At 41.3% G+C, this 144,179-nt stretch overlaps 6 protein-coding genes across 9 annotated transcripts in view; 2 read left to right on the top strand and 4 right to left on the bottom strand.

Annotated features, from left to right (window-relative positions):
* Positions 1 to 53,315: 53,315 nt before the first annotated feature.
* On the bottom strand, positions 53,316 to 54,946 carry lnc.lemp (lncRNA encoded micropeptide). 2 transcript variants are annotated; one of them, XM_083933800.1, is made up of 2 exons: positions 54,728 to 54,946; positions 53,316 to 53,625 (listed from the first exon to the last, which is right to left on the bottom strand). In XM_083933800.1, exon 1 carries the CDS (start codon positions 54,904 to 54,906, stop codon positions 54,736 to 54,738), a length of 171 nt encoding a protein of 56 aa, XP_083789926.1. In that variant the 5' UTR covers positions 54,907 to 54,946; the 3' UTR covers positions 53,316 to 53,625; positions 54,728 to 54,735. The 2 variants fall into 2 exon arrangements, with proteins under 2 accessions (XP_083789926.1, XP_083789927.1); XM_083933801.1 differs by having other exon boundaries at positions 53,316 to 53,632; positions 54,733 to 54,946.
* Positions 54,947 to 57,004: 2,058 nt separating this feature from the next.
* Positions 57,005 to 75,389, bottom strand: scml4 (Scm polycomb group protein like 4; the record flags this gene model as incomplete). The annotated part of the gene is made up of 10 exons (XM_083933919.1): positions 57,005 to 58,477; positions 58,778 to 58,926; positions 59,706 to 59,918; positions 63,100 to 63,229; positions 63,954 to 64,156; positions 65,220 to 65,334; positions 67,884 to 68,183; positions 68,617 to 68,633; positions 73,334 to 73,616; positions 75,384 to 75,389. 10 exons carry the CDS (start codon positions 75,387 to 75,389, stop codon positions 58,352 to 58,354), a joined length of 1,542 nt encoding a protein of 513 aa, XP_083790045.1. The 3' UTR covers positions 57,005 to 58,351.
* A 1,498-nt stretch (positions 75,390 to 76,887) lies between these two features.
* sec63 (SEC63 homolog, protein translocation regulator) lies at positions 76,888 to 88,809 on the bottom strand. Its single transcript, XM_083933536.1, has 20 exons — positions 88,534 to 88,809; positions 87,013 to 87,112; positions 85,547 to 85,661; positions 85,222 to 85,334; positions 85,053 to 85,114; positions 84,641 to 84,699; positions 84,450 to 84,500; positions 84,224 to 84,332; positions 83,267 to 83,361; positions 83,016 to 83,148; positions 82,356 to 82,448; positions 82,055 to 82,200; positions 81,812 to 81,959; positions 81,268 to 81,350; positions 81,009 to 81,077; positions 80,699 to 80,851; positions 80,440 to 80,616; positions 80,109 to 80,309; positions 78,155 to 78,259; positions 76,888 to 77,501 (listed from the first exon to the last, which is right to left on the bottom strand). The coding sequence occupies exons 1-20, from the start codon at positions 88,655 to 88,657 to the stop codon at positions 77,364 to 77,366; spliced, it is 2,274 nt and encodes a 757-aa protein (XP_083789662.1). The 5' UTR covers positions 88,658 to 88,809; the 3' UTR covers positions 76,888 to 77,363.
* A 3,675-nt stretch (positions 88,810 to 92,484) lies between these two features.
* On the bottom strand, positions 92,485 to 94,902 carry iyd (iodotyrosine deiodinase; the record flags this gene model as incomplete). Its single annotated transcript, XM_083933656.1, has 5 exons — positions 92,485 to 92,667; positions 92,821 to 92,977; positions 93,182 to 93,341; positions 93,478 to 93,675; positions 94,710 to 94,902. The coding sequence occupies 5 exons, from the start codon at positions 94,900 to 94,902 to the stop codon at positions 92,485 to 92,487; spliced, it is 891 nt and encodes a 296-aa protein (XP_083789782.1).
* Positions 94,903 to 96,696: 1,794 nt separating this feature from the next.
* On the top strand, positions 96,697 to 117,546 carry ppp1r14c (protein phosphatase 1, regulatory (inhibitor) subunit 14C). Its single transcript, XM_083934395.1, has 4 exons — positions 96,697 to 97,010; positions 113,098 to 113,181; positions 113,448 to 113,480; positions 115,105 to 117,546. The coding sequence occupies exons 1-4, from the start codon at positions 96,774 to 96,776 to the stop codon at positions 115,177 to 115,179; spliced, it is 429 nt and encodes a 142-aa protein (XP_083790521.1). The 5' UTR covers positions 96,697 to 96,773; the 3' UTR covers positions 115,180 to 117,546.
* A 9,682-nt stretch (positions 117,547 to 127,228) lies between these two features.
* The window catches only part of map7b (microtubule-associated protein 7b), a gene marked incomplete at its 5' end in the record, with an annotated part of 27,946 nt that continues 10,995 nt past the window's right edge, over positions 127,229 to 144,179 (top strand). For 2 of the 3 annotated variants that reach the window (XM_083934341.1, XM_083934340.1), the window contains 5 exons: positions 132,863 to 133,031; positions 141,619 to 141,783; positions 141,906 to 141,983; positions 142,621 to 142,784; positions 143,418 to 143,535. In XM_083934341.1, coding sequence (XP_083790467.1) covers positions 132,863 to 133,031; positions 141,619 to 141,783; positions 141,906 to 141,983; positions 142,621 to 142,784; positions 143,418 to 143,535 — 694 coding nt within the window. Of the gene's footprint in view, positions 127,275 to 132,862; positions 133,032 to 141,618; positions 141,784 to 141,905; positions 141,984 to 142,620; positions 142,785 to 143,417; positions 143,536 to 144,179 lie in introns of those variants that run through there. The other variant, XM_083934342.1, reaches the window with a different exon arrangement.

Here is a 144,179-nt window from a genome sequence, read left to right as displayed (position 1 = left end):
AAAAAAAAAGAAACACTTTGAATATATGAAAAAGGAGATAATGGGAAACACTAATGCCCATGTGAAACATTTTCTATTCTCAGACCATCGAGAATAACACCTTGCATCTGCTAGGGGTAAATCACAACAAGTAATTGGTGTGCATGATGGTGTGTGTAGGTGTGGTGGTCAGGAATGATGTGCTTGATGAGTGTTAGGCCGGTCTTTATTGCACTCTCTCCCCTTTGGCCTCTCTCCGCCGCTCTCACTCCCTCAGTCCTCTTCCCCCTCCATCCCTCCTCTCCGGTGTTATGGTGACGGATCCAAGTGGCACGAATTATCCCGGCACATTGGAGCAGCTCTTTGAATCATCAGCTCTGGCGGGGCTAAGACCCACAGATGAGAGGGAGCGGAAATACTTCTTTTTCTTCTCCCCCTCTTTCCACTACAATGGAAAGCTATTATTCCCTCCTGTGCTTTGTTCTTTTGTTCCCCTAATAGTGAGCACTCATGGATCGCACGTCTGCTCTTTTGACCCTGAGAGGCGACTTTGACACCTATTGACTCACATGCCTTTGTGTTTATGTCTTAAACAAGGAGACAGAAAGAAATATTCTATTTGGCTGCATTGTGATTTCCAAATAAGGATTTTGCTTTTCTCAAGATAGCCTCAGACTGTGAACACTACAGGGATCTATTTTATATGCAGAAACTTTGTATGGAGTTAAAAAGTAGGTAAAAAGGCATTTAGCAAGTTGATGCTCACACAGGCAGTAAATACAAATGTAGGTCATTTGATTTTTCAAAGCTATGATTTTCCTTTCATTTCAGCTCTTCTCTCGTAAAACAATCAATAAATGATGAACCGCTCATGTATTAAATAATTGACTATACTGTGTCCGATTTGACTTTCACCTGATCACTTCTGTCTCTCACGGTAAACCTAAGGATGTTGATCTTGAAACCTTGACCCAATTTATTTTAACATCGAATGGAGGTAAAAGAAAGCTTGTATTTGTCACTGGGGGAAAAGTATTTCTGCTCAAAACAAAAGGGATTGATGGTCTTTGATTAATGTAGAAGCCCCGCTCAAACAATGTGTGAATTATTTTAATTCCTACATTTTAGTGGTTTAACTACTACATTTAACAAATGTACGGTGTTCTTGAGTGCTTAGAAAGGGGCCTATACATAAAATGTGTTATTATTATTATTATTATTATTATTATTATTCATCCAGAGAAATCTTCAAACACGCAGGAAGGGAACCAGAATAATGTTCTAAGGCATTTCAAAGGGACACCTGGCTGTTGGACTGACCTGAGCAGTTAACACTCAGTAGAGTGGGAAAATGATAGGAGTAACTCGACCTCCTGCACAGTAGGTGGCCAACATAGAGCTGGCTGGAAGAAGGCTTTCTCTTCCGGTTGACCTTTGTCAAAATCACAATAACTTGGAAAGTGGGAGGGGGTTGACTTATTGACAGAATAACGACAGAAATGGGTCTTATTGGAAGTGATGTTACTTGAAATTGTGAAGTCCTCTCTCGGTTTAAAGGTAACACTTGTGTTGTTGTTGTTTACACATTGTTCTGGAGCCGTTGCTTCCTGATTTATTATGTTTATTATTCTCTATGCTGGGCTGGGAGGGGGAGTTATTACCCATGGAGCATGCGCATATGCGTAACCCGATATTACTCCGTGTGCACTGTTTGCATGCATGAATACTCCTATTACTGAAGGAGTTATCCAGGTCTGTTTTCCGGTGTATGGGAACTCAAATTTTACAGAGGGTATGTTGATTACATGGAGTTTGAGAAACTGGAGCTATGCTGCGTTCACTTTTATTGGAAATCGGGAACTTCCACTTCCTTGTAGTAAGGGCAGAAGTGTAATAGGAACATGTATGTGTGTATTGATTGGAGAGGGTAACATATAGTGACGGACCGGAAGTAGAACAGGTGAATGTGTCAATACAGTTAACGAATGAGTAAAAAAACAAAAAAATGTCAAAACACATAACGACCGTGAATGTGAAAGGATGGAGGGCTCTGAAAGAACAGGCTTACCTGCAATTTCCACTTACCGCCAAAGAGGCTGCTAGAAACAAGGTATGTGAAATCTTACGGATTATGACTTTAAGTGGCTTGTATGAGAGATTGAGGATTAAGGAGAACTTGCCACATTAACCAACTTTCTATTGGGTACAAACCCAATTTCTGAGTGGGCTAGACACGTCATAGGAGTTAGTGGAGAGCAGCGGTTAGCCTGCTGTTTTCCAAACCTTTTTTCATAATAGATTGTATTTCAACACTTTGTTGGATTGTCCTCTATATGAAGTTCACTCAATAATAATGTTGACGATATTCCGTGTGAGTCATATAGCGTAACTATATCATCATTATTTTAAATTGGCTATTGATGCTGTTGTATAGCTCTACGATATGATTTCTAGTCATTGATCTCCTTGCAGTGGCGAGATGCTTTTAAACCCGGAGGGGAAATTCAATGTTTTCACTGTTTAATTTATACATGTTACACACACACAGGCCTGAAATGCACTAGCACCTTGGCAGTGCCTAGGAGGTGAACTGACACATCTCCAGCTACCAGTCCACCTCCAAACTTGGTCCATACGTGCGGCTTGAACTTGTGACTGCCGCAATAAGCTGTTAATAATCATTCAATGGATATCCACAGATATCGGTATGCGGTAAATCCAAACATGTGTTAAAAATGTTTAAATTCTGGCGGAATAAACATATTTTTTTACTGCATTTCCTGAAACAAATTAGGTAAGGATATCAGTCTTTAATCTGTTTGCCCATTTGGACTAGTCACAGGTATTAAATTAGCAATAAAGGTAGCCCATTATATATGGGCACTACTACTTGTCAACTGGGTCACCTGGAGGTTTGCTCCCCCCCCCCTAAATCTAACTATAGCCAATAGGCCCTGGGTGGTGCTTTGAATGTGTGCACTAATGTTTTTATGCTCGCCCTCACCACTGGCTATGATTTAATAACATATTCCTCAGCGCTGTGTCCAGAGCTTTTCGTTTTTTTTTTTAAATAGAGCCTTAATTAGCTACAACTTGGAGCCCCTCGTCTCCATCTATCCACTCTACTCGCCCCACCCCTCTGTGCTTCTTACAGCTAGAAGACAAAAGCTGCCTGTCACTTTTCCTCTCTTCTCTTTCCTTTCCTCCTGCTTGCAACTTGTTTTTGTCTTCCTCACACCCTCTAGTCACTTACATACATAAGAAATGACACGTCCCTGCCTTGGGCCAGTAAAGTCTGAGCTATATCTGTATGTCTGTGTTTGTCTGCAATTGTGTTTGCATGAGTGAGTTAGTGTGTGTGTGTGTGTGTGTGTGTGTGTGTGTGTGTGTGTGTGTGTGTGTTGCTATTCGTGATTAATCTCACACCATGTCCTCTCTTTAACCTGTACGGAACATACCAAGGGGCACAGCTAAAAACAGCAGAAAATAAGGCACACATACAGCTTCACAAGGGAGCACGCACACATGCTCAAAACATCGGATGCATCTTAAACTTGGTAAACACTCTTCGATGAGTTTACGGTCTGGCCTGTGGACATCAGGAACAGAGGATGAGGAGAGGAGAGATGATGGAGAGTCTCTCCAAGCTCTTGTTCTTACAGCAGGATTTGCTGACACTGCATGTTTTTATGCCCCTCCAATACAGACAAGGCCATATTAGAAAATGAGATTGAGTGTGTGTGTGTGTGTGTGTGTGCATGTGTGTGTGTTTGGTTAAGCAGTAGCAGATTAGTGGAGGTAATGGCACCGTATTGTGGTTATAGAAGGAGTGAAGCTGTAAAGCAGTGCAATATTCGAGTTGGAATGAAAAACAGGGACTTGAGCGGCTGTATGTGGGTGTGAATGTGTGTGGGAGAGTGAGACACATGAGTGTGTATTACTGCGGCTCGTCTATACATATGAGTCATATGTCATGTGTAAAATAACCCTTTATATCCCGTTGAAACTCACTTCCGCTGCTATCACGGTGACTGTCAGCCCCAGACCACTTTTCTATGGCTTGATTAGGATGATTGTACATGATAAATGAGCACACACACGCACACGCGCACAGTGATTGCCTCTGCTGCAAAACAATCACTCCTTATAGCAGAGCCACTGTGTGCCACTGGAAGAATAAGAGAAAATTACCAGTCAAAGAGGGCAGCATGCAATCTTGCAGTGCATGAAAGGCTTTCGGTCTAATTTGAAATACTTATAATTTAGACTGAATCTTGTGGACAGCGTGTATATCCCACCATGCTATTGTGCCTGGAGAACACTCCACTAATCAGGATTAAAGTAAAGTGTGTGTCTGCTCGCACAGACACAGGGAGTAAAGGAGCAGAGCTATTTCAGCCAACATAAATGGCCCCTCAGCCCATAATGGTGACTCCTTGACGCGGACTGAATCACAGTCGGTGTGGGTGCTCAGTAGACTTTGGAGTTTGCATTGATGGTACTTTTTACTGAGGTAAAGTATTTTCGATGCAGACGCAACACCAGAGATTCCTGAAGGAAGTTTGATACTGAAGGCAGATTAGATTTACTGCATCAAAAGTGAATTGCTGTGGGTTTTATATCTCGAAGTGGTGAAGCCTATTCTGAACTTGAAAGATTTTTTATTTTCCATGTTGTTGAATATGCGAGGCTGCAGAAACCAATATCTGCATTCTGGAATTCTCTTTGTGCAGAGACAGCGAGTATCTTACATTTGTGTCCCAGCACAGTGGTGGAAAAAGTATCCAGATCCTCTGCTTTAGTACAATACCAATACAACTTTACAGTGTTATTATAACAACATCTATCATTGCAGCTTTGAGTAAATGCACAGAAGTATCATCGGTAAAAATAGACTTAAATTCCCCAAAGTTCTCGTTCTGTAAGACAAATGGCCCCTGTGAGTGTCATATTATTACCTTTGCATTATTAGATTGTTAATACTTGCGATGCAATTTCTCAACCCATCGGCAATCGTTCTGACGACGACTTAGCCTCTGGGGGCAACTGGCAATATTTCTAGGGTTCTGGTATGGCCAGCAGGCCAAGATTTGCTCTTCTGTGTGCCAGTCATTGTTTATAGCCTGAGTCGATACTTTTTAAGGTCCATACGACATTTTAGCTAATCTCTAAACATTTGAATGCATCTATATATAAAAAAAAAGCTAATAAAAAAACGAAATCGTCATGAGGCAATAGCTCTTGGGCTTTTTTTGGCCCAGTTGTAATGACAATGCAAATCCCCTGCTAGATTTGCAGGCCGAAGCAGACTGTATGGAATGGGGCCACTAACCAAAGGGTCACAAGGTCAGTTTTTTAAGAGTTGTGAGATGATTAGTGGGGCAAAAGAGAAGAAAAAACAAACCCCTGCTGTCCACATTTGGTTTTTGGACACTATGTTCTGTGAAATGTTGTTTTTCATCTTTGGGCCTCAATCAATTCTTTAAATTAAACAATCTGAATAATCTAGTGTGAAAATGTCCCTTTGGTGGAACTGATAACTGAAACTAGCAACAAGGAGCTCCAACTAGACACTGGAATGTGAGTTTTTGTAAGAGGTCACAAGCCATAAAGAAAAAGTATCTAGTCACTACAGAGGTCAAATAAATGTGGTGTAGAAGAAAATACAATATTTTCCTCTGAAATGAAGTGGAGCAGAAGAACACAGAGCCACATGCATGCCGTATACACTCATATGCAGCCTTTCACACACAAAGAAGTGAGCGAGTGTCCCGCAGTATTATTATTCAAAAGGTTCTGTCTCTGCTCTTATCTCCAGCCACAGCAGCGGGATGGCTTTAGAGTACAGACTCAGATTGAGGGACCTCTGTAGCCGTCAACAGTTTCTCCGAAGAGACAGAAAACATAAAACAGAAGGAAACGGCTTATTTCAGCCCAAGATTTTGCTGAATTGAAAATGAAAAGCGGGAAATGTATTGAAATCCATCTAATCCTTTGACCGGTCATCTCTTTTCTGTCTCTCTCCTGGGATGGGACTCACTTACTTTGTTACTCTTTAAAGATCTCTCTCTTACCTCTCCAGTGGCCACAGGTGTACCATAAGTGTTAACATCTTTCTCCTTCCCTGGAGTCCCATTTCTCTCTTTACTCACTACCCACCCACCCCCTCCCTATCGAGTCCAAACCACAAGTTCGCTCCATCCCTGGGTCCATCCCCCTCTCCTTGTCTCCGGCCAAAACAGTTGCAGCTACGGCCATTTTGACCTACTTCTAGACAATACCCCTTCCAATCGGCCCTCCACCCTCTCTTTTACTTTCTCTCTCACAGACACTGGTCTCTCTTTGCAGATGCAGTGAAGTTGGGAGGAGGAAACACTCATGGGGAACTCCCCTGTGTCTGAATGCCTACGAGGTAACCTATTTAGGAGCAGAGAGAAGGAGAGATGGCGAGGTTGAATATGAAGTCTGCTTACGTTTATTAGGTTGTAACCATTGAAACAAAACAGAAAACGGCAGAGAAAAGATACCGCAAGGTTGAGGCAAGTTCAGTGCAGTTCCAGAGGGTAGACTATATGTATAACGTTCAGATTCATCCCATAATCAATACCAGCACATGAATCATATTCAGTGACCCCAAACATAAAGATGAGAGTACAACCAAGGGACCAGTTTAATCTGACTTTACATCAAATCTACTCTGCACAAGCATTTTTTCAGGGAAAGACTGGATTTGCACTGCCCTGCTACCACTCTTGTGAAACAAATCTAGGGCGCACTCACACTGTCCGTCCGTACCATGCCCCGGACTTTAGGGTACTTGTCCCCCCCTCCCTCTCCCCCCGATGGCCAGCCCGTTTGTACTCACACTGCCTGGGCCTCGTGCAAATGCTTCTTGCCGGTCCATACGCCATCACGCCATAACACGTCACACGCATTGATGACGTCATCGCGATGCGTGGCTTTGCTTACAAATCTTTCCATAGACCTCGGAGTTTTTGTGCGTCTTGTCGACTGTTTTTGAATCTTTTCATCCGACCAAATCTGCAGTAAACACTCCACCTCCGCATCACACCAACGTAAATCTTCACCACCATTGTTGTAAATGTCCGCGCATGGTCCGTCTTTTTTTTTTTATGTTCGAACAGGCGCACATAAAATGACGTCATCACGATGTGTCGCTTCGTTTACAAATCTTTCCATAGACCTCGGAGTTTTTGTGTGTCTTGTCGACTGTTTTTAAATATTTTCATCCGACCAAATCTGCAGTAAACACTCCACCTCCGCATCACACCAACGTGAACCTTTCGCCACCATTGTTGTTGTTGTTTAATGTCAAAGTTCATGGGACTTTTGTGACGCTGCATCTTTGATGAAGAGCCTCACTGTGTCCGTTATTTCTTGTTGTAAATAGATTGCAATAGTAAATGGATTCACATGGCGACCACTCAAAGTGCTTTTCAACACAAGCCAGCATTCACCTTAACATGGTGCCATCTACTCAGGAGTGTTAAACATTCAAACGCACACTGAGGAATTTGGTGCTGGATATCTTGCCCAAGGACACTTCAACATCTAGCCTGCAGGAGCCATCGAACCGACCTTCTGATTAGTGGGTGGTCGCTCCACATCCTGAACCACAGCCTCCACAATGTTTTGGTATCGCCTGTTCCATATTTTAATGCTACATAAGATCAGTCAGTCACTCAATCTAGAAATTACTCATTATTTGCTATATTTTAATGGTCAATAGGTCAAGTTCATTCCATCTGAGCATGTTGCAAATGAACTTCTTTTAGGTTGTTTCTTTGGGTAATTATTCACCATGATACTAGTAAAGGGAATTGTCTTTTTTCTGCCTTGATTTAAGTTATTTCCTGAAAGTTCAGCAGCTTCACTAGAAACAAGAGGAACTGTCTCACCCCAGTGGAAAAAAAGCAGATTTTAGGGTTGAATATGAGACTTAATGACTTGTAAAGCTCTGTAACCGTTGCAGTAAAATTGAGTTTTATTGCGCTATGAAACTAATTCCAGACTGCGGCGGAAAAGATAAGACGCTGGAGTGAATCTCGAGCCAGCGACAGTCTCTGAGAGGAATTTTATCCCCTGCATCATCTCTGGACACAGTCTGCATATCTTGTTACTATAACAGTTGATTCCCCCCCAATACTACCCATACACAGTCTTTTGCTTGGTCTTCAAGATGGCGCAGTTGGCAGACAACACATTTGACAGCGGACTAGTATTTTCTCTGAAACGCTATCAAAATGCAACTTTCATCAAAAGCGCAGAACGCCTTTAAGTATATTTACAGTATGGCACCACACTGTGTGATCTACTTTTTAAGTTATTTGAAGATCAATGGAGGTCAGCCAGGAAAAATAACATTTCAGAGGGGATATGAATGTGTTGGTATAACGCGCATACAGTATGTAGTGTTTATGCAGCAAATCAGGAAGATGCAGTTGGTATTCATCTGCATGTGATTACATGTCTGCACTGAAATATTTCTGATGATTCTCTGTGACAAGGAGCAACAACCCCATTCGTCAATATTGATCCAACAAGCAACATGCACATCTAAGTACACACAGCATGCTAACAAGCAACACAATGGTACAAGGTCAACTCTAAAGAAAGCAAAATAAAAGAGAGCCATCTCTTTTCTTCTCACGACTGTTTCCTAACACTTGTGAGGCCTGTCCACAGAGTTTATGTAAGAGACTTTATGTAGACATGTACTGTAACTCTGTTGTGGATATTGCATTGTACATTAGTTATAAGATAGTGGTAAAAGATAAATGTTTTTTTGTATTCTTTTTTTCTTGAAAATGGATTCACTCAGCATGGCCCAGGCAAGTCAAGTGTGTTCAGCAAAAGGGAAAATTAATAAGATACAGTAAACATTAAACATTAATTTCCTTCAGGGCATCTGCTACATTCCATTATTCATCTAAGAGCATGCTATATGTAAATGAACAAATTCTGCTTGACTGCGACATGAAACGTGAATAGATTTAAGCTCTTTTTTTCAGTGCCTGTAGGTACTGTTAAGGGTGTTTTCATTCTTTGTATTCACTTATTGAGTTTCTTCTCGCGTAAATGGCTGTTAAAGACACTGTGTAATGTTGGGTCACATAGAAACACTTTGCATATGGGAATGTGATGAAATCCTTTTCTTTGCCTTTTTTTTTTTTTTCTTTTTCAGTGACCCATGCATATTATTTTTATAGCAACATTTTGAAATTTACATTGCTACAAGGCAGTTACTATTATGTATCACAAGCCTGGTCTTAGCATCGGGGAATAAAAAGAAAATTAAGATGTTATACAAGTAGCAAACTCATTTAAGAAGGAACGTGCGTAGTTTGTGTACTACTGCTTATGTGTAACAAGAGAGAGAGAGAGAGAGAGAGAGAGAGAGAGAGAGAGAGAGAGAGAGAGAGAGAGAGAGAGAGAGAGAGAGAGAGAGAGAGAGAGAGAGACAGAGAGTCTGTATGTGATGGGCTGACCTTTACATTGAAACTGCCAATTAACTAACCACCAACCACCATCTGCGATTGAAGCAATGAAGCGATGATCAAAAATGTGACGTGATCAAACAACGCGATACTCGTGTTTTGGGCGATTTCACTGTCTCTGTCACTCCTGATGTGAATGTACAGATAGTTATGTAAACGCAACATGTGGGACAGAGAAAACAAACCCCATTCTCAAGTGATAAAGTACCTAATCCATAATCCAACTAATACATCATCAAGAGTAGCAATTACATTAATTCAAAAGTGTATTTTGCTGAAATTACAACAAATAACACGTTTTTTTTAATGCAAAAGAATAGCTTTTGTGGTTGAAGCGGCTTCTTATGCACCTATTCCTCCCTCCACACCTCCACCTCACACATCTCAGATTAGATGTTTCAGTCCCTGCACTGATATATAGTGGATGCTTCAATACCCTTGGCTCAAATGGAGCTGAAGCCTGTGAGGCACATCCACCAAAATGCATCCAGCAGCTTGTCAAAGTCACCACATCCGATCACCAGCCTCTAGGTACAGTATTTGTCACTTCAGGGAAGAAAAAACAAAAATGCTGCTTTGCCTGTGGCAGTTCATAATGCTCCTTTAATCTAAAGCTGCCTGTGTCTTTAACAGCTGCAAACATTTGTCTGCGTGTACAGAGACCCACTTAAGTGGCTCATCGCACACTGTAACATCGGGCACACTTCCCCCGCCATGCGCTCTGTCAAGGTAGCTGGCAGTGCATCCACTCATACCATTTACATTTCAAAGTCAGACATATTTGCACACACACACACACACACACACACACACACACACACACACACACACATAGTTGCCATCTGGTATTTCTGGTTTCTCTCACACCCACCCATTGGTTCCCAGACCTTATCAGAGAACATTGTTTTCAGTGGAATACGGCTATAAATGCCGATGTTGATGCATGTTGGAATACAGCAGTAGGAGTGAATGTTTCTGTATGTATTAATTTAAATGATGGTTATGTTTGTGTGAGTCACAGCCCTTGGCTATTTGTACGTGTTTAAGCACCTGTTAATATAGTTTACACGTATCCAGCCGTGCGTGTCACTAGCTCTTTCCCATGCGCTCCAAATATGTGTATGTGTGTGTGTGTGTTTGGAGGTTTATGGCATTAGAGGCTGTGGCATTGAGGAGGTCTTATCTTTCCTGTTCAGAGAGGTGGCTCTCACAGGAGATAGAGCTCTCAGCTGAAAGCATGGGCACCGCTGAAAAGACTTCTGACACACACCTACGGCTCTGGCTCAGACAGCAAAAGCAGGAACTGAAGGGAGACGCGGTGGAAATATCGCAAAAACAAATTTCACAGTCAGAGGTGGGAGGATGCACGATTGGGGGGCGTTTGTGCGTCGGCGTGCGTGAGAACACCGCTGTAATAAATGAATCTAACGTAATTTGTTTCCGATCTAAATGAAGCAATGCAAATGTGCGTGTGTGCATTAGTGTCTGCTTACACGTGGGATCTTGCTCGAAAACATATTGTCAAAATTTTATGCATTTTATTTATGTATGCACTTCCAGAGGTGGCGTGTGCATAATTTACCCCGCAACATGAGAAATTGTGTATATATGCCAACAGCCATGCACCTCTGGGGTGTCCATAAGGCTGAATATGAGTCGGGGTTAATGTGCTCACCCCTGAGCAGACAAAGACGCTCTCACTCTCAATTAAACTGTCCTTCATGTGGGAGAAGATGAGCCTCATTATATTACGGTCCCCAGCTAATGACCACTAATCCCTCCCTCCTGAGGAAAAAGTGTGTGAGAGAGAGAGGAAGTTTGGTTGAGAAAGCTAAGCTCTGCAATGTAAAGAAAGATGGATAAGTTAGATAAGGAGAGAGGAGGGTAGAAGAGGAGAAAGAGCGTGACTAGAGGCAGCATTAATATTCAAATGTTTGGCTGTTATTGACCTCTCCCTCTCTCCTTGCACATCTTGCCCTTACACACACACACACACACACACACACACACACACACACACACACACACACACCCACCTCCCACACCCTTCGCCTTCATTCCGTCATGCAGAGATCAGTGCGAGGGGAAACGGACTGTGAATGCATTAGTGTCATCATCATCATCAGGGGACACGAGGCTCAATCTGTCATCATCCCGCGACAGCCAGGGCAGTTCTCCACAGGGCGGGCTATTACTCTCCATTACCCACCACACACACAAACACACACATGCACACACTCACATCGGGATGGGTAATAAGGGGGTGCATCAGTGGGCGTCCTCGCCCTCCAAAATCTGATACATAATGTTTTTTCATCACTGTCTGGTTAAAAATGTATAAATCAATTTCCCCTCACAAAATACTGCGACATCGACCAGAGGGGAATGTTGTTTTTTTTTTACCAGACTCCTGCCTCGACTGAGCCAGATGAAATGAAATCGTCTTATCCCTGCAATACTCACCCTACACGGTTACTGTTATCAGTCGGAGATGGAAAAATCTCCACACACACACACATACACACACACACACACACACACACACAATGATGAAGATGAGGGAAAGATGGGAGATAAAGGCGTAGAGGGGGAGATGAAAGCGTGAGGATGGCGGTATGATCAATATTTCTCTATTCTTCATTTTATTAGAGCAGCTCAGAAACAATATTCTGTTAGCCCTCACTCCGGCTGGAATAAAATCATCTTTCTCTCCTTTCCTCTTAAACTCAAGCTTCATTTCCCTCTCCCACAGAGGGGAGTTTTGTGCGTTATCATTAGTTACAGAGACAGTTGGTCATTATTAACAGTGTGTGCCTTTAAAAGTGCCTTAACAGTGGAACTAACCGTAGGTGTATATTTTCACATGTGCACTGCAAACCTGAAACGATCTAGACATCCGGATTAGATGTTAGGATTTCCAGACCCAACAGACTCAAGTCCTAAGTCTCTCAGAGCAAGTCTCCAATTAATTAGATCGTGTCACATGTCAGGTCTTGCAAGTCAAGTCTCATGTCCTTTAATCCAAGTCCGATTCAAGTCTCAGGTCATGTCTTTAGACTTCCGGGTCTAATCTCAAATCCTTTAGGCTAAGCATAGATCAAGTCACAAGTTTTGGTCTAGTTTCAAGTCCTCTTTGATAAATCCTTGATGAATGTCAAGTCTTTCAGTTCAAATCTCAGGTCATTTGGGTCAAGTCCAAGACAAATCACAAGTATTTCAGGTTTAACTTCAAGTCCTTCAGGACAAGTCCAAGTCAAGTCTCAAATCCTTCAAGTCTGAAGCCCTGAAGTCAAATTCCTAGTCTCCTCCTAAGTCCTTTAGGCCAAGCCCAAGTGTGGTCGCAAATCTTTCTTGTCAGGTCTCAAGTTCTATAGGGCAAGTCCTAGACAAGTCTCAAGTACTTCAGCTCTTGTCTCAAATCAAGTCTTACATTCACATTTAGTGGAAGTCATAAATCATTCAGCGCAAATCCAAATCCAAATCCAAATCCAAATCCAAATTCTTGAGGTCAAGTCCAGAGTCAAGCCATTAAGAAGCCAGGTCCCAAGTTTAGGCAAAGTCATCATTTGTGTATTAAGGCTCATGCCCAAGTCTCTGCTATGTGTTTATCATAAACCTACTAAGATCTTGTCTCTTTTCTTTGCACCTCAAATTTTTTAACTGACAGCTGTCACACATCCCTCTATAGTGCTGACATCCAGATACACAGAGCAATATTAAACATTTTTGAGTATCAGTAAGCCTAATCCAAACAGTTATTTCATATTTTTGTCAGGTTGCCAGTGCGATTTATGTCCATCTCCACTAGAGTTAAAAGTAAAAATCATTAAACATACCTTGCATGACGAGTGACTGGTAGCATTGCTGCTGCATTTACCCGACTTTCCCATGTGTGCGGATGACTTGCAGCTGTCTGATTTAACTTACATCACTTGTCATAACCCCGAGGAGGCCAACCTTTTCCTCAGCCGTGACACTCAAATATCACAATAACTCAAACAGTCCGAAGAGGAGATTACATGGTGCATCATGCCATGACAGGAAAAGACTCGGCAGCAGTTGCTAACTGCAGGCATAGCCGGCTCACCAGTGTATAATGTATTTTTTTACTGGTGGTGTTGAAGTGATTTTTGTAGGGATTGTAGGGGTATCGTAAACCAACCAGTTCACCCTGTGCACCTTTTGCTGTCCATATGAAGCACTCTTAAACGGGATTTGGTGACTCTAGTGAGATAGAGGGGTTTATAAACAAGCCGCACTTGAAAAATCAATCAAATCCTTTTCTATCCATGCTAGCAGCATGGCTTTAGGGTTGGAGAAGTTTGCTAGTTGATCCGCCACTTCAAGTAGACTGAAATGAACGATTGCATGGATTGCCATGACATTTTTGCCCTGACTTAACATGAAGTGTCATCATTAGGTCCAAAATTTCTCAATTTGCACTTACTTGCAAATAACGATTGCAAAATTTGACTGCTTCTTCTGTCCTCTTTTGAATGGATTCCCACCACTTATTGTTGCTAAGATATTTACTGACTCACTTCAATTCAATTCTATTTTAAGAATAACTTGCTTGCTGTTTCTTTCTTGAATGTGCCCCCTGTTTTACACCATATTGATATTACACAACCACTGCTGCTGCCATGTCCTACAGTGTTCCCTGTAACGACTGACAACTGCTGCAGCTTCCTTGGCTACCATTTTCAAAATAGCAAGTGTATTCAAGTCATTTAAACTTGAAAATCTTATTTTTTTTTTTTAACTCTTTTAAAAAATTCCTCAAGAGATATAAACTTTAAATATGTATAATAATCCTCTTGATTGCAATATATTACCATTCTTAATCAAAAGAAAACTCTCAAAGTAAGCATATTTAAACAAGTAGCATCATCTCATCTCAGATTATGCACTTGTTTCAGTATAATTAGTATAATTTGAGGGCTGCAAAGAAGTTAAAATACTGTGTTGAAATGGGTATTTTTGCACTGCACACTGCACACAACACCCATGTGCTCATATCCGAAGCAACTTTTTCAAGGGCATGTCAGTTCTTGACTCATCAAAAAAAGCACAGCAATTTTCTATAACGATTACCCAAACCCAATCACACAGACCCTGATTAGTGCTGAGTGTCTGCTTTGGTTGCTCGTGCTCATTTCCAGGAGGCCTTCTCTGGGAATAGAACACAGAAAATACACACATACTTTATACATACGCACTCCAGTAACACCCACACAGCCCATAACAATCATGTCAGCAGAGATAAAGCCAGAGCGAGTTGTGATGAGTACAATATTACTATGAACTTTCCGTGACACTGAGGCATCAGCCGCTCTGATTGTGAGGTGGAAGAAGTTTATTGAGAGAAACAATGCAGCACGCAGCTATCGGATGCTATTAGTGTATAAGAGGAGGACAAGAAGGTCAGAGAAAACGGGACAAAATGGCAGATCAATTACTCATTAGAAACCATGCCTTTCCCTTTTATTTGTGTGCCATTAAGCAAATGTTTGTTTTTGAACCAATGAAGCTGACTGAATTGATCCCCTAAGAGACGAGTGAGAGAGAGAGAAGAAGCTGTGTCACACACTGACTACAAATAATGTAGTCAGTGTGTGTCTGCGGTGGAATGTCAGTACATTTACTAAAATACTTAAGTACAATTTTGCAGTATATGTACTTGAGTATTTCAAATGTATTAAACTTTGTACTTTTTACTCACTGCATTTGTGCGACAGTTTTAGTTACTAGTTACTTTGCAGATTTAGATCATTAATACTTTGTGAAAAATCAACTAATACATTATTAATTCAATATTATTATAACATTATTAAAGATAGTGCTGCTTATGGAGGAATTATTACGTCTCTGTAAATCTTAAATAAGTCACAAAGTGTGTCTAGACCTACTATATATGTAAAAGTGTCTTGAGATAACTTTTGTTATGATTTGGCACTGTAAATAAAATTGAATTAAGTTGTGCTTTATTTGTATAGGTTAAGCAACCCAGAACAGGAAGAAAATTAATGCACCACTAACTATAATCCAACAGTTTAATATTTATGTTGTTGTGAAATATTCTGCATAATGACTACTTTTAATTTTGGTATTTTAGTACTTAAAATGCTTTTGAACTATTAAGTAAAATTCTAATGCAGGCCTTTTAATTAAAAAGAGGCCTTGAGAGTTAAAGAGTACTTATTTAGTATTTCTACCTTATGGTATGGCTACTTTTTCTTAATGGCAGAATGAGTAGGATTTGTCGGTTGCAGTTATTGAACGCAAAAATCAAAGTTGGCCCCTCCTCCCTAGCTCAACAAGGGTATGGTGCTCACCAGCTGGAGAAAGCAAACCCTAGAGTCACTCTTGACTTGGAACGAGCTTTGTCCGGCGGCTGTGTCTGCCATTTAGGTAGCTTCCTCTTCCATGTGTGCTGACGCCCACAGACATCCCAAACACAGCACAATAAAAAAGAAAAGAGAAAATACAGCAGAAGGCAGGGTCTCCTTGGATACAGGCACCACCAACGACCTGCAATGGGACATACGCAATAGTTTTTTATGAGCCTGTACATTGTTTTTAGGGAAATCCTACCAATTGTTCCTTTAAGCAAAAGATCAGGGTATTTCTTTTACCGCTGGGGTGTGTGTGCATGAGAAAGACGGGGGGGAATGTGAGTGACAGGGCATTTGCAAGGAGGATTTGCACAGTATTGATCTGTTGACCTGATGATCGCTATCACTTAGTGTCACTCTATTCAGCCACATTTCGTGATTTAATTAGGAGCTTTGAAGTGATAGTATGTGTCGTTGCGGATCAGATGATCCCCCTCCTTTCAGCTTCCTCCGTCTTTTTGCAAAGCAGCCGGCCGGCCTAGCCACGCTCCATTCAATTTGATTCAACAGCCCCTTTTCAAAACAACCATCGTTAAGAGTATTTCTGAGTCAGAATTCTAGGTGAATTGACTCTTTTGATCTCACGAAATGAAAGAAAATCTGGAAGTGTGATACTTTTGTCAGAGAGAGTATTTTCAGAAGTTGTGAAACTTTTTAGATTACCGGTTTTGCATTTTTTTTTCTTTCCACTCTCCCGAGAAAGTTATACAATATAGAATATACACCGTGTGAAAGTCTGGTACCTTTTTAACAACTTACATCATTTACCAGGGCTATGTCTGGGTCTGTTATTGTCACTCAAGTGTCCTAATCCTCTACGGATGCAATGACCTGTGGTGAAAATCTAGTGGTCTGGGGCTCAAAAGTGGACGGACAGATGGATGGATGTGCACAAGGATGTGTGAAGGAAGGTACCCTGAAAATTGGATTTCTCTCGCCTCTGCCTCTCAGATGAGGGAGGCTTAAAACAACAGGGAAGTAGAGAGAAGTCTGAGAATGGAGAAGGAGGCGCAATTGCCAGGGGCCCTGTCAGAAAAAGCGCTGAATCGTGGAGTGGCTCTTTTTCTCCTGGCAGAATTCCACACCCCATTACTCCCCCGTAGCTACACCTGGCCTTAGTCACAAAGGTGGAGGGTTGGCTTTGGGGTGGTGGAGGCGGAGGACAGTGACACACCCACACACACACACACACACACACACACACACACACACACACACAAACACACACACACACACACACACACACACACTAAAGCACACCTTCCTCTCAAGACAAGCTGTAACAGCAAGGCTAGAGCATCGAGATGAGGTCCCGGTCCACCAGATGTAGGACGCAGATGGAGCTACTCAAGTGAGCCAGAGAGAGAAAGAGGTATAGAGGAAGGAAGAGAAGGAGGGAAGGAGTGGAATGGGATACACAACTCATGATAAACACATCCATCCTCATTATTGTAATAACCCGCCTTCCACGCACCAGTGCAGAATCTCTCCTTCTCTATCACTTCATCGGTCGCTCCCTTTCCTTCTCACTCACACACACAAACACACACACACACACACACACACACACACACACACATGAATATATGTAGTAGGCAATACATTTCAAACAGACGTATCGATGCACGAAAAATCCTGAATTCCAGTTTTATACACTGCCCAGCCTATCTAATCTAAGACCTGCAGAACAAAATCACTTTTCGGTGCAATATTGTCCGCCAGGAGAGGTTCCACACCAGTACTTCTGTTAGATTACGAATTAATGTTTCCTGTAGCTTCAGCATTGTAAGCTCATCAGCTATTCCTGCTCTGTCCATGGTCCATGAGAAAAGCTGAGGGAAGCACTGGTAGGATTAAGACACACAAATACAACTTTGTGTAAATTCAACCTCCTCCCTGCTACTCTCTCAGAGTGATTTAGAAGGTAGACCATAGTCAAAACCTTGCATAGTCTAGTGCAGGTACAACATGGATGCAGGTTTCATGTGAAGTAGAACTGAAATAGTTTCGTATCATTTTCGCTAAGAAAGCAAACTTATCCTTGGCGTTTATTCCAACCAAGTGGCAATCTCTGGTGCGGAAAATTGAGGCCAATGCAGCAGTGCCAGAAAAACAATTTCTTTCTTGCATTGCCACTTAGACTGGCTACAAAACTGAGTCAATCCCAATTGACCCCTAGCCTGGCTACTGCCAGACAGAGTTCAATTGTAGAATTCACGTTGGTCTTGGAAGGCTGCTGTCATTTTCTTCTGCACAAGAGTCGGGCGTAGTTCAAATGGCTGCAGGCAAGTTGACACTCCTTCAACCAATCAGACCAACGATCCGGATGACGTTTGGCCACCAGAGGGGCTAACTGGAAGATTAAACTTTTACAAAAACCAGTCGGCAGTAAAGCAAATACACTCTTTCTTTGTTGTGAAACTCAAGCTGCTAGCTACTAGGCTAGCTAGCTTTCACTGAAATATAAAGTTAACAGCTCAATAGGTCGTCCAAAATGTTTAATGTTTTAAGGAGACAGCTTAAATTGGTAATGTATAACAGCTTGGCTATGTTGGAAAAGGGGAAAACACTTATACAAAGTTACAAGTATACAAAGTTTGTAGGATATTCTGAGCAGTACAAAGCCTAAAACCAAATTAAAAAATTTGCTCCACTGATTTTTCACGAGTGAGCGTCACATTGTGCAAAGAGTGTTTCAGATTTTGTTTGCCATTTTCTCGAGCTACATTGAGTTATTATATCATGCACTGTTGCTATTTGAGAAGTAAATTTTTCCATTAAACATGAGTTGAGAAAATATGGTATGCCAGATGTATTTGCTCATTTATGAATGTTTGTTTCTGTCTTTTTGAAACTTTCCTCTTCCAGACTGTTTTGGTTCTGCCTCTGTTGGTTCATCAGACAGTGAGAGAAAGGAGAGAGGGTGAGAATAATCAATTTCCCTATCTCCATCACCTACGTTATTAATAACTAGACTGACATCAGTGTATAAGGGCCCTCAGGGAAGACCTGGCCTATTGACCTCAACAACTGCATGCTCAGAAAGGGCCTTGTGTTATTAAAAACTTAAGTAAACAAGGTCCAGAAGGAGATGGACTTTGGCACATCAAGCTAACAGTCAGCCATATATTTGGGCAAATCGTTGCAAACCTGTGGTTGAATGTTGGCCATACTTTTTTAGGTGTGACCAGAACTTTCATCACTAGTTGTCAATGTGTTTGGACTAGAGACTACTGACTAGCTTCTAACTTTTACAAGGTAAAGTGACCATTGGTTGTAGTCTTCGAAATGTGGTCAAATGCCTACACACTTAACAAATGACGTGGCAATGCAAACTGGTAAATTTATTTGCGTGAGTTGTTACAGTTCAGCATGGTGTGTGCATAGAGTGAGAGTAAAAAGTTTTGGACAGCATGTGTTTGAAAGAAGACTAGCGAGTGCAGAAGCGGCAGCAGTCCACAGTGTTGGTGATCTCTCTGTTGGGGGTAACTGTCAGCCTGGCAGCTGGTATAGATCCAATCTAACCCCACTCCGTCTGGCAGCTTTAGTAATTGTTCATATACAACTGGTGCTGCCGAGCCAGTGTGTGTGTGTGTGTGTGTGTGTGTGTGTGTGTGTGTGTTTGTGTGTGTGTGTGTGTGTGTGTGTGTGCGTGTGTGTGTGTGTGTGTGTGTGTGTGTGTGTGTGTGTGTGTGTGTGTGTGTGTGTGTGTGTGTGTGAGTGCACGCTGGTGTTCAGGGCCTTTGGATGCTCGTGCAGGGCACATGGACACATGCACATGCCAGCAGGAGTGGCTGCCCTCTGCCCTCTACCTTCAACTGGTGCCAGGTGTTGGAAATCACCTGCTGCTTGGCGCACAGGTTGCAAGACAATACTGACCCACACACACACATGCATACACACACACACACACCCACACACACACACATGCATTCACAAACACACACACACGCACACACACACACACACACAATTACACACTCACTTCCTACGCAAGGCCCAAATGTACACATGGCAACGGACGCTTGCCAGAGAGAAGATGGTATTTCCAGGATAGTAATTTGCATGTATCGGTGGGAAAAAATTAAGGAAATCTTTTGCCACTGACCTGCAGACATTTTTGTACAAAGTTTAAACTCCATTTCTAAATTGTATGCTTCCTCTGTTCACATCTACTTTGTGAATTTAAAAGATTTATTAGAAAAATCCTTTAAATCATCATTATACAGTCACATTTCTTTAAGGCTTTGTGCACCCAGGCTTTAACTGTGTGGAGCGACTGTATAATAACAATTAAAAAAAGAATACACAAGCATTTAACACTAGTAGCCAGAGGTGGAGGGTTTATTTAAATAACAAAATTGCTGAGCTCATTTTAAATTTCTGGATATTCAAACATTGCTAGAGTGTAATTTTAAAGTAGTAGGAGTACACGTAAATCATTTAGAGTTACAGACCATCATAACCATTCATCTCTCATCTCATCTCATCTCATCTTCATCCGCTTATCCGGGGTTGGGTCGCGGGGGCAGCAGCTTTAGCAGGGGACCCCAAACTTCCCTTTCCCAGGCCACATTAACCAGCTCTAACTGGGGGATCCCGAGGCATTCCCAGGCCAGTGTGGAGATATAATCTCTCCACCTAGTCCTGGGTCTTCCCCGAGGCCTCCTCCCAGCTGGACGTGCCTGGAACACCTCCCTAGGGAGGCGCCCAGGGGGCATCCTTACTAAATGCCCGAACCACCTTAACTGGCTCCTTTCAATGCAAAGGAGCAGCGGCTCTACTCCGAGTTCCTCACGTATGGCTGAACTTCTCACCCTCCTGAGAAAACCCATTTCGGCCGCATGTACCCGGGACCTCGTTCTTTCCGTCATGACCCAGCTTTCATGACCATAGGTGAGGGTAGGAACGAAAATTGACCGGTAGATCGAGAGCTTTGCCTTCCGGTTCAGCTCTCTTTTCGTCGGTGCAAAAGAGCGACTGCAACACCGCCCCCCGCTGCTCCGATTCTCCGGCCAAACTCACGCTCCATCCTCCCCTCACTCGTGAACATGATCCCGAGGTACTTGAACTCCTTCACTTGGGGTAAGGACTCATTCCCTACCCGGAGTAAGCAATCCACCGGTTTCCTCAAAAGTAAGATGTGTGAAGAAATGTGTAAAGATCAAAGTGTTTTTTTCCCACATGATAAAACACCAGAAATTAAAATAACATATTCCCAGAGTTGTCCTTACCAAACTTAAATATACAGTAAATATCTATGGCTCACCTTTAAATATATAAGGGAATCTTTTAGTTTAGTGCTGCAGCAGCTGTCAAAGTTAATACCATGTATTTGTTGACAGAAAAAGATCAGATGAGATCAGGATGTTCTCATTGCTTTCAGTAGGCCACGCTAGCATAATTTTACTCCAACTTCAGTCATCCCAGCAGGAGAAAAAGATTATTTTGAACCCATCTATTGCAATCAGCATGGTTCCAAATATCATTTGGGGGAGGCTTTTCAAATTCCAAACATCATTTGAAAAAGAACATGGTCAGAGGATGTAGGGATTTAGCATAATATCTGCTTGACTAAATCAGAGTGTAGTAGGCATCATAGCAGGGTGCACAATATCCCCTCATGCTTTCTCTATGGTACTAGAAGTAATCATTAGGGCCATCAAACTGATTTGGTGGTAGTGTAGGTGGAAAAAGCCTGCAGGGAGAGCTGTGCTTGCAACCGAACAGTTCATATGCAGACAATGTGTCTACTGTCGCATCTCTTGTCCTGAGGACTTAGTTTTGGCTACAATGAATGTCGTGCTGAGTAAACAGAGTCAGGGGGGAAAATGGCAAGGAAGATTTCTCCAAAGATGAGAAGACAAATCCTGCAATAGCACAGTAACAACAACAACAACAACAACAACAACAACAACAACAACAAAAACCCTTAGGTGGTACAGATTGTTATAACTTTGAAATACAAGCTGGCACAATCTTAAAACTCTTCAAAGTGTAGAGAAGAACTTGTTAGCGCAGTCAGACACAGGCATATTGCATGACAGGTCAGAAAAATCTGTCATGAATAAGAAATATGGGCATGAAAAAAAACGAGATGAGCAGGTACAGAGAAACAGCAGGATGCGCCAGTCTTCTCTCACAGGCTAAGCAGGGTCAGTGTGTGACCTGAGAAGATGTGGGAAGAGAGAAAGTAGTGAGGTATGTCGTGGAAACCAAATTATATTAATTACACTGAGTCTGTGATGTGCTATGATATTCCCTGGTTTCTGAAAGTGGGTTAAAGGGGGATTTGTGATGTATGGAGAGCCGGGCAAAGATATTTCTTATCTTTAGTGAATATGCAGTTGTATAGACCTTTTCAACAGAATTCAATTGCTAGGCAACAGCTTTGGTCCCTGTGAACTTCCTGTTAGCTGATGCCATTCACATGTGCTGCAACAGGAAATCAGCTAGGACAGATTTAGAATGTTTATGTTTACATCTTTGAAAAGATCTCTATGGATATATTGTAAAACTGCAGTAAATCTAAACTAGATCAAAAATGAATCTTTCACCACCAAGAAAAATTAAAAGAAACATAAGGCAATCATTTGAATTTCAAAAAAACTTCACGGCAGAGGATATCTCTGCCAACGAAACGAACATAAAGGCCATGGAGGGAGGCCAGAGAACAACTGCTGATGCCTTGTTACATAAACCGGTGAGTGCAATGGTGCCATCAGTTGAGATGTGTCGGACTCTGGTATTTTTCCAGATGGGAGAAGCGACATAAAAGCCTTGCAACACTATTCACCAGCCAACGCACTGAAAAGAACAGATGTCAGACAGTTGACAGGTGCACAAATGTCTTTCTCCCTACGCATCGGGTCTCGCTCAGTCCAAATTGTTTGGGAATTTGCCATATTCGAGTTCTTTAGAAGTCTCCTAAAATATACAAGAACATCCAACAGTCTAATTGAAAGGAAACTGTAATAAATTAATGTCAGTTTCTTTTTAAAAATGTTCATGTATTTCTGACATGTTAAAACAGGCTAGACATGTTCATTTCGAGGCTGCTTATTCTATGTAAACTCCATGTGGGCTGATAATCCAATGGGAAATAGTGAGCACCACCTTAAAGCCAGACTTCTTATGTTGGTTAGAGGTGCAGCAGATTGCTTACAGTACTATGAAAGGACACAGTAGACAAGCTATGTAAAATGACATTTTTGACAATACTCAGTCTGCTTTAAAACTGGAGCATCAGGGTCTGAAAGTTTCTGTGTTATGCGGTGAGATTGGATTGTTGCAAAGTCATCTACACTAGCAGATAAATCAATGATAGGAGCTAATGAGATACCGGTGGAAAAAGTGACTGGAGCAAAAGAAGACTTGGTTTCTTTGTGTGCAGGAAAGTTATCCACCTGTAGTGTAAGGTAGATAGAGAAGGTAGGGGATGCTGCAGATGTATTGGTTTGTTTATTGCTCATAGCAATTGCATGTTGATTACTGTATGTTATGTGTCTATATACTAGATGTTCGCTGTTATTTAATGGTCACTTGATTGTGTGAGGTTTGTAAGATGTGAGCATTTACTAGACAGGGAGAATCTAATCAATGACACTGTTGCATTTTGGGAAATGTAAGATCCAGTGTTTGGAGGCCTAAGATTACAGATTATCTCAGTTGCTTCTGCTTAGATGATTTGATTATTGTTATTTTGTATGTTGTATTTTGTCAATTGTAAGTCTGACAACTCTATAGAATTAATTGCACTATTAAATCAGTGAAGTGGCCCTTGAATTTTCAGCTGGATATTGAGGATGGAACCGTGTCATCTCACAAGAAAGTTTATATTCAAAGATTATAAAAGAAGTGAAGTAGAAGTAACAATATATACTTTAATGTTCAATGACAACATTTAAAAAAAAAGTGCTACTAGAATATCTTTGCATGGCAATATGGTATTATTTAATGTTGCATACTTAACTATTTTTAGGTTCATACTTGTATTTTGGGTTTCTACTGGAACATGTCTTAAACGGGCAGTCGGCAACATTTGTTTTATCATATTCACTGAAGCCGACACTATGCTCGAATAGAACAACATAAATCATCTGGTATTAGAAAAAAAAACATGCCTCTATGTTCACGTAGAGCCTGTTGTTTGTTTTGCAAAAATTCACAGCGCCCGAATCATCCTGTTCCATGCTGTTTATTGATGAGAGAAGACACGGGCACGTTCACACGAATCTGGTGCACGCGCATTGACGAGCACAGAGCGGAGGAGCTCATTGGTACAGGGGGAGGGGCGTGAGAGTTGTAAACATTGGAAATAACGAGGCCATTCATTCTGCCAGTCTTGCCGACTGCAGCTTTAATGTTCAAAAAAACACTTTCTTTTTGTCGTGCTGTCTGTCTGAATATATTCACCATAGATAATATGGGCCTTTAAGAGATGGACGTTGCTATGGTTACATCACCCACTGGTTTGTGGACTGCCATTCTGAAGCATCGCGTTTGGCATTCGGCCGTCGCCATCTTGTTTTGTTTTTTAAAGTGGAAGTGACCATATACGGACAGATTTGGGCTGTGCTTCGCTAGTTATGACATCACAACCATACTGAAGTCCTGACGGCTCATTTAAAGGCACAGTTTCTGGCAAAACTCTGGTTACCATATGGGTAATGTAAGGCAACTAGAAACACTTGGTTAAGATAAGAGAAAGATGGCGGAAGAAGGCTGTCCAGTAGAGTTTCAGAGAGGTTGATATTGTCTGGCAAGGAGCATTGAAGCTTTTCTGGGGAAGTCCCGGTGGAATATCATACCAATTCTTTCCCGTTCATCACCCTTCTGTAAATTGCTGACATCTGACAGCTCTGAATTAAGCTTTGTACTTGCTGATAGAATTAGTTTTTTATACTGCTGACTGGGCTATTTTCAATCAGCAGGGTCAGCCATCCAATTAGCCTATTGTCAAGACCAGAAGTGACTTTAGGAATTATTGAGTTTTGTGTGAACAAACCTTAAGTCAAAGTGTAGGGCAGTAAATGTAATTACTGCTGTTTCTGGGATGCCACAACTTAATAACTGCGCCTGCTGTGCGTGTCATCGTCATATCTCAATGAAATATTGGTGAGGGAATGTGTCTACTTGATAAAACCGCAGACAAATGCTCTCTTCCAGCAAGCATTTTCAGATTAGGTGGTAAGTGAATGGTGCTGCTCACTACATGGTCTTGTAGATCTGTATCAACATAGCCTGATGTCTTCCACCATAACCATATTGCTTGGGATTGTACATCATTCTGAATGGGGCTCTGTGTAGCTGCTATGCGTGAAGAGATTCTTACATGATATTGAAATAACAGAAATAGAATAAAAACAGCGTAAAAAGGAAAAAGAAAGATAATGAATGAAATTCATCAGGTCTTCTTGCTCTCCTTTACCCCCCTTTGTGCTCAATTCCAAACTGCATACATCACCCACTGTATCCACGACAATAAAACACGCGTCTGCAAGAGTCCTCTGCTGTCATGATGATAAGAGATAAAGCCCATAGGCTAGTAGTGCACAATCCCAAAACCAACAGATGTGCCCGTGTTTCCCTGCTCACACTGCAGAACGGATAGCACAAACCATAAAAGGTAATAAACGAACATGTCAAACGTATGTCTCCTCTCAGGATCACTGTTGTGCACGGGATGTGTTCTCCCTAATGCCCATTACATCCACACAGACATATATTACTTAGTTTGAGGGGATGCATTACTCATGTGCCCAAGATAGCTGTACACAAGTGTGAAAATTGGATTCATGTTAAATGGAACATGAAAAAAGAGGCGATGGGGAGAAATGACCAAACACTGATATTGGATACATATCATTGACTGAGACATGCTATGTCGCGTCATAGTTGTAGACACTTTAAACTGTTATAGAGTACACTTTCTGAAGCTGAAAAGGAGGTCCAAGGCTGAGATAGGAAGTCTACCTGAGGGACACAATAAAAGTCAACCAGGATTTAATAGTCACAGTTACAAGCATTCATTTCATGTGATTTAACTTGGCAGATGTACAAAAAAAACTTGTAAGAAATATATCCTCTGGACGAAACATTTCCCAGCACAACTTTTTTATGATGTATGTCCATAAATAATACATCTCAGCTATTACAACTTTCCTCTTAAAACTGGTTCACCCAAACCAATGAATCACTCCGATTATTCCATGTGACCTCAACGAGGTTAAATACCCTCTGACTATGGGGGTCCGGACAGCTGGTTACATGCTTTACAGTGTCGAACATTTTTATTGAAGCTTCATTGTCACAAGACGCAGTGCATCTATGCTGGTTGATTTACAATGGGCGTTGTGATATCTTTTACTGCACTGCATGATTAAACTTATTTTTTCCCCCAATGCCTTGGAGGAGCTTTAAAGCCGCTGTAATCAATATTTTATATCAACAACAGATCACGTAACAGAACAGGTGTCGCTTATATTGATAAAGCCACAGATCACACAACTCTGCACTTCTGTGTGGCCACTCTCCCTTATTGACTTGTCACGGCAAGTCTTATGATTAATGATTATTTTCTAAACAGCTTCAATAAAAAAATTGTTTGTAGTAGTGTTTCCGTAGTAGTGGTGGTAGCAGGGCCATTGAGGACACTGAGGTCATGTCATGGTCAGGTTATGTATGTTTCTTCTAGGTGTGTGTGGTTTTTAGCAATGGTGGGGGGGATAACAGCTGTTGTGGAGAATATTTTAACTCATGCTCATGAGTATTTCTAAAAACCTTAGCTACCGCCCTATTTCAACTTGGCAGAATGAAATATTGGCATTGTACGTTTCTGCAAACCACAGATACGTTGTTGTTATTTTGGCAATTCTTAATCAATGCATCACCTGACTTCCGAAGCGCTTGATGTTTTACATTTAGTCAGTTAAAAGCTTGGTGTGTCTCAAACAGCTGCTAAAGGGTGCCAAAGATGTTTCATATCAATTTATCAGTGGTTTGCAAAAACGCACAGTGCCAACATTTCTTTCTGCTGACATGTGTGCCCGTTTTGTGCAATATCAGTATGTTAGAACCTTATAATAACTACAGAAGACAAGTCCTAGACAGTAAGACGACACACACTGACTTTACAGTTCACAGCAATTGCCATTTAAGCTCCATATTAACACTCCGTGACTGTTTCTGAGGAGCGTAGACGTTAACTCACAGTGAGGAGGTGAGAAACCACTGAGGCAATGCAGTAAGTTGTGTCTGGCTACACACTTTCTACAAACATGATGGTTCTGTAAATAGAAGCAGCAACACAGCACCCATACAAACATGCTGTTTGACTAACTTTGCCAAACTTCTTGTGAGTCCCCTGTATTTTTGCTGTCCTTTAACTATAGGCTTCAGTGGATGGAGTGATGCTGGTGATCCCTGTTAGAGGGCTTGAGAGAGAGCACAGAGCATTGGGACTGATTGAATTTCAAAAGCAGCGAAATCACAGCTGAGCACTGACCAAGGCCAACCACAGAGGACTCACAGCTCAGGCAGAGACAGAAAGAAGAGATGGGCTGGAGTTGAAGAGGCTACTGACCGAGGGGCAAAAAATATTTGTGCTGCAAACTTATCATTGTCTGGCCCTGTTTTGTTTTAATTATAACTGGCTGCTGGAAATGCATTTGGGTTGGCGTAAAAGAAGAGCGCCAAAAAAAAGACAAAGGGGAAAACTTGAGTGATGTGCACATTTGTGATCATATATGATCACGTGCATGCTTCATAAAAAGGATACATCAGCTTCTCTGCGTGATTTAAAAGCAAAAAAACAATGAGTGTTTCCCATCATTTAAATTGGTTGAGACAGATTCAGCAGACGCGCATCAAAATATCGAATCTCACCATCAGCGTCCCTCTCTCCCTAGATCCTCTCCTCCTCCTCAGTTCACCCCATCCAATGTGATGTCAGTACAAAAGCACAAACTCAATCTGCTTCTAATGATTGCTTTATTGACGAGGCGAGGGTCTATTCACTCACGCAGGCCTGCAACAACTACAGGCCAAATCAGTTGGAGAGACGGGAGAGGAGACTCTGAGAGAGCCAGAGATAGAGAGGCAGTGGGAGAGGATCTGAGCTGTATTTACCCTGCACTAAATAATAATCTGGGTGAAATAATGGTAAACTTGGCAGAGGTTCAATTCCAATTACTTTGCAGCCAAGATACAGAAAGAAGTCATTTGTTTGAATACCGTATACCAAGTGGATATGATCTACAATCAGCAATTGGTATGATGAGAGTGATGCAAGATAAAGCAACGTACAATACAAAAATGTATTTTTTTAATATACTTATCCATGTCATGGATCTATGGGCAATTTCAGTCTGTCAGTCTATCAGTTTGAGGATTTTAAGTTGCCTCACTAATTTGCCAAAATAACTCCTAACCTGTACGTTGTGTTTATAGCTAATTCGCTAATGGTAGCCTGTTAACACGCTAAAGTAAGAGCCAGGTAAGAGGTATTTTGGATAATAGGTTGTCTGACCACATTGAAAGGTGTTAATAGCTGTTCCGTATAGGGGGATGGAAAGCTAGCCGTCATCGAGAGGGTTAAGACATAACAATGGTTTAAAAACGGGGTTAGCTGTGCACATTTTCAAGCAGTCTTTCCCCCAATTCCCATGTTGGGAAGATCTTCAGTCATTTGACAAGCACTTCTACTGTAATATATTGTCCCGTTGTGCTGCACACTGAATCTAATGCTTTTAATATTCTGTTTGTTGTGAAAACTTGCAATATGAGACAGTAGTCAAGCAGTGAGGATGATTTTGTCGTCCTCTCACTCCTTCACTTGAATAGAGCTAGTCCCCAACAAGGATAATCAATGAATGACGTTAGCAAGAAGCGTGAAGAACAATCACTACCGTCTTGTTCTGGAGTCTTTAAATTCCACATCTCTGTATTCTTTACGTTGTTTGTGGTAAAGTGCTTCTCGCTGGGAGGAATGAATCAGCTTATCAGATGTTTTGGATGATGGTGTTGTGCATGTACATAGTGGTCAAAGGATTTTGGCAAAAGCAAAAAAAAATCAAACCTGATCTGACAGAAAAAATGTTCTGGAGTCGGTGTGTGAACTCGAAACGAGGTTGTATTTATTTTAAAACTTTTTTTTAAGACTTGCTGTGCAATGGCCTTTAGTCTTGGTAATTTTCAAGACAGCCTCATATTTTTTGGCACTTTATGTGAGGCAAGCCTTTTGGTTTTAATATTAGGTGAACCGTTACACTCAGTGCACTTATCCGTCATAATACATGATTTCGGGGGCGCTCAGTAGCTCACCAGAGACTAAGTCCTCACCGCAAAGGCTCAGGTTGGACCTGCGACTCTTTGCTGCATGTCACCCCCTCTCTCTCCAACCTCCTATCCACCTTCAGCTGTACTTTCAAATAATGACATAAAACGCCCAAAGAAATAATCCTAAAAACAAAGAATACATGATTTCTTAGACTTCACTCAGATATTAAGATGTTTCTCTGCAGAAGTGGCGTACAGTGAATTTTATTTCTTCAGAACATCTTTATTTTCCTGATGGAATCCCCCTGAGATTATCGCTGTGCTTGGACCATTTCTCATGAGGATTTAAATCTTTTTTTTCCTATAAACTTTCAGTGTGAGCCTGCAGTGATTATCATATCCAAGAATAATTCTTGACAGCCGGCCTCTGCCGTCATAACAAGATTAAATCTCCATGAGATGCTGGTTAAATTGAGCTCTAAAACAAAGTGAAGCTACCACTGCCCACCCACTTGGATTACGCTTAACTATTGTGTCTCCTAAAAAGCATTACAATATCTTGTGAAATCTACATATTTAGTACATACACACTGTCAGACGCTATTGCTTCTTATCTCTTGGGTTGCACTCACAGTAGATTCAACATGACAGACGTGAGTTATAAAGGTCCTATATGATGCTCATTTTCAGGTTCATATTTGTATTATGGTATCCACTAGAACATGTTTACATGCTTAAAAGTTGAAAAGCACATTGTTTTTCTCATACTGTCATTCTGAATATACCTCTATTCACCCTTTTTTTTGTGCCTGTCTCTTTAAGCCCCCCTCCACTTGAAGCCCTAGTCTGCTCTGATTGGTCGATGTTTCCGGGTCATTCCCTGTGCCTCTGCACCTTAATTCTAAAGGCACTGTAGCAGCACATTCTACCAATATATACATATATATTTGCAGTATATATATGTATATATAATATAGTTGTGACATCACAACAGTACAGAAGTCCTGACGGCTCGTTTAAAGGCACAGTTTCTTAATAAAGGCTGTGTGCATTTACAGTATTTAATTAGCACCTCGTCCTGCTTTATAAACAAAAAAGACATGGAAATCTCACTTTTTACAATATGGGACCTTTAAAGAAATGTGTTACACAGCAAAGCACTACTTTAACCTGCATGATGCAAAGGGATGACTTTCTGTTTAATTGGTCTTTTGTGTTGACCACTTCCTTCGCCAATGCACTCTTCTAAATATTGCAGTTTGAATCACATATGACATTTGTCCAAAGGACTTGAATTTTGACACCACACGTATGCTACAGTATATAAATATTGCATATAATATATATAAACATTGATTATTTATTCATGAACATCTCCCTGAAAGATGTCTGGAACCTTTTAAGAAAGTGCAATGAAAACTCATTTCAAAGAAAGTGATTCAATCTTTCATTTCAAAAGGGACTGGTAATCCCAACACTGGAAACTGAAGTGAGGCTCAGACACTAAAAAATCTCAAACAATCTGATCCCTGTATCTGTGAGAGCCGCAAAGATCAGCCTCAGAGATGAAAACGTTGGGCAGGAAATCAAAGCAATTTTTTATTTATCAGTTCTTTGTATCTGTAAGATAAATGAGCAGCATTTGACTTTTTTCTGTGGAGAAAAAACACCTAGCTCATCCTGTCACCCAGAGAACTTTCTGAATTAATGAAACACGTTAGGGAAGTTCTTTATTAACATCTGTTTGTTGCAGCTGGAGGGGGACGATCTGCAATGCAGTGAATTAAAAATACATTTTTGTGGTTTTCTACAGCGAGTGAAACAAAGGTCAACATGCAGATGTAATCGGCAAACTAGTTTGTCAAGGATCAAGAGATGCGATTGTTGCGGGAAAATGTTTCAACCAATCTGTGTCCACATTGTGTATTCCCCCTCAGCTTGTACATTTGAATAATGACTAAGCATCGGGAAAAAAAAGTATGTATAATTTCTCTGCACCATTCTGCTGCAGATGTCTCTCTAAACACGTCCCAATCTCCTTCCTGCGTCACAGCCTATAGAGGTTGTTAAAAGTCCCTCCAAACAAAAAAACATGGAGCCAAGACTACACATTGATTCTTTACATCTGAAAAAAAATAAATCAAAGTATGTGTCTGCATGCATGTGTCACTGCTGTAGAGCATCACCGAGGCTGGAGAATGAAGTTGCTGACTGGTGCTGGAACAGGCCTTGTAAATCTGCTTTTATTCTCCCCTCCTCCACCCCCTCTTCCTCTTTGTCTCATTTCAGATGCATTCCAAGAGAGGATCACTGATTGGGTGTGTATATATCAGTGCGGTGTGTATATGTGTTTATGCAGGTTGGGAGAAATAGGTGTGTCAACATCTGTGCGTGTACGCGCGGCGTTCAGCCCGAGCGCATAAAGCTTCATACATGCTGTTGTCTGTGTGTGTTTGCGTGGGTATTTCTGGTTGATTTGTAAGAGCAAGAGGATCACAAATTCCTCTCAAAAGATTCCCTCCCTCTTTCCATTTTTGCCGTCTCATTTTGACACCGTGTGCCAGCGCTGCCAACAGATCCTCTTTGTACTGTATGTCTTTGTGTAGAAACCCACACCCTGCGTTTGCCCATTACACTGTGACTTCAATACACTGCATGTAACACATTAGTCCAAATTCAATAAAGAAGAAAACCCTGTGTCTTGATGGGGCTTGCTGTTATCCCATTTTTTACAACAACATAAAGGGTCTGCGAAAGGTTATAATCTCGAAGTCTACTGGAGGGATGAACACCATTCTCCTCAAATATATTCCCTTATTTTCGAAATTTGAATCTCCCAATCTCCCCGTAATTGTTTCAGATCCCTGAAATCATTTTCACACTCATCAAACCATCGGTGAACCCTTGTGCCCTGTATGGAGGGATCTGCATTCATTTATTCATTTTTCCCCCTATAATTTCTCATAAGTTGACTCATAGGTAGTCAAGGAGACCGTTCCATAAGAGTGTGGGAGCAGGCACATTAACGAGGTGGCAACAGCGTGAAGAACGGCGAAGAATACTTGACCTAAGCGTCTGACTGGAACTGAGGGGTTTTAACATATTCATGCCTGGTTTCAGATCCTTTCTGCATACTGTGTTCAAGTATTAATTTTAATATAAATATTGTAATTAAACGGCCCAATTTCTGCTCATTTGGCCCACTCGTGTTAGCATTGTACACTTCCACACAAACGTTGATATGAAACTTATGTGTCACTCTTTAGGGTCTGTATGAGACGCTCCAGGGTCCAAGTGCTCCAAGCACCAGGTGGTGTACTGTAGTCAGGCGGATTAATGTACAGGCTGGCCTAGGCTGCAGCCTAGGGGCCCCAGGTGTGCAGGGGCCCCGGACTGGCCAGACTGTTTTTAATTTTTTTCAATTTACCTCACTGGGCAAACAAACTTGCCTCCAATTGGGGTCCTTAGAAACATTGAAAAAAAAATAAGTCACTGATTGGATAGATATGGGACACATTTCCCCAATCAGCTGCCATCATGTGGCCGGGTTCATGAGGTCAGTTTTGTTGTCAAATGATACGTCACTCTCTGTTGATAGAAAGTATAGCGACAAAATGTCAGAAAGGAAATGTGATAGTGGAGCACCAAAAAAGAAAAGCACAACGACTGAAAGAACAAAGGAGACCAAGATCTACTAAAGAAAATTCCTAAAGTGACAGGATTTTTCAAGGTTGCGGACTCTTCATCTGTTCTAGTGGGTTTTCTTTCTGATAAAGCATGATTAATAATGTGGGAGGCCCAAACAAAGAGTAGCCTAGGGGCTTGTTTGAATTCAGATGACATGTTGACCGTGTGTCGGGTCATTATTCACCAGGACTGTGAAAGACATGGGGGATTTAAACAGTTCTCCATTTGTCAGGTTGTGTTCTGGATTTATAGACGAGTGGTGAAGATTTGGTCGACATTTGTCAACTTGCCTTTTTTTCCCACTGCGCTCCTCTCTCATGGAGGCAAAGTGGTCAGTCAGTTTTGATTTATTAAGCTCTTGCTCTCTTGTTCAGCATTATGATTGTTTAAGAGTGTGCTTTATCAATCCGGAGAGGTTCAAGCATCTTGTTTCTATATGTGGGATGCTGGCTCACTAATGCTGGGTGAGAGCTACATGACCACTATTTATGCCTTTATATTTACAGTTTGACTCGACTCTTCATCATGATGGATAGGCCGATACGGCAGCAGAGTAGACAGTGTCTTTATTGCATTGTCTTGTTACACCGAATGCACTTGATTGTGACAAGTCTACATCTCAGCTTTCGCGCGTGTGTGGAGGTTCAGTGAGAGGGAAGGGGATTTTGACATTAAAACATTAGCTTTGGGCTTCAGTTCGGTTCAGCTGAGCTTAGGTTCATTGGAATAGGACGAAGATTGCCTAGAGCTGAAATTTTGGGCCTGAGCATGACTCTCACAGGGCTACATGAAGACTAATGATGTGTCAGAAGTATGTTGGTGGTGCACTGGCTGTTAAGGATTGTGAAAGCAGGAATGTGATGTTTGCGTCGCCTCGTTGGCAGCTGGGTTGCTCGACATGAGTGTGTGTATATATATATATATATATATATATATATATATATATATATATATATATATATATCTACATGCAGCGGAGGCTGTACATAAACAATCCCATTCTCAGCTATTTGTTTGATGTAGCTTATCGGATCGGCGTAGCTGCTGCACTGCTCAGAGGCTGGCTTTGTTCAGCGGGAATGACAGCACGCATTTATCACAAGTCTCTGCAAATTAGCATGCTAGCACGTGCCGAGCAGGTAGCACTTGCTCTGGGGGCACCTGAGTTGTTATTGTCAATTGAGTGAAGGCATTATCACTGGCCTGACTTGGCACTCTGACACAGGTTAGGGCTAATCATCCCCTGCGGGAGAATCAATAGCCAGCCCAATTCACTGGGAAGGGGGGCAGGAGGGAGAGAAGAAAGCAAAGAGAAGAGAGGTGGATAAATAGGATTTAGCACAAGTTGTTGTTGAGGCTACATATCGGTGGTTTTGATGTGCACAAATACTGTTTAATACTACAAACAGTTGCAAACTATTTATTGTTGGTGTGTTCAGTTCACTGTTCAAAGTTTCAAGATGCTAAAAGGCTGTACACCTTTTTTCTTTTTTTATGATACATACAGGTATACAGTGTTTTTCCAGAAGACATTTTGACACGTCACTGTAGGAAAAGCAAAGCACGGGGGTAAACAATAAAATTAGAGATGGCTGAATTACAATTAGCTGCTTTAGTTCCAGTGTCCTGTTTTGTGCATGCTGTCATGGCTCACATGGGGGACAATCGAATTGAATGGAGCCTTTGTTTTGTTATTAGTAACACCTGCGCTACTTTCTTTTTCCACTATTACAAGTCTGGGAAAAAAAAGCCTATTGAAGTAAGCATTTAATCAAAATGTTATGACGATAACTTCTGTTCCCTGAAGCAAAGGAACGAGGTACAATACTTGCTTGCCCAGCAGCAAAGCTTGGCCAGGTGAACAGAGGAAGGACCTAACATAAGTCACCACCTTAAAAGGCATGAATAGAGGTGTCTTCGGGTAGGTGACGGGGGCAGGGTATCCCATACTAAATATGTTGTACCAAGTGAATTTACTGAAGGGTAACCAAATGCTTTTTAGCACAGGCACTGATGAATGTAGCTGTAAAAAGAAAATGAACCTAAATGAACTATCCTCTGGCATCTAATGGCAGACACGGGAGCTTCACAAATCATGGTGTGAAATGGACATTAAGGGTGTGTGTCCACATAAATAAATCATAGTGTCATAAATAAATCATAGAGTGTGGTCTAGACCTACTCTATATGGAAAGTGTCTTGAGATAACTTTTGTTATGATTGGGCACTACAAATAATATTGTGAGAAGAAAAGGCTTTTTTTTTCCTGGCAGAAATGTTCTAGCAGGGGGCCGGGGAACACTTCATCCAAAAGCCTCAAAGAGCTGACCGTGGGTTTTGTTTCATTGCATTTACATTAGCTAGGTGGCTACACAGCTAACAACAAGCTAACAAAACGTACGGTAATATAAGCACAACACTGATTAGCAAGAAACTGTCCGGCACTATTCTGAAAAGTTCAGAGATTTTCAAAAAAGGAATGTGATGCAATGTGGACATAGGCCCTAGGAATCTGAGCAAGTTCTAATAACTAAACTAAATTAACCTAAAATTAAACAGAGTGTCTATTTATTGTGGTAGCGAACTGTAGGTGAGTGGGTTAAGCGTTGGACTTTGACCCAGGAGACTATGGCTTCAGTCCAGCCTGGGATGTAACTTTGCAGTTTGGCTAGATTTAGGCAACACAACTACATGACTAGGTTTAGGCAACATGTCAGGATCAAGGTCCTGTCAGACTGTTCCCTCTTCCTTTTGTGTTGGTTTGTCTCCCTCTGTCTGTTTTTTCCCTGCACGTGTCTTTCCCCTCTGTTTGTTTGTCTGGTAGGCGTGGTTCCACCCCGCTGTGGCTGATTCCCTAATCAGCCGTTGCAGCATAAAGAGCGAGATGTGGGACACATTCGGCGCCAGACCATTATCCTCGTTTTTGTGGTGTCTTCTTGTCGGTTGGCTTCCGTACTTTGTTTGATGCTATTTCCGCTGTTTGTAGATTTGTTTGTTAATTGTTGTTTCTTTGTTCCCTTTCGTTTTAGTTTCCCGAGATCCCGTTCCTGCCTACCCTAAACCGTATCGTCACGTTTTGTTTTTTTCCTTGTTGCCCTGTTTTTGGATTCCCTTGTTTTCTTTGTTCATTAAATATTTGTTTAAAACGTTCTGTGTTCTTGTCTGCATTTGGGTCCGGTTTGCTGTGTTATTCCCTGAACCGTTCATGACACAACAAAACTACGTGGTTAAATTAGGCAAAAACAATGGGTGAAAATAGCATTCGTACCCAGCTACAAATAGCATATATTGATATTCGTACCAGAGTGAAAATAGCCTTTGTCAATAGAAAATATTGGCATAATGCAAAATAGGTGACACATTTCTTCCCAATGCTAATAGAAAGCCAGTGTTTTTCGCAATGTTTCACAGTGTTTGAACAAAGGTTTAAGGGGAGACACTACACCTCACTAATAGATATCACCATGATGCTTCCCCAGTCAATGACTTACACTAAGACAAATCATTTTTGGTATTACACATTTTATGAAAACAATTAATGGAATTTAAATGGGACATTATCTTATCAAATCCAGAACAGAAATGTGACAATTAGATAAAGCCTGGTTCAAAAATCTTTTTGTTCACATATTAGAGTCAAGGGAATTTTGGATCTCTCTATTTATCACTACATAAATCAGAAAATACTATCAACAGCCATAAAAAAAATTCCATTTCACCATGTTTTTCGGAATAAGCTGTTTTATAAATCAGGCTATGAATGATATATTGACAAACAGATAGGAATAAAACTAGAAGGTTTGGTGTATGCATATGCTACTGAAGTTGACATTCCTGGCTCAGAGTATGAGAAAAAAAACTCATTTTGAGAAAAGGACTTTTAAAGATATACAACTAAATGTTTTTCTTTGATGTTTTCGTTCTACTCATCTGAAAGAAGTCATGCAAATAGCCCAAAACCTCCAAATCAAGCAGGTTTTTGCCCGTAGGGTTGCATCCTAACGGGAAGCCGCTGCTCTTCCCCTCCTGCACAGGTGTGTCACATCAGCAGCTAATTAACAATCAGATGTTTGATGTCAGCTCTGAGGCTGCACTCTGTCTGCGTACATCCTAGTCTGGAAAAAACACTTAGCATGTTACTTCCTGATAGACATCCATTACAGATTAGAATTGATGACAATTCTTCCTGTAAGAATGCTGATCGAGGGGATTTGCTATTCTGTTCATACGGCTTCATTTACTCGGGTGCGATGTACTAACAACTCCCAGCGTGGACTTGAGATTCTGCTCAGTTTCTGAGGGCTGCTGTTAAATTATTTATCCAGGTACTGGAAATCCGTACACTCAATTCCCGTCTCATGAACGCCTGAAGATGCTCTGCCTGCAGGGGTTGAACAAATAGAATTTTTTCTTTTATTAGTGTTGCATTTTGTGCATATTTGTGTAGTCTTCACTTATTTATTCATTCATATCTTACTTATTTATATATATATTTCTGATTTACTTTTATGGCTAAATTAAAAACATGTCACAATCATAGCAAATAATTTAATAATACATGTAATATTTAATTGAATAAGTGAAAAAGGGACATACTTTTAGTTCCTTCCTATTTATCCTGCATCGTACTGATAGTACAGAACTTTTTTAACTGAAAGACTAAAAAGCCTAAAAACTGTTGACACAACTTTCTGGTTTTAAACTGATAAACACACATATAGTTGTTTGTCTACAATTTATTTGATTTAGCAAAGCATTCAACACCCATTCATTCCTATCTGAATATAGTCCACAATTAATGTTTAAAAATGCTAAACAACCTTTGCTAATTGAAGGAAAGGACTAATTAAAAGAAAGTTAAAAAGGTGACTCATAATGTGTCTACTAATGCAATTACACTACAGTTAAAGTTTGTTTTTGGTTCGATTTGGTTTCAATTTAGTTTGTTCTGGCCTTATAATAATAAACAAGACGCAGTTACAATCCAACAGAAACAATCAGCACATTCTCACAAATAATCAAACAGCACAAATCCATCAGGAGCACTCACTGTGAACAAAAGAAATTGAAAGCCTGGACCAAAGTCTGCAAAATGATTTATCAATGAAACCATGTATTTTATTGTCAGGGAATTATTGGACCAGAACGAACACCCAACAGAGTGACCAAACACAGACAGACACGCATTCCCTGAATATTCAAAAACAAAAAAGGCAATATAGTCCTTCCCTAGCTCTCTTTCTCTCTTCCTGTCTATCTAAAAGCATTTGGGCGAAGTGCCTAAACCAAAGAAAATTAATTAGGCAAACAAAGTGCATACTAGGGGAAAATTAGACCTCCATTTCTGTGGTGCATTCATCATTTTTGGTTTGGTCTGTCTTCTTTTGGGCGCTGCTCCGGTGCTTGATGTTGCAGGAGGCGCCCACCCCACCTCCGGGGAAAAGAATAGTCAGCTGTGTGTTGCTGAATATTTTGTTCTGCCTCATCAGTACAAATTGTTTGTGTGAAGTGGAAAAGAGTCCATTGAAATATTGGATATTTGAGGAACAAAATACTCCAAATATCAAAACAGAAGAACTATTGTTTGGAACTGTCTGAAAGGATGATGGGCCAGGGAATGAAAAGCATTTTCATTGAACCATTTTGTCATTTAATACAAAGTTCTCTGACAGTAGATTTACATAATTTGTCCATCTGAAACTGCAGAAATGACAGGAACTGTTAAAGGATAATCAGGTTGAAGCAGAGAGACAAAAATAAAAAAGAGAGAAATAAAAATGTGAGTGTGTTCTCTCCATGCTGATGAACTGCATCATTTTCCACCATTATTAACTCACAAGAGTCCAAATGGCCTAAACATATCAATCTATGTCAGGGTGTTTGCTGCTTTTCAGTGTATATGTACTGTAGGTGACATGGCCATATAAACCTGTTAGGGGGCCCTGGGGGCAAATTTATTCTGTAATGACCCCCTGTCTACAATCCTTTGTGGATTGTGTCCTGTCGCTGTAAGTTCCCATAAAATACACTGTATTCAGCGGACTTCACATGGCAACTTCATTATACGCCCGCTACACCTGTGCTGGGAAAACTCAACCTGGTCCCTGGTTTCAACTTCACTTAGCAGGACACACTCTTTGAACACGATATACAGTAAACTTACTTACACTTAAACACTTACTATGCATATACTCTGCATGGTCACTCTTTCTGGGCCGATGACAACATTTGCATCACACGGACCAAGGTGGTTGGTGAATTTGAGCAGTACAATATCTTTTCATCTAACTATTGTCAAGAAACGAAATAACTACATTTCTCAAATATGATCATTCATCTTATAAAGGCAAAGAGTCTGCACAGTGATTCATAACAAAATAAGTTACTATGGCAACAATACCCTTAGTCGGGAGATAAACACTGAAATTACAGTGTTGATAATCTACTAGCAATGTATGCGTTTGCATGTATTTGATATGCCAATGCAGGGCGTTGCCAGATGACTTTGCCTTGTTGTGTTTTTTTGAGAGAGTCCTCTACGTTGCTTCTTCCTCTCTGCAATGCAGTGGTGTCATTGAAATGAATGAGGAGGCTGCATTTTTGATACAGTGCTTATTTCAGACTGAACAGCACTACTTTTGCGTTAGACTAGTTTTCTAGACTTTCACCGAATGTATGCTGGGATGACTCAATGCAAATAAAGATGTAGGGGAAATGAACAAATATTTCCTCATACCTGCATTATCACTACCGTTGGCAGTGGTGTGATAGAGCAAACAGCCTGAATGTGACAGCTAATAGGAGGCTATATTATAGGAGAAATAGTCAGCCATGTTATTACCATGCATAAATCCACAGTGAAATCCCAGTGGGCACTGGTATTTGATGTGCTCGCATATCACCTCTGTGTGTGATATCCACAATATGACAATGCCTAGTCATACCTACTCTCTGAATTGTGCTATCTGTGATTAACTTCATCAGTCATCCAGCAACTTGGAGCACAAATCAAGAAAAACAATCATTGCAAGAAAAGACAAAAACAAGCCAATCATGGATTAAATGGATTAAGTTGCAAATACCACAATCATGCAAATTGATAAAACATCAGTTGATATAATGTGAGGTGAGTAAAATAAAAAAAAATATTGTCTTAGAAACTAAATAAACACTTCTTCTCCTCCCATTTAATGCCAAATATAATCATGCCCATGCCAGTGCTCATGCCAATTAGGTGAAAGATTTGAGACCACTCTCATGTCTGTATGGTAAATAGCCTATGAAGCAAACACCAGCAGCTGGTTAACTTAAGTTAGCATGAAGACTGGAACCCTGAAAACAGCTATCTTGCTGGCTCCTAACATAACGAAATTTGCCTTTCAACACCTCTTAAGCTAATGTTATATTATATATAAGATACAATACAACATTTTAATTAGAAGGCTTTAGAGATGGTGGCAGGCTGTTTTATTTTTGTACCTGTGTTCCCTGGGTATGTTCCCGTTTTGTATGTGACCGGGGAACATCAGACTCTTTTTTTTTTTTTTTTTTTTAAAGGTCAGGTATTCCCCACTGCTCAGAGAAAGGGTCCCAGGTTCCCCCGGTCTGTTATTTTTTCCACAATCAGTGCCAAATTACCTGGCAAATAGGCTTATGTACCCTAAAACTAGCCCTTAACCCTGCTCCTCACCCTAAACTTAACCGTTACCTCTAGCCGTAATGCTGAATTGAATCTGTGAAGGTGGAGGCTTATGCGACTGGGGAACATAGAACCCTTTTGAGGAAAAAGGTCCGATGTTCCCTGAGTGGAGAACATAGTATCCGGGGAACATAGGACCCAGGGAACATAGGGATGACCCCCAGCCGGACTAGCCGTTTCCCCCTACTTCTGGACGTTATGCTAAGCTACTGTAAGATCACTGTAAGGCTTTAGCTTCATTATTAGCATGCAGACAAGAAAGTAGTATCTATTTTATCATCTAAGTCTCTGCATAAACTTTTACCAAACAGAAATTCTAATGCAGTGTTTTTTAAAGGCTTGTCTCACACCCAAGATGGCCTCGTCACGACAGAAAAAAAACCGCTGTCCTCCAAAAAACAACCTTAGGAAACCGCGATTGTGCACGCAGCTTATAACTCACCATGTTTGTTTTATACGGTGACCTCCAGTGGCCATAGTAATTATCATAGAAGCAAACGAGAAAAAGCTAATGGGTCAAAGACTGATGCGGTGACAGTTTTTAAGTTAACAGACTTCTTTCTGTGACGTGGTATGGTCTGTGACTAATTTCTATTATCCACTATCCATGATCTTTTTCTAACCTTAAGGTCACATGTGACAGTCGTGTTTCCACAAGTTCTGTGTGGCTGTTTCACATTGTTGAATAAAATGGTTTTATATGTCACTTTTGGAGCTATTGACAATTGTTGTTTAGGTATGAGGACGTATTGGATAGAAATGTTGGATAAGATATTAACTCACTGCAGTCTCCATAAAACTTTTATGGGCTCAAAAATCATCCAACTGGCTTTCATATTGATCGCATCACATAAATGAATCTGTGTGATTATGTGTACCTGGATATATATGATTGAAATCAGAAGTATGTGAATAAGAGGCTCTTAAGTAAGTCTCATTAAAGTTGTTGCACACTTAACAAAATGAAGGACATTAAAACAGATTTCAATCATGGAAATTTACTAAGATATTTGAGTTGCTTCAAATGTGTATTCAAATGGATTGACCCTATGTGGAAAATGAGATTCTTTACCAGTCTTGACCTCTATGATCATCATTTTCCTTCTTTAAAGAATGACACTTTCTGTGAATCACTGGAGCATTTCCCTTTCCTCAGACACTAAAGCATAAGCTTGACTGAAAATAAATACACCACAGAGACGCAAACAAACAGTCTGAGCCTGTCCGTCTGTCACGTATAATCCTTGTGCGTATAAATTATGATTTATTAGAATCTAATGGACCCATGCTGCCATTCAGCATAATGAAAGTGGTATCAGTTTCTAATTTTATACAAAATATAGAAGCGCCAAATTAATTTAGATAATGATGACTGGGAGAGAACAGCACCAGATTATTGATGTGCTCAACATGAAGAGACATGATGCGGTATTCCCTGAAGAAGAAAGAAATCCGGCTCCACTTATCTCACACTAACACCTTTAAGCTGCTTGAGTGAGAAGACAGACAAAATGCCTGTTGCTCAAGTGACAGCATTGATAAGCGTGCCTAAACTCACCTACTCTCTTACCAAAGTCGGGACAAACTGTAATAGCCTGCGATATTAAACGCAGTGATACAGCATTAACTTTAGTGAGTTTTTTTGTGAGCGACAATGTTTGCAGGAGTTCTGGCGTATCATCTGTCTTCATTTGATTATCCAGGCAGCCAGAAAGACGCTCTGTTGGGACATGAAGGGCTGAGGCTCGCAGACTTTCAGGTAGTGCAGCAGGAGGACGTGTCATTCACTGAAGTAATGCTGTGCCATATCCAAGTTGAAACATCAGGAAGCTAATGCAATCCTAGTAACAAGCGGCCTTTGATGCCACATTTGATGGCAAGCAGATGTTCTGCAGATGATACAGAGTGTGTGTACAGTATGCGCCTCTGTATGCGCGTGTCTACAATGGTTTTACTGAAAGCCTCCTTTCTTCCCTCTTCGTCTACAGGTGTAAGTGCTGCAGCAGAGCAGGATGGGGAAGTCAGAAAGGTAAGATCAAAGGTAAAGAAAAGAGGGACAGAAGATGAAAGAGGGCAATAAGGTGATAAGATACAGTTGAAATGAGTGGGTTTCAGCATTGCTTTTTTTTTGCCACTGCAGGGAAGCATGATCAACTTTTGGCTTCAGTGTCCGTCATCCGGCGGCAGAACTGCATGCCTGTGATGACAACTATCAGACCTTTTGTGAAACGCCATTAAGAGTTCTGCTTTGTGCATCTACTACAAAGGCCAATGTGGGTGCGAAGTGTGTTAATCCCCCGGGCAAAAATGGTCATGTCGTGAAACGGCAACTCTGTCAAATTTGAGGATAAATGTGCGGGGGGCTGATTTCATCTCTCCTAAACGGATTGTCCTTAAGGTCCATTTTGCAAGTGTTTTAGAAATACAAATTGTCTGAATTAAGGAAACCCTGTCAGAGGCTGAACGTTGGGCCAGATAACCACACAAGGAATACAAAATGGTTTTGTAAGGATTTTATTAGGATGGCATTATTCGTTATTCATATAATTGTATCCTTGCTCAAAGTCATTTTTGCCTAATTCCCTGTTAAGCAGAGCTGAGAGTACTTTATTTTATTAGCCAGGACCATCAGAAGGCTCGCCAAGGAAAGCATTTATGGTCGGAGAAATACCTATTTTAAAGGTTGATTGAATCATTAAATGAATAACTGATTAAGCTGGCAGTACTGTGATGAAACAGAAAGCAAGTAAAAGAGTGAGCTGAATGCCAAAATCCATTTATTTACCCGCAGGCTCATTAAGTCTATTTTCCCCTTCTATATGCACCACCAACCCAACTAAACAGAGGCAACAATAAGTGGCAAGACAAAACAAGACAAGGGGATATGGAGGGTAAATATCAGAAGATAAATTAGAAGAGCAGACAGCAGTGGTAATATCCCAAGTTTCTTGTTTTGTTTGGTGCACAAAAACTGGTAATTGTATAATTGTTACCAGTTATGCACAGCTTTGGTGTTCAAACTATTTGCAGACAGACACTAATAGAATAGGTGACTAATAGAATGTAAGGGATCAACACTGTCAGGGTGATCTAACACACTTTAAGAGGCATGGTGGAGGTGTCATAAGCATTGCCAACAGCAGACTTGCTGGGCTTTTCAAAGACAGCAAAGGTGTACAATGAAAAGACCAGAACACAAAACATCTCATCATAACATTTTCTATGTGGGAGGCAGGCCAAGGTGGATGAACATGGGAGACGCGCTTCTTCAGGCCATACCTGATGATTGCCAAACCGTGCTACAATAGTTAATGCTACAGTTCAATTATAGACTATGACCAGTGTTGGGTCACACAATGTATTGTAATGTACGTAATGCTCGCAGGCCTGTATAGGGAATAACAGTAGTAGGTCACAAAGGGTATCTCACCTTGGTAAACAATTTAAAGCGTCTAAATTGTGCTACACATGCTTAACGTTGTTCGCACCATAGTGCACCATTGTGATGGTCCAGGTTCGCAAGGATTAAGAATGAACATCAGTGCTCAAAACATGAGCATGCATGATTGCAATTGTGCAAGCTGATAAGGATGTGAGTGTTGGGTGTCTGGAATTATTGATTTACTCATAAAAGTACTATAAAATTGATGCCTAATTAAAAAATCACATCCAAGTATTATTAATGGAATATTCTCCATTGGAAAACCATTCTTAGATTGGTCCTTCCAGGCTACACTTCCCACTACTGTCAGTTGCTGAGCTATGTTTTAATCTTGCTTTTAGCCCATAATATTTGTGAGTACCCAATAATACATCTAAAGAAAATGTCACCTTTTCAGGATCAGTTGCCAATCTGCTTGATCACATTAAGTATAAACTTAAAGAGACATTTTGATTATTTAAATCTGCTCTGTGTCGTGGAAATGTGGGCAGTGTGTGCAGTGTTTGGCTTCCCTCCGTGGCCACAGCATATGGAGCATTGGAGGTCTGCCAACAGTCAGCCGAGATCTGATGGATGATATGAAACCCATTGTTTTGCATCATCGCAATCTCACGAAATCCCCGCATTGCGTCATCTAGCGTATTTTGGCAGATTAGGATGCTCGGAAATTGCTCCTAAAATACATTGATCTTTTGAGATTCAAACATGGACAATTTCCCTTCATCCATGGAGAACATACAGTGCTTAACGTATATAAATTACACGTCTGGGGTCATAAAGTTTAAGTCATGTGTAGCCCAGAGCTCTTCGTTGTGGCTCGAGAATGGTGTCATGGTTAACAAATACTTAAATCACTTTCTGTCCCTGTAAGGCTTAGATCACATATTGACAGGAACATTTTCTTCTAGGTCTTCTTCCCTCTTCCACAACAAAAATAAAAAAGGCCGCAGAGTCCCTTAAGTAATGATAATAATAACAACACAACACTTTATTGATCCACGGTGGGAAATTCTCTTTTAGCTAACCCCTCACCACAGGCCATCCCGCAGCCTTGAGTGAAAGAAGAGTAAAAGAGAAGAAGGAACATCTTCTTCTCTTATAGGGCCTAGATGACACTATGATGCTCAGCATTCATTCAAGACTCTTGACAGCTCTGAGTGCAGGAGAGAAAGGGAAATGTGGCTCTTTGATTAGTTGTTTGGGTGCTTGTGTGAAGCAAAGCGAGAGTGACAGATTATTTTCTGCAGCAAACAGGGCACAATTAGGGCACTCTGTGAAGTGGCATTATGAGAAATGTGGTATAGAAATGCTGTTTGTTCTCACTGTAATTGCTGGGGTGTTGAATGTGATTGCAGCCATTTAGTTTCAGGACGCATACCAACAGGGTGGCTTTGTGTCAATGCATGTATATATAAATGAGTGTGCGTGTATTTGTGTGCGTGTGTGTTAATTTTATTTTGTTTTATTTAATTAAGATGCACTTTAGATTCACTTCAGACTCACGAATTGCTGCAAGGTGAGATCCGCGGGTCGCTTCAGTAAGTTAGACATGTAAACTCATCCCATCTCTCAATTCATTCCGCTTTTTCACGGAGAGAATGGTGCAGAACTCAATAATGACAATATGCAAAAAGACCCAGAGTCTAATTTCTACTCTATCCATCTGAATTACAATGCCATCATTATTATTCCAATGTTGGAATTATACACTCCATCAGCTGGAATAAGCAGTTTCCACCGAGGAGCTTGCTGACTTTGTGTGTGCATATTGCCCTTGTTAAAACTGTATGTGTGTGGCATGTTCATGAGGGGAAACACACATGCTTCATCACAATAAGAGGTACATTTTTGGCAGGCCTATACACTAATTATACCAAACGTGAAAAAATGTGTGACATACAATGCATGCTGAATATACTGAATGTGATTGATTTTCCTTTGGGAGAGCACGTGTGTTTAGATCACAGTACATTGGTTTGAATGAAACTCAAGTTGGTCACTCAAATTGTTTCTGTCTCTGGCAAGCTGTGCTTAAATAAGACAGTGACTGCCGTTATCAGCCTGTCTTCATAACAGATTTGCTTGTATTGTTCCAAAAAGGACTGTGTACAGGCTTTTTTCCATAAATTAATGAAACAGGAGGTGGTGTGACATTGCTGAAAGAGACTAGCTTGGCAGCAAGACAGCATGCTGTAAAAGAACTGTCGCTCTTATTTTAAAGACAAACTAAAAAAAATCACCTGAAAATATTTTATTTTGTGGACCGAGTGGTTTAATTTGTCATTTTGCTGCAGTGGTAGGAATGCACTCACTCTTAAGTAGAGATTGAAATAGTCCAATCGCTCAAATAAAAGTGCTGTTACTAATACATGCACTTGTGTAAAAAATGTACTTGGATAAGTCAAAAGTAGGTCAAATGTAAAAACGTAGACTAACTGTGTTATAATTAAAAATGTATGTAGATAATAAAATAAGAAAAATTATAAAAAATAAATGTATGCACAAAAACACGGGAGGTTTTGTGGTTATTTTACAACAGTCTGATGCTGGTTGCACAAAATGTAACCAGCAGATCTGCCATGCATAACTGTGGCTTGACAGTTAGAGAATGCGGTATAGAAGCCCACTGAGGCACACCAGAGGGCACAGGTTTTGGATATTAACATGTTGAAAAGAGGCCTTTCCAGTTCCTGCAAGTATGATATGATATACAGTGTACAATTGTCAATCAAGGGTATGATTATCATAGGGTCTTTAAGATGTTATATAATAAGAAAATGTTGTATTTTTAGCATAATGAGTGGTGCAGCTCAAAGGATTGCACTGTTTTGGACACTCTCTTACTTTTCCTCTAGTGCCACTGCCAGGTGAAGCTTAAAAATACAGATGGATTAAGAGTTAGTTAGTTCTGAGATTGTTATTACATCTTTGTTTGCCCTGGCTCATGTTGAAATTAAGTAAAAGTTTGTATGGTTTGTATGCTGATGATATCGGGTCAAAGAACACAACACATAGTGTGTTTAAGTAAAGAAAAACTTTCTAGAACTGTGGTTTGATTTTGTAACAGTGTGGCACTGTGAACACAGTGCATGATACTTTGAGAGGTGGTTATGGTGGTTCTGCCTTAATGTCTTTAAAGAACAGTGAAAGCATCTGGCTCTCAAAGTGTTTTTACCCCATAACTGAAGAGCGTAAACAACAAACACTCCCTTGAGTCTGTCCGGACTGTTCAAGTGTACTCAGAACTAAAAACATAGAGATGAGAGGATGTAAGTGGGGCGGACAGCCTGTACCAGTACAGTATATAGCTTAATGCTACATCTGTCATTCATTTGGTGCTTTTATCCCGAGCATCTTGAGTGCATCCATTTAGTTCCCAGTGGAAAATGAAGCTCTAGCCCTGCAGTGCTGCCAGTGCCACACTATAACCATTACACAACTGAATGCACTCTCAAGGGTGATAGTACAGCAAAAAAAAGCTTTACATTTGACCAAAGTAAGCTTGATGTGAATAATTTTGTAGGCGGGAAACCAGCTGAACCAATATTTTATTGATCAGAGTAATCGAACTGTAAACACCTCTCTTAGAGCTACACAAATCTATAAAAGGACTACATGTATTGTGAAAGATGTCCACAGTAACCCACAGAGAATAAACTTTGAAGTTCCACTCATTTCTGCAGAGCGTCTTTCTTTCACTCGTAACACTCCCATCGACTGCAGCAGGCAGTTGTTTTCAGCTAAAAAGCTCGGAAAAACCCAGTGCAGGCTATCTCCCCAGCATCAAAGTTAACAACCAGCTGCTGAACATAGTGGAGTTTTTAGCCGCTAAAGACCAGATATTTCCCTGAAGAACTGGTGGAGACCACACAAAGCTAGAAAGTGAATATTGTGGACATTCATCAGGTGGCCAGAAACAGAACTTAAAAAGTAGTATACTTTAGTGTATTAGGAATGCAATTGTAGTATAAAAAAAGTTATAACAAATATACTTTTCTTTTTGGGCTTAATTGAAAGTATATTTAACATTTGCTTTAAAAAAAAGTGTACTTCAAAATAAATCTCACTATGTTCAACTTCAATGCACTAAAAAGAAATGCACTAATTCTGCAATATTTAAAGTGATATTTAAAAAATTGCACAGTGTATTCGCGGAGAGTGAGCAGGCTTGTTGATGATCATGCTGCAGCCGACACAGTGCAGAAGGGAGATTTACACAAACACGGCGCCGACATTCAGGAACTTTTGTCATTAAGGGCCAACACCAAAATCATCAAACAAATTCAAGGAACGGCAAGAGACTAGATTATTGTTGACCAAATTATGAATCGTCTTCATCGGCACAGTGTAATCTGTGTCATCCCTCCTTCCTGCACGCTCTTCCAAGGCGCCAGTATTTCAAGTAGGTGAGATACAATCTCCTGTTACACGCTGCATGTATGGAAGAGGAACTCCGGACAATGTCAACACCTAATTCTCCTGACATGGTCCAGGGTTCATATGTGAAAACAATTTCAGGAACATCCGCTGCTGTGCATGCATTCAAAGTGTTTCAAACTGAATGTGCTTCATAAACAGAAACTGGAAACTTTAGAAACGCAAAAAAACCCAAAACTTTTTTCCGCCTTTTAAGAGAAAAGGGGTACCACTTTTATAATGAAGTTTATTTAAGTTGCAACTAATGCCCCTATTAATAGTAAACTATAGTGAGGCTTTATGAATAAGTAATAAACTACTATGAAGAACAACATTTGGGTTGCCAGGTAAGTTAAAAAGACAAAACAAGTGCTTTATGCATGCCAGAGTGTATACATAAGTCGTATTTTGGCAACCCAAAAGTACTTATTAATGGCTCATTATTGAGCTGTATAGCATGTCAAAGTGTTATTTTGCAAGACACTGACCTCCCAAATGCTCCTGATGTATGTATGTGGGGAAAATATAAGTGGTTTTGGACAAAAACATCTGCCAAAATGAATTTAATGTACTGAATTATTTATCATCCATTAAAAAAAAATGCATTAGTTACAGCTTATAAAGCCTCTATAAAGAAAACCTTGTTAGAAAGTCATACTCAAACTGAACCCTGGTCTAATCTGAATAATTATCTTCAAGATTGATTAGCTAGCATTGACACTTCTTTCAGGGCTTGTAAGACTGATATGTTGATGAAATCTCTCTGCACACTGTAATGTATGTTCTGTCAAAAGGGATGGAGGTGTCGCTTCCCTCTCCTCTTACATTGAAAACCCTTTGAAAAGGATGTTACAAAATAAGCCTCCATCAAATAAAGCAGGACATAATCACATCATCATTTAAATGGAAATCTTTGGAGCACACCACCCCAATCCACAGTCGCAGTACTTATCGGAGACATGGTCCTAGTCATCCATAAACATGTAAACACTCACTGGCGTGTGAGATGTATTGGATTGAAGCTCTGCAAAGCCTGGAAGCTCAGGTGTGTGTGTGTGTGTGTGTGTGTGTGTGTGTGTGTGTGTGTGTGTGTGTGTGTGTGTGTGTGTGTGTGTGTGTGTGTGTGTGTGTGTGTGTGTGTGTGTGTGTGTGTGTGTGAGTGTGTGTGTGTGTTGTGTGTGTGTGTGTGTGTGTGTGTGTGTGTGTGTGTGCTATATTTATATTTGTATGAAAGCTAGAGAAAAAAAAGGTATGCAGGCTTTTTTCAAGGACAACATTGTGAAATGTCACAGTAAGAAAAACACAAGTGTAAATGATTAAATTAAAGATGGCTGAATTCCATTTTGCTGCTTCGGTGTTAGCGTCTATCATTAAAACAATATTAGTTTTTCCTACGATGACAAAGTCTAAATTTCTAATATGAAAAATGCCTCTTTGTTTGGCCTCTGTTTCTTAGTGCTGTAAACATGCAGCCTCAACAACTATTGGATGGACTGCCATGGCACTGACATTCATGTTACCTTAAAGATAATTTCTAATATCTTTGGCAATCCATTAAGTTTACATCGAGCTCCAATATGTGGTCATTTTTTAAATTTGTCCTTTGGCTTAAGTCTGATTAAAAGCAAAAAAAATGAGATTCTCGATTTCCTCAGGTGTTGTTTTTTTCATTGGGGATGGGCATTTTAAGTCATTTCCATATTCGAGTAAATTATTACTGGTCCAAAATTAGTTTTTGATGTCATCTTGATGTAGCGTGTCGTCATGAGTAGTTGTTTTCATTATTATCCAAGCACCAATGTGGATGAATATCTTTCTGATGTGACTCGGGCAGAAATTATTTTCACGGATGAGTGAATTAAGTTGTATTCACGTTACGTTCATTCTAATGAAATAACCACAGGCAATGCTAGCCAACATAGAGTCAACTTGATAACTTACCATTAGATGAGTCAACTACCTATCAGCTAATGTAGCTAATGTTATGCATTATGAGTTTATGGTTATAACATTTCCGTGGCCTATTAGCTTAACGGCTGGAATTAGCCACTTGTCATAGTAGCTAGTAGCACATTGTAGTAAGATGACAGTTAAACACACACAAAAAAAAGAAGTGAGTAGGCGCCTACCCCATAGGCTATGTTGAACGATTACTGACGTCCAAATTGAGTACTCGAGTACTCATGCCAGTCCCTAGTTACATTCATTCATTCATTCATCTTCAACCGCTTGTCCCTGTCGGGGTCGCGGGCGGCAGGAGCTACATCATTAGCATAATATGATAAGCATAATAACAAGACGATGACCACGGTAAACATTATACCTGCTCAACATGGCCATGTTAGCATACTAATGTTAGCAATCAGCTCATAGCTCTGCTCCCCCTATCTTCTACTCTTTGTAACTCTAGTATTTTTTTCTCTCTTCTGTACTCTTTTCTTTTTTTTTGCTTCCTCTCCTCTCCCTGTTGCAGACACCCAGCCGGAGGGCACAATCACACAACCAGAAAGCCAATCAGGAAGCTTATTAAACATGACACTCCGTGAGCACACTCAATATCAGCCAAGGACATAGGCTCTGAGGTCTACTTGCCAATTAGGAAAATCAGATCAATCCTAGCAGTCAGTCTGAACTATCTCTTACTCCTCTCTTCTTGCTTTCTCTCTCTCGCACATTATCTCCTCTAGTCACCATCCCTATCGTCTCCTTTGAAAGTACTTCTCAGCTATACGCTCCAGCACTGCTGTGTTGCACACGATCACACACAGTTTGCTACAAAATAAACAAGGACGCTCCGGCAAGCTATTCATCACAATTTAGCCACAGCATTAGACATTGAGGGACAATAACGTCCTCTCTAGAATACCCTCCGAAACACAAACAGCTACACACTTCTCCTCCCGTGACACTAATTTTCTCCTCCATTTTGTCAACACACTCTCCCCCACTTTTTAATTCCCACTAAGCTGTCTCCGAAAAAAGACCTGAGAATGTTGTTTTGTAGCTCTAATCCCTGTATTGTGTGACTAAAAAATGTAGCTCTAATCAGTTGCATATTTGATCTATTTATACAGCATATTTGAGGTTTTTTTAAATATTTGGTTTCCCATTTCTGATTAGCTCTCTTTACTGGTGATCCGTCTTGTGACATAGCCTGTGGCATAAGTGGAACTTTTGTTATTTTATGTGTCCCAAAGCGAGGATTAGTTTTTCTATATCTAGGAAAATGCAAATCAAAATCATCTGTGTACGCAGTTCTCCAACAGTTTTCCATTAATTTAATAACATACGACCTAAACTAAGCAGAGGGACTTGAAATTAGATTTGGGTTTAACGCACAAGCAATCAATTAAAGGCCACCGTTAAAAGTTCCCATAATTATTTTCCTGTTAATGTAACCACATTCATCATGTAAAGTAATGAAAGTCATGTAATAGGATTTCTGTAGCTTTTGAGCACTGACAGCTGCTCCAGCATACGACTGCTTTGTACACCCCCTTTAAATATAATGAGACATGTAAGTTCTATATCCCTGGGCTGGTGAAGTTCAATAAAGATTTTTTCATACTTCTCTGTCATCTTAAATTTACATGATCCCTCTCTACCTTCTTTCTCATCAAGCCACTGATGGAGTGCCACGGGAAGAGAGACCTCTTAAGGTCTTGTTGAAAGCTTGTCGAGAGTTGGTAATAGGCCTGCTAGACTGGGGATGATGAAAACGACGGTGATGATCTGCTCACAGGATCTAATTTCACAGCAAGGGACTAGAATGCTGTGGGCAATCATTTGTTTTGTATGCATAAAGTATCAAAGTGTACTAGCACCACCCATAGACAAGCTCTGAATGTGTAAAGCTTAAGTAATTAAAGAGCATGTGAATATACGTCAACAGTATACATATGTATGCACAATTCTATACAACTACATTAGGTGACAATAATATAGTATAATAAATGATACTATAGTTTGAAAAAAGAATTAGCAACAGCATCTCAGTAGAATGAGTTTGAGCTCATGATAGAAGGCAAATCAAACTTTGAGATAAGATTATTTCAAAACAATATATAATTAGGATGATGATTCATCATGGCTACAGGGATTTTTTTATGTACTGTTGCGTCTCTCCTTTACACTTTACATATATAAAAATCTAGGTACAGTATAAAGTATAACCCACAAAAATAATACAAATGCTGTTAGTGTAGGCTGACTTATTGCCGTCTACACAGCTCGCGTCTAAATTGTGATTCTTACTTTCATCCAGAAGATGGCGCCACAGCTCAGAACAAAACATGACTGTTTCTGACATTGTGATGCTACTTACTGAAAATATATTACTGTATATATTTGAATCTATATTGCTGTCTTGTTTTAACTCTGGAATGATGAATCTCCCACCTGCACAAGAAATTCACCCGTCAGACTCAAGACACTGTAAGTCTGACGTTATTAAATTCAGCTTTTAATTTTATTAATTAACCCATGATCAAGACTAATTGCAAGATTCTTTTTTTATTTTAGGTAAGTGAACAGCATTTATGGAGCATTAACTATTCACACACCAATGATGGGGGAGCAGAAATGCAAGGTGCATACCAGTTTGAGGTTAAGTGTAAAGATACAATTAAACTACCAACTCTTACAGTTCTAGATATCTATATTAATTAATAAAATATAGATTATAAGTATAAATCCAACAGTGAAAACGGCAACAAACTGAGGGGCAGCTCGGTGTGTGTGTCTGTGTGTGTGTGTGTGCGTGCGTGATATGTAGTGTGAAAGCACCTCCAGTGGTTGGAAGATTAGACAGGCGCTGTAAGTACAAGTTTACCAAAGCTGTAACCTCAATGTAGAATACCAACTTTACAATATGAGCAAAAGCAGCAGAGTAAAGAGAAACATGAAAAACACAATCATTTATTTGACCAGATATGAAACGGACAGAAACTAGGACAGGATGGGACGGAAAACCACTGAAGCCAGATCCCCATCTTCTTCCATGTTTAGTGTCTGAAGACCGAGAGGAAGCTGCTCTGTGTAGGTAATGGTTGTATTTTCATCACCATGAAACATGAATCAAGTCCGGTCTTGATTTAAAAGCCGTGATAGGAAAATGCGGGTTGAGCAGAACACAGGTGGGTCCTCCTGGGCTCTTTTCCACAGCGGTATGTGTAGCACATCCAGGATCCAGCGTTCATCAGGCCAGACTGCCTCAAACCTGCAAACAGAGAATAATACAATGATAACTTGTTTTGAATAATGTGGGGGGGCCCAAACAAACAGTAGCCTAGGGGCCCCTCACCACCTTAATCCGCCACTGCCAATGACTGATTTGAGCATTTTTTGGACATTTTATATTTTTACTTTTTAGATCATGCTGGTGTTGTGCCATATTCAGCACCCCTGCCGAGAAATGCACCCCCTCGCATTATAGGTGATATTCTGGATCAGAAGGCTGCTGTTTCCACCTATAGGAGTAATTTATATACAGGTAACCCAGATCATTGGTTACTTACAGTCTATGAACAGGTGGCAGTAGGTCAGTCCATAGGTGACTTGGCTGGGAACCAGAGGGACACTGGTTCGAATCCCTGAGTGGACCATGAATGGACTGCTGAGGTGCTGCTGAACACCGAACCCCCAACTGCTCGGGGCGCTCCATTAATTGCATGAATATAGAGCCTGTGTGTGTATAATAATAGAGTGAAAATTGAATTTCCCCATTGTGGGACAAATAAAGAAGGAATTATTCTAAACTATTTTAAAGAGTTTAAAGTCACAAACTTGGGTAATAGCAAACACAAAACAACACCTTTCTGTATGTTCTGTGGAAATATACTGCAGCCATAATTACAAAATGAATTAAATGGATCTTTTGAGCAAGTTGAATGTATTTGACTTAGAGTTTCCTAAATATAATCCAGGTTTTTCTTGTAATTCATAGGTTAAAAAGTGTGTGCTTTTAATTGGGTTAGCTGTATATAAACTACTCATATAGGTGGAAACAACAGCCTCCTGATCCAATGCGAGGGGTGCATTTCCGGGCAGGGGTGCTGAATACGGCACAACACCTGTTCCGTGACTTTTTTGGGTCGGCTCATTGTTAGGACGCACTATACATACTGTAATAGGGCCTCCGCATGTGGGTAAGAAACTGGAGTACATTTAGGTCTAAATTAAAATCTAAATCTAAATTTATGTTTAAGTGACGATTCTCCTGCCTGGTATCTGCCAATGTATAGACAGACTTGCCAAGTAGCTAATCCCAGGCCGAAATCACATTAGATACCCAGTGTATGAAGTCATATTTCACGTTACCATTCAAGCCAAATCCAGCTTCTTCTGAGTTTCTGACAGTTTATCTTGCAGTCGTTTCTTCCTCCAGTCCAGAAACTTCCTCCTCATCCTGTTGGCCTGCCACCCGGCCACGAAGCCCGCCGCGAAGGAAACCACGACGGCGACTTGCAGCGTCCTCTCCGAAACTTCAGCCATGTTCACCTCTGGCGGCTGTCAAGATGCACACATTTGTGTAAGCCGCATGAATTTCAATTGGTATTCTCATACAGGAAGTGAATCGCCTCTACTCCCGCGATACAACAGGAACGCTAATCTCGCACTCTTCAAAATAAAGGTCGTGTCGGGTTTGTGGTCCACAGTGGGAATAGGTAACATAGATTGAATGTTATATACTACTACTACCACTAATACTACTACTACTACTACTACTACTACTACTACTTTTATTATTAAAAACAACAATAACAATAATAACAGTAATACTACTACTACTACTACTACTTTTATTATTAAAAACAACAATAACAATAATAACAGTAATACTACTACTACTACTACTACTACTACTACTACTTTTATTATTAAAAACAACAATAACAGTAATACTACTACTACTACTACTACTACTACTACGATTACTACTACTACTACTATTGTTATTAAAAACAACAATAACAATAAAAACAGTAATACTACTACTACTACTACTACTACTACTACTACTACTACGATTATTATTAAAAACAGCAATAACAATAATAACAGTAATACTAATAATAATAATAATAATAATAATAATAATAATATTATGTGAGACTTGTGTAACAGGTTTATTTTCTCTTGACAAACTGTGCTTTTTAACATTATCTATTATGAAGAAAAGGAGGGTCAACCGATTGAATATGGGTTAGAGGCATAATATTAAAACTACTCTTGAAAACATTTGGAAAAAGAGAAAATAAAATGGGTATGTCAGATGTAGGCCACACCATATAAATGTCATGTAAATCAGTCACATACTGTAAGCTTCACTTGCTGTTGTCAGCAGGTGGAGTCTCCTGTTTGCAGCTCTGAGTGTCCGGACGATCCCAAACGCCATCTTCCTGGTTATACAGAGCGTCCAAAAAATAAGCCCCCAAAAAGTCATGGTATAGTGTGTCAAAAAAGATGTCCAAAAAATGCTTATATCAGTCACAGGATAGCTTTCTTTTCTATGCCAGTTTTGGCACAATTTGTTTTTTAAAAAAGGCAAGAAAAATCATAGTATAGCATGTTGAAAAAGTTTTTAAAAAAAGTCAAAATATTAAATGCTTAAGTCAGACATAGTCTAAAACAGTCATAGCATAGTTTGTTGAAATAAGTCAAGAAGGTTATACTGTAGTTGGTCAAAAAAATAAGACACACCCTCCAAAAAAAATTATAGTATAGCATGTCGAAAAAGTAAAAAAAAAAAAAAAAAAAAATAAAAAGTCAAAATATAATTTATATGGCATAATTTGTTGGAAAAGTCAGAGAAAGGTAAAAAAGAAACCAAAAAAGTCATACTATAGTTTGTCGAAAAAAGTCCTAATTTAAATTGTCCCAAAAATGCTTATATCAGTCATAGGATAGCGTGTCTAAAACAGTTATGGCACAATTTGTTGAAAAAAAGTTTAATGTGATGTTTTCATGTCTCAGAGACACTCTAATCAGATCCCGGACCAGTGAGGAGCTGATCGGTGAAGAGGATGCCCCGACCTCCGTGCGCTCCTCCAGGGAGCGCCGAAAGCGTCACAGCCGTCCAATGAGACTTCCCTCCAGCTGGATGATGTCATCATCACCGTACCCTCCCAAAGGACCAATCAGGAGCTTCCTTGTCAAATTTTGACAGTTTGGGATTAGTGTTTTATAACATTCCTGCTGATGGTCTGTGATTAACTTTGGTCTTCAGTGTTTTATAAGTGTTTAATAAGTTAACTTATTTATACTAAATTCATCAACAACCTAATTACTCTTACTCTATTTTGGGTCTACAGTGTCCCTGAACGCACCATTGTATGGACTCAAAATAAGTCGAAATATAATATGTACAAAAAATGCTTAATTCAGCCATAGGACAGCATGGGCCCTAATAATGATAATAATAATAATGATAATGATGAAAATAATAATAATAATAAGTCAGACTTCATTGAACAAGAAGGTTTATTTTCTCTGGAAAAGTAATGCTTTAAAAAACATTATATTATAAAGAAAAGGAAGATCGTTAGCGGGTCACAATTGATTTAATAATGGTCACAGCTATTATAAAAAAAACTTTTGAAAGCATTTGTAAATTTCTGATTTGGGTAAATAGCTCCTGTGCAATACAATGGACTAATCTCCTGCAAATCCACTGAAATCAAGTTATCAGATTGGAAATGGCAAACTAGAAAATAAAATGTGAGAGTTTAATGCAGCCCACCGCTCCCTCGGGCTCGAGACTCAGTCATTAAATACATACAATTCATACATAGACATACATGCTGTACCCACATAAGTGTGGCAGTGGCACACTGACAAATTAATGCAAAACACATCGAACACAAAGTATCTAAGTGAGTAACACGTTCTGTACAGTAGAAAAAAACACTGACATTAACCACAAGTCATACAAGTTTGTCATATACTGCATGTGACTGATCATTAATGTGTATTCAAGTGGTTTTTGTACAATTTATTATGACAAAAACTGTATCTGGTGGCTGGCAAAAATGTTAATAATAATGCTCAAGACATTTTTGCTCTTTTTTTCTTCTTTTTTTTTTACAGTTCTGCTTTATCGTTTGACAGAAGATAACAGCGGGATTTATATTCTAAATGACTTAAGAGGTATTGCATGAGAAGAATGTAAACACTAGCATCATCTGGAAGTCACACAGTTGAAATGGTGAAGTGTGTTCTGGTTGTAGTGGCAGTAACAGTTTTCAGTAAGCACCATGTTGTACTGAATGAGTTTGCTACAAGTTGCGTTCTCTCACAGCGCTTCAGTGTACAATTCATGAGAACACGAGGAAAACTGTCAGTGTCTGTCTGTGTCTGTCTGTGTCTTCTGTCCTTCCTATCACCGTGAGTGCTGCGTGATGATATGCGCCTCTACATGGTGCAGCACCTCATCGCTTTACTGTTGTGCTGTGCTGTGGTTTGTGGTGAATACTTTCATGTTCGCTAATCCCTTTGTGTTTCACTTTTCTAATGCAGTTTTACTTATTTCAGCATTTTTTTTTATAAATTCAAAAGATATCAGTAGATTACGTTTCAATATATTGAGGTAAAGCATCGTACAAGTTTGTCAAGCTCCTTGTGTCTATTAGTCTTCAGAGGTGTTGATACAGTGTCCATGATTAGGATCTGCACAACGACTCAAGAGTGGACACTTTTTGATATACATTAGCCTCCATCTTCGCAGCACCAAACTATTTACAACGTAAAGCCATTCAGATACCAGCTAAACAATAGTTGAAATAAAATAACTGCTTCAGCTGCAGATAGTCTTAATATGTACAGTCAACATGTACAATTTGTCCAATCAGGATCCATAGGTGTCCATGTTGTACTGCTGATGCTTGAGAACAGCAGTTTTAGTTATAGGTGATCCGGGGATTGGCTCCTCCTCAGCACATCACAACCGATTCTGTTTAAGCCTGTCGATGTGGTAACAGAGTTTAAGCGCAGGTCCCAGCTTCAGTCCCAGATACTTCATCATCATCTCACTTTTCAGCAATAGCAAGGCGTCTCCATCTATCTCCTAAAAACAGATCACAGAACACAGTGTGACTAACGCTCAGGCCGTTTCAGAGCCTTGGAGCTATGAGTCGCTTAAAATATGAATTTCTACTGATTCATATTCAGGACCCCAGAGAACTTGGTGATGGATAAAAGTAGCTACAGTTGTCTTATGACAGGATTTTTTTGTTAAAGTCTACCCTTCCTCTTCCTCTTGGTCCCCTGCGTAATGCCTCAATAAATACTCAGATATAAAGCTCCGTTCCATTAAATTTAACCATTTATTAGTCATGGGCCACAATATAACATAGTCTGGACTCACATGCTTCCTGAACGTGTCAGCATGCGGCCCCAGCGCTTGGGGGTCAGCATCTTTGATGAACCAAACAACCTCCTCAACACTCCAGCTGGACGGGTCCTTACCGACCGGACGCTTGCACTCACCAATGTCTGGCATCGGACTGTAAGCTACTGTAGGTGGCACAGGTGAAAAGGTGGAGGAAAGATAATCAAATGTTTAACATTATGGGGATCCAATTACGCAAACAAATAAATAAATAATAAGCAATGATGGTCGTACATGTCACCCGTCATAAAAGTCATAGCGTAGTATGTCATTAATTGCTTTAGTATGCATTAAAAACATCATAGTATAGTACATCATAAAACTGTCACAGTATAGTATATCATAGAGTCATAGTATAGTTTGTCATAAAATCACCACAGTATAGTATATCATAGAGTCATAGTATAGTTTGTCATAAAATCACCACAGTATAGTATATCATAGAGTCATAGTATAGTTTTTCAGATGTCATAAAACGTCATTAGTTTGTCATAAAAACGCTACACTATAGTCTTTAGCCATCATAGTAAAGTATGTCATAGAAAAGTAATAGAGCTGTTTGTTGTCTGTTGTATAACTAGTCATAGTATAGTATGCCATAAAAATCATAAAAAGTCGTAGTATAGTTTGTCAGCAAAGTCAGAAAATGTCACCGTAAAAAAAATCTTAAAAAATCACAGTAAAAGATGTCATAAAAAATCATGAAAAGTCATAATATAGTATGTCATAAAAAAATCATAGAAAGTCACAGTAAAATATGTCATTAATTGCTTTAGTATGCATTAAAAACATCATAGTATAGTACGTCATAAAGTCGTAGTAAGTATGCCATAGAAAACATCATGAAAATGTCATCAGTACTATATGTAATGAAAACAAATACAATTGCAAAACACAGCCTCACCATTCCTGTTTACTTCCTGGAAACGTCCTGGGCTCGATGCTTGTCTGCACAAGCCCATTGGGATAGAGAAACTGCTGCCACGGTAACCGTAGGAGTGCTTTGGTGGGTACTGTGATGTCATGACATTGAAGGCAGAGTCGCTGGGATCTACAGCGTAACGCTTGGAGTCCACCGACGGGTCACACAAGAAGTCATCAGGCATCGACGTCTCTGCTGTAAGAGGAACGACAGGAAGTGGCGTCATTAAAGCCGAGCCCATGTGGGAAATGTTGTCTTTTTAGTGCGTGTTCTATAAAATATATTCATTCCTTTGCTCATTTACTACTTCATTAAACAGCAGTTACATGTTTCACATCCTTTAAACGGTGAGTTAATCTCCTGGGCACTGCCAATGTGCTGTTGAGCAAGGCACCGAACCGACAACTGCTTGGGGCGCTGAGCCATTAACAGCCCCCTCGCTCCATTAATTGCATGTATATAGGTCCTGTTTGTGAATGTGTGTATTTCGGGCCACAACCGTGTGTGTGTAACCTGTATAATAATTATAACAGAGTGACAAAATTGAATTTCCCTTGCGGGATAAATAAAAGGAATTCTTCTTCTTCTTCTTCTTCTTCTTCTTCCTAAATGAATACACAAGTAAGCTGCGTTGAAGCCCCTTCAGTCTGTATCCGTACAGATGTGAAACAGCTGAAAGGTAGTCAGTAATTCCTCTGAATCTGCTCCCTTTGTGACAGCCATTTTTCAGATCCTTAATAATGTAGATGCCTGCTGGTAAAGCAGGGACTGGGCAGTTATAGATTTAACTAATGACAGATTTATAAAATAGAAATGCTCCACTGAGAGGATCCTGAATTGCCTGTACCTTGTGCTCACACAAAGGTCAAACGTATCTTATTGTATTATGAAAAATCAATTATGTAATAAAATCTGCACATGCGAGTTTGGAGGCTTATGTCTTGACACCCACACGTGGTGTAACCGCCTTCATATCCTACAATACCAACTTAATATTTTAATACTTAATCTAAATATATTTTATAGTCAGTTTTAAAATATAAACACCATCTCTGTGTACATCCTTTTCCTTTCAAAAGGAGAGTACACTGCTCCGACAATATCCCTTAAATACAGGGACTATTTTTGAAATGCTTCTCCATTTCACCAGAAAAATGATTTACATATCTGGGAGGCACCACGGGGAGCAAGCTTGTTTGTAGTGTGTGTGCATACTGTACGTGTGTGTGTGTGTGTGTGTGTGTGTGTGTGTGTGTGTGTGCGTGCTTCTCTCCTGTATGTCTGCAGTCTGACATCAAACGTTTTTTCACGATTTGCAAGAACAAAGAGCAAATCGCTGGTCCTTGACACATGAGATTCCCATTCCCACCTCAAATACACTTAAGGCGGTATTTCAATATTTGCTTATTCAGAGCAGGACAGTCCTGGGGGTCGGGGTGGGGGGTGGGGGGGGGGTAGAACGGATGGCTGTGTGAAGCATACAAAAGGGAAGGAAAGCTAGGCGAGAAGAATAAAAAAGGAGAAAAAAAATAACATTTGTGGGTTATGTTTGAAGACGTGTTTTTCTCATTTTAAAGTATGTAAACATACACAGTATGTACATACACAGGTCGACACTAGTGCTGTTTTTGATTCAACATGCAGACATGCACAGGAATGTTATGTTGCATCTAAAAGTACATCTTGTCACAGAGAACAAGTCATCTGTGTATTTTACAGAACAAAGAAGAACACTGTCAGGTGTGTATTTTAGCACTTGAATTTAAGTCACAGTCAGAGCAGACGGTTGAGAAGAATAAGATAAAATAAAACAAAAGAGCACAAGGGAGGGTGCATTTCATACCACAAAGTCAGGCTACGTGTGCATAATAAGTGTATAAATGTTAGCATCCCCTGCCTCATACTAAATAGCTCCAGGTCTCAAGGCTTAAAAAAATCACAAGATGATTGTAACTTAAATCCTCCCCCTTGCTTGTCTCATTCTAAACATTTAATGTACGGATTAGCATTTCACTCTACAGACACATTGGGGGCGGCATGATGTGTGTGTGCGTGGTTAGCACTGTCGCTTCACAGCAAGAGGGTTGTCGGTTCGAATCCCGACCCGGGCCCTTCTGTGTGGAGTTTGCATGTTCTCCCCGTGTCTGTGTGGGTTCTCACCGGGTACTCCGGCTTCCTCCCACAGTCCAGACACATGCAGGTGTTAGGTTCATTGATGACACTAAATTGCCTGTCGGAGTGAATATGTGTCTGAATGGTTGTCTGTCTCTGTTTGTCTCTTTTTCCCCGCGATAGACTGGCATCCTGTCCAGGGTGTACCCCGCCTAACGCCCGATGTCAGCTGGGTTCGGCTCCAGCAACCCCCCACCCCCGCAACCCAGATAGGGACCAGCGGTTGAAGATGGATGGATGGATTGAGACACATTGGGCTATATCTTCCATCTGCATTGCTAGTTTCAGACCGAGGCAGTCGTCATTGTCATGTCCAGTTCCCTTAATGTACTTGCATCCATTTGTGCTCTCCATGGGTGTGTTGGTCTAAAAATGAGGTGTGGGATGGTACGTTGTTGGTGCAGAAAGCGAATGCGCCATCGACCACCAACGACTCGGCCTTAAGTCGACGGCCCAGTATTTCCCTGCTATTAAAGGGCGCATTATTCCGATAGTAAGAGTAGTGATGCACAGACTCCGGTTAAATCTCTGGCCCAGTGGTTAATAAAAATTAACACTCTGATTAATAGCGAATGAGGGAAATAATACATCATTAATGAGGACAATTCATGAATTTGCCATATAACTAGCGATACGCCAGGTGCAGGCACACTTTGCATTTAAAGAGGATGATGGGAGACGACACTCTGATTGGTTTCCTTCATGTTATGGCCCAAAACACACCCATGATTAATGAAGAGACTAAATACAACCCCTTTGCCACATGCGTCTTACTTTACATCCAGAATATCCACCGTCTAACTAGCAAAAGTGGAGTTGGATACGTTGTAAATACATTGGCACCACACACTGCTATGCGTATGATTGTCTAAATGGAGTCCACCATCATTTATGAGCATCTTAATGTATAGAAAAGCTTAAAGTTTCCATATTATAAAAAGTGAGATACCATGTCTTTATTTATCATGAAGGTTGAGGTGCAATATGTCTTTGTCACTGTGAAAGTATGAAAACACTCAATCCACAGAGAGATGTCAACAGCCCGTATTCAGAAATTGAAAGAGACTAAAATACCATGTCTGAGCGTTTCAGAGGTATATTCAGAGAGGCAGTATGAGAAAAAACATTAACATTAAAAGCATGTAAACATGTTCTAGTGGACACCAAAAATGAAAGTATTAAGTGTAACTGCGTGCGGTCTTACCTGTGAGGACTTGTGGCGTGGCAGAGTGCGGGACGATAGCTGCATCCTGTGGGATGGAGCCCATCTCAGGTTCTGGTGTACAGCTGGGAGGGGAGTTAGCAAGTGGGGACATCACCATCCTGGGCTTCAGCTACACATAGACACACGAATCAATCAATCAGTCTTCCATATTTAATTCTCATTACACAACAAGAAATTTAATTGTTGGATCAATGAAAAATCCTTTCTGTTATTGGGGCAGGAAAAAGTCACGTTTGGCCAACTGGTGACGCCACAGTGTGCTGTGGTAGCAATTAGGGCTGAGGCTAACAAGAATTCGGTCAATAATTAAAAAAAAATATTCATCCCGTGAGTGCTCGAGGATGTAATTGACCCATTGGTGGCTATAGATGAAGAATCAGGAGATTGCTAAGGCCCTGACATCGCTTAAAACTACTCCATTACTCTATAACAGTACTACTACTGGCACTGAGTTGGTCCTTCATTTTTTTGGATACCGTCCCCTACTAGCTTCCATTGGACATTTATATTTCTACCGTTTTCACACTATTCCACTGATCGACAGGGTGTCGTTCCAACAAACCAAGCAAAGCATCCAGCAAAAGGGATGGAAGAAGGGGACTGCTAGCTATGTAAACAATGCAGGTTTTAATATATTCATAAACTGTGTTCGCAAACAATACATGAGGAAATGCTTTCAATGCATTTCTTCAGCCACAAGGGAGCACGCAATAAGAATGATCTGAACAGGAACATCAAATGTTAGAAAGAGAGAAAACAACAGGGTAGCTTTAAAATGTGACACATTATTATTAGAATTATTACAGTAATATATAAAATGATGACAGACCGACCTTAAAGCCCGGTTTCCTGCCTCTCTTCTTTGGGACCTTGAGAGGTGACAGAGGCTCAACGTAGTGACTCTGGAACTCCAGCTTACGGATAGGAGGCCTTCCTCTCTTCCTACCGGGTACCTTACCCTGGGGCCCGGCTATGAACTGGGGGGCGAGAGAGGGAGTCTGCATCTCCGAGCTGGCAGACAAGGTACTCATCAGACCTGAGAGAGAGAGACAGAGAGATTATTAAATGCGACTTCAAAGTAACAGGAAGTGGCAGCTTTTAACTGCACGCACCACTGCCTCAGCTCCAAACCAGAGCGGAAACTTATAGATGTACATGTGAAACTACCTCTTCCACACAAACACACACACACACACACACACACACACACACACACACACACACACACACACACACACACACACACACACACACACACACACACACATAGAAAGTATAGGAAATAGCAGAAACAAAGCCACATAAAGCTTTGTACTCCATCACACCCCTCCCCCTCTCCAACTGCAAAGATTGCAATAAATATCATTACTGCACAGAGACAAAGCCACACACACACACACACACACACACACACACACACACACACACTTTCAGTGAGAGAGAGGGAGGGAGGGAGAGAGAGAGAGAGAGAGAGAGAGAGAGAGAGAGAGAGAGAGAGAGAGAGAGAGAGAGGAAGAGAAAGCAAAGCACAGCACAGCACCCACATGATCAAACAATCAATCAATCAAGTGCACATTCACACACAAATAAAGCACAGCAGTGGTTCCAAGTGTCCATCTTGGTACCATTCATCCACAGGGCCACAACTTTCACAATACATCCCTTCCCTGTCATCATTTCATTCACACAACACAAACGCTTACCTGAAATGGCCTTTTGAATCGGGGGTCGCTCTGTGCTGAATGGGCTTTTTTTTTCTTTTCTTTTTTTTTTTTTACAGAGCCTGGTGTTCTACCAATTAGATGTCATGTACCTTATTATCCTTTTACTTCCGCCAGCTACTGAAATCACTTAGAACCGGCTTGATTTCAGCGCAGAGAGATTGGCAAGTGTGAGAGAGTGAAAATCATTTTCTTGTGATGACCAAATATTTGTCATTTTTGTCTTATTTGTGAAAAATTGAAAGAAATTGAAAATTAAAAAAACAAGAACAGACAGAGCACGTGAATTTGCAAAATGCCTCCTGGACCAAATCACACCGAAAAAAATCTTCAAAATTGAACCCCCCAAAAAATGATCATTGTGAGAATTGTGCCTACCATGCACACAACCGTCTGGCAATCGCTGTCTGTGTGATGCTCCTCTCCAGCAGCAGGTTTCTGAATAATCCCCCTGATGGTTCTGCGACAGCCTGCCTCTCTCTACTGTTCTCCCCTGCTACACACAGTCAAGACGCCGGCAACTCTGCGCGCGTCTCTCTCTCGCTTCCTCAATCTCCAACCAACCTCCCTCTGAAACAACCCCCTCCTCTCCTACTCTTCTACCCTAAAGCCCCCCTCCCCTCCCCCCTCCTCATCCTCTGTGTCCCCTTTCAGTCGTCATAGCAACACGCCTCTAACATCCCGCGGCAGACAGCAGACGTGCTGAGCTCCAAACGGTGTGTGTGTCTGAGTGTGTGAGTGTGTGGGACTGTAATGTAATTACAGTTGCTGCAGCTCAGGGTTTTCCTTTTTTTGAGCTCAAAAAGAAAAAAAAAAAAAAGCTTAGAGCGGGTGACAAGGGATTCACGCTGTGCAGTGTTTTGTGCTGCAAGCGTTCGGGTTACAAACTGTAATCTGTCCTTTAAATTATTTCTGAAGACATTTTCTGCAGGAGGCGTGCTCTCATGTCCAAAAATTGTGCCAAAAATCCTAATAAATTAATTCTTTGAATCACTCTTAAATGCTCAGACTTGTCTTTATAAAGTCTGGCTTTCGGGTGAAGAGATCAGTTTCTCTTTAAACATCAAAAGATTCTAGCAGAAGCCCTTTAGGATTACTCTTGCTGCTTTTGTTTGTGATATAATAAGATATTGCTGTATTTCCTTGTATTTATAGACTTCCTTTGCCTTTGTTTCAGCTCATGTATGCTGCTTTTGTTTTAATCTATAATGAAAAAAAATCTACCCACAAAAGAAAAAAAAATGAGCGTGCTTTATCCGTTAAGGTGCAGGTATTAAAAGAAAAAGCAAGCTCCAGAGGGATGATTTGCTCTCATAGTCGAAAGGTTTAGAGTACAACTCAGGCTTTTCTATTCACCGCCACCCTCTACACCGATTCCTGTTTGCGGTCAAAGAAGCCACGGCGGTGGGTTTTAACACTCAATCAAAATCAGGTTAACCTTTCAGAGGGAGGATCAAACGCCGGCGTGCCCTCCGCTGGCACGCAGAGCCGCTGCCGGGCGTGCAAAGAGATTTGTCAGGAGTTGCCTGTAAAGCGGTTACTCACAAGCTGTTTTCACACTGAATGTGACAGCCCAGACAAATTGCAGTATTTCATTATTTGAAGCCCATACATGATGATAAAAAAAGCTTAAAACAAACAGCAATGTCAGGACAATAAGGATACTGAGTGCTGGCACACAGTGACCGTGACTGTAAGGGGGGTCCGTGTATGTGTGTGTGTGTGTCTGTGTGTGTGTGTGTGTATGTGTATGTGAGAGGGAAAAGGAACTCATAAATCATAAAAGTAATTACACAGTGAGATTAATCCTGATGTCCCTCCTCAATCAGTCCTGTCCCATTACAGCGCATCACATCACAGACAGAGACAGACTGAGAGAGAACAGATAATCATCTTTTACTTAAAAAGATCGAGGGGGGGGAGAGAAGCCCATTAACACTGGCTGACAATATGAGGCAGCAACACCATTTTTTGCAGGCGAGGGGGGAAGATTTGCACCACTGCACCCTGACACAATACACATGGGACCGCAGCTTCATTTGTTTATGGCTAATTAAGCAATTAAGAGATCGGTGGACCCCCTACGCCCAATTACAATTTCAGACGAAGAGATATCACCTTTTTGAAAGCTGAACGTTAGAGGAAGGCACTCAGGGGCCGTCGGAGGCGCCCACTGTTACGTCCACAGTAATGCAGCGATGATCAGAAATGATTAGCATAACTTAATCACCAGCTTCAGGGGATGGAGAATTGTATCTGTTTTCACTTATGCAGAAGGGGAAACTGCAATGAAGTGAATTATGCTAATGCCTCACTAAACTGCACACCTACACGCACATAAACAAACAGTGTAAACACTCTCTCACACACACACACACAAACACACACACACAGACACACACACACACACACACACACACACACACACACACACACACATACCACAATCCATTCATAAAATAATTGCATTTTGAATAGAAACTATATACCCTCGCTTAGACGTATAGAATAGATTAGTGTGTGTGTTCTGTAATCAATGTAACCAGCCCCCTGAATTTATTTACAGCTCAGGCAGGGCGTCACCATGGTAACAGACAGTGAAATCGGATCCTGCGCTAGAGTCTTGTGATAAGGTGGGAATAAATAAACTCATAAACAACAATGTGTGTATTAAATAAGGAAGGCTCACAGACATATGCGAGCGCACACACACACACACTGCTGCTCCTTATCTTCTCTTGATAACACAACACACTCCGAAAAGAGGGGAGGTGGAGGGTATTGCCATTTTCAGCTATGTGTCAAAGGGAGGGGGGGGGGGGGGTTGAATTTGATAATCTAAATTATCTGAATAGACTGTGCATGTTTGAAAAGGACTTCTTGAGATGCTTTATTTCCCCTTAATGGTGATGGCATTAAAAAAATACGAAGATTCCCCTTTAAGTAAAGGATCTAAATACTTCTTCCACTGATGTTAAACTGCATCCAAAATATTAATTAACTAATATTAATATTCCTTCAAAATAAAGTGCTGAGAATCACCCATAAGAATAATTTCTTACGCTGAGCGCAGGTGTCGGGGGCGCGGCTCCTCAGCCTCCGCCCAACTGGCTCTGACTCCGCCTCCAAGTCCACCAGCTGCCAGAAGCCCCGCCCCCGGTCATCGCGCCTATCCAAGCGCAGACGAAGGCGTACACCCTTGCTGAGGACGCCAGGTAACCAGGCGACAGGACGAGGGGGAGGAGGGGCCAGTTCCAGGTAGGTGTCAGGGTCGAAATCCCGCCCACCTCGCAGTCTCATGCCCTTGCAGCCCGCCGCCAGGGTAAGGTGAGATACATCACACTGGAGCAACAGAGGAGAAAAACACGCAAACACAACAATATACATCAAATGTCAGCTGTATACACATAGATTTGATAATCAGTCCATTCTATTAATCCCCCTGCTCATGATGAACGCTCCAATTGTCCCTTTCTCAACATTAATCGTGTCCGCGAAAGGAAAATTAAGTGTGTCAATATTAGCTGTAGCTGATATAGTGTGTAAACAGCAGGCACACTGAAGGGAAAACGGAGATGGAGAGGAAAAGACATTGGGGGAGGCGGCTGTATAATTATATCAGTGTTTCCAACGGTCAAAAAAATAAAGTAGTAGCGAAAGGGAGAATATGACTTTGCTAATGATGAAAGTATTGGGAACAATGTGTCTATTATGCTGTAAAGTAAAATGAATTTGGCCTCCGGGGTGCTGGATTAACTGATTACTGTTAACTAACCCAGCTTTCAGTCTCCTCTGTGTGGAGAACAAAGGCAGGTGAAGAGGGGAAACAGGGGTATGGAGGAGCTGATGATGGCAATGTTCCAATTATCACCAATTACCCTATTCTGCAAGCAGATCTTATTTTCTGTTGAGTGGTCGTTAGTCCTGCAGTAATTACGGTTAAGAGGCTACCCAGGGCTTTTTTTGACTATAATGAGTTGTTTCATATTTTATTTTTATGTACCTGGAACCTTGGACAAGATGCATTTGGTCTCATCACAAAGATTATTGAATTATAAAGTTATTGAGTATAACTAGCACCCTATATATGGTTCATTCCAAAGATGCATACATTATCAGCAAATAAAATTTGATAGGGGGTGGAAGGAGTGCCAATTTTATATTAAATATGACAAAATTAATACAAGCCAAAGCATCTGTGACGTGTACTGCCTCCGCCTCCTAGTGACCGGTTGCAGTCCACGTCGTAAGTCCAGGCTTCTCCATGTTAGCATATGGGACATGGTCCAAACTAAAACCTCAAATTACACCTCAAGTATTTCTTTTTCTGATATGTTTGGTTTTAATTAGTTAATGTATACTTCAAAAATGGGGTGAAACATCCTGATTGACAGCTGTGAATGGACAGGGCTTCGATGACATGACTCTACCGCACAATCACTAATGCGCAGACTCTGGTTGCAAAATTATAAAACATGGCGGCGCCCGTATAAGGGATATTTTGGCTTCACTTTTCTACAGTGGGAAGAGGTTTATATACACTCTGTGATCTAAAACTATAATCAGATATTATGCAATATTATATGCTCTGTGATCTTCAACTTAAGCAGAGTGGGGCTTTGAACTAAATGCTAAAATCAGAATGCTAACATGCTCACAATGACAATGCTAACATGCTGACCTTTAGCGGTTTTACTGTTCAAACATCCTAGTTTAATCTGTCAACATTAGCTGTAGCTGCAGCTGATGAGGATGTCATTAGTTTCAGCAGACACATTCAAATTTGTAATTGGTTAAGTGAGGGATTCACCAACGTTTTTAGAGTTAATGTCTTTAGCCTACCAAATTCCATGGCAATCCACGTACCAGTTGATACATTTCACAATAAAACAAAATGTCTACCTCATGCGCAGTAGAATTCATATAAAATATCCTTCAGTTGAGATGGTTGGTGGACCTACTGACTGAATACTAAATAGCTCCAAAAGCACAGACACCCTAAAAGCTTCTGAGTCAAAGCCAGTGATTGTAGTCCCTAACAAAGAGACCCATCCTCTTATACATACACAGAGGGGGACAGGGTGAGAAGATATGGGAATTAAAATCAGTTGAAGAAAACTGACAAACACACACACAAAAACACACACTTAAATTCACTCAAACCATGTTCATCCAAGTTGTTTTGTTTTTGTGCAAACAGTGCAAATGAATAAAAATCAAAGGACAATATTAGAATAGAACATGCAATGGGAAAAAAGGCAAAAAACCCAAACATTTTTTAAGGGCTGACCTCGATTCAGTTGGAGATAAAAAAAAAAAAATCAGTCGTCAACCCTAGTTTTATTTTTTTTTACCAAAAACAATCAGAAACATCAAACAGCCATCCTAAATAACATGAAAGAAGATGGTTCTTCACACACACACACACACACACACACGCACACATACACACGGCCGCTCTCTGTAGTTGCATGAAACAATCGGAATGAAAAAAAAAGTTACATTTGACGAAACAGAGTGCAACCCAGCACACACACACACACACACACACACACACACACACACACACACACACACACACACACACACACACACACACACACACACACACACACACACACTCACTCACTCACAGAGGAATGCTTCTCTTTCTATCTAAAGGCTCTGAGTCCCAGGAGGACATAAAACTACTTTATCTTGCCACTCTACCAAAACACTTGTGGCTTGGAGGGATTTCTTAAACAAAATCAAACACAAATGGAGACACACACAGACACACACACACACACACACACACACACACACACACACACACACACACACACACATCGAAATACTAAAATAGTTCTTTTTGAAGTCTTAGCTGGCTTTCACACCAACAACAAAGTGTATATTTTGTACAAAGTAGAGCTAAAGCCAATGACTATTATATCAGATTTAAGACAATAGATTTAATAAATATTTACTTTACCTTAACAATATATATATATATATATATATATATATATATATATATATATATGTTAAGAATGTACATTCTTTAATCTACATCTGTAATAGACGTGACCATTTTGCCAATTAAGTCCTGTGATCACAACCAACAGTTAGGTAACAAATCGTTATCGTCAGCTACGACAACGCTGGTTAGTGTTTACACCTTCTGAATCTGTGTGTGTATGTGTGTGTGTGTGTGTGTGTGTGTGTGTGTGTGTGTGTGTGTGTGTGTGTGTGTGTGTGTGTGTGTGTGTGTGTGTGTGTGTGTGTGTGTGTGTGTGTGTGTGTGTGTGTGTGTGTGTGTGTCATGGCAAAATGTGGTTCTGGAGATATGGTGGGAACTACAACAGAGGAGGTTTCATATTTTGGTGTTTATATAAGGCTGGCTGTCTGTCTGTCTGTCAGATTTTGTCACTGTCATAGCGTCCAAACCGTGCAAGATACAGTCACGAACACTTCACAGGTGTCTTAGTGGAAATCAAAATGAAGGTCCAGGTCGAAGATAAGTGTGGTCCGAGCAAGACTGCCAGAAGTAGGGGGAACGTCCCTGGCCTCATTTTGACATTGCTGCTGGTTGTTGCTGATCTGATCGCAAGATGGTCTCTAATTTAAAACACAATGATATATAATCTATAACCATAGCTTCCATTTGTGAGGCTGCAGGCAGTGAATTTATGTCATTTGAAAAGATTAATATTCTAAATTATTGCAGACTAATTTGTTGTTAATTTACTAATTTTATTATCTGAATAAAGGAAGCCGGAGAACCCGGAGAGAACCCACGCAGACATAGGGAGAACATTCCACACAGAAGGGCCCCAGCCAGGATACGAACCAGGAACCCTTTTGCTGTGAGGCGACAGTGCTCAGGGGGAGGATTTAAGTTACAATCATCTAATGATTTTTTTTAAGCCTTGAGTATGAGGTAGGGGATCCTAACTTTTTTATTAAACTTAAAATATGTCTGCAGATATACATATCAATGTACCTTACAAGTGTATGTTTATTTAAACATTTAAACATGATGTGTATGTGTATATATATATATATATATATAGATGTCAATCATTCTTTTAATAGCGTATTGTATGCAGGCAGTGCAACTTAATATTATACAATCATCTCTCTTTCAGGGGTCCTTGGTTTAAATATCATTGAAGAACCCTGCTTGATAAAATATCGCCTCCCGTCTGCCAGAATGTATGTCTAGTGCCTTGTATGATATCTAGTGCCTTGTATGATATCTAGGGGTAAAAAAAAAGAATTTTAGGCACAAAACTTGACAAAAAAAATCTTCCTGCATTTTGCTTTCAGTGATGCAGCTGTTTATGAGAGTGCATCTGCTTTCTCATTGTGAACACTGACCTTCAGTGCTATGTTTGTGTGTTATCTGTGAAAGCCTTTTTTTTTTTTAAACTTAGTTTTAAAAACAGTCATGGTGAAAGGGCCAATATTGTAACCATTTCTCTTTTCTTTATCAAACAGCTTTCTCAAACAACGCCTTGCAATGAGGCGCAGAAAAAAACTGCATGTTCACGGTTGTGCCAGAACAGCAACAACTGTGGGCTACACTCAAGAAGAGTCTTCAAAAGAGTCATTAGAAATGAGCAATTCTGAATGGGTTTTTTTCAGATTCAGTTTTACCAACAACCACCATTGCCACCAAGAATACTTGAACCCTGATATGAATGGGAAAATATGGATGACAGAAAAAGAAAAAAAAAATCATACACCCACTGTGTTTTTTGATGAGTGTGCATGTCGTCTGCAAGGAATATTTATTCGTCAGTTGTTTTCAGTTTCACTGTTTTGGATAGTGTAGCGATAGTGCAGTGTGCTTAACTACAGTATTTGCATCCTTACACACACGCAAGCACACACACGCACGCACGCACGCACGCACGCACGCACGCACGCACACACACACACACACACACACACACACACACACACACACGCACACACACACACACACACACACACACACACACGCACACACACACACACACACACACACACACACAGCACTGCACATTTGCAGGGTGCAACAGTTAATGTGAGCCCACTGCTATCTTAAAAACGTCCAAAAGATGTCCATAAAGTAGGCAAATGAGGGTGAATGAGAATATCATGAAGGACACTCCAGTCCACAGAATTTGGCCTAAATAATTATGCCTACCATGACAACAAAATATCCATAAAAGGCTGTCACAGACACCTGCAGGATGAGTTTAGGATGTGATGATCTTTATCTTTATTTTTAATGAAAATTTGCAAAGTTTTTAATAGTCTTAAAGGGAAGTCTGGATTTGCATCATGCATGGCAGGCAGCATATGACACCACTATAATGATCCCTACAGACTTCTATAGGGACTGGAATGAGTTTAATGGTGACCTTGTTGCAGGTTATATAGCTACTGTTATATGAATAGTCTAGACAAATGTAAGGATAAGGAATGCCTTTAAGTTCGTTTTAGTGATAGAGTGTCATCTTTACCTATCTCGATGGGGTCGACCCAGCGGCGGGGATCCATTCCTCCGCAGCAGGCTGACAGCTGAGTACAGACGCCGAGCCGGTGCACGGAGCGGCAGGAGCGGCCAGAAACACCGCGGAACTCTCGGCTCGGGTCAGTCCGAGTTCCACCCCTGAGGTTGCGGCAGGGGAAGCGAGCGAGCACCGCGGTGGATGTGGTTCTCTGGCGTCTGCGGAGCGGGGAGGTGAAGCAATCAAAGCCGCCGTTTTGACCTTCCCTCAACGCTGTCCGGAGGTTGTTGGTCCTCTTTGGCAGGAGTTAGTAACGTCCTCAATGCGTATGTGATTGCATCGTTAACGGGGGGACGCTGGTGAGGATGATTTCCCTATGTGGCTTTTAAAGCTGCGTCTCATTTACCAGCAGAAGGAGCAATCCAACTGGAGAGGTCCAGCCCCCTTTTGATAACCCCAAAACGATTATGGACAGATGTGGAGTGTTTGAGTTGAACACATTTACAAATAAATAAATTAAAATGCCATTTGTTGAGTGTCTCACAACATTATAAGTATAGCTGTATATTGCAGATGCTGATTAGGCTTATTTATATCCTAATAAAAATAATAATGAACTAATTACACCCCATTACCATAACATTATATATATATTTGAACCCTTCTTGGAAGGATAGTGGCCGCCTTTCATGATGTTATCTTGACAAACTGCCCCAAATTTGCAAAACTTACTGACAGTAAATTCCCACACCTGTTCCTCTATCCACGCACTACCTGATCTAACCCTGAAGGGGGGGTCTGTATGTGGGTAATTCCCCTCAGAAGATTTTTTTTTTTTTGACTAAACAGCTAAACTGACTAGGTTAAAGCATTTTGAAAGCAAAATCCTACATGATTTAAGAAATGTTCAACATTAAGATTTACTATTGTGTAGCGTTACAAGGCCAACTCACATGATTCTCACATGATGACAAATGACAATTGAATGAATGTGTTTTAATATAAAGCATCCCAATATTCTGACTTCATGTGCTTTTCCAAATAGTGATCATATTTTAATATGGGGCGGGGGGTTAGTGTAATTACTACATTGCAATAAAGTAGAGCAAATATTATGCAAATTAGTTTGATGGGTCATATACACAAAAGGAAGGGGCACAGGTTTGGGTGATTCAGGACTCACTTTAGATTGTGTGAGGCACTTATTCATAGTCTGCATATTACCTACAGCCTACAGAAGAAGGCAGATGGCAGGCCCACAATTTGGAGAGGCAGCCAGGAGTCCCACTCACGGCTCCAACAAGGCAATGTACGACTGTGGACAGGGGCAGCAACTCAATGTAAACTGCACTAAACTTAGCGTATTAAAAACATTTTTAAGTGTACGTATTAGCTATTAGCCCCTTGCTCAAGTTCAGTTTATGCTGTTTTGAAGCAATGTTAAAGTTCATGGCATCTATTTTTAAGTAGTTTTAATTTACTGCTTGTTGCACAATATGGTTTAAGCTCTGCAACTTTTTAAGGCATTCTTTTTCTTCATGTAATTTAATTTTGTGGGGCAAAGCAAACCCTGTAGTTCGCTGACAAGTTTGAAATTCTATAAATTACAGACAAACTAAGATACCAGGGTATCCTCTCTGTGATCTGTTAGCTACCTACAGTTTAGGGGGAAATAATGACACCATCTCATTTAAAAGTTTTTATTTGAAATGATTTTAAATACAAATAATATATTTTTCCATTTACAATGACAGTTCCTTTGTAAACAAAAGTGGCAGATAGTCATTGGGTAGTTTGTCCAAACTGAGGCGGCCTGCCGGCCAGTCGTCTGGGCAGGGTCTGTCATGGGAGAGATGGTGACGTATTTAACCTCACTGCAGTTTATTTTATCCACACAGTGTAAATCACTGATGCTACATTCTATTGCAGAGCGATCAATACTTGGTGTACAATATTACCTGTTAGCATACACCTGCTTTGAACACAATTACAGGAGGGTATAGTGCGTGCATTTGAGTTTGTGTGTGTGTATGAAGTGTCGGGAGAGCTTGCCCACAGATACCTTCATCTCCCACACACACAAAAAAAAAACTGTTGAGTGTGGATCTTCATGGTGAAAGATTAGTCATTTCTTTTAAACACTGTCGAGTCGTCGACATACAGTGAGAGCCCACAGAGACACAAGGAAGCTCTGATTTTCTTTTCATTGTTGTGAACATGTAAAAACAAAAAGGTGAGATTGGAACAAACCAAGACTGTGTAACATTTGTTATAACCACATCTTAAGAAAGACAGAAAAAACATACATTTTAAATGAAAGGGGGGTCTTTTGATTGGCCGGAACTGCTCTGTATTCCTCAGAAACATTTAAAAACAAAAATCCTTTCCAAAAAAACTTTCCATCTGAAATGGCAGTTGTACTTGCAGCTCATTCTGCCTTAGTGACTAGAGAGAGAAAGGTGCTGGACAGAATTGGGCTTACACCAAAAGTCACTTTCAACAGGTTTTTGTCCAATACACTTATCAGATCGTGAATGCTGTGTATGTCAGGGACCTCATACTCTGATCCCTTTAACACAGGGCCCTACCCATGTCACGTACGACTGCTAATCCTCTTTCTGCAAAGAAACTCTACTTATTAGAGGTTTCGTCCTAGCAAGGTAAGTGATATGTATTCCAAGACTGAGGAGCTATTATGTTACTATGAAGAGACTAACTCTAAACTGAAACAAAAGAAAACACCGTTACAAACACACAAAAAACTGCTCTCCCAAGAACCACTGGTGCATAGCACCCAAGGACTTGTGTATTGTGGTATTTCAGTTGTATTCATAAGGCCTTTACGGACAATGAGTATACACTGGAATGTGCTACAATTGTAAAAGGAAAAAAAAAGGATGAAGAGAAAGGAAGTCACTTTCTGAAAAGCCAAGTATGTGTATTTATCCATCTATCCGAGCCCCTTAATAAAGACTGAAAACTCACAACTTGAATGTAGTTTATGAACAAGAAGAGTATTCAATAACTCAAATCTTAACACTGCAAGTTTTGCCATTCCCCGTCCCCCAACTCATTTCAAGATCCAGCTGCTTTCAACCAACAGTTGCACGTGGATCACAGGGGCAGAAGAGCCATCATAAAAGGAACTGACTGGAGCTCAGTGTCTTTCTGTAGACGTCTCCGTAAACATACAGTGAGTACAAGTACATACAAGTGACTGGCTGGATTGACAGCAGAAAAAAAAAAACGAACGAAAACAGAAAAAACTGACGAGTCTCAACTGTGCCCCCATGTACTGAAAGGAGCAAACGTCCCAATGGTTGCCGTGATCCCAGAGGAATAGGGCTAAAGCTTACACTTCTGCAGTTTTAAGTGTATAATAGAAAGTATCATTGGTGTGGAAAAAATGTCGGCGGTGAGTGATTTTAAAATTATGAGCGAGAGCGATGTCATGATTTCCGTACGGAGGTCACGTTTTTGTTAATTTTGCAAATGGAATTAGCTGTTATACACCCCCCCCCCTCTCCCCCCCCTCATGAAAAGAAGAGCCCAGATAATAGGTCCTCCAGTCCACAGTGTGTCAATCTTTCATACCTGTACAAACATACAAGGTTACAAACACACACACGAAATCCACTCACTCTCACGTGCACACCCACTCAGAGGCACGCACACACACACACACACACACACACACACACGGGCCTGGGTAAGTATACACAGATTTCTTTTCCGCCAGCAACGGAAAGTGAATGAACAAGTCTCTGTAGAAAAGGGGAAATGGAGGGACGGGGGTCACAGTCTGTGTAAAGATAAAATGGAGGGGAAGAAGGAGGGCTCTGTGTGTATTAACTGTCCCCCGGTGATTCTGTGTGTGTTTGCCTTGTGTGTGTGTGTGGCGGGCACAGCTTTGCTGCTCCTCGTTCGCTGCTCTTGAGTGGTGTTGTGGGGTCAGGAGTTTGTGGGTGGCCAGTCCATGGGGTGGGGGTGGGTTGACTGAACGCGCCTGCGTGTGTGTGTGTGTGTGTGTGTGTATCTGTATTCAGTCGTTGTCCTCGTCATCGTCTTCGCTCTCCTCGATGCCGTCACTGTCCTCCTGCTCCTCGTCCTCCTCCTCTGTGTCAGGGATGTCCCACTGTGGGTGGTTGTCCAGCATGGCCTTGGCCTCATGGACCTCCAGCTGGAAGAACACAAGGTTTATACGTTTTAGCACATGGAACACCTAAGTGTTGTTGTTATTCATGGACATCTTAGTGCCTTCACACCTGTAGATTGGGTTTATTTGGTCCCCATCGAAAGGGGAAAAAAACAAGACATAGCCTTTTAGATCTGGTCCGATTTGTGTTCACACTGGCTTTTTAAATTTAAATGAATGAATAATAAAAAACTGAATATGCACCTTGTCTAAATTCATTCACATTCAAAACATAATGTTATCTACTGCACACAACCTTACAAATAACATTGAAGATAAAGTACTATAATATAAATTCTCATTACGTCTGTGTGAATGGACAATAAAGTCATATCTTATCACCTCTGAAATGCATCAGTTTCTTGACCAATTACAGCAACATCATACTTCAAGTACACTCTATCTTAATGTGTACTAGGTGTTAGAATACATAAATAACAGTACAATGCATGCTCTGTTTTGGCTCGTTACAGATCCCATTATGCCCAAAACCTTTATTCAGGGAGGTGATCAAACATTTGGACCGTGGCCGCTGGGTATATTGTCTCAGATGATGTAGCAGGCAAACAGTTTTAGGCAGCGGCAGGAATCCTCCAAACAATCTCACACACACGAACACATACGGAGCTTTTTATCACCTTGAGTGGTTTGATCTGGTCCAGTCCCAGGTAGGAATCAGAACGAAGGATGACAGAATATTGGTAGTTGCCTGTTTTGGAGGGGGCTGGAAACTTCAGCTCCACCTGAGGAACAATACACACAGACACACACAGACACAGCTGTCAAATCTAATCGCAGGAGCCTTCCAGGTGCAGTGACATCACTGTGTGACTGACAGCATTATTGCTCAATGTATTAAGTATAGTGTTACAATAAAGCATGTGGCAATGCCACATTCTGACTGGATTGTTACTGTTACTGATGTCAAAATAAATCTGCTACCACATAAAGAAACAAGCTGACATTTATCACCAGCTGAGACGGTTTGCCTTCAATTTTCTACATCAAAAAATGAAACACTAACAGAAGCAACAGAAGGAGGCAGACAAATACTCTCAGCTATGCTTAATATTAAAAAACGATCATGTGCCGTTACTGATGTTGCAAAATCATCAAGACGCAATGCGGTAGGTAATTATAAATGAACCATCTAAGGTTGGCCTATGCTGGACAGATTGTAAAGCCTCTTAAGTCAAATTTGTGATTTGTGATATTGAGCTATATGAATAAAATGGACATGACATGATGACGGGGTCCAACTGTAAATGTTAGACCAGCAGCACCTCAGGCTGTAATTATCCAGTCCTGCAATTACATATGACAAACATCTAATTATCACAGTGAGTCTAATTATTATTCAGCGGGTGAGTGGAGAATGAGCTGTGAACACAGCGCCAATTTACTGCACTGCCTTGTTGATGAAAGCAAATCTGCCCTGCCCAAACAAAAGTGTCTGTCAAACACGTAGCAGGCCACACAACACAAAACAACAGAAGGAACTGTCGTGGTGAAAGGCTAATTGATTCCCAGACAGTGAACTGTTATGCATGTGCTAGTCACCTCTCGCCATTACATTCCTTCAAATGGGGGACAGCTGGTCACGCACTCATTAAGCGTTTACCTTGCTATCAATTTTGACTGCTAGTGGAGAACACCGGGATCAGAGGTGCAAAATAAACACACATACGTACACATACGCCTTTCTCTGAGGAAGTAACAACCCAAGTTCAAAGGGTTGCCTAGTAACAGGACGTGCGAGGGGCTACGGTGCACAGGAAATGAGAAACGTCAACACACATACACAAACTTTAACTTACTAAGACGTTTCTTTCTACTCCTGATTGATTATAGTGTAAGCCACAATACACCTCAAAGTATAGTTTAAAATAACAATATAACAATATCCCACACACGCACACACACACTCCTTACTACTAATACTTTATATTACAATGTAGGAAAATGATTTGGACTATATTTCCGATGGTTTAAGTGATTTATTAAGAAAGAAATGCTAAACGTTTGCTTCTTTCAGCTTCTCAAATATTAGGCTAATTTTCAGATTATTACTTGTATTTTGGGTTTCTACTAGAACCTGTTTACATTGTGTAATGTCAAAAAAACACATCATTTTTGTCTGTCTTAATACACCTGTATTCACACTCTGTCTGAAACGCTGCATCTCTTTAAGCCCCGCTACTGAAAGAGCTGGGTCTGCTCTGACTGGTCAGTGATTCAGGGTCTTACGCATTTGCACTCTTAGCGTCTCTGCATCATCACTGCAGCTTGGGGATGACTGTAATGACAGTGGAGTTGCACTTTCTGCCTATATACAGTATGGTGTAGTTGTGACAGTAAGGAAGGCCTGACAACTCGTTTGAAGGCACAGTTTCTGAATATGGGCTGTGTGGATTTCTCTATGGATTGAGTGTTTTGATACTTTCACAGTATATAGAAATTTCATATACTAAAAAATAAACAAATAAAAACTACAGACATACTGTAGTGTCAAATGCTTGCTTCCTGGTCGTATCCAAGCTCATAGATATATTATATTTATTCATACAAACACAAACACACAAAGAAACTCACCTCTTCTGTGTCTTTTAGCGTGCAGACGTGGTAAGGCATGGAGACGAGGGTCTGATCGCGGCGGTCGGCGATGTAGAGCCACCACCACTCCTGCTTCTCCTCGGCGAAGTAGAGGCTGTAGACGGGGTGCGTCACTTTTGACTTGGTCTCCAACAGGGCCCGTTCTCGCCGCTGGATGCTTTGCTGCAACGCCTCCCACTCCTGACGGGATAGTGTGGTAGAGTGGAGGATTAAGTTGAGGCACAGATACATTCATTAGCTTGACTAGGATATTTTCATTGTATTGCTTGAGCCTAAAACCGACAGATGTCCCCATTTAAAGTTCCCTGACCTCTTCATCGTCTCCGGCCATCTCGTCCACCTCTGTGTCGCTCTGTTTGTCGCTGTCTTCGTCCCTCTCGCTGGGAGAGTCCTTGTTTGCTTCGCCATCGTCCGACTCGCTGCCCTTGTCTGATATCTCGTCATCTTCCTCCTTCACTGCTGCTGCTGTTGTTGCTGCTACGACTTCCTGTGATGTGAACATCGATAAGATTCATTTCTGATGTATGCAGCGGTTAAAAATCACCAAGCGACTGTGATCGCTCACGTACGTTTCCTGCCACGTTGCCATTGGCCTGCTTAGTTTTAGCAGGGGCAGGAGTGGCCTTCTTCTTGGTTAATTTTTTCTTCTTGGACTTGGCTGTCTTCTTGGCCCCTTTACTCTTGTTCTGCCACACTTTTGTTTTGGTTTTACTCGTGTCTCCCTGATTACACACAGACAAAATAAGGTTAAGGTAAATACTCCATGATATCATGAGGCATTAAAGCGTTTGATCATGGCTAAAAATTACCAATACACACTGTGAATATATATTCTTAATGGGTCTGTGTCAACATCTGCTGTGTGTGTGTTATTCTTACTGCTTCCTCTGTAGTGGCAGATTCCTCTGTTAGACATGGTGTTGACTCCTGCTCCTTTTCAAACACCTCCTACACACACGCACACACACAGGATAGTTTATTCATGCTTCTCAACAACGCCTACAAGTCAACAGCACACTCTAGTGGAAATCCATGGAAGTGCGTCTCAAAGGGTAACAATGTACTGTTTGTTGCTTTCTAGGAACTCATGAATATGTTGGATAATGTCAGCGTTTAACCAAATAAAATCGATCCTTACCGCCATCCGTTTTCTGGTTAAGGTGACAGTTACTGTGACGATAGAGCCTGCTGTGATGTTATTGCTGTCTTCATCATCAAGGACTGCAGAGAGACAGGGAGAGAAAGAAATTTTACTTTCAATATCCAAAAGTTCGACAAAAGATAAGTGCAGAGTATCAACAGTTCCACAATGCATTTGTGGTAATTATTTTAAATCTGATTGATTAGAAGTTTGGGTAAACTAGACTGTCAACAATTTTTCTGTCTCATTTCCAAATAAACTGTACATGTGCTTATGCATGAGGTCCATAACAATTTCACTTATTTTTTGATCAGTTGTTGCAAAAACATTGCTAAAATGACTTTTGATGTTATGCACTTCCCTCTACATATCAATGTTGTACACTGCTAACCATATCTCTAATGACAACAATCATACTTAAGTGAAGTATCTTCAGCTGAAGATGGATTTGACCGACTGACGACTTTTAGGGCACAAATCTGTCACAGGCCAGCTGGTTGACAAACAGCATATATTTGTGCGTGTGTATTTCAGGACTGACCCTGCAGTTTGGTATCCATGGTGATGTGAGGGAAGCTGCCCAGCACAGCCATGACCTCGTCATACTTCTCCTCGCCCAAGAAACGCAGCATGCTGCGTCTGTCCGAGTCCTTTAGACTGACCAGGTCCTGGAGGCTCCGAACTTTATACTAGAGGGGAGAGAGCAAATCATCCATGGACCCTTTTGTTTTCTAAATTGCTAAAATGCCGTGTATGCGTGCATGTACAGACACTCTGCGGTTACCTTCTTAGAGATGCAGTAGCGAAGGTGCTCCTCCTCGAAGTGGGGCAGCTGCAGCAGTGGTGACTTTGACTCCTGCAGACCCTGCACTATCATTTGGGTCAGCTTCATACAATTCTCTATGGTAACTAGTCGAGGAGCATGAAAACCTGGAGGCAGTGGGCAAAATTATCAAAGAAGTTGTTGTGTTGGTTGTGAGAATTTTATTCAAAGTGAAAATTCTTGCTCAGATTAAATTAGGTGTGTGTTTGCGCGCGTGTGTGTGTGTGTGTGTGTGTGTGTGTGTGTGTGTGTGTGTGTCTACCTCCTCTGCTGTTGGCCATCATGGTTAGCTGACAGCCCACGTTAATCATCTCCTGGAGGAGAGCTGGACTCTTCCTCACCACAAACCTCTGATCTGGAACCGAAACACACACATACCATGATCAAAATAACGTGTTCCTGGCCTTTTAGCTTGCAGAGCTAGCTCCTCCACTTCAAAATGTAGTTAGAACCTTTCCACTGTCTGGATAACATGTAATAGAGTCTTACACGTGTGTTTACGTGTTTCTTCAAAATAACACAAGACTGTGTTATTTACGGTTCACAAACAGCTGGAAAAACTACTAAAACCACTCTAAACAGCTTGTCCTGGTTGAGAATGTAACCTTACCTCTGTGTAGGAGTGTAAACATATAAATTGTGTATTCATAATGATATCTTGTGACTTCACAACTTCACTCCACACAGCTTGTGCAGCTGTGTTATATCCCAGTTATTTCTCAAGAACCAGTTCCTGATCACTTGTTTAAACACTGGAGAAGGCTTTCAAGAATCGATACATACTAACTGATTGTGTTATTATGTGAAAATATGAAATTCAACGACAGTGTTTAAACTGACATGGTGTGGATTTTGGGGTAAAAAACAAAATTCCTCAGCCCTCTTGAAAGTAGGAGTAATTACTTTTATTTTAGTGTCCTACCTTCTTCCAATTCCTCTGATACGTCCATGCGTGCCAGGTGAGCAAGCACTAAGACCCGGGCCTTCAAACTGTAAGGATAGCAGAATGGAGGCTCCTTCTTCTTCACGTTAATATTTCCCAACTCACGGATCAACTGCAAGACATACAGGAGTGAAGTGTTTCCCTTTGAATTCCTCACACAAACACACGTTTGCAAGTCTAATGAAGTTGTTCTTACAAATGTATACATAAGTGAGGGAGTTTGATAATACCTGTGGCACTTCAATGTTGTCTGTTGGTCGTATGGTGGCTTCTTTATTGCTGCGAGGGTCAAACTCAAATGCTGCCGTCAATACCATGGCTAACCCTGGAGGGCGGAGTTAGTGAAATTCAAAATTAGACGACATTAGACACAAAAGAGAAAAAAAGACAGGAAACTGCGATTGATAAACCTGTTTTGTTAGATGGAAGTCAAGGTTGTACAGAGTAATTGTGGTTGTATCTGGTCTAAGGATGCTAGTTTTGATTTTTTTCTTCTGACTTTTAGTCAACCCTTGTCAACTGATTATTAACGGTTAACTGACAAGCAGGCGAGCAGAGTCCAATTCCATCTGTACAGGAGACTCGAAAGAATGTTCCATCGTGGCTGTGCGACCAGTACACGCTGCGTGTATTGTCATGGGCACATGCAGCCGCTTCCTAGTAAAGGAACAGCTTGCGACTACTACGAGACCGCAGTGTTCTGCAGAACATACAGTAAGTCTGAGCCTGTCAATGCATCCACCTGCAAGGCTATCTGCTGTGTGTCTGTCTGACATACTGTGTAGGGCGGCCTATTTAACCCGCCGGTCCTCGTGGATATAGTGGCGTGTGTCACGTAGCTCTGCTTTCCAACAGTCGTGAGAGCCATGAACATAGCAGAGAAAAAAGAGCTTGAAACACTTTTTTATATAAAATAGCAAATTTTATATAAAAAGAAGTTGCAACCAAACGCTAATAATAGTTTGCCAATTTCTCTAAATGCTTGCCAATCTGGCAACTGTTACTGTCAAGCCCTGAAGCAGTCAATAAACTGATTGTATAGCCTTTTTTTCCGTTATATTGTTTTTAACCATTCAACCATTAATTTTAATTTTTAATCCGTCATTTTTATTGTCGGTTAACAGTTAATTATTAACATCCCTAATATGGTCAAAGTCTTGTTGCACATTATGAGAAGGGAAACTCACGCTTCATGTTCATGTTGGGGGTCTTGTACATGAAATGCATAAATAGCTGGGTGGTGTTGATGAGGATCTGGTCTCCGCTGTATCGGATGGAGCGGTACCACCACGTGCCCTACGATATAGAGGGAAAAACAAAAAAAAAGGAATGGAGAGAAAGATGAGAAATACGGGATTCAAGAGGAATAAAGGTTTTACGCAATCTATTGCACAGAACGCGATGAGGACTTACCACAACGACAGGAAGGATGACCATAAAGGCGAGTCCATATACCAACAGCACCTACAGAGGAAAGCAAAATATAATACTCTCTTGGGGTTATAGGTGACACTGGCTCACTGCTAGTGTAATACAAAACATTGCAAGCAAAAGGTAGGTTTATCAATTACAACTACAAACTGACATAATCAATAAATATATACCAGCATTGAGTTCTTCTGGTCAACGATCCAGGCAGGCAGGGCAATACCAAAACTGGTTGCTAGAAAAGGAGACATAAAGAGGCAATGGACTAAAATGGCAAAAAAACTAACAAAAATACATTTATATTATAAAAGTATGAATATTTCTTTAGGTGTTGACAAATCCCTTATCTCTAACTTAAATTGGAGTGCAGCGAAAATGCATCATGACCAGTGTGTGCGCAAAAGTGGGTGACATTTTCATCGTAGGCTTGGCTCTCACTGGAATGAATGGGCTTTCGTGTTTCTATTCATCTTCCATTGTTTAACACATTCATGGCTTCCAGAGGCTGACTCACCAGCATCGAGCACAGAAGGTGTGGTGACAAGTTAAAAATGTAAAGGTGTGGGATTTCAGGGTAGATTCACTCACCTCCCGGACCATCCGGGTTACCGTATGTCTCCCAGTTCTGTCGCGACTGTTCATTGGTCAGACTGTGGAAAAAGAATCAATCACCTAAAAACTCTGGGCTTAAATTACTGATTGATCTGTTTATTGATTATGCGAATGCAGATGCAGTCGAGCCCTGAGTGACACTTACGCAGCGTAGGCTTTGGCGATTCTCATGAAAGTAGCCTCATCACCACCTTTGTCAGGATGGTACTTGAGTGACAGTACGCGGTATTGCTTCTTGATTTCTGACAGCAATGCACCCTGGAGACAGAAATACACTTACAACTCCTCACCACACCACATACAGTGTAAGTGACGGATAAGAAAAAAACAATAGAGAATACTACAGACTCTCAAAGTCCTAAAACAAGTTATTTTTATCTTGCGTTTTATCATAGATAAGTTATCTTTGTCCCGCAAGATAAAAAAGGCTCTGTTGAATACAGCAGACTTTATGTTTTGCATGTGTTTACCGGGTCCAAGTTGAGGACTTCATATGGATTATACTCCTGGTACTCTCTGTCCAGCTTGGACACCTTGTAGGCTAGCAGCAGGAACACAGCCCAGCCGAATAACAAGGCTGCTTTCCTGAAAATGGCAACGCACAAACAGGAAGTAAAAAAAAAAAACAATCACACACAAGCATCGGTGCTCCCTGGAGACAACATCAGGCCTGCCTCTATTTTTAAGAGACACTTTTACACTGTGGCTTGCAATTATTACAGCTTTAGGAAGATATTTAGAACCAATCCACGATGCAAACTAGTTTTCAGCTTGCATTTAGAGCACGGAACATTAGATAAGATAAAAACGGGCAGGAGTGGTTCTGACATTGTTGTTGTTGTTTGGAATTTATGCATGGAAGTTGAACTTGTTTCCATGACAATGGCAAAACCTTATGGCCTGCTCTGCAGCATCTGTTGCCATGACAACTGCTCACTGGCCTATGTGTTGTCTAGGTGGCTCAACCAGAAAAACAACATGATAGGTTTCTATAATAAACACCATCGTTATGATGCAATTGAGAAGAGGAAATAGATACTGATATTTGGAGAGGAAGGCCGATTCACTGCACTTAATAAAACGCGCTTGATGATTCCACCAGCTTCAGTCACAAATGCAACCATGCAAATAAAGAATTCACAAAGTGGAAGTATGAAGGCAAACAGCTGATGAGGCAGAGTGTGACGGAGGAGGCGAAAGAGTGAGAGAAAACATGCAGAGAGAGACTTGAACACCCATCTTCCCATTTACCCACACACGCAGAATGAATAAACAACACAGAGAAAACAGGGACATGTTAAGAGAAATGTTAAACAGTGGGATGCGTTGTTTACGCCGACAGAACACGCCGCTCCGCGGACTACACGTGATAACAACGTACGCCGAACTTGTGCCAACAGTTACCCAAGATAAGAGTTTTCCACATTCGCATATAAGCTTGAGACTGCCTACATTAAGGACAGCGTGGCCTTTGCCTAATCTTTACAAAAGCAGTGACAACATCTCTGTCCACACACTGGAGGGAACAAGTAAGCCATTGGGAGCAGCTCTACGACGGAAGGATGAACAGGCTTTCTCAACGCAAACAGCTCAGGCGAGTCACAGCCAAACAACAGGAGGGATGTGACATTTGACAACAAAGGAGGAGGGAGCAAACAACCAAGGAAACAAGCCTGTTGTTATACTCATATGCAGGTTATGGCCAATCATATGTCAAGAGTATTAAGTTAAAGCTGCACCTGGATGAGGTGCAACACAGAATATGCAGTTAAATAGGCTAACTACCAACACTGAGTCACTCTTAGGAGGCTGGCCGTCTCTAAGTAAAAGGCATGTTAGAATCTGCCCTCCCCAAATCCCCAAGTGCAGTGCATTTATACACATTTGTAGTTATTGTTTTGAAACTAAAACAATAACTAATAATCATTGGACTCACTTTAGTGTTGGGACAATGCTCTGCTGTGACTTCATCAGCCTGAGCCGGTACCACAGACACCTGCCATGTACCCTCCTCAGGCTCTTCAGACGCAGTTGTTCTGGAAAGAGAATAGACAGAGAGACAGAGAGCGAAAGCGAGAGCGAGAGCGAGAGCAAGAGCAAGAGCGAGAGCGAGAGCGAGAGAGAGAGAGAGAGAGAGAGAGAGAGATTACAGACATACCACAAATAATACTGTAATTTGGCTAAGATTACTGGCGGTCTAAGTTGACAATCTAAACCAGGGGTGAGTGATATTTTCATGTTAGCCAAGCGAGAAGCGGCAAATCATTAAGCTTGAAATATATTCAGAAATGTGTATTAATTCCTTAATGAAAATTATGTTAATTAGGATAACCTAATTTACAATACAAGAATCAGTCTTGACGACGTATCAATATGATAACTGTTAACATCTCCAAGGTCCCATATCATGTTTATTTTTTTAGGTTCATATGTGTATTTTAGGTTTCTACTAGAGCTTGTTTACATGCTTTAATACTTTAACACTTTATATTTCCTCATAGCATCTGTCTGAAGAAATCTGTATTCACCCTCTGTCTGAAAACGCTCCATTTAAGTGCCTGTCTCTTTAAGTGCCCCTTCTAAAAAAAAATAAAGAAAAGTCCAGTGTGCTCTGATTTGTCAGTGCTTCTGGGTCCTCCACATCTGCACTCTCAGCTTCTCTGCACTGTCATTACAGCCGGAGAATGACTGTGACGGCTCTTTCTACCTATATATACATATAGTATAGTTGTGACATCACAACCGTGCAGAAGTCCTGACGGCTCGTTTAAAGTCACAGTTTCTGAATACGGGCTGTGTGCACTTCTTAGTGAAGTGTTTGATACTATTACAGTGTTTATATGGCACCTCGACCTGCTTTATAAAGAAAGGCATGGGAAATCTCACTTTTTACAATAAGGGACCTTTAAGCACCCATCTATTCTAACCTGTCATTCAGATATTCCCAGTAGACCAGCTCAGTAAAGTTTGCCAGCATGGGTTACATAAGTCATGTTAGATATGCTCTGTTGTTGACAAACAGATATCCTTTCAGAGATAAGGGCTAAGGTCAATAAAAGGCAAACTTGAGGACCTGAGAGTGATGCTCGCTTACACAGTTAGCACTTAGCTTCATTATTACCCACTGAACGAGGCCATAACGACTAAATGCATGACGTGAAGACAGATGTACAACCTATTGAATGCTATTTGATAAGGCTGGTGGGGTGACTGTTAACACTGGCCGACTTGCAGCCTACTAAACTCTGACACGAAAGAGACGTGTGCATCATCTTTGCAACGTTTGCTAGTTCACGTTTGCAAGTGTATGTAACGTTACGGCATCTGCATCTAGTAGCGAGCCGGGCAGATAAACAGGCCGAGTCTTTAAAACGTTACAAGACGAGCTGCTGGCTCAACACTAGCTGTGGTTGGTAAGTTAGCTCAAGTTAGCAGTGAGCCAGACATCGGGCCTTACCAGCATTCTGATCCCGGGGCCAGAGGTAATATGTGGCCGGGATCACAATAAGTCCGACGAAGGACGTGAGGAAATAGAAAAAGGTATTGCCGCTGTCGTCGTACTGGAACTGTTGCCCGGCCATTTCGTAGCGGCGCTTGGGTCAACCCTTCTTCTTCTTCTCCGCCGCTGCGCGAACCCCCTTCTAAGCCCAATGTGTGCAACTTGACAGACCGTTAGCTAGCAGCCAGCTAGCATCCAAGACAAGCTCAAATCATCGGTGTACGTGGTGTACGCATGCGCAATGTGTCCTTTCTTCTTCTCTGGTTTACTCCTCTTCACTGTGTGATTCAGCGCTGTTCCTGGGCGCTACTGACCCCCAGTGGTGGCAATAAAGACAATGCAGAGGGGTATTTACAAAACCATGGAGGGATTATTGAAAGAGCCTACCTGGCACAGACCCAGGGGCCCAGAAAGTCAGGGGCCCTTAACCCAATTTAGGGCCCCAATGTTGCTGAAAAGCCCACAAAACAATTAGACGCTAAAAGGTTGTATGTAGGATGTAGAATCTTTAGTAAAAACTATATATGTTTTTTTAAATTATACATCCACAGGTGTTTTGAGGGGTGCAAAATGAAAGTATAGCTTTTCCATAAAAATATAAATTTAGTCTGAATTAATATTTTTTTAAACTTTGACGGGTTTGACAATGACTTTCTGTGACGTTCTGTTTCCTTTTGACATTTAACCAGCCACGACCCAGCCTGCAATTTCCAAGCTTGGGATCAATAAAGTATTTCTATTTCTATTTCTATTAAGCGGCCGGCATTGCAGGGTTGCCAGGGTTGTCTGTTGTTTGGTGCAGCTACAATGCAATCCTGCAGCTGCCTTGCGACCGGAGACACGCAAAAACAAGAGTCAATATAGGCCAAGCATTCACTCCATGGACTGAGAAAGAGGAGTTCAACAGCATTAAAATGCCGAAATGGCTACGTTTCTCCTTGATCTGTAAGCTAACTCTCATGTTTACTTAGCTGTAACGGTAACTGTCAGTCAAACTCCTCTGCAAAACTTGTTTTTATGGTGTGATTTGCCGGAGGGGACGGGTTCAAACAGGCTCAAACAGACTCTGGTCTCCTGTAGGCTACTGGACCGGGTCTGACCAACTTGGCAACGCGAGTGCTTTTAATAATATTTTGCTGTTGTGACTACGATCTTGAGACACTAGATGGTGTTCTGCTCATTCTACATATTCAACCTTTAATGACCACAAACACAAACAAAACAACTACAAAAGCCCCGAAAAGACTACAGAGATGCAAAATGAGCATAAAGAGATGCTAAATGATTAGTCGTTTAAAAAGATACACATGACTACAAACAATCAAGAGCATGCAAAACCCATACAATGGATAAAAAAACACCACAAAAAGATGACGGAATGACTAAAAACAGACACAAAACAATATCAAAATGTTCATAAAAAGACCACAAGGAGGTGCAAAATGACTAAAAGTAGACTTTGAGTTCAAGTGTGTTGTTCAAGGTGGGGGGCCTCTACGTGTCTGTGCCCAGGGGCCCATTGTCTCACAATCCGTCCATGAACAAAACATACCGGATGGCTTTGTTATGAATTACATGGTCAGGTTCAGCAACTTTACTTTTGCATCTAACGTTATTTCCTTTATTTTGGGGGTCTCACCAAAATCCCAGCATGGATATGATATATGTTTTAAAGTGCAGTGCCCTGTCAGAGTTGGGTCATGGTCAAAATGATCTTTGTAAGTGAAAATGTAGAGCGAGCAGGTTATTCTTAAAGTTACATGTGCCGCCCCTTAGCTGTTATAAATTACTGTAAATGACAGCCTCAGGGCTTCTGATTGGTCAGTTACGCCATTCCATGGTCTGTTATTTATGAATAATGAATCTGAGGTACTTCATCACCATGATGGGGTTATAATTCACAATAATGACCGGCTCCCTCTACATTATTTACATGATTTAGAAATAGTCCTCCAGAGTCTATGTTCAGAAGTGCATCCTTACGCAACGGTTTGTTATTCATAGCAGTGCTCTGCTGGTCAGAAATAATAGACCGCAGAATGCCGTGATTGACCAATCAGAATAGAGTATTCAACAAAGCCTTGTATAAATTATGAGAGCTGTTGTATTCGTAACACTATTTGGCTTCAAAAAAGAAAAAGAAAAACTATCACTAGCCCATTTTTATGTATTTCTGGGGAAACAAGAGGCAAAGTGGTCATTTATTATTATAAGACACAAATGTACGTCAAACTCTCATTTAATGCCCAAAAGTCAGCTCACACTGTACAGGAAGACACAAAGCAGGTTGTACTTCCTGAGGAGACTGCAGCCCTTCAACATCTGCAGCAAACTGCTGTGGATGTTTTATCAGTCTGTGGTCACCAGTGTCCTCTTCTACACTGTTGTGTGCTGGGGGGTGCAGCATATCCAAGAAGGACACCTCCAGACTGGAGAAAAACTTATCAGGCCAGCCAGCTCTGTGGTAGGCATGAAACTGGACTCACTGGTGACGGTAGCAGAGAGGAGGACACTTGGCACACTATTGGACATTATGGACAATGCCAGCCACCCTCTGCACACCGTCATCAGACACCAGAGGAGCCTGTTCAGTGGAAGGCTACTCCTGCCCAAGTGTAGGACCAAAAGGCTCAAGAACTCCTTTGTAAATATGAATAAAGAGGACAGAAGGGAAGGAGTGGGAGTGGCTCACTGTGCAATTAATAATCTACTCTTACATACCTGGACACTTAGTGCAATAACTTTATCCACCACTTAAGTGCAATAATTTAATCTTACTGCTCATTTCTGTCATATACAGTCATGCAGATTTTATCTTACACATTTCCTCTACTTATCTGATTTCCGTTTCCATGAATCTTATTTTAACTGTATTCTTACATGTACCTCATATACGGTATATTTGACTAAGAGTTTATTGTCTACTGTTTATTGCTTTTTTTCTTTCTTTTTTATATATATATATGTACTTTCTGTATTTATTTAGCTAAGAGTTTATTGGTTATCTTATACTGTATTGTTTTTATACCTCCTTTGTGTTTTTGTAAGCTGCTGGAAATCCAATTTCCTTGCGGGAGTCATCCCAAGGGGATCAATAAAGAGAAGTTTAAGTCTAAGTCCAAAAACAAAATTAGCCTACACAAACAAGCCCAGAGAAAACAACGGATTGTATTTTTGTCAGCAGTGCTGGAAACCATTTAGATTTTGGTTTGACTGGTGAGAGCGGGTGACCTTGTGCTTGTTTGACTGCTTACACTTTTGTAGCAGTGGCCATTATTTCACAGTGACGTCTCATCCCATATAATGATGTACAAGGTTCATACGCCTGTTTCTGTAAACAATAGCTGTGTGTTAAAATGATGAGGATTGAGAGAAAACTGGAGTGCAGAATATGTTATTATGATAAGGTGTATGTTATTATGAGAGGTGCCAGTTCATCTCCTGGGCACTGTCGAGGTGCTGTTGAGCAAGGCACTGAACCCCCAACTGCTCGGCCGATCCATTGGCCGCCCCCTCAATCTAACATCTCTCCATAAATTGCATGTATATAGCTCCTGTTTGTGCATGGTTGTGTATTTCGGGCTTGTGTGTGTGTAACATGTATAATAACTTAAAATAAATTGAATTTCCCGGAATAATGAAGTAACTCTTCTTCTTCTTCTTCTAAAAACTAAAAAAAAAAGGGGGAATTGCCTTGAATTGTTTATTGTTTGCACAAAACAGTAGTTCTACAGGATTGGCTGTCCACTAGAAGAATCAAACAGTACGGCTTTTCTGCCGTAAAAAAAAAGTTATGTTGTTTTTTGCAAGTTTCCAAGCACAATCAAAACATTTCAATCACGCTAGGTGTCTGTTTTTTAGATTTTTATATCAACTGCGGCAAAAGAAGACTACCGCAGACGGATTATATTATATATGCACCATAATATCATCCAGAGGCTTGCGTGTCAAGTCAGGCACTGTGGCGTCAGAAGCAGGATAACCTACAGGGAGTAACATCAACAGCTTCTCATTGGCTGGCCGTTTGAGGAGGAGCCTGAGCTGGGGGCCGCAGTTTAGGGGTGTCGATGTGACGGTGACAAGGCCGACGTTCTGATTAGCAAATGGAAAGAAAGAACAGACATTCAGCTGCTTTCACAGACATGTAAAGTAGTAGTTTATAGTTATATACAGTTTTAATGATATGTATGACCAGGAAAACAGGGACTGACTGATTTATATTTCAAAGGTTATATTATTCTTTACCTGTAATGCAGCCAACAGGATTCCACACGATATGGAGACACTGATTTCATTGTAGTAATGTGTCCCTTTCTTGCCATTTGGTAGAATCCCATAGGTCTGTTTAAAGACGAGGACCAGATATGGAGCAACATCCAAGTACTCCTTGATCCAGTTTGTCCTGCATTAGGAGCGATGGTGTGAGAAATGGCAGAGATGTGGGAAAATAGAAAATGCTGTTAGAATTTATGACCATGATGACTAAAATTTGGGATAAGGGGATTGAATGCTGTCTTTACAGCAGTTACAGTCTTGTGCGGTTATAGTTATTGATACAAATATACCGTACAGTATAAATGTACAAGTGTTGAGTAAGATGGGGTACCTTAATTTGGCCAAATCATTGACCCATTTGTCCCCCATCCTCTGACGGTAGTTGACCTCCTCCTCTTCTTCCACTATCAGTCGAATCTGGTGCTTCACCTCTGGGTCTGACACCACAACGAACGTCCAGGGCTCTGTGTGTGCTCCACTAGGGGCCGTACCTAAGGTAGGAAGGAGAGACGGAGGGACAGGGTTGAGTTGTTAATCAAAAAGACCCAAATTTTACAGAGCTCAATTTAACTTGAGGCTTTTGGCTTTTAGCATTTGATTTATATTCCTCTTTAGATTTGCACGTGCCTGCAGTGCGGATGACATTATCAATGACTTCTCGTGGGACCGGTTCCGAGCTGATGAATCGGACAGACCTCCGCTGGTTCATCACGCCGTATAGATCCTTGGATCTTTCCAGCATTGTCTCCTCAGGGTAACGCGGTGGCGTGTAGGGCACATGTTGAAGGTCTTCCTCCTCATTGCTGGCCGCCCAGTCACCATCCTCTAAACAAATGACAGACAGAAAGCAGGACCAGTGAGAAGCTTCTGATATGAACGTTCTGAATTGTTAGACGTTGATAAACACATTCCCAAAAGCAGCACCTTTGGTTTGATATGGAGAGTTAATAAGAAAGAACTCATTCAGTGGAAAACAAAAGATGACATTATGATGATATGATACACACACACACACACGCACACACACACAATGTAGCTACGATCTTTAACAGACTGGCATCTCACACAAATAACAGATACTTCTCCGCATTGATTAATTAATTTGACTTTTTAATTCAATTCAATTCAATTCAATATTATTTATAATGTCAAATCATAACAAAACTTATCTCAGGACACTTTACAGAGTAGGTATAGACCACACTGTGTGACTCATTTATGATTTACATAGACCTAACAATTCCCCCGTAGAGTACGGTGGCAACAAAAACCTTCCCTATAACAGGCAGGAACGTCGGACAGACCCAGATCTATGGAAGACGGACAGCTGTTTTAGTATTTTAATATTTAGTTCAGATTCTGTGTTGCCTGATTTCTCTCTTCTGACCGTGCTTACTTGTAATTTGGACCTTGGATATTCTGCCTGGGCCTGTTCAGATTTGTTATCCTGTGCGACTGATATCCGGGCTATGAACTTGCTTGAACCGAACATTGTTATATAAACTGGAATTTCCCTGCAACTCTGGCAAAGTACAAAAAGTTACTATCCACCACAGGTTATGTTTTATAACACATGAATGCTGTCTGTTACCGGTAAAAAAAAAAAAAAAAAATTTTTTATAGAGTGTTAACTTTTTGAAAACAAGGTACAAATGTGTAAAACTACTACAACATTTCCAAATTCAGATTTGATGTCCAAAACAACACACATTTATTGTAAAGGGGTTTTTACATTGCTCCAAATCTGTTATTATTTTTTTGAGATGGTTCTTGTGTAAAACAATGTTTCAACCCACCTTTGGAAAAAATTCATCCATCTGTGGAGTGACAACAAAACAAACAAATGGATCGGCTCCTACCGTCCTCTTTTGCAGTGATTTCTGTATCGTCCTGCAAATCCTGGTCAACCCACGGTCTATATTCCGCTTTGCCTTCAGTTTTTCCCGGGGAGGTGAAGGTGGTCTCCTTGTCCCGTGACCTCACCAGCAGGAAACCTATCACCACACACAGGATCGCCACCAGGACAGGTGTGAGAACGGAGAGCAGAGCCATGACTGCCAGAGGGAAGAGAAGAGGGCACGGGTTGGCCGAGTGTACACTTGATATTATGAAACAGTTACTAGGGGTGTGTCTAAATATCGCAAAATGCTGAGTCAGAGCTATCTTTGTGAGAAAATGTCCCCTCGGCTTACAGCTATGCCCACTGTGTGTGTGTATGTGTGTGTGTGTGTGTGTGTGTGTGTGTGTGTGTGTGTGTGTGTGTGTGTGTGTGTGTGTGTGTGTGTGTGTGTGTGTGTGTGTGTGTGTGTGTGTGTGTGTGTGTGTGTGTGACAAGTAGTGTAAAAGTAAAAGTGCCTTGATAAGCAAGAAGACTAGAAATGTGCTATAGTGGGGGGGGGGGGGGTAGAGTATAAGTGCAAGTACATTTACCAGAATGACTAACATAAAGGTCAAAGTACATACATTTACCAGTTTTATCACTTCTTTTTATATTACACCAACCATTTCAGTGTTGACCATGAGTTGCACTGTGGGTAGCCACCGTAATCTATAAGGCTGCCAGTAATTAACACAGGTGTGGACATAAAGATCTATTGTTTTCGAGCTTGACTCTGTAAAGTTGGTTTGTTTTTTTAATTTAAGAGATGTTCTGTAGGGACCAAAAAAGTCGATCATATCACTCCAGTCCTCAGATCTTTACACTTGCATCCTGTCTCTGAAAGAACTGATTTCAAAATACTGTTGGTTGGTTGGTTTACCAAAGCACTGAATGGTTTAGGGCCAAAATACATTTCAACCATCCAGACCTCTCAGATCCTCTGGGTCAGGTCTGCTGTGTCCCCAGAGTCAGGACTAAACATGGAGAGGCAGTTTTTATGCTCCACAAATCTGGAATAAACTTCCTGAAAACTGCAGATCTGCTGCAACTCTTAGTCCTTGAACATCAAGACTGAAGACTTTTCTATTTGCTGCTGCTTTTCAGTAAACTGCACTGTAACTTCTGTAACTGTAACCATCTTTCACATGTTTTAAATGACCTTTATGTGTTTTAAATTTCGATGTTTTATGTTCTGTATACTGTATCCATATGAACAAGCTTATGCTGAGGATTTTTCATTCAGTGTTAATGGAAAACAAATAATACTAATAATTGAAAAAGATTCTCCCAATGACCAATAGGTGGCGCAAAAGCTCAGAATAGTCTCATTGAAAACATGCTCTCGTGTCAGGTATCCATGTAAGCCCTTTCTACAAATATGTAGATCACACACACACAAATACTCAATGGATCAATGCATGAATAATAACAGGAGGTGGTATAGTAGCTTGGCTGGAATCGGGAAAGACAATCTGATGAAGCTTTCCAGCATCTGCTCCTCTCCAGCGCGCACCGGTGCACAGACAAGCACCATTGATGGAATTTGGCTGTCGCACTGCAAAAAAATGCCCCGACTTAAGAAAGACTTGGACCACTCCACTCATTAAACATATTTCTGCTTCTAAAACAGGCATCAGAGCCATTTCAAGTGTCCTCATTTACAATAATTGCAGAACTTCGCTCAATATGCTCCAATTTTTGCAAAATGGGCATGTCCTGTCATGGTTTACAATTAATGCTGTTAAGTCCCTTGGAAAATTTGTGGAGTTGAATCATTTATATGCTCTTTTTTTAAGAATGGGAAAGACACAAGACAAGCGCCTTAGCTTTCAAATGCTCCTTTTTTGACTTTCTTTCTTTCTTTCGTTTTTTACAGTGTACGCTCCGCCTTCTCCGCTGTCTCCGGCGCTGCGCTTTAAATAGCAGCTGTTTAAAAGCTCCTCACCATTCTCCTGTCTGCTGTGCAGCTCGCAGTCTCTCACTCAGCACAGCGGTCCCCACTCATTCACGCATTTCTTAACCAACAAGCCCTCGCATACCCGAAATGTCGGCCGCCAGCACCGAGACGAGCGCCCCGTTGCCCACCGCCGGCAGCCGCGTCTTCTTCCAAGGTGCGCCCGGAGTTGGCTGCGTGGGGTCCGGCGGCCCCATCACCGCAGACGACCCGGTCCAGAAGAGACAAGGCAAAGTGACGGTCAAGTACGACAGGAAAGAGCTGCGGAAAAGACTCGTCCTGGAGGAGTGGATCATCGAGCAGCTCAGCGAGTTGTATGACTGTGAGGTGAGTGGAGGGTAATACATCCCCGACACCTTAAAAAACATAAAACATACAGACATTTAGGCAGGTGGACAGCATGTCACGGAGAAAATGGTCCTGGACACCTGCTTTATTAATTTGATGGGTTTGTGGCTCACACCCAACCTTATGTCACATTTGGACTCACTCAATATAATTCATTGGGGAACACCCGCTGTGTTTGATCGGATTTACACTGGCTGTCTGCCTCGAGTTGCATTACCTGGCTCAGCTAACACTGCACCTCGTCTCCGTGCTGCACAGTGTGATTTCCAATGCCCTCACCTGTCTTTGCAAAGGCATCGGGGGAAAAAAGGGCACCCATATATTTACAGCGAACCCCAACATCCTCCATTAAACAGCCCGTGTCTCTGTGGTTTATCGGTGTCTCTTTGTCCTCTGCAGCGCTGATACCGAGGTCGAGAACAGCAGCGGCGTCTGAGCGACACAAAAGCTGTCTGGTTTAATAATGTTGCTCTTTACACTCTTGACTTTTGACACAATGTATTGTCTCCTCTCTTGTCGCTGAGATAGAGAGAGTTGACTGTTTAACTGAATCGAGAATGAAACGGGGAGTGAGAGAGAAACCGCACGATTGCGCCTTTTACGCACCAGTCGCATTGGTCCTTTTTTTTTTTTGGAGGGGGTTTTTGTCCGTTTTTCCGATCGTGTTCAAGTTGTAGACTGAGAAACGATAGCGTTTCTGTTTCACTGTTTGCGTGAACCCACACTCAATGTGTTGGAATGAATTGCCCAGTCTGTTTTTGAGGCCGATTCCCGACCTTTATAAACCCCCTATCCACCCTTCGAGGGATGATCTGTGGCCAGACGATATTGACAGGTTACTCTAAGCTCCCACGTTCACAAGTCGAATATTTTAACATTTAAAGGGTGGGGGGGGGGGGGGGGGGCATAAGGAGATTTGCGCCTGCGGGGGAGAGAGAGAGCGGGAGAGAGAGGGAGGGAGAGAGAGAGTGAGAGGGAGAGAGAGGGAGGGAGAGAGAGAGTGAGAGAGTGTTGGGGGTGCAGAAAGAGAGGGATTCTATAGGTGATGTGTCAGTGCATGTGTGTGTATGCCCCATAGTATGCTGCCAGATCCAAGTGAATGGAGGGGTGGGGGGTTGGACTGGAGGAGAGGAAAGAAGGGCAGTGGGTTAAGGATGTGCTGATGCTGTGACTCTCCTCACCAACCAATCACCTCCTTTGGCTCTGACCCCCTTCCTCGCAACAGAGGGTCTGCACAAGTGCACACATATGCACGAATGCACGCCGCGCGCATACAGTCAGTCTGTCGCCTCACACTCAGCCAATGGGTGATGAAACAGACGGTGTAAGCGTGAATCCACACTCTACTGCCCACATGCACCTACACTGTGAGGTTGTGTTTTACTTAAATACTGGTTAGTGTGCATGCGGTTATTTATTTATGCAATATGCTGCATCTCTGACTATTACTTAGATTGATTGCAGTGTGTGCGCATGTGCAGAAGGGAAACACCTGCACAAATCACAGCAGGACACTGAACGTCAACATCAGAACATTATTGTCCTTGCCAGTGGTCTGTCTGCTCACAGCATTGCAATGCAAATATTTCTTCCCCATACTGAAGGCAAATAGGCTGTCTGCATGTGTGCGAAGCCACTGCGATTTCTCAAAGCTCCAAACTGCTTCCATCTACTTTCCCCGAAAGTGAATTTTTCTGGAGCCATCTATAACCCTAGGCTGCTGGGTTTTTTTTGTTTTGTTTTTAAGGCTGTCATCTTGTTTGAACGCTTCCTCCTAACTTTACCGTACTGCTATGGTTCCCACTTAAGTTGAAAAGAGTTGCATAGTCTGTTTGAGTGTGGACTGGTTTACATTTCAAAGCCGGCTGAGCTCTTGGCTGCATGTCAGTCTGCAGTCAGCAGGTGCACTTGATCTACAAGTCGTATGATGCTTTCCTAGCATGGAATCGACTGATGTATTTGATATGCCAATGAGGGCTGGAGTGCGCCGCGTGCAGAGAGTCATATTGCGGTCATGCCAAATGTACCTTTCACTTCCAATGGATGGTAACCTTTGATTTGTTTAATGCAAATGTGTATAGAGCTCAATGGTCACTGTTTTGCCAGAGTGCTGCAATCAATCTCTGCAGTGATTTCTGGGTGGAAATCAATGTTTTATTGTAGCATTACTGTTAACAAAGACTGCAGTCTCTCATTTCTCTTGTCTCTTTTCCCTTCAATTCAGATTTCAGTAGAAATTCCCAGCAGCATGACACCTCCTCATATTATGCCTTTCACGAGGCAAATGGGATAATATCACATGATATTACCTTGGCTCTCCGGCGCAGTTGCCAGTATGATATCATGCTGGCTGCTGCAATAAGCGCAGTGTTGACTAGTGGTAGAAAGACATGAAAGCTGGCAGCATTTCAGAGGACAGAAGGTAATGAGACCACTACATCAGTATTTTTGACACGTTGTCACCGCGGTGCATTGTTAAGGATTACTTTCATCTATTCATCCATGAATAGAAACATGACAGCAGTGTTAGAGCGGGTGGACTGTACTGCTTCACTGATGATGTTTGGTCACATGACTGCAAACAGGAAGTCACACTCACCTTCATGCCTGTTAACACCTCCATGTTCAGACCTAAGATAGACACAGGTGTGTATTTGTTGTGGTGGCTAAGTGTGTGATAGAGAGAGGGAGAGAATGCTGATTAGCAGCAGTGCTGATCTGGCTTAAAGGTCAGCCACTGTATCAGTTTCATAAGAGAAAACCTGATACTACAGAGCATCCCAGTGTGTGTTTGTGTTTGTCTCTGGGGGTTGATGCTGTGTGCGGATGCTGAAGGTAATGGAGTGCAGATCGAGTTAACTCAGATGAAATTTAATTTTGTTTTCAATAACAGGTAGATTAGAATCTCTGTTACCAAATTGTCCCGTCCAAAACATGTCTCAGGTCGTAGGTTGAAAAACCCAGGAAAGTGTAAAGATCTAAATTATTCCCACACAATAACGGCAAGTCAACAAACTAAGATTCATCCATCCATCCATCCATCCATCTCCAACCGCTTGTCCCTATCAAGGTCGCAGGAGCCGATCCCAGCCGACATCGGACGTGAGGCGGGGTACAGGACAGGACGCCAGTCTATCACAGGGCACATAGAGACAAACAGAGACAGACAACCCTTCACACTCACATTCACACCTACGGGCAATTTAGAGTCATCAATTAACCTAACACGTGCATGTCTTTGGACTGTGGGAGGAAGAACCCGGAGATAACCCACGCAGACACAGGGAGAACATGCAATCTCCACACAGAAGGGCCCCTGCCCGGATTCAAACCAGAAACCCTCTTGGTAACCAGTGCTAACCACGACACCACTGTGCTGCCCCTCACAAATGATGATTTAAGGCATCGCCATAAAAGGAATAGTTTGCAAGAAATAAGCATATTGCTCAAAATGTCACCACTTCATGGTGCTGCGCTAAATATGAAGCTACGGTTGTCGTTAGCATATCTTAGCATAAAGATTGAAAGGGACAGCTAGGCTGGCGGGAACAAAATCCACCTACCACCACCTTTAAAGCTCATTACGTAACACATTAGGTCTTGTATGTTTAATGCATTTATAGACTAAAGTGTTGCTCCAGAGCCAGACTACTCGTTTCCACATGTTTCCAGTGTCCATGCCATGCTAAGCTAACCCTCTGCTAGAGGTAGATTGATTTTCAGTGTACAGACATAAGAGCCATATCAATCTTCTTATCTAATGTTTCGCAATAAAGCTAATTAGCATTTATCCCAAATTGTTAAGGTTACATTTATTTAACCTTGAGGACAATACACTCACTTAACAAATCAATATTTTCTATCTTAATGGTATGTTTTCCTCTTTCTGTATCTTACTCTCTTTCATTAAAATATTTGACTTTGCTTTGAGCCTCTGTCTCTCCCAACCTCTCTGGGCGATAGTATTACAGAAGGTGAGTTCTGTCAGAGATGGATCCCCTCTGCTCTACTGGGATACGTTGCCTCTGTTCATTTTCAAAGGACAGAGTGGAGGGGTGACTTAGAGCGAAAGAGAAAAGGAGAGAGAAGAGAGAAGGAGCGTGAAAAGCCAAGGACCCAAGTGCTCCCAGAACAGCTCTTAATACAGTGGAGCCACGGACTATAGCATTGTATTCTCTCTTTCATTTTCAGCTATGTTGTTGTCTGACAGCCATTGCTAAATTGCATTACACTATAGATAAAGTGCTGCAGTTGTTTTCTCCCTCCAACAGCAGAATACTTCTCCTCACTGGTTATGTTTTGGTCCATAAATTATCATTTAGATTGGTAATCAACCTCTATCTACTGTAGGGTAGATTATTTTCAATATTCATTAATCTGTTTCTTGATTACTTGTTGATTCATTTGACTTAAGATATGTAAGAAAAAAAGTTCAAGGTGCCTATGCAAATCTCCTAAAGCCTAAGGGGGTGTCCTCACATGGCCCATATTGTTTAAGCAACAGTCAAAAATCTATTTATTGTAACACTCGACAAAGAAAAGCAGCAAATCTCCACATTTGAGAAGCTGAAACCAAACAATTGTTGGCATTTTTCTAATTAATAAAAAAAATGACAACACTCACCCACTCACTCTTTCAGCAGCCCACTGTCAGAGACCTTACCAGACTGTGTTGGGAGTGCAGATTAATGCAGTGGTCAACTCTGGGTGATTAAAATGCAGAATGTGTCACCTCAACGCAATCAATGGAGGCTTCTGAGAAACAGACAGACAGACAGAGAGATTATTAGAGCTGTAAATCTGACTTTGAAGTTTCCCGTGTGTGTGTGTTGTTGGGGTGCATGCTGCAGAATAAGGGGAGAGAGACTCTGTAATGCCCTACTTTTTCATGGCTCTGCGTCAATAGAGCCCCACTCAATGATGCTTATTCATGTGTGCGAGTGCAGACCAGGCCGACGTGCAGTGCTCTGCCCCCTCGGGCCTTGTTTGTTTGTGTCCGTGGGTTTATATGGATGTGTGTAACAGAGACCATATATGCTTTTTGGGTTGATGATATTCCGCTGCTCTTTGGCAGATATGGGGTGGTTAGCGATCAGGGGCACTTTTCCATGAATGGATGAGCATGAGCCCTTGTACTCTATTGTAACACACACACACACACACACACACACACACACACACACACACACACACACACACACACACACACACACACACACACACACACACACACACACACACACACACACACACACACACACACACACACACACACACACACACACACACACACACACACACAAACACACACACACGCACACACACACACAAACACACACAGGTCGGTGTATATATTTGGACCAAATGGAGCAAATGGAACTAAGAGATGGAGCATAATAAAACTAACTATGTCTGCTACTCTCTTTCTCTCTGGATCGTCATCACAACGGGGTCATTTCCACACTGTTTTGTGTAGGAGGGCTGTCTCAAGGCGGTGTGTTTGTGTGTGTGTGTGTGTGTGTGTGTGTGTGTGTGTGTGTGTGTGGCTGTGTCTGTATGTTTATCCCCTCTCCTCCCCCTCTCCTGCTTTTCCCGTGACCTTGTCAATAACATCCCCCCTTTGCTCGCCTTTCATGTTTTTCTTGCTGGGAAGGAGCACGGCTGTGTATTATGTGAACCTCATTGGGCAGCAGAGGAGTAAACAGTGCAATTTAAGCCAAGTCATTAGCAATGTTCAATAGGGTAAGGAATAGCACGCAGGGGATAAACGGGAATAAAGGGGTGTCTTTCCCCCTTCATTAGCCCATTACATATGCATCCATCACCTCTGACTTGATGGATGTGATTCAATTCAGTGATCAATTGAATACGTCTCACTATGACTGATGACAGGAAGTGGGCTAAGATTACCTCATTATTTTGAAAATCCCAGCATGGTTGGCTAATCAGCTGAACAAAAAGAAAAGAGCACTGTGGGAAGAAAAGCGGAAAAAGAGGAAGAAACCTACATGCACGCGCATTATAAACTTGGATCCAGAATGGCCACCATTAATTTAATAACAGCCGGGCTGACAGGTCCACTCATTGGGAGATTTAGTCAACTGGATGTTTGTTTCAATGGGTGATCCTGATGTGTTTATGGATCTGTCGGGGGAAGGTCATTGTTGTGTTTGTTATCTGTACTTGGGATGGCAGACATTTACCTCCCCGCCATTGTAAATTGCACAAACCAAAAATAGATGCTCACTTAGGGTCTGTGTCAGAGCACGCGTTGACACATTTCACGTCGCACCTGCAGACACATGCGTCTGCTGCTAAACAAATCAGAGGTGTTGACGAGAAGACCTTTTAGCGAGCAGATAGCTAGCAGCTGTTATAACAGTTATAAACAGCAGAGAGGCGTCAAATGTCTGTCTTAAAAGCAACAGCTAGTACAAAGGTTACAATGTGTTTGTTCCCCTTTTTGTCATCGCTCTAACATGCTTCATCCTGACGTCGTCCTCTACACTTTACCTCCCCTCTCTCGTCTCGACTTCCCAACCACTGGGACACCCACCCACCTGTTTTTTTTTTATACTCCTTTGCCTCCTCCTCTCTGAGATTCTCCTCTGAGCAGTTTTGTTCTGCTGTCATCCTGTGGCTTTACATACATGTAGATTAGCCATTTTATGTCTGTAGTTGACACTGTTAACAACATATGCCTTCCAAATGTACAAAAAGGTTTAATTGCTACATCGACAGTGTGATAATGTCACTGAGAATGATGCCACCACAGAACACAGGGCAGAAATATAGCATTGCTTCAAAATGTAAAATAATGATAAAAGAAAAATCTTTTTTTTTTTTGTTCTTGCCATCAGCCTACGCCTTTCCTGCTCGTCTTTCATGGTTCCCCCTTCTCCTAAACCTGCATGCTGTGTTTATGGGTTTAACTGTTTAACTGATACGACAATGCTGTCATGGTGGTTTCAGATGTTTCTACAAACCCCAGGGAGGCATGTCAGTCTGCCTGCTGCATATAAGAAAAAAATAAAGATGGGTAGGGTGAAAAATATAATTATCTGGAAAGAACAAATGTCGGCAGGTTATTAACTTGAATTATAGGTCTTGCCAATAAAGCCATCCAATCCCAAAACACACAAAAAAGATCTTAAAATGTCAAGTGCAATTGGCCATCACAATCGAGTGACATGTCAGATGCAAATCGTACAAACCAGAGTAACAAAAAATGGAAAGCCTCTGAGACCATGAAAGGTAGGAAACAGGAGAATTTTCACACTCACACGCTGACTTTCTTTTCTTCCCCTCCCATCCCAAGACGATCCACTTAATGACTGGTTTCATTGTCAGTGGGCCGACACATTTATAAACTGGCTGTGTACAAACACTGACTCACTCTCTGTGGTTGGCACTGTCGGAAAATAAAGATGCAAAAACACTGTCGTCATTCACACGCGTCTGTGAGAGGGAGACAGAGAAGGAAGATTATTGTTTTGACTTTCAAAGTTAGTGGGGAGTGTTCATATGGACGTTTAGTTTACTTGTACGTCCACCGCTTCATGCTCTGAAGGAGTGTGCTCATTTGGCAGCGACGGATCCGATCAGTAAATGTGTAAAAAAGAACTCTTTCCTGGTAAATTTAAGTTGTCACGTCTAAATCCCTGCGTACGCTCTATGTCCCCACAACAAAGAGTTTTCTAAGCGCTTCCGAATTTGAATAAATCCATTAATTTGATTGGCTGACAGCGTATGACCCTGCTGCTATTGACGTTTTGTGTCCAGTTTGACTGTAAGCTTTGCTTTGCACTGAGAGGAAAGGTCCAAATGGGCTCCAGCTGTCAATACATTGGCCTCAGGGAGGAACTGTGTGCCTGGTAAACACAGTAAAATGAATCATGCGCCCCCGAATCACAAAACTGTGAAATTGAGTCACAAGACAGATGCTGACAGTTTCATGGTTGAATCCACAACAATACTTGGTCTGAGCTTTAGATCAGGATTTTGACCATAAGAAGATGAGGCGATATTAAGGGATTTTGACCTTGTACAGGAATAGCATAACACAGTATGTCAGCAGCTGCTACACGAGGCTGTAAGAAAGAATTGTTGAAGGTGGACATGAGATGCCAGTAAGGAGGCCCCTTGTCACATCTACTGTTTATGTACATCAAGTTGCTTCTGAGGTCGGGGAGAGTCAGCAGATGATGCGGTCCATCTAACTATGACGTACATGATATTCACCGTGTTTAAATATCTCTCTCTTGGAAGACACTTGGGTGTTCATATGAAAAAAATAGTTGTGTGACAAATGAAAAAGGAGAGAGAGGTCTGGCTCCTGTCTGCACGGCGGGCCAATCACTGCATGAAGTGGGCGCGGATGTCAGCTTACAGAAATGGTCAGACCCATTTCTTTCCTAGATGGTAACACTGAATTTGCGAAAACTCTTGCGAAACTCGCTGCACGAAAACCGATTCAAGGTCAAAGCCTGTCGTCCGACCACCTAACTTTAACCATTTAATGTCAAGGCCTAACCGCGACCACCTAACTTTACCCATTTAATATTAATGCCTGACCTCAACCATCTCGTAAGCATTTCGGAAATTTTTGGATTACCATCTAGACAGGAACAGAAAACACATACCATTTCTAACACATGAAATCCAACGCTTACCGCCACTGTGTATCAAAAACTAGACCATCGACATCTAGAAGACTAAACCCTCGCAGTCCTGGCTCTAGGATACGTCTGACTTTGTGGCTTTCTCCCAAGACAATGATCAGGATTTAACACAAGCAAGACGAGGACATGGTTGGACACCACCACCTAGCTGACCTGTGAGCATGTTGATTGAAACCATCCCAGGACCACCACAACCACAACCACCACGATGAGCAGCGAATGAATGATTAAGACATTTGTATTATTATCTTGATGAGCTTCCAAAATTCAGCATCATTGCTTTTTTTTGACTGGAATTGACTTAATTCCCGCCTCTCAACCCCTCCAGCTCACCTCTCTGATATACAATGTCCTCTAGAGTGCAGCTGAATCAGCGTGGGAAAGAGCTTTTGCTGCAGCATCTAACTTTATCCAGTGAAGTCACATCATCCGTGCTGTATGGTTTCAGCAAATTGCATCGCCGGAGGGGAGGAGGGAGGTGCCCAAAGATGGAGGAAGGGGGGGCAAAACTGCTGTCCAGACATTTTTCTCCTTTCTACAATTGCACCTTCTGTCATTACCGTTCCAGGGTTATTTTTTGTTTAACTGTACTTTGTGAGACATGGAAACCTTTGTCCTCTTGTTTACCTTGATGCTCTCTAGACCTCTCAGCTTTTTTTCTTTTTTTTACTTGTCCCATGCTCCCTCTCCGTTCTCTGGCGTGCAGTAGTTTGGCTCTCTCCCTCAGCTCACACAGTCTCCTAAGATGAATTCAGCCCTTTGATGTGACACAGCATGGCAGCGTGTAGAGAGAGGAAGAAAGCTGAGCTGTGAGGTTTTACTGTGTTGCGCAATCCTCCTCTGCCTCATCATCACAGTGACCCACTTATCTGTGCGCTCCCCATCTCCCTGCATCTTATTTTCTCCTCTTATGTATCTTAATTACCGCTCTCATACATTTCTCTCTCGCAAGCTCTCTTCATTTCTTCTCACTTCCCTTCTTTCTTACCTCTCTGTTACTCTCATCTCTGCATAAGATCCTGTTGTTTCATTGTTTAACTTTCATTCATTTGCTTTCTTTTCTGTCTTATGCCATACTGTTTAATGACTTTTCCTTTACAATATACAGTAATCTGAATAGTTTAGCATCTTCTTACTATCAAAATTCACCTTAATTTCTTCCTGTCCCACAAACACCCCCCCCCCCTTCTATTTTAATCTTCAGTGCTTGCGTACAGAGCTGTATTTAAAGACGGTGTGGGGGGTACTTTAATAACCAGATAACTTCTCTTGGAAACCTTTTCAGACTGTGTGCGCACTCAATATTATTGAGGTTATATGATAGATCTGCCAAAGTCGGCCACATTATGTGCTACAGAGGCACTTCATCTCAATACCCCATATCATTACAGGCAAAATAATCAATGGCATTTCTCTTTCTTCATAATACAGTCTTCTCCTAGCTAGATCAACACATTTGCTTGCGTGTTTATTACCTGTGCAACCTATGTTATCTTATATATTTTATATATAGGCCGTACTGGCTGTGACTTTTATGTTATTTTCTTCCAAAATTGCACATTTCTAAGGCATAATAATTTGATATGGTATAACAGAGGTCATAAAGTCAAAGCTAGCATTCAACCGACCAGTTGAGTTGAAGGCTATAATGTATATTTGAGGGAAGTTAGCTTGCTACAGTTTCTAATTTCTTTGTCTTTCTCATAATCGTTTTAAAATATCAGCAATCTCGCATTGATTCAATTTGAATCGCAGCTCGGTCAAAAATAAACTGGGGTAAAAAAACGAAATGTGGCAGGTTAGTCAATTATTCCTTTTTTCCCTTTCCTTTATTCCTTTGCTGTAGAGCTGTGGCTACTCATCTCTCAGTGTGTCAGTTGTATTGTTTTTTGTAGATTGTGGACTTACGTGCAGGGCATACTTAACATAGAACTGAAAAACAAAATCTGTCTATATAACTGGCATTAGCAATTATCTCTTTGGGAAATCTTAGCCACCGCTCAATGCAACAGGTAATTCTAGTTCATGTAGGTAGGGTAGGGATAATTATGAATCACTTGGCAGAGGGAAGTGATTTCCTGTCACAATTAGTTTGACTCTTTGTTCGCGGAGAGAGTGTTTGCATAGAGCCTGAATAGAGTTTGCGGTGAGTCACTGGGTCGGGCCGCTACATTAGTTTTGATTCACCTCATCACAGGCTAACCAGACTGAAAACGCTGCTGGCTGCTTAGCTGTGGGTGAAAAACAAGTGTGACACGTGCACACACTTTCTCCGCGCAAACACAAAAACAAAACACACTGACTGGCCTGTCTCGCTCTCTTTCGCTCGCTGGCCCTCACACAAAGTCGACTCAAAGTTGCATTCGTCGCAACAAACACTTTGCTCCTTGTTATCTATCTTGCACACACTAACTCTCTTTTCATGACTGTGTCTTTCTTCTCATGTGTATGCAGAGACACAACTTTGCTCTCATCTGCAAAATTAAAACAAATGGTGCTTCTGTCCTCTCTAATACTGTCTGCACGGACACAAAACTCTTATTGCTTGCCAATTTCACACTATAAATTAATGGTGTAGGCCTTTAACATAATGCAAATAACAACAAGGAATGCACTATGCACAGAGAGATAGCAATTTCAAATTTTACAACATTAGCAACATCTCGCAAAAATGATTTTTCATGCATCTGTTTCTTCGTTTTATTTTTGTTTTCCGAACTGGTTGCCAACACATGCGCCATTTTTTTCCAAATGTGTCACATTGTGTGCTAATAGTGTCCCTTAACACTACAACCAAAATGAATTAATTTAATCATAATTTTATTTGTTGTGTGAATGTCCTATATACTCAAAATGATGAGGTTCTGTATGAGAGTTCTTGTGCCATGTGCCTCTTTCTACTGTCTCACAAAATCAGCACAAATACAAATATTGTGTCGGCACTATTTTGAATGTATTCCTGTGAGGATGTGCATGTGTGTGTGTGTGTCTTTCCTGTCCCTTTACGTCTCCTAGCATTGTGCGCTGTCATTTTGTCACCCTTCCACTGTTGGCTAGATGGAAAAATGATTTGCCTCTGGGGCAGTGGGTGTGACCTTAACTATTTCAGGCTCTCAGATCACCAGCAGGACAAGTTCAGTGTTTATCTGCATGTTAAGTGTGTGAGTGTTTCCACTGTCGTCATTGCATGCAGTGTATTTAACGCACTTAGATGCTTTCTCACAAAGCCCAGTGGTAAGGGCTTCCTCTGATTTATAGTGGCAAAAACTTGTGTCTGTCCGTGTGTGAAGATTGGCACGTCGTTGGCGATTGCCTGCAGTCGTGCTTCACACACACACAGGCCGCGCTTGCCCCAGTCATCACCAATCACAGTGACAGAGGGTGACAGACTGCCTGCTGACGAGTGGAATAGTCAGACACACACACACACACACACACACACACACACACACACACACACACACACACACACACACACACACACACACACACACACACACACACACACACACACACACACACACACACACACACACACACACACACACACATTGAGTGATAATCATCTATAGATAGATTCACTTATTCATCTCTATTATTAGGTTAAAGCTTCTTTCTGTAGCCTATGAAAACGTACAGACCACAGTATGCGAGCACGACACCACTCAATGTAGTTTTTTTTTTAATACATATCATATCTTGTTACTGTCATTCGTGACCAGGGCCATGATCTCTGTGCCCTGCTAACATTTCAGAACTGGCAGGTAGCTGCAGCCAGGTGTAACAAGCTGAGCTTTGACGAAGCAGCAGGTGATAGTAATGATTGATTCCTGAAATTCTAGTTTGGATATGTAATGGGTTTCATGTCTCTTAAGGGCATGAAACCTCTCGTGAATGTTTTTGGGGCCTAAATTGAGAGTATTGTTCATTCATTCATTCATCTTCATCCGCTTGTCCCTGTGGGGGTCGCAAGGGGCTGGAGACGATCCCAGCTGACATAGGGAGTGAGGCGGGGTCCACCCTGGACAGGACGCCAGTCTATCACAGGGCACATAGAGACGCACACAGACAGACAACCATTCACACCTACGGGCGATTTAGAATCATCAATGAACCGAACACCTGCATGTCTTTGGACTGTGGGAGGAAACCGGAGAACCCGGAGAAAACCCACGCAAACACGGGGAGAACATGCAAACTCTGAGAGTATTGTTGCTTGGCCATTTTTTCAGCTTTTCTAAAAAGTCACCCAAGGATTTTCTCAACCTGTCCTGAGTTGCCTTTGTAGCCTTATTATGAATGGCAACCACAGTCTTTACATAAATCCTCTAACAATATAGATACTTGTCTCTGGAAAATTACAACTAAAGAAACAAAATGTGTTTTTGTTTCTTCAGCTTTCTTGTCTATTTGAGCTAATGAGATTATAAATTCATCTATATTTTAATACATATAATATGTGTAATATGTGATTTAAAGGTTAAGATAGCGTAACTATTTCGAATCACATTATTTTAACCAGTCAGAGGCTACAGAGATGGCAGTTACTGCTACTCTGCTACCTTTTAGCAGCATTCATTTATCTTTGTTGCATATTTTCTCCATAATTGTGATATTAAGCAGCTTTCTTATTTATAACAGACTCAAAATTGATTCTTCAATCACAGAAAATGATCTTGCCTAGCCAGTTTTTACATCAAAAATTGCACATTTCTATTGCATAATCATTTTATATGGTATGACAGATGCCAAAAAGTCAAAGACTAATCATCTGAGAATTTTAAATGGCAACAGCATCCATCTATTTATCTCCAAGTCCTCTGATGTTGCTTTTTTTTTTCTTTTACATTTGCATATAACCCCGGTCCTCTGGTTCCACAGTGCTCATACATAGATGACAGGCTTTGATACGTTCTGCCACATTCCACTCCTTTCGCCACCTGTCTTTTCTGTTTCCTTAATGAGGGGGGATTTCAGAGCGAGACCCTCTTGCTAAGACTCGGAGGGAGATTTCAGAGGAAGAGGTCGAAGAGGACGTTCGTCTGTAGAGAGACTGAGATGCTTAAAATGCAGGTTGTGTAAATGCCTCTTAACGGCTCAGGAATGAGGGCGAAGGTAGGGAAGCCTTCTGTTCCAATGTGTGTATGTTTGTCAAGTGTGTGTGTGTATGTATGTATTAACAATTGCAAATGACATATGTGCAACCAATGTGTGAGTGTCACGGATGTCATGTGGACTTTTTGAGGTTAGTGTTTATTGCTAACCTGAAGCATTCCTGCTCTTTTATATCCATCCTCACAGTAAATGATTGATATGAAATACAGTTGGTAATAGGTAATTCATCTGTAGTCATCTGTGCATAGCGCACAATGTACCACGCATACCACTTGCCTTACATTTGGTATTGTAATTTCAAAGGTATAACTGTGGGCTAATTCTATTCTGTGCACATCAACCCACCCACGCAAAAATTGAAATTACAGTGACTGAGCTTCTAACGCTGAGAGCTAAAATCAAATCGTCCTTCCATCCTCGCCGTTACTGTGTCTGAATACCAGTGCTCGCTCCAGGCAAAAGCATAACAGGGCCCTCTGAGAGCACATAAACGCACACACACACACACACACACAAACACACACACACACACACATACACACACACAAACGCACAAACAAACACGCACGCACGCACGCACGCAGGCACGCACACACACACAAACACAAACGCACATACACACACGCACACACACACACACACACACACACAAACGCACATACACACACACACACAAACAGACACACACGCACGCATGCATGCAGGCACGCACGCATAAACACACACGGCGCACTTTAAAACTGGAAACTGTTTTAGTGTTGTAGCATCCTGGGCAAAGAGAACTAGGGTTCATCCACCATGCATCACAAATGGTTTTGTTTGCTGCATCAACTAGGGTGTTCAATCTACAATAGCACTGCTTTATTTCTAGGTAGGTTATGAGCATTTTAGAGAACCATTGAACCAATGATCAATCATCGAGGGCATGGGAAAACTTCAAACACAAGAGCAACAAAACCTGTATATATGACGGGCTCATCATCAGCCACTTATTTGCTTTGGCTCTTTGGGAAGTCGGCTGTTTTTTTTGCTGGAAACAGCTGACGTTGGTTTTTATATGGGGTCATGGATTGTAGAGAGCCGTTATGATTCAGTGATATGACCAGTTAAATGAGCGATCAGCTTCAAGTAGCTGAAGAGTTTGGTGTAGATTCTCAGTGGGATTATCAAAAGTTATATTAAATGGTGCTTGAACATTCCTCTTTATTGGAGCCTGGCTGCACTGGTGGAATATGTTAGTTAAGAGAATATTGCACTGGGATGTAGTAGAAATAAATGCTGAATAGCCAGGAACACAAGAACGTCCATATTGGACAATTCTACAAATCCCATTCAGTATTAAAGTCCAATGCCAACATCAAATAATGTTAATTGAAGTCTTGCAAGTTCTTGATATGGCAAACGATTTAGGTACGGTTCAGGTCCGGCAACTAAACCACTTGTTTAAAATTAGGGAAAGGCAGTGATTATGGGTAATAAAAAGGCAAACATAATTAAAGGTCTGCAGCAGGTCGGAAACGGTGGTCTACGGCATTAAAGTTCCATTTGCTGCACACCCGTACACCCTTAAATTGTGAGGCAAAGAAACATCCAATTTGGATGTATTTCCTAGTGATACTGGGATGGGATAGCAGAGTTTTGCTGCAATCGTGCTGTCTGTTCTTACCGAGCAGTCCAGCTGTTGGTAAAGGACACAGCTTGATTTCTCTGCCTTTAATCCCCAGAAGGGAAAGTTTGGAAGATACATCATGCGGTAGCTGGGAGGAAAGGGTTGATCCTCCCTGCGTGCCTCTTTTGCACAAGCCTTGTGGTGAAATAAAATGAACCAGAGGAACACAGGACCTTTGAAGTGGTGTTGAGCAGAATACAGCCTCTAACCGCCGAGCCACTAAACGGCCCAGCCCCGGCAGCGCGGCATAGCACAATGACATTTCCATATGATGTCTGCTTCTATCAGGGCAACATAGGTTCAGGTTTGTTTGGAGCTCGGAGTGCAGAGATGTGGAAACAGTGTTTTGAACAAAGAGGTGAAATGGAGGAACTTAAAGTGAGAGAAAGGGTGTCATAAGGGTTGGTTTTGGTGAGGGATTAGTGTCTAAAAAAACACGAGTCAGTGCATCGATGTGTTGTGAATAGAATTCCAACACAAAGATTCTGTAGTTTTCCATTTTAATTTTCCTGGTTGCCTCCTCTCCTCTTTTAACTACATTACCTTCTTGACATGAATCTGTTTCAGCCCTTTACTAATCAAAGCTGCTTTTGTGTTTCAGGAAGAAGAGATGCCAGAGGTAGAGATAGACATAGATGACCTGTTGGAGGTCAACGGTGACGACGAGAGAGCCAGTAAACTGCAGGTATACCCCTGAGACTGTGTGTGTGTGTGTGTGTTTGCACCTACATTTCTATTTTGTTTTAGCAAACCCCATTTTAATATACTGTACATGAATGCATGTATAGGTACCAGCTTTCACTCAGTTCACATACTGCTTTTTGTTCAGTCTGATGTCTAATTCTACATTCATTTTACATTTTATCCTCTAAAAAAGGTCCATGCGCTGTCGATATGATGTCGGAAAATATCTAATGCCTCAACAACTCTCTGTTTTCCCTTTTTACACAGGAATCATTAATAGACTGCTACAAACCAACAGAGGTCAGTATGTCTACTTCGTCCTTCATACAATAAAAACGTTCAATGAAAGAAAGACATTAGTGATGCACACATGCTCCATTCCATTTTCAGTGTAGAGTTGAATGTTGAAGCAACGTGCCGCACATGTGTATGTGTAGTTAATTAATGTCTTGTGACACTCACACACACTTTTTTTCTCTCTCCACTGTCACCCTGACCTAAATAAGAACAAGGGTTAAAAGGACTGAAAGTTTGTTTGCTCATTGGGGGATTTGAATGTGTTACGTGTGTGTGTGTGTGTGTGTTTGTGTTTGTGTGTATAGAGGTGTTAAGTGTTTGGGTTAGGGTGAGGCAGGGTTAAGCTATTTTGGTGATTACAGGTAGCACAGACCAATCACATTACCTCTAGATACAAAGATCTCGTCCATCTGTTGTGTGTGTGTGTGGGTGTGTGTGTGTGGGGGGGGTCTGTGTGTGTGTGTGTGCGTGTGGCATTAGGTCAAACTGTGACAGCCACTTCAAGGTCAGTGGTATCCAAAGCTGTGTCAAAACCATGTTGACAGCCACTGATACATGTCTCACTCACTCACACACACACATACACACGCACACACACACAAACAAGCACACGCACATGCAAACGCACACACACGCACACACACACACACACCCGCACCCGCACACGCACGCGCGCACACACACACACACACACACACACACACACAGACACACACTAATCTCTTGAGAACGGAGTAGCGCAGATGCCATTTTAACCCAAACCCACATAGAAGGCATCGGCAGGGAATAAACAAGACAAGCAATGGAGACAAATGTGACAAACGTAGGAAAGAAAGAATGAGAGCACTGTTAGAAAAGTGAGGGAGGGATTGAAGCTATTTCAAAGAGATAGGAAGTGAGGGATGCAGAGGGATAAATGAAAGACGGCCAGAGGCAGAGAGGGACTGTAGAGGAGGGGGAGGCATTAGTAATTGGGTCATGAGCGGAGTCACCCCTGATATAATGAGGTGGGGATTATATTCCAACATATTCTCCATCACAGTCACACCACCGTGGACCTCAATACAACCTCTTGCTTAAACCCAAAGTGTGTGTCCTCCTTCCTTACTGATTGAGTTTCTTCATAATCTAGTATTTCACCCCCACAATTAGAGTTAAGCAGATTTAAAATGTATGTGTCATTTGACATTTGGGGAAAAACACACCTTCCCTTTTTTTACCACTCTAATGCATGTACGCTAAAGTTAAAGATAAAACCACCAGCAACTGGTTAGCTTAGCTTAACATAAACATGGGGAAGCAGCTGGTCTGGTTTGGTCTGAAGTTAAGTAAATCTGTCTGCAAGCACCTCGATTAAAGCCAGTAGGTGGACTTTCTTTTGGACAGTGCCAGGCTCGCAGTTTTACCGTGTTTCCACTTTTTATGCTAAGCTAAGATAGCCAGGTACAGGTTTAAAGGTTAAAATGATGGTCTTTTTTACCTGTGTTATAGAATCTGATTTTGTAACTTTATTGCATCTTAGATCATTAAAGAAATATTTTTTTAACTGAACATTTAGCTGTTTGTCAGTATGTGAATGTGCATGTCAAACTGTCTTTATGACTCTTATTTTCTCTCTTCCTTGCAGAACTTTGTCCGTGACTTGCTGGCCAGGATAAGGGGAATGCGAAAACTCAGTGCACCAACTAAGAAGGGCCTATAATGGCTGTGATGTCAACCATCAGTCAACCATAAACTGCGTCATCTCAGCTCCACCTACTTATCCCACTCAACATGGACTGTCATCACACAGAATAACTTATCTAAACATGACAGAATTACGGTAGTAACTATTCTGCAACCTGCAAACAGGCACCATAAACTCCATACATATAGCACTAGTCATTCATTTCACAATCGTGTAGAATAACAAGGTGTATTATTATTATTATATTTGACTGTTGAAAGGTATGTAAGCGAAACAGAGCCAATATGGTTAAATAGCATACAGCCACAATAAAAAATATCAAGCTCTGGAACATACCAGAACTGCTACTGTGCTTTAACATGAAAAACACCTAATTCCACAATTCAGAGCCATGTTTCAAGCTGACGCTGTAAACCCGACAGCCATTCAGACTACAACACCAACGAAAGGGGAGGTGGTAAAACAATGTTTGTACTGCGGTAGGTGTGAAATTATCTGTAGCACTATGTAAAAAGTGCTTCATGATTTTTTTCATTTTTTTACTGAGGTGTTTAGCTGTTACTTCTTTTTAAAACATGTGCTGTATGTTGCCATTTATTATTCGTGTGTTTGAAATGTGGTCTTCAACAGTTTTTGTCCCACTTTAAAGTCACCCTGCTTATCCTTACTCTGTCGGTACTCGCAAATTTAAGGGAACATCTTGAGTTTTATTTTAAGCACAATGACGTTATTACATCAATTCTGTCCTCGTGTGATGTGTAAACTCTGGAAAGAGTGGGGACATTTTTAGCAAGCAAGGCAAAAATATTTGTGCCATTTACTCACTGTTCTAGTATACTTTTCACCACAGCAAGGCATGATGGGTGTTGCAGTTCTCTGTGTGAGACTACAAAACCTGTATGATTGGCAGCCTTTCACTTCTAATGTTCTGCTGGGTTGTCCATTGCTCTCCCTCGTCAAAATACACATCAGTTGGACGTTTAGGTTTAAGCACAAAGCCCATACGTTGCAGTTGTTTCTCACAGCCCGGTTCACTTAACTCTGCTAACTTGCCTCTCTAATCGTGGTTGATGTTGCCTTTAAGGACATTCAGGATCAGTTCACTTTTTTTTCTCAGCACTGAACCTTAACTACTGACAACCTAAAAGGCAAATAAGGTCGAGTCACAACTGATTGACAACTTTTACCTTTGACCCGTCAGGTCCTGTAAAGGAAGGTGTGCTAAATCATGGCGTCATTAGCGTGACACTGCATTCCCAGAGAGTCTTCAAATAAGATGTTTTAAAACTTTTTCCAGGTTGCAGAAAATATGTTGTAATGGCATAATCCCAGGTTTAGGAAGCGGATTTAGTTATATATTGTTAATGTGCACCAACACATTCAGAAACCTGTAAGCTCTGGTACAATCAGGACTCTGTTGTGGGGTTGGGCCCGGTTTAACTTCCGAGCAGTCAATCTTGTACCGACAACCGGAATGGAGCAGACCTAAATCTGCCCCATGATATATACCCTCAGCTGCCAAAGACTAAAGCAGGGCAATGTTTGATTTTAGCATAACACTTGCAAAGCACCCGTCTTGCATGCTACCAACAGAGAAAAAACACTGACAAAGAGTATAGATATTATGAACTTATAATCGAGCAAAAAATACTTTTTTGACTTAGCTACCATGTCTAACTTTGTAGAACTTTTTGTGTTGAAACAACGTGACAGTCACATTGGAGAGAATCCAGGAAAATTTTAAAAATGGTGCTGTTTTTGATGTTCTTCCCAGGTTTTTGGTTGTATAAAACACATTTTCACTGTCGGTTGATGCCAGAGAATTGTGTCTGGAAGAAATGTGTGTGTCTTTATTGATGGGGTGTACACGTCCTAAAGTGGCATCCTCTTTGCTTTTCCTTTCTGCGCTCAGCTAGCAATGGTTGATTTGTTTAAGAAAAAGATCAGGTGTTTTCTGGAGCAGTGAATTGGAAGGAAAAATTGAAGAGGAAGCCATTTTAGGTCATTGAGATGCATCCAGGACTCATGTCGAGGTACTCCGTAGGATTTTCTCTGTCAAGAAACAGTTCAGGGGCAATAGGCTGATATTTTATAATTTATGGGATTTCATGTGGAGAGTATTTTGAAAGTGTCCATTCTAGAAAGCTTTATGTTTGCATGTATTTTTAAAGTTGCATGTCGAGGGGAACATTTTGTTGGCCCAGAGGTTTTTATTTCACAAAAACACTTTCCTTTTTATACCTTTATTATTATTATTAAGAAGACTAAAATATTCAGTTTTTCAGCTGCAGTTCTGTTTTTTCTGTACATCCACAATAAGCGTTCTTGTTTTTAAAATGTAATGTGGTGTGTGGTTTGTTCTTGCTGATAATAAAAATGCAGAAGGAGTCTGTACTGTTTAAACAGATGCCTTCCCTGTGTGATTTTAATTTTATGGGTAAAGGATATGTGTCTTAGGAGTATTACCTTCTGCTTTTTTAACGTAATATAGAATGTATCGGCACTGTTCCGGTACTTTCTACCTATATATATATCTATATATAAATATACATATACATAATCATCTAAACCTTGTAGAAGTCCTGATGGCCTGTTAAATGCACAGTTTCTGAATATGGTCCGTGTGCATTTCTCTCTGGATTGAGTGTTTCAGTATTTAAGTACCACTGCGACCTGCTTCATAATAAAAAAATACATGGAAATAAAAATGGAAATATACATATTAGCTTTCTTGTCAAGAGCTAGATGAAAGTAAATGTATGAAGACACAGCAATCTTGTCTGTCTGGTAAGTGTACGGCTGCGTTACAGCCAGCAGTGTGTTAGCTTAGCCTAGCATAAAGACTGGAAACTAGCCTGGCTCTGTCCAAAGGTCACAAAAGCTCAATAATATATCTGTATATCGTTAATCTGCAAAAGAAATTTATAAATTACAAGTTTCTGTTTTTGCAAAGGTAGGTGGCTGCTGTCTCTGGCTGTGCTCACAGGACAGATACGAACCCTATTTATCCTCCTATCTTATTCATTCCTGATGAGTGTTTGTGTCTTTAGGTGCTTTCGTGTGGTTGAGTATGTGCCATTATTCAGATGTGTTGAGATGTGTGTATGTGTGGGGCACGTGTGCTTTCACATGCCTGTGTTTCTGCACAAGGACCATATTAGAGCATTGTGATTGCCAATGTGCTCCTTTTCAGTGCCGCAGACTGTGGTAGTAGTTTAGTAGGACACCCCTGTCTGATTCAGTAAAGAGTTCATCAGGGTATGACATTATTGCTCAATGTGCGCATGAGTAGCCTTTCTCTGCAGCATATCTAGCCCCATATGGCCTAGTCTACTGTACATTGTTGCTAGGTAGAAAGTGGTCACTGATCTCAGATTTAAGAGGGCGCTAAGAAAGAATAATCACAATTAAACTTAAAGTTGCATGATTACGGATCTGAGAGGGAACAACTAACACCATAGCAGATCAAAACTAATATTATTTTTTCTTAAAAGGGAAGTCACGTGGAAGAATGTAGGCCAGTTTACGGAGGAGACAGACAGAGGGAACAGAGCTTGGTGAACGTGCCTCAGCTTTTATTCCCGCAGAGGATGTGATAATGAATGTCTTCTGATTCACTGACACACATTACCAAAGTGCCTTGTGGATTTCACTGCAGAAAACAGAAATGCACACACTCTGCGTGTTGGAAGGAACAGAGAGCTGAAGCGGTGCCAGCCCAACTGTGCAGTGCAACAGGGCTGTGTGTGCCTTTAAATTCCATGACCCACTTTTCACAGCTGGGACTGGCTGGCTGGCAGGGAGCGCTCGTGCACGCTGCCTTGAATAATTGGGACTGCAAGGTGAATGTGAGGAGAATAGTTAAGGTCGGGAGCATCCCAGCCGGCGAGCCCGGTTCAGTCAGCTGGTTGCACACCAGCAAATCTCACACCAGCTCGGTCCTCGAGTCACTGTCGTAATCGTCTTTCAGACTATTAATGCGGTTTGGCAGAAGAAAAGAATTTGAATTGATGTAAGGATTGAAGTGTCATTTTTACAAGCCGTTATCAGTTTATACTGTTGCAGCCACTGTACATTTTTAATAAATACAACAGCAATATGGCATGTTTCTTGAAGTAAAATAGCCCAGCAGACCTAATTGGAAATATTACATCTTCCCATCCCCCCTCCTCATTTTGCCTGTCTCTCTAGATCCTATACGTTCCTCTCCGCCCCCTTACTCTCTTCTACTACTTGACTATATTCTTCTCCCTGTCCCTTGTGGATACAGTGATCTATCATGCCAATACTTTAGAGAGACAGAAAGAGAAGGGGGGCGGGGGCCCTCAGCTGGAAGACAGATCCCATCTCGTCTCCACCGCTGTGGAACCCAAGTGCAGCATCTGACAAATGCTGGGCCGACGTGTCACGCTGTTACAGCCTGCTCATTCATTCACATGACAGGCAATTCAGCCATGCAGCATCACTTATTACTCAGACAGCGAGAAAGAGAAGTGGGGGTGAATTCTTCTGTCACCTCCATGACGGAGAGCTGTTATTTACCTTGCACACGGCAGACCTGCTGCATAGCGGATAAATAGGACATGACATGCTGACTCTCTCCCTGCCATCCCTACTGTAACCTGCAAGCAATAGTAATGGTAACAAGACTGGAAACCTATGTGTTGCAAATTGGGACAGAAAAAGTTATGATCTGATTCTTATTCCACTTTAAGAACAATCAAATCCTTAGGAACAACCTCCTTGCTTGACTATAAATACTTTATAACATACACTCATGTGTTCCACTTACGCAGCTTGCATAGTATGTGTGTGTGTGGCAAAAACCTGCAGTGCATCTTGTGGGAAATCTATTTAATTTCACTACGCTGAGCCCATTCCAGCACTCCAGACATGAATGTTACAGCTCTCGCTCTTCAAGCATAAAAAGATGTAGGTGTGTACCAGATCATGCAGACTTTGTTGCCAACATTGACCATTTTTACTGCTACTACAGCTGGGGGCGAACACACAGAATAATTGACTGAATGAGTGGGAATTGCTTAAGTGCAGCAGTCAGAAGCAGTTTCAGTAAGTTCAAGTTCAAAGTCTTTATACTTATAATAAATTAGAATCACTAGTAGTGTAGTAGATGATGGTTTGGACTAGTCGATACCAATACCCAGGAAATACTCGATACCATTTTCGATACCACAGGGAGAAAATGCTAAAAAAAAGAAAGAAATTTAAATAACGATTGGAATAATGCTGTAGGGTGTATATAGGACAAACTCTCGTTTGTTTTATTATAGCTCAGAGATTTTTGTTTACATGAAATTATTCCATGAAGGAGGTTAATCCTTGGATTCAGTGGATGAATAAATTGTTGTTAGTCAGGTTTCTCCACAGTGTAAACAGGGATCTGCGTCATGCTAATGTATTCAGCTACAGTCCTGTTTATCTTCAGTGTTTCTGGTGACCTGGCTCCATATTATCATTGCTTATTAAATAGAGTTGTTATAGCAGGCTGCCACTGTTTGTGACTCATTGCTGGTTGACTTTTCACACACACAATTGTGTCATCCTGTTAAATTAACGTCTCATAACGTTAGACGGGCAGGACTGATGATGTCCAGCTGCATTTAAGCTTTGTTAGCATATCGCCTAGTTTACATCCTTAGCCTTTTACTTTAAGGGTCTGTTTGGATTATTTGAAGTGGTGGGTCTTATCCATAGTTAGTGTATTACCTACAGTAGATGGCAATGGTCACGGTCCCCGGTTTGGAGAAGCAAGCAGGAGGAAAGGCATGAAAGGCTCACCTAAAAAAATGCTACAAGTACAGTATATTCAGAGTATTTTCACTGCTTTACATTGCCATCAAACAGCCCTGTTTAAGTTTACCCGGCTGAAACTGAAGCCTTTCTTTATTCTTTTTAAACCCTTTAAGTCACACAATTACACGAAGAAACTAACCGATTGAGGCATCGGTAGACCAGCACAATAAGCGTCCGAATGTTGTTAAACAATGCCGTTAATACCACTGCGACCACCAGAGGGATCAAAAGCCTAGAACTAATAGCACTATTTACTTGGGTCACATAGCCATATGTCTGCTGGCCTGTTTGTGTATGAACAATTTGTTTTTGAGGCCTGTTTGCTTTCTTGTGATTGGCCCTTCCAGCGCCATATCCAGAGAGAGAAGTGTGTGTGTGTGTGTGTGTGTGTGTGTGTGTGTGTGTGTGTGTGTGTGTGTGTGTGTGTGTGTGTGTGTGTGTGTGTGTGTGTGTACCTGTGTGTCTGTGTGTCCGTGTGCTCGCTCAATGCAGGGCCGAGGGTCTCTTCAGACAACATGGGGCGGGGGTCCTCCTGGTGGGGGATCTGTCTATCTGCAGGGGGTGAGTTCAGTTCATTCTCCATTATGCCATCTGTTTCTAGTGAATTATGTAGAGCCAGAGATCTTTAAAGAGGCTATTATGCTACAATAACAACATAGATGACATGCTCAGTGCCTTACATGGTCATATTTGATCCATACATGAAGAATGGTCAAATCAAAAGAAAAATAAAGACTAAACTATATGTTCTTTTCAGATTGCCCAATAGTAAAACAACAGAATGGTATTATGAGCAAGTTTAAGCATCATGAATCCGCTGATTTCCTGATGTCCTTTGTTTTAAAATTGTGATCTGGTTCAAGAAACTGCTCTCAGTTGTCAAAGCAATCATACGAGTGATGTGTTGCTACAGAGAGATGGCCTTGTCTGTCTGCTGCTTAAAAGGTAACATGAGGATAAAGAGACAGCGCGACAGAGCCAGACGTCTACAGCTGGAGTCAGCCTTAAAGGAAAAGGAGTACTGTTTGGTGCAATCGTGGCAACAACAATCCATAGTTAATCATCGGCCTTTGTCTCTTCTATGGAAAGGCAGCACTGTTAGAGTATGTAGGTTTCTAGTTGGCAGCAGATAAACCTGCATAGCAATGTGCTTCATTACTAATTGCCAGAGTACGTTTGAATATATATGCAAGAGAAACGATTATGGGAGTAGAGCTTTTTTAGGTAAGCTGTTAAAGCTGCTTAAGTGATATCACCGCTACACTGACATCTTTATATTTTTGTTTTCTGTTGATGAGATGAGTGTTTTGTAGGTGGCGATGTGTTACTAACACAGTGGCATGTCTCTGCAAGCTGGTCTGAAATGATATTTTGCAGTCTTTGCATCATTTACCTTATTATCGCACAGATTTTCTACGCTTGTCCAGCACCACAAAATTAGCTTCTATGTTGCCTTCAATTGCTGTTGAGAATATTGCAATGACAGGTACACAATGATTTAATAACCTAGTACTGTGTTAAATATACACACGTCACCCTTGTCAGAGACCATCAATGTCCTAAACACATACACTGGAGATCATTAAAGAACAAATTATAAATACATGATTTATTCTGAAATACTGTTATTTTTTTTATTATTCCAAATTTGATAGACTATCTGCTGTGGCTATACCACTGCTGTTCTAGCATGTTTTTTTAAAATAACCAAGGCACTTCAACAAAACCTTTATTTGATTGAAGATTTCAATCATGTTTTCTTAGGGCTATAGGACTCAAACATGAATAGGAAGTGTAGAGGCCACTGCTTTGAATGACTTCAGCACATCTGCGCCCACAGGACATCACTAGTTTCTCACACTGCTCTGGTTTCATCTTGGTCCATTCTTCTTGCAGTCTCTTCCACAGTTTGGTAACTGTAGTGGGTTTCATTACTTTGTTGCCAAGGATTTTCCAGAGATTCTATACTAGGGTTAAAATCTAGACTCTGACACTTCTTTACACACTTTGGGTTCAGTTTTTCCCCGAGTCTGACGCTGAACATGTTTCCCATCAGACCCAAATAAATTTAACTTTAGTCATGTCATGATTTGGGGGATGTTTTCTGCAGCAGGAGTTGGGCCTCTTGTACATCTACATGGCAGGGTGAATGCAAATATTTATATGAACCTCCTTCGGCTACATTCAATACCTTCACTGCAATTGTCTCCCAATCAGCTTCAATTTTGCTCACTGTGTTTTTCCACATAAAATAAAGGTTTTTGTTGAAGTCCCTTGGTTATTTAAAAGAACATGCTAGTGCAGCATTGGTATAGCCACAGCAGATAGTCTATCAAATTTGGAACAATAAAAAAAATAACAGTATTTCAGAGAGCTGTACTCAAAACTTGGATTACAACACACACAGAGATAGAGTGACATCATTCTCTGCTCAGGATGCTATGAAGTACTCCACTCCATATCTTTACATAGCAAATATTTGCTTGCTGCTATGTTGAAGCTCTGACCGTTGACTACAGCCCCTTTAAACGAGCTGTCAGGACAGCCTTCTGGTTGTGATGACACAACTGTACTATATATAATGAGGCAATGAGGTTTCAGACACAGGATGTATAATGGTATATTCAGACAGACATTATGAGAAAAATAATGTGTTTTTAAACAATAAAGCATGTAAACAGGTTGTAGTAGAAACCCAAAATAAGTATGAACCTGAAAATGGGTGACCTTTAAACTCTTGAATGAAACCATTATATAATGCTTACATATGTTGTTTCCCTCAAAACATTTTTAACTTTGATTTTTGTTTATTTAGTCACGGATATCTAATGTTATATAGAAATAAGGAGCTTTAAGGAGCTTTAACACCACATCCCTCTAGATGTAAAACATGCAGCTTGTCCCTGGTTTGTTGATCTTGCTTGTTAAACTATTCTGCTTAATCTAGAAACTTATCTGATCTCCACTGATGAATATGGGCCCATGCTGTGGGTCCCATGCAAGCGAACACACATACACATAAGCCCGAAAATTAATCCAAATAAATCAGTGATGAGCAAAGAGAGCACTTGTCCTCAAAACCAATCAGTTCCTCGATCTCGATGCGCTTATTCCTCGGCATCTCGCTGCCACCCTTAGTTCATAGTAGAGCCCTGAGCATTAATCAACCAGAGGATCAGCCTCCCAAAGTGGAAACATCTGACATCCATTCTCTTCAAATCTTATTGGGTCAAGCAAATGCACAAAGTTATTACGTGTCTTCCCTCTCTTCAGATCGGCAAGTAAATGCTCTTTGCAGAGACTCAGAATGTGTAGTCTTTTCATTATGTGGATTGATTCCTGAGTTTTCCTTTGGGAACCAATTACAGACAGTTTGGGGAGGCCTTCATCAAGCACATGCGACCCTGAACATCTCTCCAGGCTTAACCACCACCTACTGACTGAACCCTGTACCCCACGACTAACCTCGACGTCTGGCACAAGCAGCAAACAAAAAACAGATACTAATCACTAAAGAAGAGGAGCAGGGGGTAGCTTTGTCTAGAGGGGTTTTGTCTGAAAAATAAGTAGGGAAATAAGGGGATTGGAATGAATATGACTACAAGAGAGCTGAATGAGTAAAGTTCCCTTTTGCAATCAGCATTTTCCAATCTTTTTCTGTCTCCGACCCTTGTCAAGCAGCACAGAGATGCCCAGAAGTGTGTGTCTGTCTGTCAGTGTGTTAGTCTGCGGGTATATATTACCCCCAGGGCCACTATCTCCTCCCTCCACCTCCTGCATCAGAGGAATTGCCAAACAGCTGGTTGCCATGGTTTCAGTTTTCTATGCACCAATCAGTAGGCATTTTACTGTGGGTCCAGAGGGGGGTAAGCCCGCACAGTCTGGCAAATAGCAGCGATATGAGTGGAGATTAGCATACATTCAGCCAGGAACAGCAAATCCTTACTCAAATATCCTTTGTTTAGTGGTCAGGTTTTATTTTTGTCTCACGTCTCATTTTGTGTAATTGAAATGCCTCTTTGTTAAAAGGGTAACTGTGCGGTGAAACAGCCTTTTATACTTCTGTGCATCGTATAAACCGTTGACGTTTTTGGCAAACAGCAGATTTTGATGTTTGGTGAATTGATAAATCTGTTGTAATGTGACATCCTTATAAATGAAAGCTACTAATTTGTTCATGCATAATTATCCTGGGCAAATAATAAAACACCCCTGCTATAAAGGGATTGAGTATAGTTTTGATGAGTCAAATATTATTAATGTATGAAGAGGGCTCCCTCTGCTGGTCATATGGGACACCAAATGTATATAGTAATATAGTAATACACCAAATGATTTGCCAGTTCGAAACCTCTGGCTTTGACTGTAAATTTGTTCTATACTCACTTTTCATTGCAAATCCTCTATCACCAAATTTGGGGTTTTTGATTTTTTTTTTTTTATTCAAACAGAGTTATCACTTTCATTGCCTGGTTAGACTGACAGTGTTTGCTTTACAGCAACCTCAGGCCCATGCTCACTTTATTGCACCTGGTAGGATGGAGCCATTTAAATCAGGGGTGTTCAACCATGCTCCTGGAGAGCTACAGTCCTGCATGTTTTAGTATTTTCCCCCTGCTCTAACACACCTGATCCTAATGATCTGCTCTTTATCAAGCAGCTGAAGCTTATTGAGGGTTTGGTAATCATTGGACTCAGGTGTGTTAGAGTATGGGGGAAAACTTAAACATGCAGGATAATAGCTCTCCAGGAGCAGGATTGGACGCACCTGATTTACGCCATCATTATAGGCCTTATTCATGGAGGTGTATGGTCGATAGGTCACAGTAAGAAAAGCACAGGTGTAAATAGTAAAAATCAATGGGTGGGAGAATTCCATGTACTGTAACTGCTTCAGTTTCAGGGTCCTGGTATAGTCCATGCTGTCTCACTGACATGGCTTACTGGAACAGAGCCATCGTTAATGTTATCAGTCACACCTGTGCTCCACCCTACTTCAACCTTACTCGAGGTCTAATTAGCCAGAGCTATTGAAAACACCTGTGAAAGTGTGCAAGGCATTGTACATAAACTATCTTATATGATATGCTTTTGTGTACACAGGTGTACACAGGCCTACCTCTATTTTTGCAAAAGGCTCCTGAGGAAAAAACGGGGGGGGGGGCCCCCGCCCTGTGTGTGTGTGTGAATGTAACAGTATGTGTCCTTGTGCTTATATGTTTTGTATTATCTTCAGTATTTAACCTCTCAAAATGAGTTGGTACATCTCAAGGGGCCTATAATAAAGATTCTAAAAAAATGTTCATGTCTAAATTTCTGGCAATCTTGAGATAATTCCCTAACCTGACTCCGCCAGATGGATTCATTTGCATAGTGTGCATGTGATCGGTGAGTAAAATACAATGTAGCTCACGAGATCAGGACCGTCTCCCGATGCTAATAATTCTCTTCAATCAGCGTACAATTGCTGTTAGGATCTGCAGACAAAGCTAAACTCTTAACAGCCCTGGATGGCCTTTTTAAACACCCTTTTCTGTCCCAGTTGGAGGTTGTTTTAAACCGTAAAGAATATAATTTTTTTATTTATTTCTGATGACTTATATTTTTGGTATTATTAATATTGTACTCCCCCATCCTTTTCTATGGGAGCTATATGTTTGTGTTGTATATGTAGGTATGTGTATTTAAGTAAATAAGTAAATACATAAATACACATGAAAAAGAATGTAAAAAAGAGGACTACTGTTTATAGTCAGCCTGTGACTGACAGTTTCCTAAACTTGCACAATGCACAAACACCAAACTATTTGTCATAAGACCATATCGATGATATACACACATTGCCAGTAGATGTCAGCACAATACTTAATAGTAAGACAGACTTGACGCCATGTAGTTTCCCTTGTACACCTTGCCCCATCTGAAGTTGATCAAGAAGTCATTTTTCAAGCATTACAAATCAATCAGACAAAGATCAAACCAATTTTACATTTCTTAGTGAGCCAGGCAAACACACCTTCTGCAAACAGGTGCAGTTTGGTTTATAAGGTGCAGGGCCCAGAGAGTAATGGTGTATGAAAAGTTTATTCTGCCCCTAATAGACATTTCCTGTGAAAACACTGGTATAAAGTTATTTCACGTCTGGACTGGGTATGGTATATGCCTGTGTCGTCCCCCACCTGTCCGTGGGAGGGTGCCCGGTCTCGGGATCACTGCAGCAGCTGATCCCTCTCAGTTGACGTCAGGAGAAATGGCGGACCAGGATGGCAGCGACGCATCTCCTCCCGAGTCCCAAGGTGAGTTCCTGCAGACTGAAAAGTTTACTTTAACGAACTTTTTAGGAGGACGGACTCTTATTGAAACCATTAAGCACTGCTCAGCGGAGGAACTTCGGTGTTTTTGACCGTGTTTGGACGCTGAAGTACAGAGAGAGACTCCAAAGCTCTCGGAGCCGGTCGGTCACGGGAGTGGGATTAACTATCAAACCGAGTCACCCAACCGGTTGCTTAACGTTTATTAAACACGACGTGTTCTCTAAACTACACACATGTCTTCAGTTTTACCTCTGCTGTCGTTGTTGAGAGACATTTTGAGGTCCTCCTGCGCAGGCAAGACACCTGTTGCTGACATTTTGTCAAGCCGTCGAAACGCCGCTTCACTTGACGTGACAGTCAGGTGAATTACTGGGAACGAGCAGGGGGTTGTTGTTGTTGGGAAAGTGTCTTAAAGCGTCAGTTTGTTTACAGGTTTTATGTTAAACGTGTTATTTTGTGCAAACTTCTCGACACCACCAGTTAACCGGACATCTGTGTGGCCCAAATTGTTAAGTTGCCGTCATTTTACAGGGGCGGTTCTAGCGTCTGTTGGGGCCCCTGGGCAAGTATTCACAGGGGGCCCTTCGACTTAACTGAATTATGAACGTCTCTTCCAAATAGGGATGGGAATTGATAAGAGTTTATTGATATCAATGTCATTTTCAATTCTGCTTATTGGTTCGATTCTTTATTGATTCCTGATCGAGTTACTTGGTGGGGGAAAAAAAAGACTGCCTGTGTGGAGATATTATTGTAAAGACGTGTTTTAGAGCATTTCTTCCTCTCCATCATGAGGCCGTCTTGTTGCAAGTTTCCAGCAGCGTAGACGCATGAGTTTGGCATCATTGGTTTGCAATATGCAGTGTTCGTAAAGACATGCCGGCATCGATAAAAGGAATTGATAAGCTTGGAGGTGTATGTTTTTGATTCCAATTTACTGGTTCTCAATTGGAACTTGTTCTCGATTCCCATCCCTACTGCCAACGAGAGTAAAAATAAATAAATAAAACTTGCAACAGGAATGGGTGGCGCCAGGTCTCCTGTCATTGCAAACTTTATGCATTGTTACTGCTGTAGTTTAAAGTTTGTCAGCCCTCAGGGGGCCCCCATACTGGCTTGGGGCCCCAATTTTTTCCATTTGTCTTTACATAGTGAAATAAATATTCCATTAAAATCTGGTGGTTTGTTTGGCAGTACTATATGAGCTGCTGTCAGTCTAATAATTAGCTGTTCATCGCTAAACATCAAAGCAATGGCAACTTACCGCCTTTGATGGAACATTGTGGATAATCTATTTTTTATTTTTTCAATATGGAATATTGAAACGTAGTATATATCTGTGTCCAGAGGTGAAACATGCAGAAATACTGCACGTTTCACCTCTGGCCACAACTCAGTTAGTCATGACAACAGGTGTTCCCAGGGCCTACCTGCAGTGACATCTTTGTAGCCTAATGCAGTAGCTACTGATGCTGAATTACTTTTCAAAGTTGGACTCTCTCCATCTGATAAAACACAAAAATGTTGTTCAGTTGTCTATCTTTAGATGCTCTGTTATCTTTCCTGTGTTTTTAGCATACATCATTTTACAAATTGCAGCTTGGCCTGGGATTTTTTTGTTTTGTTTGTTTCAGTTTCCTTTTTGAATACTCATCACACTTGTTTTATGCCTTTGCGCTGGCGACAACTGTGGCCGGAGGCATTGTGTTTTCAGGTTGTTTGTCTGTCTGCCTGTCCATCCCATTCTTGTAAATGTGATATCTCAGGAACTCCTGGAGATATTTTCTTCAAATGTGGCATAAATGTCCATTTGGACTCAAGGATGAACTCATAGGATGTTGGAGGTCAAAGGTTAAGGTCGCCGTGACATTATGGCCCTAACTCTTCACACTAATTGTGACAGCATTTTACACAAAATGTCTAATAGGACAAAATTACGAAACATCATAATGTTCTGCATAAATGCTTCCTGTCCATTATTCAATGCCATAACTCAGGAACACAAGGGGATACATTTGGTCGGAAACTGAACTGGGGACACTGATCTTAAAATTGTGGGAGTTGTTTAGATCTTCTGTGCTGTCAGGTGAAAGACGTGTGTGAAGCATCCACGTTTTGCCAAGAATACACTTAATGCTATTATATTCTATATATGTAGTCTGCACAGACATAGATGTAAGCTGAAACTTGACTGGTTGGCGTCAATTCTTGTTTTTAGATATTTTTTCTAACGGAAGCGGTCATGGAAATCAGTGACGTTTGATAGATAGAACCTGGAATTTCAGAAATTCAGCTTTAAATCCACTGTTTGTTGGGACGTGTTCAGTGTTCAGTGACTTTTTTTCCCCCAAGACAACACTTTATTAAAGGTTGTTATTAAAAAAAGAGAAACATTTATAATGATTTATTTTTCTATTTTGCCTATCCAGTATCGTTTTTATATTTTTACTCGATGGTTTATAAAAAAAGAAAAAAAAGAAAATGTGATTAGTCAAAATAATAGGAATCAAATCAGTGAGTGCAGACTAAAAGGACTCAAACAAACAAATAGCCTCCATTTAATGACAATTTCTAACGAACATAAGTCTCAAAATGTTAACATTACCAAAGCAGCTTTGTTCCCCAGTCATATTGCATCTCCTCTTTATCTCCTCATCATCTTCTTTCAGTTTCCTTATGAATGCCGGCTTGTATTGATCAAATATGACCCTTCTGCAAACTCTGAGCATCCATTTGCTTTGATGTGATGCTCAAGCTTTCCAATCCTGCTGCTACCTTAGTATTCATAAACAACCTCTTTCCATATGCATTATTTATCTTGTATTCCCATGCTGCTGTAAAGTTCCACAACCCACTGCACCTTTCACCACAACACTGAAGCTGGCTCTAACGTTGTGATCACTGTCCTACGGGATTAACAGACGTATTCTCAAATCTGCCGTTGTCTAATCTGTGACATCCCATAGTTGCCCCGTAATATGCCTGCACAGAAATGCCTTTGTAGCAATATCTTTTCACACTCTGTGGTAAAACCTGTTTTAATACCTCTTTCTATTTCAGCTGACAGATCGTTTTCTTACAGTTTGTTACTGTGAAGACACCGCAGAGTTTGGGTCATGTTACCAGGTGTGAATGTGCTGCAGTTTACCTCTAAACTCTTCCCTTCAAACTGTTTTCTTTTTCTTTTTTACTATTTCACTAAATGGCTCCCGTTTGCATGATAGATATCTGGATTGTCCCCTCTGTTTGGTCATCTTGCCCGAATCATGTGGTGGGGATTTTCTCGTGTGGAGGTACCTCTGCCAACACCGGGCCGAGGTGCTCAGGTGGGGAATTGATGTTGCTTGGCTTCATCAATATTAATTAGCCCTGCTATTTGTAACACAGCTATTGTAGTTTACACTATGTCAAAGCTCATGTCACCAGAGTAGTAAACACGTATAAGAATTAGCCTTAAGCTTTATCTTGCTATTTAAAAAGTGATATGCACATGTAAACACCCAAGGCCCAAAAGCTTTCCACTAATGTTTTTGGTGACAATACTGACAAACATTTAGAGCTCAATGCACAGCTTATGTGCATACACATGAAAGATAATCATCCATTTTATTTGAATGGAGCACATCAACTAAAATTGCTCTTTTAGATTTAGGCTAAACAAGCGTATGTAGTTGCACTGCATGTCTGTTTATACAGCAGTCAAAATACTTCATCTTTTCTTGTGTCTCTTATACAAATATTCAAGAGGTGTGAGGAGGGTGAGTGGCCTTGCCTCTCCGGTTTAAGTCTGGGGGTAGGATTACAACGTTACTCTATCCTGCAGGGACAAAGTTCAGATTGCTATTTCATGAATGTGTGTTTGCACAGCATGTGCTATCAAAGGAGATGGGTCTTGTCCGAAATGCTTTTTATATGATTGGTATTTTAGGGAATTATGGATGTTTTTTTTTTGTGCTAAACTATTCTGTATTAGGCTGTTTGATTACAGGTTACATTTGAAGTGGGGTTCAGCGAACATGCCCTATCAGTGGTTGTGATGTGGTGTCTTTAATCATTGTTGTCTTGCTGTTGTGAGCTACAGCATCTCGGGGAAAGATTTTAAGTTGCCATGCCGGTTGTTTAATCTGTGCATATGTGCTTTGGTCGATGTGAGATAAGCAGACGCATGCACATGAGCGTTTCCTCTGGCTGATGTTTGCACTGTTGTAGGACAGGTCCCCAACACGGTGGCCTTGAATTACTTTATTGCTCTATTTATTCTCCTGCCATACTGTGTGTCTCTGACAGGTTCAAATGCTTAGCACATCTTCTCTCTTTATCATCTTTATTTCTCATTTTTTTAATATCCACTGTATTTACAGCTTCAGTGTATGAAAGTGAATCACAACTTAGTACCTGTTATTACTGCTCAGATATATCTATTGATTTGCAAACGGCTACTTCTGTGTCCTGTTGCTGCAAAGAGCCAGCAGAACATGAATGGGAAGATTTCCATATTTAAGTGTACTTCCCCGGTATGTCATCAAATAGCTGATGGCTCTTTAAGTGGAGAATGGGGCGGGGACATATACCATGTGCTCTATGATCACACCCCTTCCACAGAGGCAGCTCCAGTGCTGCATTATTTGCTTTGGTGTGTGCATCCCTAGTTGTGTATGTGCGTTGTATTAAAGTGTTCATGTCTTCTGTTCTCTCGCTTCCACTCTGCAACTGCATCATCGGTCCATGCGCTGCCGTTGTCAGGGAAACTCTTTACCGGTACCAGCTCACCTTCCACCGCTGGATTTGCACTGAATATTTTAACGGCCACGCTGCACTCTGTTACTCGTGTATCTGTGGGCCAGAGTGTGTGTATGTGTACTGTTCAGCCAGTGCCCGTGTGATGTGATTTTTTTTGACAAGTTTGCGTTTATAGAATAAGCCCAGCATGAGAGGTGAGGAGGAAAAAGGGGGACAGGAATGACAGCAGCAGTAGCAGCATCTCTTGAAAAGTGAGGGAGTCAAGATAAGTGCAATCTTTCCAGCTTTTCGACCGAGCCAGTTTTGTGGATTAAGTCTTCTTTTCTAAACCAGACTACAAGAGCTCATCCTCAGACTCTGTCGCACTCTCTGTCTCTTTCACTCTGACTTGCACTGTCATCGCAGGCAGTATTTACATGGTACAGTGAGCAGCTCTGTTTCTCTCTCTTTCAGGCTCTCCCTCGTCATCTTTCTGAACTTTATTCTTCACTCCTCTTCAGCTCCTCCCCTCCTTTTTTCTTATTCATAATTCCATTTCTTTCATCTCTCCTGCTCTTCCTGTTGCATCCTCCACCTTCTCTCTTCCTCCCTCTCTTCTTTCTGCGCTCTCGGACACAGAGCAGCGATGTGCAGCCAGAGGATTTAGCTGTTAGCCTTAGCTGCTAACCATCTCCTTCTTCACTGAGAAGAGGGCTTTTAGGGGTGACCTAGTCGACCACCATCCTCTGGCGCTCAAGCCTGACCTGCCCCCCCACCACCACCTGCAGGGTGGGATGGGCAGGGGCCGGGTGAGTTAGCCAGGGGCTCGAGGGTTTGCAACAGGGCAGGCGATGCCAGATAGTAAAGGACGAGAACAAGGGGGAGGTGGAGGTGGGTGCTCGCGGGGAAAGTGGAAGCTGAGGAAAGGAGGCAGCCGTTCAGCCATCCCGGCACTCTTCACCATCACTGAGGAAGAGGAAGGGCAAAGGAGGAGAGATGCTCGCAAAAGGAAGAAAAGAGGTACGGAGGGAAAGGATAAATGGTAACTGAAAGGGGTGTAAAGTGGAAAGCAACATGAATTTGCATGCTCTACTTTGTGCTGTTTGAGCTCCATTTAAACTATTCAATTATGTGTGTGTGTGCCACAGGAGTAGACAATCTGTAAGTGTATTTGTTAGTAGGATATCAATGATGAATGCATGTGCTCAAGCACTTGAATAGTAGATTATTTTGTGTCAGTACTGTTTGCTCTCACAGAGGAAAAGTCCTCTTAACACATCAAGCTCAGCCATCTGGAGAGACATGTAGCTGACAGGTCTGATGAGAAAGCACAGTGTGCGCGTGGAAACCAGCTGACAAGGCAAGTTTGGGGTAGCAGATGAGAGTGAAGGTGTAGTCCACTTCACACGTGTATGAGGTTATAATGCATCAGTAAGCACAGCGGTCACTCAACAGGATGTGCCTACAGTCGCAGCAGGTATAAAAACTGATCTTCTCTTCCTATTTTGGGGTTTTGAGCTTCAAAAATCTGGAAGCAAAAGATCTGGGTTGTTGTTTTGTTTTTTTATTACCTTTTCGTTTATTATTCAGTCATTTCATTCCTTTTCATTCAGTGTTGACGAGAGCGGCTGTTGAATTTCCAGGGACAGTTGGTTTCAGTAACCTGTGACCGTCTGATTTTGGGATTAAGAATTAGCACTGTACTGGAGTGAACAGTGGTGTATGGTTATTGTTGTCATTGTTGGATTTGTGGTTTGGGCAAATGTGGGTCACCTAACAGGGATATAGATAGTAAATTGAGCTTCTCAGGGTCCTTCTAAATCTGCAGCATATTTCTGCCCTTAAAATCTTGATAAACAGATTCTGCATATGGATGTAGAATCTGTATAACCTGACTCTCGCCAGATTAATCTCGTTTCCAGAATGAAAGTCATATGGCGAGAGTCAGGCTAGAATGGTTAGAATCTGTAGGCTTAGGGGCAAGATTTGGCGAGCGGGCATGGTCTTGTTTCTTTTGTAGACCACGTAGTATTTACATCACATTGAAGCAGGCTTTGGTTGCAGGCAGGTAAACGGTCCATATTGGCCGCCATGCGATCACGGAACCCATCGGCTATCATGGGATAGCGCTTTTTATGTTATGATTCCTCTGCATTCATATGTGGATATATGTTTACAGAGATGTTCTCTCTCAAACCCAACTCAATTCTCCTGTCTCAAGTTACTAATCAGAACGTAAACAATGACTGCCGCTCTGAAGAGGGAGAATCGGGCTGGATATCGACTACAGCACCATTTTATATGTATTTTATATCCATTCATCTATCACGCCTTTTTTTTTAAAAGGAGAACTTGTATAACAGATTAATTGATGGGAGGGTTTGTTCCACGACTCGGGGAGACATAAGGTCGTTCAAATATTAATGCAACATAAATTTTGTATTTTTTTCACCTTATTCACTGAGCTTCTTTCGGCTAACCCGACACCATGTAACTAAAGCAGTTTTTTCTACAACAGCTATATAAGACATAAAGAACAAGACAACGAATAAAGTTGGATTTCTAAATAACTGCATTCTCTATATGATTTTCATGTTAAGTGTTTTGCAGTTTCCTCATGGAGCATGCATATACGGCTCACTTAAACCATAAAAAGTAGAGATCAGACTGAGGGGCTGTGGGGAATGAAGAGATGATCTCATAGTATCAGGTAACGGCTTAGTTGTTCAACACTTTACATCTTTTTTTCAGAATGACAGTCTGTATTACTGTCTTTATAAGTATTATGCATGGATTACATTTGAATTGATCAGAAATAGTACTGTCTATATTACACATCCACATGATGAACTTTCATGTGCTTTTAGAGGTGTAAAAGCGTGACTGGGTCTTAAATGGACGGCTGAGTTATGTTAATAATAGTAGTTTGGGTGATCTGAGCTCGAAATAAGTTCTGTTCGACATTAGTTGATTGTGTGTGAGGGCTTTTCAATGATTCGTAATCTCTTACATGGTTATCGTATCAATTTGGATGCCTAAACTAATAAATCAACGTCAAGTTTCTAATTACATTATTACAAACACCTGGCAAAGTTACAGACGTTTCTATTATTCATGGCCCTTTTTGTCGAATGCGTTGTTAACACATCATTAGTGACTCTAGACCTCCCCTCATCATCTGAGCTGAAACCTGTACCTGTGCCATGTGCAACAAATGCAGTAGCACCCTCCTCTGAAGGCACCTGTTATCCAGGCCTGACTGTCTGTCCTGGAGCTAGAAAGGAGGACTCCCGCCCCCTGCCCCCTTTGCCTTTCTGTTGACTGGAGCTTAGCGTTTAGCTTAGCATTAGCAGCGGGCTAATCCCCTAAGGCTCCAGGGGAGGCAGGAGCCACACAGCATGCTCGCCTGCTACCCACTGGCCCCGGACAGCACAGCATTAATCGGCAACTCTGACCATTTAATCTGACTGCCAATGAAAGCAGATAGATTGGGGGTGGGGAGCGTCTGCACGCACACACTCACACCAGCACTAGACAAGGGAGGGGCAGATTAAACAGTCACACTCTCCCTATGTCTCACTCTCTGTCTCTTTTATACACATACACATAAATACACACACACACGGACAAAAGGATGGGGGTTGGAGAGTCGCCACAACCTGTCTCACAGTCACTCGTCTCCCAACAACAGTGACACGGACCACAACTGACACAACTTCTCCCTTCCTGCTTTCCCCTTTACTCTGAAAAAAAGTTGAGTTTCGGGTGGTCCCTTTTTTCAAATTTGGAATTTCTTCTTTTTGCTTTTTCCTTCGTCCCCCTCACTGCACCATGGACTTTGGATCTGAGCTTATCTTCCACTGTGTAGGATGTTTGCAGGAAGTAGGAACGTTGATTCTGGCCCTCCAATCTGACTAGTTGGAGTTGGACGGTAGCCAGGGGGTTCAACGGGCCCTATCCTGGCATTGACACCCCTGGAATCATGCACCAAACTCCAGGTAAATATTTGCAATCTGAACCCTCAGGGTTAAAAAGGCTGCAGCGTACGGAATGGACACAATAACAGTCTCCAGCATATTTGAAACAATGGATTTGGAATTATGCATGACTTAGAGCTTAAAATACAGGCGTTTTAGCTTTAAGGTAAGTGTGTTTCCATCCAGAGGTATATTGTTTTGTACACAGCCCTCAAGCAACAGAAGAGGTACACCGTTCTATGGATTTAAAAACCCTAAACACTCTAAAAGCTATTGTTTCTTTTTTAGATCCAGTGTGTTTAAATAAAGCTATAATATTAAAAAACTTACACTGTGAACTCTTCCTATGTCCAGGGAGTTTGTATGAGTTCTTTCCCTCATTTTCAGCACCTCAGTGCTTTTGCACCTTGAGTTTTGTGAAGCCCTCATTTCCTCCTTGTTTATATAATAGGGAAAATGCAAAAGCTGGTCATTCATTTTTAGGCGCACTGAAATCTAACCTTGTACACATAAATCGGTGTTTGGTGTGTTTGCTAAATGGTTGTCTGGTGCACACAAGCAAATATACTTTCTGTTATTTGAGGTTTGTTTTTTTTAATGACTTAACAACAGACGGATGAGGCTGTGAGTTAAAGAATTGCATGCGATGGTGTATTGAAAGACATCAGTTTGACATTCGTGCAGTAGTCAAAGCATATTGTGACGCAGGGTTTTAGTCATTAATATGCCATTTTGCCTGTGCAAAAGATCTGTTTTAAGCCTAACTTTCAACATCTTGTGAAGACTTTGGGGCTGATGCTGGGTTTTCATTTCAGACATAAGTCTTACTTTTCTTTTGATGCAAAAAGGAGACTTGTTGCTACTTATGTCTGTGATTAACTATTGTGATGTTTTATAAATACTGCCCCTGTGGCTGGAAGGGGCAGAAATTTTGCTGCAGACTAATCAGGTTATAGGAGAGCTGGTATCTTTTTAAATGTTCATAAAAGTAGGTCGAAGGAGTTTAAAGGAAGGTACACCAGGTTGCAGATGCTTTGACTGAACTGTTTGCCCTGTGATGTAGGATACGTTAAGTCTAATGTTTTTGGTATAATCATGCTGTGATTTTAAATAGTTTATGGTCTGTAACTGTTATATGTTGTATGTCTGAAATGGTTGCTGCTGTCTTGGCCACTATACTTTTTTACATCTCAATGAGGCTTTTCTGGTTAACTACATTCTTAGTAAAAAGAAAATGTGCGGATGAATTAAATCAGGATATGGAAAAATTAAGGTGAGGTGGATGTTTCTTGTGTGGCAGTTGAACACTGCATTCCAAGTATTTATGTCTGTCTGTATACTTTTTACAGTCTCTCACTTTTAAATATTTAAGTCATGCACTCTCTAGAGTAAGAGTATACCCAAACTACACCCTGGGCTGTCCTGATCTGCACACAGCCTCTTCTCCAACCCTGAGCCCCAGGACGCCGTTTGACCTCAGCTGACCTCTTCTTATATGCAGGATGACCCCACTTTGTGGCTTTTGACAGTGAACAGCACAAGTCGCATTGAATCTGACATTTGTGGTACGGAATTGAATACGTATCGGATTTTCTTGAATGCGACTGCAATCAGCTAGACGGCATTCAATGCGACTTTGTCGTCATTCTGACCCGCGTTGCACTGCTTTGTAAAGGAATGACAAATGATTGCTTGATAGTTTTTTGAAAAGAAAAGTGTGCCACAGGCCGCAGCCAGGATCAGAATAAAAACAAACATGGAGGACAGCAGTGAAGCAGGCGGCCAGTGGAGGGAGAGTGAAGTTAAGTTTTAGCCATAAAGTCTTACAATACCGGTTGCCGTTGCCATGTTCGCTCCCGTCCACACCGTGTTGGCGTGATGTCATTAGTGATAAACTGCGCATGCGGGTCACTTCAGGAGCGTGAGCTGTTCACACAGTAATCCAGAGAATTGAACTTGTGCATTAAGACCTGCAGTGTTAACATAGCCAAAGTGAGACTGTGGCTGCATCAGGCCTGGTTTTTGGTTTCTCTGGTTACTCTGTCCAGTATGCGTAGTGCAAAGCTGGACTCGCTGTAGAGTCATGAATAAGATGTGTAAAAATGGAATATGGCTGTTGTGTTGGGAATAGGCGGACAGATGAAGAAAACTGAATTTAGGGTTTACTGCCCTCATGTTTTTTTGTAATGCAGATTTGATTCATGCATCACAGGGCTAGTGTTGTATCACACACACACACACACACACACACATGCAAACATACATACCTCTCACATGGCATCATTCGACATCTATTAAATGCTTCATCACAGAACAAGTTGTGTGTCACATTTTCAAATACTTTGACAAGAGGAGTAAGTGTTGGAGTAATGTGAATATGGACAATATTGTGTATTGAACACTTACTGTACTGTATGCTTTAATACATAAACCCGTTTTCATTGCTATTACTCTTTGTTAGTCCTTTGTATAGGCATTAGGGTTTCATTTTGTAAGTCCGTATGTACGTCCCATTCTTGTGAACACGATATTTCTGGAGGAATGCGTGATTTGGAACACAGCAATTGTCTCGATGGCTTATTTAAGGTATGTAAGTGCAGAAAAAGACCATGGGATGGTTTTGCGTTGGAATTACACTTTAATTAAATGTTTGGATGTATACTGCAACTGGTTGGTGGAGGCATACAACCATAAGGCGGTAATTCTATTACTTGCCGTATCATATTACTTCTTCCAGCTGTAGAGATCCTAATTTCCCACACAAATCATTTCCAACTGTGGGAGACTGTGAGTTGGTATATGGATTATATTGATCCATCATGAACACTTCCCTGTATTTCCAGTGTGTCTTTTTGATGCAAATGTATGGTCATACAGAGAGGAGGTTTCTTATGGTGCCTGCCATTATAAAAGAAAAAAAAAAAGAAGCTGTTCAATTTCCAGTGTAGTATTTGTCTGCAGCACAATGTGCTTCTTTCTCAATGAGCTAGTCTTTTGCTTAGGGGAAGGAATACATTGACTAGACATTATTGTAACCTGGCCCAGCCCAGCCTTTCCTGTCATAACAATAGCTCATTTGAAACCAGTTCCAAGGCTGGTGCACCAGAGGCAGTGTACACCTGTTAATACTTTTGTACACACACCTCTGTGGACTGTGAAATGCAAAAAAACCTCTGCAGCTATGACCTCATGTCTTTTTCTGGCACAGGGCTGCCCAATCCTGCTCCTGGAGGGCCACTGTCCTGCATGTTTTAGGTTTCTCCCTGCTCTAACACGCTTGAGTCTAACGATTTTCAAACCTGTGAAAAGCTTCAGCTGCTTGATAACAAGCACATCATTAGATTCAGGTGTGTTGGAGCAGGGAGAAACCTAAAAAATGCAGGACAGTTGCCCTCCAGGAGCAGGGTTGGGCAGCCCTGGTCTAGCATATCCTTTGTAAATTACCAGGAAATATCATAAGTGAGTTAGGGCGGACAGAGACAGCATTGGCAGTTTCGATTTATAACATTCTCTGTAACGTGCCACATCACAAACCATAAAGTGTAGAAATAAGTGAAAATCATCATGCTTTTTTTTTTCCTTTTCTTGGGTGCAGAGGCACAAAGCTCCTGTACACTGAAACATATTTTTATATCAGAATCAGAAATACTTTAATAATCCCAGAGGGAAATTGTTGATATCACACAGACTGATCATACATCAGTGGTAGAATTGAATTGTGTTGAAAGGGAAGGTGCAGTTGAAGTTTTGGTTGTTACGTTGAAATGCAAAGTGCTCTTTATCTTGTTCATGGATATAAAACCTGCACTTTGCTCCTCTCTTCCACTGGTGTCATTAATTACCCCACTGACCGACCATGTCACTGAAAAAAATAGATAAAAGAAACCACAGGAAGACGAGAAAAGTAGGATAGTGTGTGTAGCCTCTGTTAATTCAGCCAGAGTTTGTTAGTCTGGGTCAGGGTGACTGATTTAATTCTGACTTTCTGGGACAGATTGGTCTCTGTGGACATTTGACTCTCTCTCACTCTTCACTACACCAGCACACAAAGGAGTTGTTGGATCAGTTATTTTGCACCCCCACAGATTATCTACATACAGTACACGATTCTCTTTACCCCGATCAGAAAAGCATGCACGTGTTGTCATTTTTTTGGAACATTTTGGGACAAGCACATCTGTTCGTGCATGCGGCCCCGACGTTAAGCTCTGTGTCTGTGGAGGCTGACCTAAAAGTGCTGAGTCACCTTGAGGCTGATTGTAACATTAATCAATAGCCGAGCTCTACGTTGAGCGGAAACACTGCAACACACAGGGAACATTTGAGAACAAAGAGCACAGTATATATTTTTATGCTACACTGCAGAAGCCCAAAACTAGAGCATGAGAAAGCAGCACACGCCTGTCATGACTGTCAGAATGAAGACGGTCTACTTTGCATTTGTGTGGGCGCCACTTCTTAATTAATCTTTGCATACTTCTCCGACGCTTGCTTGTCTTCATACATCATGCACAATATTCTATTTAGACTAGGGCTGGGCGATATGCCCCAAATCTTCTATACTGATCTATATCCTGATAAGGATATACGGTATACCAAGATATAGCATGACTTCTGGTAATTCAGCCCTAATTTAGACCATGCATTACTATGTGTCTGATCACACAAAAGTATCATTTTAGCTAGGTCTGCCCAATCTTAGGTCTATTAATTGACAAATGAGTCAGTTGGGCTTTGGTTAGTCACTAATCAAGCTTTTTTCATGCTGAATGACTTATGTCCAAGAAACGTATGAACACATCAGATTTAAAGTCACGCCTAAAGTCGTTCATTTCCGTAAACTCACTTTTACACGTCTACCGATTAAAATCAACTCCTTAAAAAAAAAATAGCTACTTACTACTACTTACTCAAATACACGCAACAACAATCTGTAGGAAGCTGCTCCCCGTCTGTGGAAGTGCCTACCTCCGGAACTCAGGAACACTCCTTCACTTCAAATCCAAACTGAAAACCCAGCGGTTCAAAATTGCCTTCTCCCTTTAATCTCATTTTAACCTAATTTGATCATTTTGTTTACTCCCCATTTTAATTATTGCATGTGTTGCACTGTTTTTTAACAAATGTACGGTGTCCTTGAGTGCTTAGAAAGCAACCTATAAATAAAATGTATTATTGTTATTATTATAAGCTGTAGCTGTAGGAAGGATGTATAGTAATAATACATGCCTTATCATACGCCTTCATTGTTAGTGTTAAGTAAAGTGTGCTAGATTTCCATGCATTTAAAATGACCTATGCTGCATTATAAGTGATTAGGACTCCGAAATGCGGAGAATCCCAAGTATAGCATTATAATGTAGCATACTCCTTACTACAGCTAATTGTTGAGGTGTATATACAGTAGGTGAGTACAGGTAGTCATAATGTATTATAAGCCCCGTCAGTCAAGCATCATTCATATCTATGAATGTACTTATAATGCACTATATACGCGGTCTTCATAGAAAGTGTTACCCAATTCTGGTGTCTGTCTCTCGGTCTCTCTTTCAGTTTCTAGTTTACCCTCTTCCTATCTCTTTCTTGCGAAGTTTGTGCTAATGACACTTCTGATTTGTCTCTCTTTCCAGCGTCTTACTCCCAGAATAAATCGGAGGATGGCAGAGCGTCTTCAGCCACCCGTCCAGGCTCCTCGGGCTCCGGGCAGACATACACCTTGACCCCTACCCCGACGCCCACTCCGACTCGCACCACCACCAGCATCAGCCCCAGTAACTATGCTGCCACCAAAACAGGTTAGTAACACTTGGGTGCCAGGAAGTATTTCTCCCATGTTAAACCAATTCTAAGGATTTGTGCCTTTCGACTCAGCTGTGCAGTATTTTACTCTGCTGTTTAACACTCGTTTGTGTCGCAGACTCGTTGCTCTTCAACAAGATCGACGAGAGACAGAGGTTAGCCCGTGAGCGCCGAGGGGAGCGTGAGAAACAGAATGGTGTGTATTCTTTAAGTGTGTGTGTGTTGATGTGACTGAACATTAGTGCGCTGGAGCCTTTAAATGCATCCCTCACCACCACCTTTCCTGCAACATATCATGACTGAAGTTGGTTGGTAGCTGTGGTGAAGTGCCCGTTTCTCTGGTAGTTACATAAAAGTCTAGGCTGAAGCCAGGCACCCCTGTTGCCATGGCACCAATGTTACATAATGGGTCAGGTCATTGGATAAGGTTTAGAGAGGCTTGTGTTTTTGAATGCGTGTTTTTGTACGAACAAGTGAGTGAAACACCACAACAAATGCGTTTTTTTTTTGGAAGTCAGTGCCTGTATATGTTTTTATCACTTAAGTGTTTTTGTGTTCATAGTATTGCACATTGGTCATACCTCTGGCCCCAGCTGAGGGGCAGAGGGATTTGCTTTGTGTTGAGAGCTAAAGCCCAGTCACATGATCTACAGCTGACCCATCACTCCGCCGCTATAAGCCTGTGTGTGTGTGTGTGTGTGTGCGCGCACGTGCCTGTGTGTTTGTACACATTTGATTTCTTTTCATTTTTTATAGCAAATGTGGACACACTAACGCATGTGTATCAAATCATTACTGACCGCGCGTGTATGTGTGCACGCACCTTCCCTTAGCTGTCAAGGAGGCCCAGTGGCAGGCGCGTGAGGACCGAGCCAGGCAGCACTATGAGAAGCAGCTGGAGGAGAGGAAGAGAAAGCTGGAGGAGCAGAGGGTAAAGGAGGAAAAGAGACGGGCAGCCGTGGAGGAGAAACGACGGCAGAAACTAGAGGAAGACAAGGTCTGACACACATGGCCCTGCACACGCGTGTACACGATGATCTTTGCACTCTGCACCTAATCGCTCTATGCCCCTTCCCTCTTTGTAAGTTAGAGTTTGAACTTTACTGCCAAACATCTCCTCACCCTAACTCGCGCACCCTTTTTACTCAGGCACCATATCATAGTAGTAGGGAAACATAGACATAGTTTATTGTTTCACCCATAAATTTTGGATGAAGTTTTGATTTGGGTTTGATTTCAGAAGTAAAAAAGAATATAAATAAAAAAGAATATGTCATACTTGTATAATTATTATTTTTTAAATAGTGACAGTAGAGATACAGACCAGAAATGCAGGGAGGCAGACGCCCCACCCTTTCTCTGTGCATTCTGGAAATATTTTAGCAAGGACTTCCAGTGGAAGTTTGAGATAAACCGAGTGGTTTTGTTTTCATTTTGAGCTTGTCGCCTGATCGCAATTTAGATTTTATCTGGCAGGTACTTTTTACACTTCATACACTTCATGGCCTTGCACCAAACATAACACTGTCTGCTAGTGTCCATTCAGATCAAAAAATGGTTCCAGTCTTGGACCAATGTTTGCGTGTTGTTGGTTTTGAACACCAATCATGTTTTGTTGTCATGACTGAAGGTGCGTCATGAGGCGGTGATGCGTCGGACGTTGGAAAGGAGCCAGAGAGTCAGACAGAAGCCCAACCGGTGGTCTTGGGGAGGGGCAATGAATACAAACACTCCCATCACGCCAGCCGGTACTTTCACATATCACGCACCTGCACACAGCACCTGCAGAAACACTGAGAGTATCAGTGCTTCCAGGTTTATTGAACACTTTTGATATCTCATCTCCCTGATGTCTGACAGTGTATCTCTTGTGTAAATATGTCTGCCTGCCTCTGTGTGTCACTATTGTTCTGCCATGTTTATATTTGAACTATGCAGATCCCCTGCCCGCTGTTGTTACTGCTGACTCACACCCTGCTCTGCCCCTCCCTCTCTCTCTCTCTCTTTCCCTTTCTCTCTCGCTCTCTCACACCCTGTTATTCTCAAACTCACCCTCTCTGGCTCACTTTCTCTCTCGCTCTCTCCCTCTCTCTCTCTGTCTCTTACCCTCGCTCTTGGATCTCCGTCTCCTCACTGCTCTTTGTTTCTCTGCCATTATCCTTTCCCCCTCCTGGTCCAGGTTTTGTCGAGTCGGCTTTCCTCTGTCCACTCGACCTTGCTGGACTGGAGCACATGCAGAGTGCTTTCAGTCTCTACCGCAGATACGGAGTGACCTCCCAATGTGAATATTAAAGCACTGTGTCAGTTAGCCAGCCAGTGTTAGACCGCTGGCTCTAGCACTGTAACTGTACAGCGCCATTATAGCACTGGCATTAGTGTAAATGTAGGCCAA

Source organism: Echiichthys vipera (assembly GCF_963691815.1).
Source record: "Echiichthys vipera genome assembly, chromosome: 19".
Taxonomy (NCBI): domain Eukaryota; kingdom Metazoa; phylum Chordata; class Actinopteri; order Perciformes; family Trachinidae; genus Echiichthys; species Echiichthys vipera.
Note: the sequence above shows the minus strand (reverse complement) of the source record. Positions and strands in the feature narration are given on the sequence as shown.

Bases quoted from the DNA above. Each gene is read 5' to 3' on its own strand.
- lnc.lemp (XM_083933800.1), bottom strand. From the start codon at position 54,906: ATGGCTGAAGTTTCGGAGAGGACGCTGCAAGTCGCCGTCGTGGTTTCC.
- sec63 (XM_083933536.1), bottom strand. From the start codon at position 88,657: ATGGCCGGGCAACAGTTCCAGTACGACGACAGCGGCAATACCTTTTTC. The intron at 84,501-84,640 runs GTATATATTTAT...TTTCCTCTGTAG, and splicing joins ACCAGAAGAACTCAATGCTG to GTGCTGTTGGTATATGGACT. The intron at 82,449-83,015 runs GTAGGACACTAA...TTTCGGTTCCAG, and splicing joins ATCAGAGGAATTGGAAGAAG to ATCAGAGGTTTGTGGTGAGG.
- ppp1r14c (XM_083934395.1), top strand. From the start codon at position 96,774: ATGTCGGCCGCCAGCACCGAGACGAGCGCCCCGTTGCCCACCGCCGGC. The intron at 97,011-113,097 runs GTGAGTGGAGGG...TTTGTGTTTCAG, and splicing joins GCGAGTTGTATGACTGTGAG to GAAGAAGAGATGCCAGAGGT. The intron at 113,182-113,447 runs GTATACCCCTGA...CTTTTTACACAG, and splicing joins AGAGAGCCAGTAAACTGCAG to GAATCATTAATAGACTGCTA.